The sequence below is a fragment of the Martes martes genome (assembly GCF_963455335.1).
Source record: "Martes martes genome assembly, chromosome: 11".
Taxonomy (NCBI): Eukaryota; Metazoa; Chordata; class Mammalia; order Carnivora; family Mustelidae; genus Martes; species Martes martes.
This window is the reverse complement of record NC_137899.1, coordinates 59,732,712-59,871,310: the sequence shown is the minus strand read 5'-3', so window position 1 is coordinate 59,871,310 and position 138,599 is coordinate 59,732,712. Positions and strand designations below refer to the sequence as shown.

At 51.7% G+C, this 138,599-nt stretch overlaps 11 protein-coding genes across 13 annotated transcripts; all 11 read left to right on the top strand.

The window, feature by feature from the left end:
* Window positions 1-27,273: 27,273 nt before the first annotated feature.
* Window positions 27,274-29,159, top strand: HOXA13 (homeobox A13; the record flags this gene model as incomplete). The annotated part of the gene is made up of 2 exons (XM_080818565.1): window positions 27,274-28,198; window positions 28,915-29,159. The coding sequence occupies 2 exons, from the start codon at window positions 27,274-27,276 to the stop codon at window positions 29,157-29,159; spliced, it is 1,170 nt and encodes a 389-aa protein (XP_080674691.1).
* A 13,168-nt stretch (window positions 29,160-42,327) lies between these two features.
* HOXA11 (homeobox A11) lies at window positions 42,328-44,739 on the top strand (the record flags this gene model as incomplete). Its single annotated transcript, XM_080818282.1, has 2 exons — window positions 42,328-43,069; window positions 44,507-44,739. 2 exons carry the CDS (start codon window positions 42,328-42,330, stop codon window positions 44,737-44,739), a joined length of 975 nt encoding a protein of 324 aa, XP_080674408.1.
* An 8,589-nt stretch (window positions 44,740-53,328) lies between these two features.
* Window positions 53,329-57,081, top strand: HOXA10 (homeobox A10; the record flags this gene model as incomplete). The annotated part of the gene is made up of 2 exons (XM_080818163.1): window positions 53,329-54,295; window positions 55,519-57,081. 2 exons carry the CDS (start codon window positions 53,329-53,331, stop codon window positions 55,791-55,793), a joined length of 1,242 nt encoding a protein of 413 aa, XP_080674289.1. The 3' UTR covers window positions 55,794-57,081.
* Window positions 57,082-61,818: 4,737 nt separating this feature from the next.
* Window positions 61,819-65,432, top strand: HOXA9 (homeobox A9). 2 transcript variants are annotated; one of them, XM_080819111.1, is made up of 3 exons: window positions 62,258-62,653; window positions 62,827-62,916; window positions 63,996-65,426. In XM_080819111.1, exons 1-3 carry the CDS (start codon window positions 62,566-62,568, stop codon window positions 64,232-64,234), a joined length of 417 nt encoding a protein of 138 aa, XP_080675237.1. In that variant the 5' UTR covers window positions 62,258-62,565; the 3' UTR covers window positions 64,235-65,426. The 2 variants fall into 2 exon arrangements, with proteins under 2 accessions (XP_080675236.1, XP_080675237.1); XM_080819110.1 differs by having other exon boundaries at window positions 61,819-62,916; window positions 63,996-65,432.
* Window positions 65,433-71,126: 5,694 nt separating this feature from the next.
* Window positions 71,127-74,214, top strand: HOXA7 (homeobox A7). Its single transcript, XM_080819027.1, has 2 exons — window positions 71,127-71,714; window positions 72,691-74,214. Exons 1-2 carry the CDS (start codon window positions 71,336-71,338, stop codon window positions 73,014-73,016), a joined length of 705 nt encoding a protein of 234 aa, XP_080675153.1. The 5' UTR covers window positions 71,127-71,335; the 3' UTR covers window positions 73,017-74,214.
* Window positions 74,215-80,324: 6,110 nt separating this feature from the next.
* HOXA6 (homeobox A6) lies at window positions 80,325-82,630 on the top strand (the record flags this gene model as incomplete). The annotated part of the gene is made up of 2 exons (XM_080818981.1): window positions 80,325-80,766; window positions 82,214-82,630. 2 exons carry the CDS (start codon window positions 80,325-80,327, stop codon window positions 82,471-82,473), a joined length of 702 nt encoding a protein of 233 aa, XP_080675107.1. The 3' UTR covers window positions 82,474-82,630.
* Window positions 82,631-84,538: 1,908 nt separating this feature from the next.
* Window positions 84,539-87,366, top strand: HOXA5 (homeobox A5; the record flags this gene model as incomplete). The annotated part of the gene is made up of 2 exons (XM_080818980.1): window positions 84,539-85,100; window positions 86,085-87,366. 2 exons carry the CDS (start codon window positions 84,539-84,541, stop codon window positions 86,333-86,335), a joined length of 813 nt encoding a protein of 270 aa, XP_080675106.1. The 3' UTR covers window positions 86,336-87,366.
* A 10,195-nt stretch (window positions 87,367-97,561) lies between these two features.
* Window positions 97,562-99,793, top strand: HOXA4 (homeobox A4; the record flags this gene model as incomplete). The annotated part of the gene is made up of 2 exons (XM_080818838.1): window positions 97,562-98,189; window positions 98,742-99,793. The coding sequence occupies 2 exons, from the start codon at window positions 97,562-97,564 to the stop codon at window positions 99,086-99,088; spliced, it is 975 nt and encodes a 324-aa protein (XP_080674964.1). The 3' UTR covers window positions 99,089-99,793.
* Window positions 99,794-117,162: 17,369 nt separating this feature from the next.
* On the top strand, window positions 117,163-121,114 carry HOXA3 (homeobox A3; the record flags this gene model as incomplete). Its single annotated transcript, XM_080818782.1, has 2 exons — window positions 117,163-117,688; window positions 119,391-121,114. The coding sequence occupies 2 exons, from the start codon at window positions 117,163-117,165 to the stop codon at window positions 120,194-120,196; spliced, it is 1,332 nt and encodes a 443-aa protein (XP_080674908.1). The 3' UTR covers window positions 120,197-121,114.
* Window positions 121,115-125,654: 4,540 nt separating this feature from the next.
* On the top strand, window positions 125,655-127,570 carry HOXA2 (homeobox A2). The gene is made up of 2 exons (XM_080818553.1): window positions 125,655-126,164; window positions 126,810-127,570. Exons 1-2 carry the CDS (start codon window positions 125,765-125,767, stop codon window positions 127,547-127,549), a joined length of 1,140 nt encoding a protein of 379 aa, XP_080674679.1. The 5' UTR covers window positions 125,655-125,764; the 3' UTR covers window positions 127,550-127,570.
* A 4,712-nt stretch (window positions 127,571-132,282) lies between these two features.
* HOXA1 (homeobox A1) lies at window positions 132,283-133,775 on the top strand (the record flags this gene model as incomplete). 2 transcript variants are annotated; one of them, XM_080818280.1, is made up of 2 exons in its annotated part: window positions 132,283-132,934; window positions 133,420-133,775. In XM_080818280.1, 2 exons carry the CDS (start codon window positions 132,283-132,285, stop codon window positions 133,773-133,775), a joined length of 1,008 nt encoding a protein of 335 aa, XP_080674406.1. The 2 variants fall into 2 exon arrangements, with proteins under 2 accessions (XP_080674406.1, XP_080674407.1); XM_080818281.1 differs by lacking the exon at window positions 133,420-133,775 and having other exon boundaries at window positions 132,283-132,633; window positions 132,840-132,899.
* Window positions 133,776-138,599: the final 4,824 nt, after the last annotated feature.

The window sequence follows — 138,599 nt, the reverse complement described above, 5'->3', positions numbered from 1 at the left end:
TCATTTTAGTGATAATGAAAAAGTGGAAATAACCCAACTGTTCATCAATGTATAAATAATATAGCTGAAAAATAATGAGTACACATATCAAGAAATACTGTACATAAAAGATTTGTGTTCACAGGCAGACAGATCTAAGCTTATGTTAAATGAAAAAAAGTGAGTTATAAAAGACAGTAGATATGGTAAGATTCCCTATTCGTTAAAATGCAGAAAGAAATTGTAAGTAAATGTCCACAACGCACTCGGGTATGATTAGTGACTTATTTCATGGGTGATTATATAGAAAATATATGTATATTTTATATGTGCATACATCTGGAGAAATATATACCTAACTGTTGCATTGTTTATCTTTGGGGAGACCTGAGAGGAGGGAATGTGGAGCATTAACTTCCCACACTCTATATTTCTTTTTTTTATTTTAAGATTTATGTATTTATTTGACAGAGATCACAAGTATGCAGAGAGGCAGACAGAGAAAGAGGAGGAAGCAGGCTCCCCACGGAGCAGAGAGCCCAATGTGGGGCTCCATTCCAGGACCCTGTGTTCACCACCCCAGCGAAAGGCAGAGGCTTTAACCCACTGAGCCACCCAGGCGCCCCTACACTCTATATTTCTTCAAAGTTTGATTTCTTTTAAAATAAGCACGCATTAATTTTGTATTTCCCACATACCAAAAACAATAAAGATTTTTAAAAATCACACCTCTTCCTATCCCAAGACTATCAGATTGTTATCACTTGTCCAGTTCTCTCTGATCTTTCCATATTTGCCTCCAACCTCCTCTCATCCCTGTACAGTATCCAAGAAACTCACATTCCTTTAATTTCAACTTACAAATTGCCAGTTTCATTTGTGCAAACAGTTTTTTAGATCCTTTAAATCAAAAGAATGAAAAAGGTGAGAATATTACTTCCCCTTTACCTATTCATACTACTCAAACAGAAAGATTAGGTGCAGTATTGTTTTGTCTTATTTTATTTTATTTTTTGGCCCTTGAAAGCATTGCAGTTTTTAATCCATTACTTCTCAAGTTCTGTGTGGATGTGGCACATATTCTGTCCCAGGGCAGCGAACCATGAGAGATCTTTAAGACACAGTGTTTGTTTCTATTTAATCCAGAAAGGCAGAAAGGTGTTACACTCTGTGGAGGAAATACCATTGAAAAGTTGAACAGGATTTCCAGGGACTGGAGTTGGAGTGGGAAAGGCACTCCTGGCTAAAGGAGGGACACTGTGAAAGAGGCTAGGAGAGGGGAATGTGACTTGGACCATGGGCTGTGATTCTGGGATTATTTAAATTAGTGTGAATATTGTCTCAGAAACATGAGCCCAATTCATACTATGGGAAATAAGCATGGCCACACTTCAAACATGCAGAAATGAAGGGCTTGTTTGGCATTTTAAAATATTCATATAGAAAAATGGCACCCAGGGGCGCCTGGGTGGCTCAGTGGGTTAAAGCCTCTGCCTTTGGCTCGGGTCATGATCCCAGGGTCTTGGGATCGAGCCCCGCATCGGGCTTTCTGCTCGGCGGGAAGCCTGCCTCCCCCTCTCTCTCTGCCTGCCTCTCTGCCTACTTGTGATCTCTGTCTGTCAAATAAATAAATAAAATCTTTAAAAAAAAAAAAAGAAAAAGAAAAATGGCACCCAGCAGCAATAAACTGAGTGGGTCCACTCCTGCCAACATGACTGATATGGTTCTTACTTACACATAAAACAACATCATATTTCCTTAGGCAAAGCCTTGGAATATTCCAGGATCACACACATAACTCAGTATTTGCTCAGACCCCTGATGTCCCTCTTTTCCTTTTTATTTGTTTGTTTATTTATTTGACAGAGACAGAGAGAGCCCAGAGAGGGAACACAAGCAGCGGAGGGGGAGAGGGAGAAGCAGGCTTCCCACTGAGCAGGAAGCTCATTGCTGGGCTCAATCCCAGGACCCTGGGATCATGACATAAACGGAAGGCAGACACTTAACCAACTGAGCCACCCAGGCACCCCAAGATATTATGCAATTTAAACAAGATGATGTATACAAGGCTTTTAGAATATTAAGCCTCTTAGAATATTAAGACTAAAGTTTATAATATAAGGCTTTTTATTTATTTATTTTGAAGATTTATTTGAGAGAGAGAGAGAGTGCATGAGCAGGGGGAGGGGCAGAGGGAGAGGGAGAATCTCAGACAGACTCCCCACTGAGCAGAGAGCCAAGCTCCCCTGGATCTCAGGATTCTGAGATCAGGACCTGAGCCAAAACCAAGAGTTCAATGTTCAACCAACTGAGCCACCCAGGTGCCCCTATTTATTTATTTGTATTTTAAGTGGGCTCCATGCTGGACATGGGGCTTGAACTCAGGATCCTGAGATCAAGACTCACATGTTCTACTGACTGAGCCGGCCAGGGGCCCCAAGAATATAAAGTTTTTTAGAATACTGAAAGTTGAATCACAGCCACAATTACTGCTTATTCTTGAACTGTTCTCCCCTCTTTAAGATGCTGCTATCTCTACATTCTCTAAATTGTCTTAGTTCCATCCCTTATTTAATGGAGATTCTAATGGTGGGCCCTCCCCTGCTCTCTGCCTTCTCTCTCCTATCCAATGGGAGGCAAACCACCATACCATAGTCTAAAGAAAACCTCATTGAAAACGTGGAGTCTGGGGGGCCTGGTGGCTCAGTTGTTAAATGTCTGCCTTGGGCTCAGGTCATGATCCCAGGAACCTGGCATCCAGCCGTGCATCAGGCTCTCTGTTCCATGGGAAGCCTGGTTCTCCCTCTCCCACTCCCCCTGTTTGTTTTCCCTCTCTCGCTGTGTCTCTCTCTGTCAAATAAATAAATAAAATCTTGAAAAAAAATTGAGGAGCTCTTAAAAAATTTTTTAAAATAAAAAATAAAATAAAAAAAAGAAAGAAAACCTGGAGTCTGTTCTTCCTCTTCTTCTGTGATAGCTTCTGAGTTTTTAAAACAACTTTATCCACATATATTTTATATATCATAAAATTCACTTATTTCAGGTGTACAATTCAATGATTTTTAGTTACTTGAGCAAGTGGTGCAAATATCAAAATAAATCAGTTTTTTTTTTAAATATGGAATACTTTATGAATTTGCGTAACATCCTTCAGCAGGAGCCATGCTAACCTTGCTAACCTTCTCTGTATCATTCCAATTTTAAAAGATTTGTGAGCACAGAATAAATTAGTTTTAGATTCTTTTCAGCCCCCCTTCTTACCGTAGGATCCTTTATGCCCTCTTGAAGTTAATCTTCCCTTCCCACCTCTGGCAAACACTAATCTACTTTCTGTTGTGATATATTTGCCTTCTCTGGACATTTTAGATACATGGAATCATACAGGAGGTGGTCTCCTCTGTCTAACTTCTTTCACTTAACTGAATTTTTTAGATTTATCCATGATACAACACATGTTAGTAGTTCAGTACTTTGTGTTTTATCACCTGTCAGATCACAGTGATTTCTGCCGTGTCTGTAAGAATCAATATTGATAATATACAGTGGAAGTTAACTTATTTCACCCACCATGCTCTAAGCACTGGCTGAGTGCTTTATTTGCATCATACAACTTAAACTTCACAACAGCCTATCTGTTAACCCTATGGGCCACCTAGGTAGATTCTATTATATACATTTTTGAGTTGAGGACACTTAAGTTTAGAAATGTGAACAGACTTGCCCAAGGTCACAAAGCAAGTAAGTGGCAGCAGGGGGCTCAAGTCTAAGTCTGTGTGACTCTAGCGCCAGAGTCATCTTCAAAATTACAAGGGGTCTCTGTATTCCATATGCTTCCATCATCACAAAAACAAAACCCAGGAGCATATTCATAGTAAGTCCACCAAACAGATGGAGAAATGGTCAGTGCTTTGTCAACTATAAATCCCCACTTGTGTGTAAGGAATTTTTACTTCATCATTTTCTCCATATTTGATGCTACTCTTGTTCTGGGGGCTTCTTTTTTTTTTTTTTTAACATTTTATGAATTTATTTGACAGAACACAAGTAGGCAGAGAGGAAGGCAGAGGGGGAGGGTAAAACAGGCTCCATACTGAGCAGAGATCCTGACTTGGGGCTCGATCCCAGGACCCTGGAATCATGACCTGAGCCAAAGGCAGCCGCTTAACCCACTGAGCCACCCCTGCGCCCCTGTTCTGGGGATTTCTAACTCCTCTGGGAAAGAGCTGGTGTCATGAAGGACTCAGTTGTAATGGATAAAGATTTCCGATGTTTGAGGAAATTTTCCTGGGCACTGTCCTGATGACATCTCCAGGCCAGGCAGCTTAGGAAAATAGACTGGACCTTTACCCATCACCCCATCTAACAGGAAATGAATATGCCGGGGTGGTGGTGGGGGGAATTCCTTAGGATCCATGCTTTCCACTGTTAACAATGTTTAGGGTGGAACTCATGGCAGTGCACAGTAACAGTGAAGGTGAGCCATTCCATTCTCCCACCCTGTGGTATCTGAGGGGCTGTTCAGTAGGAAGATTTTGCCGCCACAGGCAGAAACACTCCTTTAGAGATTTCTAAAGAAAACTCCAGTTGTTATTTAAAGTCATAGAACCTCTTTGAGGTTTTATGATGAGCCTCAGGCCCCACATTTATGAGGAGCCTCAGACTGGAGACACTCACCTTCAAACACGTGTGGTTATTATTATAAACGGATTAATAATATTGGTTTTAGTAATAATAAATACTGCCGCAGACCATGCTTCCAATCTGTCCTAGTATGACTGAATAATACTTAACCACCCTCGTTAGTCACAGAAGGAAGGGTCCTCAGAGTGAAAGGTCTCCATTCCATTGAGCACTTCAGGGATCCCAGGAGGTGCCTAGTGTTCTGTGAAGGGGCGGGGGGGGGGGGGTGAGAACCCAAGTCTTCAGTCCCTTGAAAAGGTCCAGGAAAAGCAAGTACTCAGACAAATTCCATTCTGGCTCAGTAGCAGCTAACTTAGATCATGGAGCCTCTTACTACTGGCCCTTCATGGGTGCTGTGCAATCCCCATCCAGTATGATCTATTTGTTGCATGAAAAGAACTATTTGTCGGTGTTAAATGTCCATCGCTGCGTACACGCCTGTGTTCACTTTGTGATATTTTGTTCCCTTTATGCACTTTTTGGTGCGTACTATTTCAATAAAATTTACCCCCCCCCAAAAAAACACGAATAAAGAGAAATATTTCAGGATGAAAGAACCTAGTGGGGTTCCCGTCGCCCAGGCGGTGGCTACCACATACGTGCTTATTAAATAAATGATCTCATTGGATCCTATCGTGTGCGGTAAGCAAACGCGCATAGTATTGTTACCTTTGTCACTATGACCTTATCTTAACAGAAGTTCACGACTGGGCTCCGGTCCGCAGCTGGTTACGTCTTGGAGCCCGGAGCCCCTCCCCGGTTCCTCTCCCAGAACCGAGCGGGAGGACGGAGGATCGCTGCCCCATTTCGGGCTGGTGGCCCGCCCTGCCGCAGCCCCGGGCAAAGGGACGGAGGAGGCCGGGCGGGCCCGAGGCGACTCTGCCCGCCCGCAGCCCCGGGCGAGTGGGCAGGGCCGGAGGAGGCCTCGGCACGCCTCGGCCGGGCTCGCGGGGTCCCCGCGGGATCCCCGCCAGCTCCGGAGCCCGTGTTTCCGGGGCTTCGGGCTCTCCCCGTCGCGCGCCCCGCCCTGTCTGTCTTCCGGGCAGCGTCCGTCCGTCTGTCCATCGCTATCTTCTCTGTCTCCAACCGACCTTCACACCCTAGTCCCCTACTCTGAAGGACGGTGCCCTCCGAGCCGCCCGGGGGAAAAAGCCGCCCAGTGAGCATCACTATTGGATATCTTTCCCTGCATGGGATGGTGGCGGGCAGGAAGCACGGAAATGTAAGAACGGTACAGCTTTTGCTTACACGAGCCACCAAGAAAGCCTCCAACCTGGGCACCCCTTTTCGTGAACTCAGGGCCCAAGTTCACCTATGGACCTGGCACAGGGTAGCTAAGAGTCCCAAAGATCCTAGCCTCTGCACCCCAGCTGTGGTGCCTCACTCACCTCACTGAGCCTATGCCTCAGGTCCCCCATCTGCAAAACTGAAATAACAACAATGCTCCGCAGGAGAAAATCTCTCTCGCTGCCTGCCTGGGTCCGGGACGCCCTGTAGGACCAGGACAACACCTCAGCCTCCTTGCTATTTGTCCCAACCAGACCCCTAGGCCAGCCCACGGTTCATCCTGCCGCATCCCTGGGTTCTCATCTCAGCCCCCAGTGCCTTCATCTGTGTGGTTGTGTCAGCCCATCTTTCTCTCTCGCACAGACCCCCTTGCGCACGCTTATGGACTGTTAATGCTGTGAAGCTAAGTACCCCCTCCCTTGCTCATGTGAAATGCCCAGCGCTGTCTAGCACGGAGACTTCCTGAGTCACTCAATGTCTGTTCCCAGCAGTAGGTAGAAAAGGTCTGCTCCACCTCTAGCCTCCCCCTCCCAACCTCCCCCACCGCCCCGCTCCCCCTTCCTGCAGCTGGTGGTGCTAAAGACTAAGCCTCCCTCCCTCCCCCCAACTCAGAAGCCATATTCACCCTAGCCGTGGTGACAGGTTGATGACTCCTATAACAGGCCCCTTTCCTCCTCTGGGGGGTTCCTGCCTGCATGGAGTCTGGTGGAGGGGCCACCAGCAGGGCCGGAAACCTGGGGAGAACGTCTCTGGCTGCCACTGATTTCTGTTTCTAGAACTGATGTTTTTCTACAATTACAACCTTCCCTCCTTCATTACATCTCCTGTGTTCCTGAAGTAGTAAATACTGGAGATGTGTATTACACGCTGCATAACTTACTTTCAATGATCAGAAAAAGCTTCTATTAATAGATCCACTGTCCACAGGGAATCTGGCTCTGAAGCTCAGAGTGATGTAAGGCTTCTAGAACAGTGTCTGTCTACTGAGCACAGAGATGCCCGCCTCCCGGACTTTTGTCCTCTGGGCCACTGTCTCTGTCCAGTGCATTAACAAGAAGCAGCAAAGATTAGTATTTGAAAATATGTCCCTGGGACCGAATGCCTGGGGTCAATCCTAGTCCAATCCTGGCCCCTTACTAGCTGGGTGATCTGGGCCAAGTTACCAAACCTGACTGTGCCTCTGTTTCCCCATCTGTGAGATGGAAGTGATGGTAATAATAGTTCCTGGAGTTGTTACACAGATTAAATGAGTTATTGTTTATAAAGTGATTAGTACTCTATAAGCACTCAGTCAATGATTTTTGTCAAATACCTAAACTTAATACATCCAAGATTCAGACTGTCACAGATGCAGAGCTACTCCTAAGTGATTATAGCCTATTCTAAAGGAGGGACTAAGGATCCCCCTATTTAACCCTATGTGTTTTATTGATTTTCAAGCCTTATAGAACTGTCCTTAGAACTGACCAGTTTTTCTCAATCTTTACTTTTCTTCATTTGTGTTGTGTGTATGTGGACACATTCTGGAAGGAAAATTCGTAGGAAAGAGAAAGGAAGGAAGGGAGGGAGGGAGGGATGGAGAGGAGAAGGGAGGGGAGAAAGGAAGGGAGAAAAAAAATGGAGGGAAGGAGGATTTGGTTGAGATGGGTGGATTGTGGTAAAATTCTGTTTTATTGTTTTCCATCAACATTATAATAATAATCATCAGCTCAATAAATTATGCCAAACTCATACATTCCTAGAGCTTACACTTTCCAAAAAATTTAGGTGAGAAGAGGGTGCTCAGAGTCAGACTGACTGAATTTAAGAGATGGAGGAAAGAGATGGCTGCAGAGCTCGAGGGCCACTTACTGGATCAGAATTTGCGCAACAATATCCTAGGGGCCACCTCTCAACTCAACACTTGCAATAGGTTCTCTCTTCCCTGACAATCTCAGCAGCACAGGTTGTACAGAAGCCCAGCCATCCCCACTTCAAGACCATGGATGCTAAGAAAGGAACAGTTTTTTTACTCAAGGCTGCAGGAAAAAGTGAGTTCCGGATCCCCCTCCCCCAGCATTTATCCTAAATACACACACACACACACACACACACACACACATACAGGCATCCTAGATTCAGTGAGTCTAAAGGTTTGGATTTTGCACCTTGGAAACCACATGCTTGTCCAAATGCTTCATGCGGTTATTGCAACTAAGGTTTAAGACAGCCCTTGAGGGAGTGTTCATGATCCAGCTGGACAGAGAGGCCAAAGGAAAAGGAGTCCCCCATCCTGCTCCTCTGGCTTTCTCAATCCCCACCAAGATCATTTCATGGAAAACATTCCACTTTTTCCTCAGAAATGCCTGCCTCAGAGGCGCCTGGGTGGCTCAGTGGGTTAAAGCCTCTGCCTTCAGCTTGGGTCTTGATCCCGGGGTCCTGGGATCAAGCCTTGTATTGGGCTCTCTGCTCAGCAGGGAGCCTGCTTCCCTTCCTCTCTCTGCCTGCCTCTCAGCCTACTTGTGATCTCTGTCTGTCAAATAAATAAATAAAATCTTAAAAAAAGAAAGAAAGAAAGAAATGCCTGCCTCGGGGGTTTTGGGTGGCTTAGTCATCTGTCTTTGGCTCCCAGGGTCCCAGGGTCCCAGGGTCCCAGGGTCCCAGGATTGGGTCCCACTTCAGTCTCCCTGCTCAGCGGGGAGTCTGCTTCTCCCTCTGCCTCTGCCTGCCACTCCCCCTGCTTGTGCTCTCTCTCTCTGTCAAATAAATAAATAAAATCCTTTTTTTAAAAAAATGCCTGTCTCATAGAGATCTAAATGGTGGTTTCTGACTGGGGACAATTGTAGCCCCTAGGGGACATCCATAGCCCCTAGGGGACATTTGGCAATATCCGGAGACATTTTGGTGGTCACAACAGCGGTAGGTGCTACTGGCATCTAGTAGATAGAGGCCAGAGATGCCAATAAACATCCTACAATGCCCAGGACAGCCTCCGCAGTAAAGAATGTTCCAGCCCAAAACGCCAGTAGTGTCTAGGTTGAGAGATCCTGACATGAACTGAACTCCCACTGCCTCTGAGGAAATAATGTCTCAGAATTCCTCCAGCTTCTTAAGCAGAGAGCAAACCAGAGTATCAGGAGAGCCCCAGAGAACCCTTTCTCAGGCCCCACACCAAGAATGGGGAGGTCCCAGCAGACTCCTTCCTCCTTCGGCTTTGCCTCCAGAACACAAAACCCTGGCATCTGAAAAGATTAAATAAAACCCATGATTCCCAGCCCCTCAGGCTTCATAACCCTGCCCCTCATCTCCTATTTCTCTCCTGCACCCCCTCACTCTTGGAGCACAGTTGGAAATTCAAATTGCAATCTTTACTGTCCAGCCCTCAAAGGCCCGGCCTGCTTCCTCTCCCAGGGACAAAAATCTCCTCAACATCCTGCCTCCCTTTGAGAGGAACCCCCCAACCCTGCCTCTTTCACCAACTGTAAGTCATTCTTCCCCACCTCCCTCTACCCGGCCTTCTCTTTCTAATTAAATCACATCCAGGGTGTTGGGAGGGAAGGGGAAAGGATCCCAAGACTTCCGCGCTGAAGGTTCTGGGGGCCTACAGCCTCATGTTTTTTGTGAGGTGCCAACCACACTGTGATCATTAAACCCCGCAGTGGTGGGGGGGATTTTCTCATTGCTGTTAACCTGGGAACCAGCTACATCTTGTTTATCAGACTTGCTTTAATTCGGCTTGGTCGGGTTCCAAGTGTTGAGGTGGAGATTAAAGGCAACTGAAGAATCCAATTAGCCGCCCAGTCTTCTTTAAGCCAAAAAATCAGGTCACAAACTAGATCAAAGTGAAATTATTTCTCGACAGCTCTGTTCATTAAGGGGAGGGTAGGAGCTCACACTGCTAAGCTGAGCTCATTACTGGGATTGGCATTTTAAATACAGTATCTCCCCCAAATTACAAGTTTCAGAGGTCGGAGGGAGAAACCGAGATTATCTTATGTGAAGTCTCTATTTGGCTAATAGAAAACAGAAAGTCAAAGAATAAGCATGTAACTTCTAGGAAAAGGATTAAACAAGGCCCTAATTTTCCTGGGCTGGAAAACCAAATCTGGAAACTGGAATTGGCAACAATCACTTCCTCCTCCAGGGAATCTAGAGAGCTGAGAAATCTAAATTTTCCAGGTGGCCCTATTCACCCATTTTCTTGAGAGCCCACCCCTTTCCCTGGCTCACTGCAGTTGCAGGGGGGCCCCCCTCACAACTCAGCCCAGGCTCCCCCCAGCCACAGGACCCAGGCAGCGGTTGAAGAGAAACCACTCACCATTTCTGGATTCTGGGTCCCAGGGACAGTTGTTTCCAGCAGCGAAAGACTCCCCTTGGGCCTTTCTGTGTTTCTGTGGGCTCTTTTGAGGGGCCTGGAGAACAGAAGAGGAGGAGAATTAGGAAGACCCTGATCAGGTTCACTTCCCACAGGGAGGATCAAATATGGGATTGCTGCGAGGACATTTAGAACTCTCGACTCTACATGAGAGAAAGATAAAAAAAATTACATTCAAGAAAGCAGTAACAGGACACATGCCCTCCTTCTGTGAGCACTGATTTTGAACAGAGCCAGGATATCTGCAGAAACAGTGGCCTTTTCCCCCCTATCCTGTTCAGCTTGCAAAATTCTGTAAGCTGCTCAGGCAACCAGGAACCTCTGGGTTAGAAAACACCATTCTTCAGCTCTTCTAGGCCAGAAGCCTGTGGGACACTGAATGTGGCTCAAATTTCTTTTGGGGGCTTTGGGTGATGGTCACTTCCAGGATCTCTGAAATTTGAACCCCTAAGGAGACCCTTTCTCAAACTTCCCAGTCTGTCTGTCTCATCCAAGCAGGGCCTGGGACCTAAGCCAGTTGTAGCTGGAGACCAGACACGCTCAGGTGAGGAAAAGATGGGAGAGGGTTAGGAAGACACAAGGGGAGGGAGGAAGAACAGTAGGAGGGAGTCTGAAAGTGTTATTTTTTTAAAAAGATTTTATTTATTTAGGGGTACCTGGGTGGCTCTGTCATTAGGCCTCTGCCTTCAGTCCTGGGATCCAGCCCCGCATTGGGCTCCCTGCTCTGCAGGAAGCCTGCTTCTCCCTCTCCCACTCCCCCTGCTTGTATTCCCTCTCTCGCTGTCTTTCTGGGTCAAATAAATAAAAATCCTTTTTAAAAAGGATTTTATTTATTTATTTGAGAGAAGAACACAAGCAGGGGAGAGAGGGAGAGGGAGTAGACCCCCCACACACACTCACTGAGCGGGGAGCCTAACATGGGGCTCCAACCCAGGACCCTTGTATCATGACCTGAGCGTAAGGCAGACGCTTAAGCTTAACAGACTGAGCCGCCCAGGCGCCCTGGGAATCTGAAAGCTTTAGTCTGGACCTCCTGCCTGGTTCTTGCTGTCCCTAATTTCTAGCGGCTGCCGAACTACCCAACTCCTTCCTCCAGGTCTGAAAGCCTTGGCAACCTCATAATTTGGAGGCACCCAAGGCATGGAGTTTACTTTGGGGCTTCAGCCACCCCAGGCTCCCACTAGGTTTTCCCTTTCATCTTCTCTGCAGCCAGAGCCTGCACCCTCAAGGGGGAGGTTGGTAGCACAGATTTCAAGGAATCTCTCCCACCATTGGTAGGTAACTGTAGCCCATAGGGATTCTCCTTGAATGATGCATTTGGCGCAGGAACACACCACGTCTGGTGAGTTTTGTTTTTCTTCTCTGAGTATTTCCCTCCCTGGGATTATGTCATCCTCCCACCTAGATCCTTCCACACCCGCCTGTTCTGGGGCGGGCAACAGCCCGGCCAGACGTCCAGAAAACGCGCCCTGGATCCCACACAGATACCCTTAACGTGCGCCTCCACACGAAATGATCGCCAGATTTGTTTTGTTTTGTTTTGTTTTGTTTTGTTTGTCGGTGGCCTAAAACGAGTTTCGAAATCTGGTCGTTTCCGAAGGAGAAATGAGAGGACATGGGCCCACCCTGGAATTTGCGCTAAGGGAGCCCGGGCCCACTGATTTCCGTGGGGAGTCGGCCTCCAGTAAAGAAGCCCTGGTCCAGGAGGGCACCCCGCAGCAGCCGCTGACCCATCTCGCAAGTGCGGAGCGGGGTGGTTCGCTGCAGGGGATCGCCGAGCACGAGGCACACCCAGCCTGGTACTCGGGCTGAGCGCTGCCCCTGCCCCGCACCGCGTCCTTTTTGATGTCCTAAAAGCCTGAGCTGAAATGGAAATTTGGGAAGATAAGAGCTGCTCTTGAGCAAATGCATGCCTGTGTCCCCCTGGGGGCCGGCCACCCTCCCGGACTGCTGTCCCTGCAGTGGTCACTCTCACTCGGCGGGTGGAGCCGCTGCCGGAATACGGGAACCGAGGTGTCTGTGTCGCGGGGTGGGAGGTGCCAGTCCAAGACCTTACAAGGTTTCCAGAGAGCCACTGTCGCAAGGCCCTAGCCGGCTGGGGGTGCGAGGGACGGACGTGCCGGCCCGGGGGTGGAGGCGGGGGTCCCCCGTCCCAGCTGTTCTCTTGGCTGCGCAGCACAAGGTACTCAAAATAACAAGTTCACCCCGGGTCAGCTCTGTAAGAGCCGATCCTGCACCCCACCCCAGTAAAGGCTCTGCCTGCGCCTTTCCAGACCGGCTCCCCGGCCCAGGGCCTCGGCCTAGAGGTCGCATTTCAACCCGGAGTGTAGTCAGAGTGGGGATTGCGGGAGCGCCGATCCGCGCCCAGATGGGGAGGTGGGAAGGGTGCCGAGGAGACCTGAGCAGCTGCTAAGAGTGGGAGTGCTCGACTCTGCCCAAGGTGGGGGCGGCCCGCAGCCGCGAGGGCTCCAGGCCACCAGCCCCGGCCGTCTCCCGGTGCCAGGCCAGGCTTCCGAGGGCCACCGGCTCTGCAGACCTCCGCGGGCAGCTTCTTGCGCTCTTCGGCCGGCGCCTTCTCTGCGGCGCGCCCCTGAACCTGGCACCGAAGCCGCCTGATAGACACTTCGAACAATACGGGAGGGGAAAAAGAGAGAGAGAGAGAGAGAGAGAACCCAGTTTGTCCGGGTAAGCTCGTACTCTCAAAGTTTCCTGGCTTCTCGTAAAGGTGGCCCGTAAAGGTGGCCCGGGCCGTTTACAGTAAGAGCAGAATAATGTTTGTGACTGTGCGACATAATTATCTCCAGATTTGCCTCTCCCCCGCTCCCAGCCACGGTTTTCACAAGCGAAAGCGGCTAATGCATTTGCACACATTAAACATCTTGAACGCATAATTACAGGCTGCAGACAGGCGGGACAATAAAATATCTCCGCTCGATATTTTTGGAAGCCTTTTGCGACCGTGCCTGGAATAAATAATCGCTTTCTATGTCTTCGGCCATCTAACTACAGCCACCGTTATTTGGGAACCTGCTCCACCCCCGCCTGTGCTTTTGAGGGTGTTGTTTTTCTGGGGTGGGGGGGAGGCGGGCAGACGGATAGGAGGACGGGCCATCTGGAGAGGTTTCCCTGGCCTCGGGGTCCACTGCTTGCGGGGTGTGCCTGGAATACGGGGAAGAAAATATGTTCGCAGTCGTGGAGGCCGCCTTCCTCATTAGAGGGCTGCAAGCTGGGCCATCTAGGCCTCACAGCCTCTGGGGACCGTGCCCTCCTCATCTTCTCCCTACTCAAAGGCTTAAAGAATTTGAAGAAGGCACAGAGTGTCAAATTCCCTCCTCAAAACCCTGAGAAGAGCATCTCTAGTTTGCTACCTGAGAAATGTGCTGGAAAAGAAAAGGCTTCCTACTGACGCAGCAAGACAGAGAGGAGAAAGCTGGGAGTGGTTATGTCCTCCCGTGGAGGCCTGGGACACTCTAGCTTCCCTGGAGTCTTAGTTGCCTTGTCTGTAAAATGGAGATGATTATAATAACCTCGGGACCTACTTCACAGGTCGTTATGAGGAAGCACTTTAAAAAAATTTTTTATTGCCATATAACTTACATATAGCAAAGCATAAAAATCTTAAGCACCCAGCTCACTGAATTTTTATGTGTGTATACACTTGTGGAACTACTACCCAGATCAAGATATAGAGCATTACTAGCCCCCAAAAGGCTCCATGAAGAAGTACTTTTAAAACTAACTTCAGTTAGTGATAATGTTACTGTCCCTAACAAGAAGTCAACACCTCAGTCAAATATGTGGAGCTTTGGGCGCCTGGGTGGCTCAGTGGGTTAAGCCTCTGCCTTCTGCTAAGATCATGATCTCAGGGTCCTGGGATTGAGCCCTGCATCTGGCTCTCTGCTCAGTGGGGAGCCTGCTCCCCTCCCCCCACCCTTACCCCCTCACCGCCCCCCCCCCGTCTTCTTGTGATCTTTCTCTGTCAAATAAATAAATAAAATCTTTAAAAAAAAGTATGTGGAGCTTCCTGATACTTGGGGACAGGAACTGACAAACCAAATATACACATAGATGATATTTACTATTCATATCATTAGTAGGAGCTGTTGGGATGACTCCAGCCTAAAGCAGCATGTAAGGCCCTTGTACTCCAGCACTCAAAGGTTGAGCAAAAATTTATGATCAGGCTTTAATTCATTTTGAGACAATGGGGTACTCTTGCTATGAATGGCTGAGCTCTATTTACTGGGATTAGCATACTCATTTCCAGGTTAGGGTGAACCCAGCAGAGAAAGGCCTAAGATCCCCTCCCAGAGGATGGAAATCCAAGTGGATGACTACAAGGCTAAGGTCTAAGCTCTAGGGTGACTTGTTTCAATGTCTCCAGGAATCCAAACCTGGTTTGATGTGTGGAGGAAATTCCCCCAGAGGAATTTGGAGGAGTTAGGCCATGAGATAAACAGAGTACCTTATTTTCTGAAGTGGAGTGAAATTGGTACACATTACAAATAATGTAAAAGAGGGTGCCTGGGTGGCTCAGTTGTTAAGCCTCTGCCTTCCGCTCAGGTCATGGTCCTAGGATCCTGGGATAGAGCCCCACATCAGGGCCCAGTTCAGTGGAGAGTCTGCTTCTCCCTCTACCACTCTCCCTGCTTGTGCTCCCTCTCTCTCTCTCTCTCTGTCAAATAAATAATAAAATCTTAAAAAAGAAAACAAATAATGTAAAAGAGTTTACAGCAAGAAGTGAATTCTCCATCAGACCCTCTGACCCCAGTTCTCCCCAGAGGAAGCTACTGTTAACAGATTACTTTTCTACCCTGCCAGCCCTTACATGCTCATCCCCTTTAAAATTTTTTTTTATTTTTTTAAAAGATTTTATTTATTTATTTGACAAACAGAGATCACAAGTAGGCAGAGAAGCAGAGAGAGGAGGAAGCAGGCTCCCCGATGAGCAGAGAGCCCGATGCAGGGCTAGATCCCAGGACCCTGGGATCATGACCTGAGCCGAAAGCAGAGGCTTTAACCCACTGAGCCACCCAGGTGCCCCTCACCCCCTTTTTTTAAAGCACACTGGTTGGGGCGCTGGGTGGCTCAGTCATTAAACACCTGCCTTTGGCTCACGTCATGGCCAGCATTGGGCTCCCCGCTCAGCAGGAAGACTGCTTCTCCCTCTGCCACTCCCCCTGCCTGTGTTGCCTCTCTCTCTGTGTCTCTCTGTCAAATAGATAAATAAAATCTTTTTAAAAAATAAATAAAGCACACTGGTATTTCTAAAATAAAAGGGGGGGGGGTGCCTGGCTGGCTCATTTGGTAGAGCATGGGACTAGTCCTGAGTTCTAGCCCCTCTTTGGGGTTAGAGATTACTAAAGTGTATGTGTATGTGTATATATATATACACATATATACATAAGTGTGTGTATATATATATATACACACATATATATATACATATACACTTTAGTAATCTCTAACCCCAAAGAGGGTTATATATATATATAATATACATATAATTATATACATTATATACATATAATGTATATAATTATAATATATTATAATATAATATTATAATATATTATATATTATTATATTATATATAATATATATAATATTATAATATATAATACATTATATACATATTATATATATATTTTTTTTTTTAAATAAAGCACACTGGTAGCCCTCACTATACCTGCTGGCCTAGCCTTGGATTTTCTTCCTAAATAACTTCCCAAGACAATTCTCCACAATGAGTGTATTGGTTCAGAAAATTATGTTCAGACCTGGCGGCCCAGCTTACCAGAAAGTCAGGCTAACTTTGTGTGGCCTGGCAGAGGGAAGGGCCACCATAGCCTGGGTTCTAGATGCTGACCTACCCCTACCTGGCTTGGCAACCTTCTAAATGATCAGCTAACTGGGCTGGACCATCATTAGCAGCCACCCCCACCCTTTCTTGAATAACCAGAGCCATACTGGGCTTGAAGATATTAAGGCCCTGGCTGTGACCTTGCACCAACAATTCTCTGCAGTCTGGGGAAATTGGAAGTGCCTCTTGGAATTTTTAACTCTTCTGTCTAGTAGCTATAAAAATTGGGCTGGGGTCATTAGCCCACCCTGGGTGTCTGCCTCCGATCTTATTTATTCAGTCTTCTTTGGCGCCCGGTGGGATGACCCTCATCCTGACTCCCATTCAGGCCTGGGCAGAAGAGGGAGGGCACAGTGGGGGCCCCTCAGCCCCAGACCTTGGTCCCCGCAGTGGAAGCCAGGAGACGTCGGAGGAAACGCGTTTACCACCTGGGCGACCTTGACTGCTGCCGATTAAAGTTTAATCCGAAGTGTGTACTCAGCCTAGCCACGTTATTTAAACACATCAAAGGTCATAAAGATTCCAAAGGCGTGAGCAGGTCCCGACGCGAGCCCGCGGGGAGCCGGTGTTTGATTCTGGTGGATTTCCAGAGCCAGGATTTAGAGCGCGGGGTGGGGAGGGCGCCTTAAGAAAGAAAGAAAAAGCTTTGCTTTCCCAACGGAACGCGACTTCAAAAAGCGGCGGGGGAAACCGAGTCTCCAGGACCCGGAGCAGACAGCGCCTTTCCATTCCGATTAACTGGGAAGACATCTAGTGGGAAGACATAGCAACTGCAGCCGGCCTCGAGGGCCTCCTCCGCCTCCAGCTCCTTGACTGCCGCTGGATTAGGTAGGGGTGGGTGGGTAGAAAAGAGAAGCCCCCCCCTCCCTCACTGCCCCTTGGAAGGCTGTCTCGAGAGCCTTACTCACCGTCCGAGGCACTATGTCCAACTCTGCCAGGAAAGGTCCAGCTCTCATTGGCTTTGCTCTCTCCGGGTTGGGGTCCTGGTCAGCTGATTAAGGCCTCACAGGCCCAGGAACCCGGGATTTCCATCTAACTCTTCCTGGGGCCCCTAAACCCACAAAGGGTCCTGGAGAGACCTCCTATGGGTTCTCCTCCAGGGTCCTGAGTGACTCAGAGGACCAACAGATCACCACAAAATCCAGGTGAGGCTGGAGGCCATCCCACCCAAGAGTTGCCTGGGATCGCTAACCACCTGCAGGCTGCTGAGGGCCAGACACACTGCAGAGCTACAGGGGCCCAGCTTCCCTGGGGGCGCAGGCCATATTTTCGCCCCATCTCTTTCAGGGGGCAGTGGGACTTTGCCTGTCTGCTCCCTTTCACCCACACGGTCTAGTTTCTGTGGAGAAGTGGGTGTTCCCTCACAACCCTGCAAGAATGAGCCCTACATATGGAAGGCTGTCTCTTGCCTTAGCTCTCCCCACCTCACCAACGCCTGTTTAACCTGAGGCAGACAGAGAGATGGATGGACTCTCTGCCATCGGCCTCACAGATGCCAAATGCAGGTCTCTGCTGGCCGACTTCACCTGTTTAAAGCAGGGCCTCTCTCCTTAGGGCCTCCTAGCTGACCACTTGGGCTGGATCTAAATTCTCCCCCTTGTTCCATTTGTTGTGGCATTACATCAACTTACAATTGTCAGGGAGGAAGAGCATTACCAGGGCACCTTCCGTATCATCAAGGGTTATATACACACCACATTTCAGTGTATGAATCCCAGGACGTTCTGGAGCCACAATTTGGTGCCCACAGCAGGGGGTCTGTAGCTCCACTGAGGTTTTCCAGATCCTGAGGTGGGGACTGCAGGGGACAGCAATGACTGCCAAGAGTTGTCCTTTGTAGGAGGACCCCACTTTATGTTTAGTCCACAGCTGTCCCAAATGGCCTCTCTGCTCTTCCTCTTGCCCATCAAGTTGCCTTCCCCATACCTCCCCATACTTGGGGCTTAGATCCTCCCTGATTCTCAAAGAAAGGCTCAGGGAACCCCATTTCTTTGGCTTTGTTGTTGTCCTCCCCCAAACCTGAAAGTAACTGGAAACAGTGAATGAGATTATTCAAGGCAAATGCATCACAGCCCTTCATCAAGATATTAGCCAACCCCATCACACACCGAAGTGCATCTCCAAAGGACCAAGAGGCTTATGGTCCCTTCTACCTTCCCCTCTGCGTCACCTTGCAGGTGGACGAACCTTGTTCTTCACATGGGGAGACCCCCTTAGGTTTTATTGAATCTGGTACAGAGCATTGGAGCAGTGGTGGGAGGAAGATGGGAGGAAGGACTGCGGCTGGACTAATTAGCTTTACTATCAGGGAATTGAAAAACTGAGACTTCCATCCTGTAGCAAAGGAACCTGGGATCCAAGGGCCTGAAGCACTTAGGATCCCACGTGAGTTTGATGGGTTGACGTGTATGCTGGAACAAAGCTGGCCCCCCACTCCCCTGCACTGGCAGATATGACCCTGAAAGCACTGCCCTACCCACTTAACTAAGCCAGCCCAGGAACGATGGCTGGATCCTACAGTCCCAGCCAGCCCTACTCTGCTCTGCTCCCAGCTCAGGCCCATGGGGACGTCTATTCCTCAGGGTGACAAACGAGTGTGTTTGCTCTCAATGACATCAAATTACTTTGCACGAGCCAAGGGTCCCATGACCCGACATAACCCCACATTAGGTCCTAGAAATGTAAAGAAATATGGCCTTTTTAAAAGTGGTTGAGAGCATGTAATTGCTAGCAGGCTTGAGGGCTTGTCCCAAGTCTGGCTCACGACCTATGCTGGGGCAGCTGATAGCAGCCAGAATTCCTTACTTGGGCTCTCCCATTGGGGAGAAGTTCACATCCACATTTAATGCTGGTCCACAATTGATTTCTTAAAGCCCAGATTATTTTTGTGTGGTGAAAGAAATCAAATCGCTGCAAGGAAGCTTGCGGCCTAAGCACCCCCTCCTCACCAGCGGTGGCAGGGGGTTGCGGGAGCAGCCAGGCTTCAGAGAATTGGCTTTCTGAGACAACGAATTTCTGCAGAGCTTTAAAAACACAGGCCTACTTTGGGCTCCTGTAGCTTGACTTTTTGTTGGCAATTATGTTTTCCTCACTTCTTGTTTTTTTGCCCTACCATCTCTCCCTTCCTCTTTGTCTCCCAGCTTTTCTGGGGCATTTCTCTTCCTTCTCCCTCTTCCTCTGAATCTCCTTATTTCTGCAGTCCTCACCCTGACCCCTACCCAGACCCTAAGCCCCTTGGGAATTCCATCTTAGAGTCAGGAGACCAGGACCCTCCAATGAGCTGTGGTGCCCAAGGCACCAGTACACTTCAACCTTGCTAATGCCCTACAGTCTGCAGGGAAGGGACCCATGACCAATGTCTCCAGGGGCTTCTGGTGAGTACAGCTGGAGCTATCAGAGAGTTATAGAAATCTGTGCACATAATTTCTCCTATTGTTTAAATTACATATCCCTTATAAGTTTAAACAAATAGCCCTTTTCTAATACAACGAGTGGCTATTTTAGTGTATATTATTAGCACCAAAGCACGCGGAGCAAAAGTGTCCTAGATATTTAAGGACCCCTCAAAAAAAAAAAAAAAAGGAAAGAGAGCGAGAACTAAGGAAACATAAACAATCTAAATGCAAAATAGCCCAACACTCTGCCACAGCAAGGATGACTAATATTCACTCAGAATGGAAAGGGGTTAGAATGTAAGTAGCTGCCTGGTCTAGGACTTGTCAAATTCAACAGATTACTATTTTCTACTTTTGAATCTTTGCTTTCTAAAGTCGCCAAGGCTCTTAGTTGGATCACCCTTCATAATTTGCTGGGGGGGGGGGGACCATGCTCATTGTCAAGTAAACTGCTGAATTAAAACAAAGCAAAACAAACCACAATGTCTTTACTAATTTTTAAAAATCTTTTGTTGCTGAGATTTTAGAAAATACATAGAATTTCTTCCTGAAAACTATGGTTGCAGAGAGGAGCTATCAATCCACTACAAATATTTCCTTCCTACCTCAATCATTAGAAATCCTTTCTGATTTCTACCAGGGAAAAAAGTGTGTTGAAATGGGAAATGTTTATTTTTCCAATAGAAGGGATATAGATTAACTTGGAAGCCAGAAAGGACTGAGGCATGGTTGTCATCTCTCACCCAAATCCTACCCAGCGGTACAAATCTTCCATTAAAGGATAACACACTCAAGTCTCCTTCATGTATATACATATTTGATAAAGAAGAGACATAAAATTTCCAACAAGCAAAATGCACTCACACTCCAAACTCCTTTTTTGCCCAGATTCCTCTTAGGTGGACCCTCAAGTCTTTCTAGATTGTAATCAGAACAATTCAGTTTCAAACATACTGACCCCTTTCTCTCAGACATAGGAAGAATTCCTTTTTTATTGAGCAATATTACTCAACCTTGAAATTTATCCTCAAAATCCTGGTGGGAGTGAAATGATTCGATGTCTGTGATTTACTTTAAAATTCTTCAGGAAAAAAAGAAAAGAAAAAAGTGGAAGTGGATGATGAAACATGAAAGACAAAATTACAGTTGTGGTTGAAACTAGGAATTGGGTATATAGGGGTTCATTATACTTTTGTGTGTGCGAAAAATTCTGTAATAAAAAGATTTCTTAAAATGCTGTGTTAGGCAAAGGTGAAAAAAATTATCCCCGTCAGGGTTTCGAATAAAAACTCAGTCTGTTGGGTAGCACCTGGAATTGCCCACTTAATCTTCTTTTTCCGCGAAGGGAAAACGATCTTACTCCCTTTTCATTCCTCCGGCTTCAGCCGGCCATCCTCAGGCTTTCTTTCCGGCAAGCTCCCTTTTCCCAACCCATAAACTGAGCATCCAAACTCGAGGTTGGGGGCTGATTAATGGAGCTTCCGTACTCGGCTCCCCTGACTAGAGTGTAAATACCCATAAAAACTAATATCAAAAGTTTTTATTGAGCTGCTTCGTTTCCCCGAGCGTTGGGCTGAGTGGGGGCTGGAGCAGCGGGACAAAGGAGCGGCGGCTGTGCCACGAGCAGCGTCGGTGCTCCTGATGGGCTCCGCGCGGGTCCCCAGAGCCAGCCAGAGTTTCTGGGGAGGACACCCGAACCAGGTAAATGCCAGTCAGGGACTCACCTTCCACTGGGGACAGGTGTATTTATAAAGCCACGGGGGGAGGGAATGGAGAGAGGGGTCGGAAAAATCAGATGGGGTAGGGAGAAGCCAGCCACCCTAAAGTATGTCGCCAAGCTGGTCCAGCAGGAGGAAATAGTCTTCCTCGGGACTCGGTGTGCCTGTATTTCAGGCACATGACGTTGGCTGTCCGCGTCCCCTGTGTGTGTGCGTGCATTTGATGTGCGAGTATGTGTGCGTATCAAGGCACACACGTCGTTATGCTGATTACAGGACATAACGTGCGGTAAAGGTCTGAGCACACCTCTGCGTTCTCTGCTCTGTTCCCCAAGCTCGTGGCTGAGCTGGTGAGTTTCCTTCCCTCGCTAGTTCCGTGCGTCACGAATTCGCAACCCCGGTCGGGGACGTAGGAGTCTTCAGGGTTCAGAGCAGACACCGACTCCCGCGGGCCCAGGCCGCGTGGCCGCCTGACTGCCTGCGCGGGTGTCTCCGCGAGAAAGCCGGGGCTCCGCGGGGCCAGGCTTACGTCCCCAACCCCTGTTTCCTTCGAACGCTCGAATGTCTTCAGTGCATTTGTTGACATAATGAATCCACAGCCCGGCGCTGGTTTCCTGTTTTGTTGCGGGCGTGAGCATCGAGCTAGGATGGGGTTGGAGACCGGCGGTGGGACTCCTTTCGGGCAGTGGCGGGGGCAGGCAGCCGCGGGGCCAGAGACCTCTTGCCCTTTTCCCGTCAGCGCTGCCAGGAATTCCTCCGGCGGTCCTGCGCTCTCCCAGCGCCCAGCCCAGTGACGGGGAGCTCACTCCCTGGGTGGCATGGGATCCACGGTCCACCGGGCCCCGCACCTCCGCCGCCAGCTGGGGACTGCAAGAAGTCGTTTCTTCCTTCCGGCTGAGAGATTCTCTGAGTTCTTTCAGCTTCTAATGTGCTACCTCTTTTAAGCAAATGCTGAGTTTTCAGGTCTGGTCAAGAGCAGAGCGTTGGCCCCCTTGGGGCAGGCGGTGTCCCCTCACCATCACCACCACCACCCGCAGAATCACCCAGTTCTCGCTGAGCGCGAGGGAGGCGGACCTCAGAGGCAGCAATGCTCCCTTCGCTCCAAGTTGGCGCCAACGGTGGGGAGTCTGGGCTCGGATGGCTGGCACCGTGCAGACGGAATTGCTCCTCCAGGGAGGCTGGGACCTGGGACTGGTTGTTCTAAAGGGGGAGGGAGACTTCCCTGTTTGGGGACTTTCTGGGGGAAACACTGCAGGGCAGCACTAGGAATGGGGTCCTCCCCGGGCTTCCGCTTTTGCCAGGCGCTGTGCCCTGGTGGCCTTGAAGGCCTGGGGCTGGAAGGAACCCACCTGAGGCAGGAGGAGAGCTGTTCCTCCAAAAACTTGCCCTCATCAAAGCTCACTGGGGTGAGATCTTAAAGGCAAGGTGGAGTCTCTGTGGGTTTTTCTGGAACTTGCACTTCCTCCAGTTTTCTCAGTGTCAGCATCTGGTCATCACCAGTACCAGGTGACTTCCCACAGTCCAAAACTATCCCTACAGCCTTGGGTCTTTTGCTGCCTCATTAATGCTTTAAATGCGCAAAAATCTGGAGTGAGAGCTTGAGCAAGTGACTCTGGAGGCGCCATTTCTCTGCCTACTGGCCAGCTAAGTTTCTTCAGAACCTACCCTTCCTCCTTAAGCTTCTGCCCTGATGGGCAAGCCCCAAAGCCCACCAAGAACAGAGCAGCCGCACTTGTCTCTTTCCTAAGCAGTCTGGTCAACCACAGATTCTGAGATACGATTTGGTTTGGGTATTTTTCCTTCTCTCTCGTTCTCTTTCTCTCTTAGCCAGCCTCAGCTCCTCAGCCATCTCCACTCCCCCCTTTGGATCTTTCTTCCTTTGCCATTATCTCCATGCCCCCCACCCCTCCTGTGGTGGGAGAGAGAGGGTTAAGATGTTCTGCAAATGCAGCTCGTAAAGCTGCTTGGATACATTAGAAACACATGAATATCCTGAAATACAAAGTGTCTTTAAAACCAGGGGAGGAATGTTTATCCTAATGCTGGATGGATGCAGAGAAACAGTGCCAGGGACTAGTGCTGACAGCCTCCTCCAAGTTAAAGTGAGAGCAGGTAAATTTCATTTGCTAGTGAAAATCAAACTCGATTAAAACCTGGTTTCCTTTTGTCCTTTTCTTGTCCAACCCTGAAAGCCCAGAGCTCTGTGACCCAAGCTGGCAGCTAATACCACCACCTCCCACCGCCCAAAAAAACACAGTCAAGGTCTCTTTCTTCAGCAGGAGGTTCCAGGGCAGCCAAAACCCCGCAGGGCACCCTGGTCTGCACTGGGAGGTTAGAAGCCATGCCTGCCAAGGATCTGGCAAGGGAAAGGGTCTGGCAGCTCCTGGAACAAAGGCCAAACCACTAAGATGCTGCCCTCTGATCTTGCCCATGCTGCCCACTCAGGGCTCCTCCGGAAGAAATCAGGGAGCCCCAGACAGAGCCTAACTCTACTCCTGCTGCCCTGTTGCTCAATGGCCACTGTGCCCGCAGATGCAGATCCCAGTGGGTACCCTGACGTCCCCAGCCTAGCTCACAAAGAGTCTGAGGATAAAATTGCCATCTCCAGGATTCAGGTTGATGGTGCCTCCCTGCAGTGCTTTTGGAATCCATGAGCCTGACAGACAAAAAAGGCAGAGAGATGGCTCAGAGGGTCAGACCCAACTAGCTCCGCAGGCAAGTGAGTCTTGATCTCGCCTTTAGGAAAAGAGGAAGAACATTAGGAGAATCTGTGCTTGCTTCCAAGGCACACCCCTTCACCACACACTTCTTCACTGCCCTCCAACATTTCTTTTCCCACAGAAAACCAGCTTGGTGGCTGTCTGGAGGGGCTAAAAGGTAAAGAAATAGTATTAGGAACCATTAATGAATCTCATATTTCCCTGGCCAAAGGACACGAAGGGAGAGAGATTTTCTTGCTTCAAAGTGAGTAGAAATTCTAGAAACTAAGACCCAAAATTATTCACAGAACTCATTCAAATTCTAGAAACTATCCCCACTGGTCGGTGGCTACAACCCGACATCTAACAGGACCTGCAGACTTAAAAACAGTGAAGGCACACCAGGACGCCATTGACTTGCTTGGTTTAAAAAAAAAAATCATTGCATATATATATATCGAGATCCAGGACAAAAAAGGGAACAAGCAGGCTGCCTCCCCTTAAGTAACCATGCCTTAAAAGTGTTTATAAGTTGATAGAAAGATATGGGGAACTAAGAAAATATCCAAATTACTTGATCGCTAAAGATCTACCACAAAGCTCAATAAATAATTCAGGAGCCACCAAGTTTCGGAAGCAAAACCTAATTCGAGTTGCAAACCAAAAACTTCCCGCAGCGCCAGTCCCTCCCAGACAAACCTGCTTGTTGCTTCTCAGCAGACAAGATGAAATCTTGTCTCACCATTTTTGGTGAGGAGGGACCCAGTCGACTTTGGCAGTCCGTGGAGCTGGGGCCCTTCCTCTGCATCCAGGGCTCGGTCTCCGGTGAAGTGGGGAGAGGGAGGGAGGAATGTGGAGCTGGCCTTGGCCGCTGTGTGCACCAGCAGCTGCGCCATGGCCAGAGGTGAGCTGGCACAGGCGCCGGCTGGTGGGGGCTCCCTGTGCTGTGTTTTCGTTTTTCTGGGTCTGGCTGGAAAACAGAAGAGACTCGAAGCCCGGGCCAAGAGAGCAGGGTGGAGGCAGAGAAGAAGAGTCTGTAAACACCGCCCCACAATCTCCACAAAAGCAAGGGGGAAAAAAAAAACCTGGGTAACCAAACAGAGCAGGAAAGAGTAATTTCAAAGAAAAAAGAATCAAGAGTGAGAGAAGGAAGGTGAGCAGTGGGCCTTGCGGCAGCTCCCTGAATCTCCCCGCTTGCACGGCAATTCTCACACTGGCTAGACTGCAACTTTCAACTTGACCTTGGCCTCTAGCCGCGTCTGACCCGTATGTAAAACAGCCCTCAAGTCCTCAGGAACTGGGGCCTCGAACCCTATCCTGTCTCTTTGTCACTGTGAGTTTTACAATGCCACTTGGAGGAAGGAAGGGGGGTGAACAGGGCCGGAAAGTAACACAAAAATCAAGTCCCTACAGAGGCTAGTTCCTTAGTCTGCAAATGGCCATTCAGGGAGGAGGTAAACTGGAGGCAGATCAATATTTACCCGGAGCTACTAAAAAGGCAGGACGGAAAAGGTACACTGCGTACATGTATGATGGGAGGGGGGTGTCATAGAAGGCTTTATTGGGCAGCACTTAAACATTGGTCCCAGCAAACCCAAGGATCAAGGCAGATAAAGCTGGAGCCCAGCCTCATTGGTCTGGATTCTGCAGGAAAACCAGGAGCCTTAGGGAGCAGATCAGGGCAGGGAATAGGGGCTGGGGACATTTGCAACACTCTGAGTTTCTGGCTGAGTCTGCAAGCTAGAATGGGATGGCAAGTCCATGCTTCTGATGCCCATCCCAATGCCCTGGGATGAAAGGGAGTCCAGCGCTCTCCCCAAACCTGATATTCCTGTAGAATACACCCACTTTCACTTTGAACGTATGTTCCCCTTCTGGACATTTGATCAGCTCACAGCATCCACAATCAGTAATGGAAGTATGTAACCCCAAAGCAACAGAACTCCCAGAATCCCCCACCAAAAAATGATGGCTGTTTGGCTCTTCCAGCACCAACACCCCACCGTGTTCTCATGAAAGGGTCTGCATTTTCCAGATACAGAGGAAAGACTTCTCTGGCTGGTTCTTGGATAGAGGAGGACTGGGCACCCTCTGCAGGCTGGAGACAATGCTCTCCCCAGTCCTATTTGGGGGGAAGGCATGAAATAGCTCCATCAAGCCCTGATGAAGTGAAACAGGGAGTGTCCAGGTGCCTGAAGAACGGGCTCCAGCCCAAGATCTATGAAGCCTCATTAGGCCCTAGAAAGGGAGTCCCAAACAGCACCCGGGGCTGTTCCTTTTAAACTTCCAGGACAGGACAGCCTGGCTGGAGATGCAGGAGCACCAGGGAATACTGCACACAGATTGCTCCCAAGTCTCTGGAGAAGGAAGATTTGTTCTCAGGGCAGAGTGTGGCACAGTCTCTATACCTAAGTGTGAGTGTCTGATCAGAGTACACTTGAATATGAGTGCGTGTGTCAGTGTGAGTGTGAGGGGGTCGTTCTGACCCCCTATGGGCCTAAGTGCAAGTGTATGAAATTGCCCGCCAGCACTGTAGACAGGAAAGCGGAGAGCGCTCCTAAACACAGTCCAAGCTTTCCATTGGAACGTCCTGGGACCCATGAGCCAGGCGCATCCGCAAATGCCCCGCCACGATCCCGGGAGGGAGTCAAATCTTGACGCTCTCGAAGCCGAAAGCGCTAGTGTCCACGCTACGGTCCCACTGCAGAAAGACTCGCGGATACCTGGAAAGAAAACAGCTTCAAAGGCCCCAAGAAACATCCAGCCTGGACTACGCCCCATTTTCTCTACTATCCCATCCCCAGCCGCCCGCCGATTTACCTGACCTAGTCCCACTGCTTCAGGTCTCCACGCAACAGCGCGCCGCCGTCCCCTCCCCGCCTAATTCCGCCCCGGGCCCCACTGGGACAGAGGAAGGGAAGGGGGAGCTGGGAGGAGGCCGCCCTTCTTTCCCTACCCCACCCGCCGTCTTCCACCCCCACTCGCCCGCGTCCCCCGCCTCTCCCCTGGGTGAATGGTTCGCGGCCGCGCGGCGGGCGCTGGCGCTGGCGCTGGGGACTGCGCGGGCGGCGGCGGGGACCGCGGGTGCACAGCGCAGAACCGGGGTTGGAGCCGCCCGCTTTGCATACGCCGTGGGCGGAGCGGGGTGGGGGCGGGCCAATGGGCGGCCGCCTGGCGCGACCCCGCGGGGCGCGATCCGCCCCCCTCGCTCGGGCCCCGGCCCCGCGCCGCGCGCTCTTCACTTCTTGGGGGCTTTTTAAAACAGCGCCACTGGGGTCTTCTCCATGCGGCTCGGGCTATGACAGCCTCCGTGCTCCTCCACCCCCGCTGGATCGAGCCCACCGTCATGTTTCTCTACGACAACGGCGGTGGCTTGGTGGCCGACGAACTCAACAAGAACATGGAAGGGGCGGCGGCGGCGGCGGCAGCGGCGGCGGCGGCGGCGGCGGCCGGGGCCGGGGGCGGGGGCTTCCCCCACCCGGCGGCTGCGGCCGCGGGGGGCAACTTCTCGGTGGCAGCGGCGGCCGCAGCGGCCGCGGCGGCCGCAGCTAACCAGTGCCGCAACCTGATGGCTCATCCGGCGCCCCTGGCGCCCGGCGCCGCGGCCGCCTACAACAGCGCGCCCGGGGAGGCGCCCCCGTCGGCCGCCGCCGCTGCCGCCGCCGCCGCCGCCGCCGCCGCCGCCGCCGCGGCTGCGTCGTCCTCGGGAGGGCCCGGCCCCGCTGGCCCAGCGGGCGCCGAGGCCGCCAAGCAGTGCAGTCCCTGCTCGGCGGCGGCGCAGAGCTCGTCGGGGCCCGCGGCGCTGCCCTACGGCTATTTCGGCAGCGGCTACTACCCGTGCGCCCGCATGGGCCCGCACCCCAACGCCATCAAGTCGTGCGCGCAGCCCGCCTCGGCCGCCGCCGCTGCGGCCGCCTTCGCTGACAAGTACATGGATACCGCCGGCCCCGCGGCCGATGAGTTCAGCTCCCGCGCTAAGGAGTTCGCCTTCTACCACCAAGGCTACGCGCCCGGGCCTTACCACCACCACCAGCCGGTGCCTGGCTACCTGGATATGCCGGTGGTGCCCGGCCTGGGGGGCCCCGGCGAGTCGCGCCACGAGCCCCTGGGTCTTCCCATGGAAAGCTACCAGCCCTGGGCGCTGCCCAACGGCTGGAACGGCCAAATGTACTGCCCCAAAGAGCAGGCGCAGCCTCCCCACCTCTGGAAGTCCACTCTGCCCGGTAAATGGCGCCCCCTTCTCAACCCCGGTCCTCCGGCTCTGCTCCAGCTTCTCTGCCGCTCGCTCCCGGGTCACCCTCCTGCCCCTCTGCTCTCCCCTACCCCGGCCTGTCCCGGGGGCGCTGCACCCCTGGGCGCCCGACCCTGGCTGGCTGGCGCGGCCCGCCCTGCCCTTGAGTTGGGCTGGCTCCTGGCTCTCCCTGGGTGAGGGATGGCTGGGAAGAAGCTTGTGGGACCCTGGCGGGCTCCCTTTTCTCTCTGCGCCCCGCCCTCCCCAGCCCTTGACATCGACTTAAGGATGGAAAATTGACCTGGAAACTATTTCCCAAATTGCCCGTATTCGTTCTCTCGAAATGGCTTCACTGTAGAAGCATCAAGTGTTGGGGCTTGGGGTGTACAGAGAGGAGTCAGGCATAGAAGTGTTGTCCCCTGGCGCTAAGGTGTGGGCCGCTGGGCCAGGCGATCACGGGAACCCAGCGCGCTGTGCAGACAGGATGGCCCGGTTGGGGTGGTCATTGGAGCCCTAGGCGATTTCATTTCAGTGCAGAACTAACCACCCTCCCCAACGACCCTCCAGGTTGTAGTGGAAGGCTGGATTGTGCAATGCATGGCAAAGGGCAGCTGGGCGCGGCAAGGCGGGTGGCTCAGATTGAGCTGTAGCCTGTGTCCTGGCCTGGGTGTGATCCCTGTGTAACTTGCCTTCTTCCCTATCTTCCAGACGTGGTCTCTCATCCCTCAGATGCCAGCTCCTACAGGCGGGGGAGAAAGAAGCGAGTCCCCTACACCAAGGTGCAATTAAAAGAACTGGAACGGGAATATGCTACAAACAAATTCATTACCAAGGACAAACGGAGGCGGATATCAGCCACAACAAACCTCTCTGAGCGGCAGGTTACAATCTGGTTCCAGAACCGGAGGGTCAAAGAGAAAAAAGTCATCAACAAACTGAAGACCACTAGTTAATGGATTAAAAGTGGAGCAAGAGGGCAACTTGAAGAAATGCTTCAGAACTGGTTGCTTTGCCCAGATAATGAACGTAATTCTTAATAATAATATTTGGAGAATGGGAAAGAGAAAGAGAAAGACACTGGCATTTTGCTTTCCTAAGGGGGATCTCTTTCTCCTTGGTGGAATCGACAACTCTTTTAAAACTTTGCTCTAAGAAAAGGTAAAGACTTCCAGTTCTCCCGCCAACCCCACCAGACCGTTAAATGACAAACTCTAGAGTCAAATGTCAACCCCCAAATATGCAATTTCAGATAAGTTACGCATTTACTGAAATCTTGTAAGTATTTATGTGACCATAATATTTCAAGATACTGTGTTATATGGTAATAATCCAAAAGCTGGTTACAAAAGCAAGAGGCTGTTGTAAACATCTGTTTGTCCTTGGGTCGCCATTGCCATCCCCTTTGCATGTTAAGTGACTGCTCAGGTAAATCTTAGTGAAATTCCTACCATCGTTGTATATTCTGCAAAACATCTTACGTATAGATTTAGAAGGGGAGAGAGAAGAAGGTACTGCAATAATGATCTTGGGCTATTTACAATGAAAAAAGGGAGAGAAGGCTTTTCTGAGGATCATTTGTCTTGGTAATAAATACAACCAGCTGAGCCTTTGAGGCTACAAGGAAACCCCAAGTTGGGAATGCCCTTCTGACAATAATTTTAAATTGCTTAGAACAGCCATATTTTGTGGCATTTGGATTATATTTTCTGCTTGATAGAATTTGCTTTCCAAAGAACTTAATAACTTTTTAAAAAAATATTTAAAGCCTCAAATGTTTCATAGAATTCACTTTATCAGATCTCCTTAGAGGTCCGCCCCGACATGGTGAACCCTGGTTTGAAGAGAATTCATGTTTCATTTAAATTGGTATTTCCAAATATTTACTAAACGTTTTGCTGGAGAGTAATTTTGCTTTTTTTATTTTTTAGAAAACTCAGAACAGAAATCCATTCCCCTGAAACATTTAGATGTTTACATTCTGTATTTTGAACTATTAAGGGATTAGTATTTTTTCCTTGTTTATTGTGTTATAAGACTACATTAGGAAGTTTAGGGATTCATCTTTACAGCACATTTTTAATCAAGCAGTTATTTCAACCAGCACATTCATTTTGTTCACATTCACTATAAAATGCTATCTTGTAAATAAAGACATTCAGCACACTGTGAAAATGTATTTGTGCACCTGCTTTTCAAACATTTCTACTAAAAATAATAATGAAAAAGAACCTTAGACCTGTAGATAGTGATATAGAAGTATTAATTATGGTAATTAAATAGTCACTGCCATTAAAATCTGAAGGAAATACTCATTATTTTCCAAGCTAAATGTGCACTGCACAGAAAGAAAAGGAGCGGGGTTTGTCCTATACAAACCAAGGACCATTCTTTTCTATTACTATTCAGCCTTTTTTTTTTTTCCACTACAAATTTTTTAAGCAAAAGGAGAAATCCCTCATAACTAAAATCCTAAAAATTTGGGTAAGTGCTTCAGGAGAGTTAAAGTGTTAAGCATTCTGAAAAGGAGAAAGAAGAAAGGAGGAAGAGATAGTATAAATTTCCAGGCTCACTGTGGAAAATGAAAACCAGTTGTTGAGTATCAGTGATGCCCAGGCTGTAGTATTTTAAAATCTGCTGTTGGGTCTGCATGTGTCTGAAAGGGCAGGTTTTGATATTTGTTGAAATGACAGGACTAGGAAAGGCCTTAAACCTTGACCTTGACGAAAAAAGACAATTTGTGACCTTGACTTTTGACAGCTCATGAATTGGCCTCTGCTGGATTAGTAGATCAAGGGCGCCACCTCGCGTTGACAAGCTTCCTTGTAATTCTTCAGCTTCAAGGGACTCAAAAGGTCTTACCTCCTTGACTCCTTGTTTTAGAGATTTAGTACTCATTTCTTTGGCTCCAGATGGAACAAATTTGAATATATGTAAGTTATACATGTGCCTGTATATATGTGAATATATATTATATATGTGTATACATGTATACATTTGCATATCGGTGCTCGTGTGTGGTTGTATATATATTTGTAGAATCTGTACAGATATAGTATCGCTAATTACCGATGATCCAAGATGTTGTAATTTAAGGTGATTTCTAGAGTTGAGGTACAAAATGTACTTTCCATGATGAAGTTTTGCTCCTTTTCTTTAATGGCCAAGTTTGATTTGTCTTCACAATGCTTGCTCTGCATCAGATTTCTGCAGATCTGCTTTAAAGCTGTACGTTTTTGTTACAGTCTAAAAGGTGTTCTTAAATAACCATTCTTTCCTGGCCCTCACCCTCCAAGGTGGTCTACCATCCTAATTAGAGCTATAGGGGAGTCTATACTATACGGCAAATAAAAAGTTTCAGATGCCTTGCTAACTCTAGAGTTCTAGAGTTACATTTCAGAAATTCAAAGAAACTCACCTCTTCAGAGGTCAGTATGGAGAGCTTAAAGATCTCATATCTACAACATGACCGTAATATGAATGCAGGAGAGTTATCCTGGATAGCTCAGAGCTGGGTGCTGCTCCTGGGTGGTGTGTGCAATCTTATACCAGAGCTTGTGAAGCTGCTGTTTGATTTGTGGAAGAAATAGATACATTTAATATTAACAATTACCATCAAAACTATAGTAAATACTGTATCTACTACTTACTGGCCCCCAACAACAACACATCAGGTGCTGATTTTAGAGTCATGAATAATACATATGTATGTTTTATAGTTAATATACACAGAGGGTTATGTGTTTTGTCAAATTCATGCTATATGTCTATATATATATCTATATATAGACCTATATAGATATATATATGTGTGTGTGTGTTGGTGGAACCAGGAGCCTTAGGATGCAGACATTTTGAGATGAGGTTAATTTTATCTTTATGTTAGAGGAAAGTAATTGTGAGTCAAAAAACCGTATTTAGCATTTTATGGGAAAAAATATCGGTTGGTTAGAAACCTGGCTGACGGAAACCTCCCCAACCTGAAGACTTAGAGCTTCTTTATAGGTGGAGAATTATAGAATCTCTAAAGCTGTCTCAGAATCAGCATGGTTTTGCAAACGTACATATGGAATGGGATTGTGAAGTGCAATCCAGTTTTGCTGTCCTGAAAGTGGATTTTCACTCCACTTGTGGAAACAAATGAAAATAATTCTTCAGATCAAGCTCCCCACATTGTGTGCCTCAGCACTCACTCCCTTTCTAAATGAGCTGCCATGGAGCCAAAGTAACCGCTTTCTCCCCCAAATGTTTAAAGTGGTGGAAAATCCCCCTGAAAACTGGATCATACTGTGTGTTTGCAGAACAGCTCCGAAGGGGACTCTTTTGTTGACGGGGGATATTTTTCTTTAGATGTAAGAAATATTCTGAGCCTCAGGCCTAGGAAGGAGACCAACAGCAGCTCTGCAGCCGGAACACCGCCCCTTCCACAATCCATCGCAGGAACTCTGGGTAAAGTAGTAGTTTTCTTTTTTCTCTCTCTCTTTGGTTTTTGAAACTAATGACAGAAGATATGTCAGGGTTTGTGTTTTTGTCTTTCCCTGTTCTAAAATGGTTGTTAATAATGTCCATCTTACCTAACTCCCCTCTTCTCTAAAATTCCCATGGATGTACCCAATAACCTGAAGCAAACATGGATTATGGTGGCTCCCTAATGCCCAAATAGCAATTAGCCTAAACCTTTAGAAAAGAAGACATTCAGGAGGATTCCACATAAGAATAATAACATGGGACACCAGGGTAGTGTTGTGGAATAGCTGATTCAGAATTTATTTTTTCCTAAAAGGGAAACCTTTTCTGAACAACACATTGTAAATATGGAAACAGCTAGACACCATTTTCATCTGTTAAATTTGCAAAGATTTTTAATCCTGTAATGGCCTACCATTTGAAAAATTGTAAACGTGGGACTTAAAAAAAAAAAACACCCACTTTTCCCATATGCTCTTAATTCTGTCAAATTTATTAAGGTTTTTGAAGTGGATGATTGTAAAATGTCACTTTGCATTTAACTACTATTTATACCTGACGCGGAACTGAAGCCATCCGTTTAAATTGTTTAAAAAAAAAAAAAAACAGAGAAGCAATAATTTTTAAAGAAGGGGGAAAGAGAATTATTCTTTTTTAAAAAAAAAACTCAACCTAATTGAAGTGTTTTCTTAAAAATTCACGAGGCAGTGAAATTCAGCTGGGGTGATACATATGTGTGCGGATAGTTAATGACACAGATTTCACCGTATAATGTGCGTGCAGATCACACCCTGCTGCGTGTGTTTGGAGGGTTCGGTGAAGATGCGGCGTCTCGCTCCCTTTCTACGAATTCCCGAGTTTCGCAGCGGAGACGAACTCTGTCCCGGACTGCTAAAGCCCAGACCTGGTGGGTTCACAGGCGCCCTTCCGGATTTGCGGACCTCTACGCGAGAGACGCTAGGGGCTCCCTGATTTATGCGCATTCCTTTAAAGTTGATCGAATGCGTGTCAGCAGCCCAAGACCTGGAGAATCAGAGAAATGTGCAGCGAGTAGCCCACATCCCATTTTTCATAAGCAGTGATGTAGCGTTCTCCAAGCGGCCTGGGGAGATTTATGCCTAGGTTTTAGGACCCGCCGGCAATAATGAAGTTTTCAGCTGTTAGGCCGCCGGGTAAATAACAGCCGGCCTCGTTCTTCATGAAAACACCCACTTTCTGAGGGGCTGCTGCAACCGTCGCACATCCACCCAGCGCCGCCGAACGCCTGCGAGGTGTTCGCTCTTTTTAATCTGATTTTTGAAGGGAAGATAAAAGACGCTGGCACGGGAAAATCCCTCCACGGGCGCCGCTGAGGCCTTGTCACGATCGATGTCCCTTCTCCCCGGCTCCGTTGCGCCGTGGAAGGCCCGACCCAGCCGGCAGAACGCATTCCGACCGCCTCTCCGGGACGCTCGAGCCTTCGCGGGCGGCGGGGCGCGGCGCGGGGCGCTCCCGCGGGGCGGTGGAGCAGCCGGAGAGGCGCCGCCGCCAGTCGCGCCCCGGGGCAGAGGCGACGCTCAAAATCCTCCCGGCTTCTAAATGAACCCTCTCCTCAAAATGGAGGCTCAAACCCTGCCAGAGCCGGCCTTGCGCCGCAGGCTTGTGTGTGCGAGGAGGCGCGCAGCGGAGCGTCGGGCCGAGGTCAAGGCGCCGGACCCGCAGGCCCGCGCCAGACGGACCCCGGAGGGCCCGGCCGGGCACCCGCGCCGGGGAGTCGCCCCGCAGCTGCAGGCTGACGTCACGGTCGCCCGAGAGCGGGCCTTTGCGGGCCGCTCGAGGCGTTATTTGATGAGAACGAGCCGATTCAAACGAGTGTTTTGTGCGGGTGCCCGCTTCTCCGCCCCGCCCCGCCCTCCCCGAGAGAATAATCGGGTATTTAATCTCCCCCGGTCTTAATTCTTGGCAGCGTGGAAGGTGGTTTGCACGGGAAATAAAACTTGACAGGAGCATTTTCTCTAAAAGGGGTTCTGAGACGGGCTGAAAAGAAACCGTGTTTTTCTCTACCAAATACTTCCGCTTCCTAAGCCCCGGGCCGAGGGGTGGGGTGACATCCGAGGGAGCGGAGAGTGAGCTGGGCGCGCAGGACCACGCGGTGGACCCGACTCCGGGCGCTCCCGGCAGCCCCGAGTCTCCGCCTGGGCCTGGGCCGGGAAGCAGCCTCGGGCCTCGCTGCGCCCAGCGCCTCTGCGGCTCGGCCCGGCCATAGGCCCGGCGCTGCCAGCAACCCGCCCCCAAGACCCCGCTCCCGGGAAGCTGGCACCGGTGGGGGCCCGGCTGGCACCCAAAGTGTAGTACCCTGGCATGGGCTAAGGGCGGCTGGGGTCAAAAGAGAGAAGGGGGCGCTGGGGAGGGCCTCGGACCGCTTGGCTTTAGCTTTGAGCCTTTTAGCCCAGGGGAGTTGGGGACCAGAGCTCGCAAAAGGAGGTGGTGAGCGCACTGCTGGGGGCTTTGTTTCGGCTGCGGGTCTGCAGATACTGCACGAAATGGAGGGGGCAGTGGGGGTGAGCGGCGCAGCATGCGTGGGTTGTTCGGGCTTCTATTGGGTGGGAGAAGCTGGAGACAGCAGAATCCCCCCTCCCGGCAGCTCAGAGAGGGCCCTCCCCTCGAGGCACAAAGGTCAAGTCCTCGGCACCATGGCCGCCTCCACGGTCAGGGCCCGCGGCAGACGCAGGAAGGCGCAGGACCCACACTTGGCCGGCTGCAAGCAGGTTCTGACAGCCCGGCTCTTGGACTGGAGGCTGGGTTCCTTTCCTGGCTTCCAACTCCGTCGCTCCCAGGCCGACTGAAAAGGAGTTCCCGAAGCCAGGGTTGGCCCGGGTTATGTCCCCGTCGAGTCCTGGAAGAGCGAGTCCAGGAGACTTCGGAGCCCGCGGAGGCCTACCCCGGGCGAGAGGCAGTGCCTGCAAGCGCAGGAGAGCGGATGTGGCTGGTTCCGAGTTTTGGGCTGCGGTAGAAACACGGGACCCGCAGGGCCGTTGGGCCAGCAGGGCCAGGAATAGGATAGCGGTGCAAGGACCCTGCTGGGAACCTCTCTTAAGGTCCTTGAGTCCAGGTCGCTCCTTCAAGTGCAAGCTGATGCTTTGTGCACTTTGATGCTCTTCTTCTCCTGCCTAAAATCTGGGCCAAGAAGTGAGGTGCATTCTGCTAAAGGTAAAAATCCCTGACTCCAGGGGCCCCCTAAACCCACTCGCTGTGTTCTGGCCGGGTGGGAGCCCCCGCCCTCTGCCCACAGCTTGCCTGTAGCAGGTCCCACATCAGGCCCAGTGATAAACAGATAGCTCATGCGGGATCTGCCCTGAGCTTATTGTCCCAGGTGAATCAAACCCTGCAAAGGATTTCATCTTTTTTTCACAGAAGACGGAAAAGCTGGGCTTATACCCAGCTGCACGGATGGAGCAGGGCCTTGAGGGGACACTCGCTGGAGGAATTGTCCATGGATAGGTACCATCGCAGAACTGTCTGGAAAGGCATGTAGGGGAGACCCCTAGGGCAGGGTTGCACCGGGCATGGGCTCACTCTTCAAGTCTGGAATGTGAGCCAGGGATTGCCGCCCTCAGGGTAGAAAGAGAGGAGCTTGGGGAACTGCCCGAGGAGACAGCTGGAGCTTGGGATGTGGAGGCTTCCTGTGAGGCACAGCTGAGGGCCAGGGCTGCCTTCTGGTTGGGCCGCCCTCTTTTGTCCTCTTTATCACAGATACCCTTGGCTGCAGAAACCCGTTTGGGCCGAAGTTTCAGGGAGAATGGAAAGCAGACACTGAGAGCCAGGGCTTTGTCCTTCAAAGTCTCCCCTACTCCATTTGTTCCCATTTGATAAGGGAGGGGTGGGATTTTTTTTTTTTATAATGAATCTACTAGAAATAAAAATAGCTCTTCTCAAAGGAAATAACTCTCTCCCATCAGTTTGGGACCTACTAAACTAAATATAACCAGATCGCTTGCGTGTCTGAAACCCTCAACTGAGCCCTATGCCCCACTCTTCCGTGGTCAGGGGGAGGACGTGGACTTCTTCAGATGTTTAGGGGCCTTGGAGAATTGAATCTGCAAATCAGATGAGAACCAACCATAAGGTCAAGTTCAAGGCATTACCTGTTCCTGTGCTATAGGGAAGAGTAAAGGAGCTGGTAGACAGGAGGGTGCCTCACCAAGCCAAGGGGACAATAAGTTAAACCCTGCCTCCACATAGTATTAAAGAGAGGGTCTTCTCATATCTCATCGTAGCCTCTGTGCCACCTCTGGACAGTGCCTGGAAATGTGACAGATCGGCCATGATCTGCCAGTAGACTGTTTCCTGAGAACAAATACTGGGAGATGTCTTGGACTTTCACGAACAGCCCATTACCCAGAACCACCATGGAGGAAGACACACCTCCAGACACCACCCACCTGGACGGAGACAGCTCCCAAACAGAAGCCTGGCCTCCATCCCTACAAAAGACTCAGTGGCTGTTTTTACCCTGGGCCACCAGTTGCCTTTTGCACCTGTGTGCAATATGGTCACTGGGGTTGAAATAGTCTTCTGCGGCGCTTTCTAGAAATAGGTGTGACATTTAGGGACCGAGGTAGCTAGGGGCTCCAACAAGAAAAGGCAAAAAGAAAAAAAAAAATGGGGCCCTAAGTGATCCATAAATAAATGACTGTAGATCTTTACAAGTGAGTTTTGGTTTGTCCAGTGAGCCTGATTCCTCCCAGGCTGGCTGCCGTCCAGGAGCTAGGTCCTAAGAAGAGAAGAAGGGAGTACTGGGGAAAAAGAGAAAAAGGACGTGGTAGAGCCTTGGAATGGAGTGTTCAGAAGAGTGAGGTAAGAGATCTAGTTCAGATCCCTAGAGGAGGCCTAAACTGGCCGGGGGTGGGGGTGGGATGGGGTGGGTGGGTGGGTCAGGACCCTAAGAGTCCTCTTTGTCTGTACTGGAGTACTGGGTGCCCTCCAGTGGCACCTCAGTTCTTGCTTAGCCTAGGAGGGGTATCAGAAAAAGCAGGACGCTGCAGAAGGGGAGACTCTGCTGGAAAGAGGAGGATGGGGAGACAGGTGAGCAGAAGCTGCCAGGAGACAGGATCAACTAAGGAGGGAATGCAGTGAGCTGGCAGCCCGGGGTTGGCACTCACACTATTGACTACAAGCAGAGCAGTCAAGGGGCTGCAAGGCAGGCATTGGTGGCCTCAGGTTCTCAGATTTGGGGGTCAACGGGCCAGTCCCAACACCCAAGCTGGCACCAAGGAGAAAAGAGGGCAGCCCAGCAGCGGTGCCACTTGGGGTTAGGAACCCCAGAGTCTGGAGTTGCTCCCTGCCCACTGCTGTGTTCCCCCTTGGAGTGAGCAGGTGTTAAGCCGCCTATCAAGTGACAGTCCTTTCAGCTCCTGCCCCTCGAATGATTAGGCTGGAAACGCCCCCAGCATGACAACCCCCCAGTGAAAAAGGCTCATGTTGCCCTGGTGTGCACTGACCACACCACAGCTACCCAGCCTGGGCTCTGCCAGCAGGCACCCTTCGGCTACAAAAACAAGTGGAGGCGGCAGTGCTGGGCTGAGGCACCTGGACACAATTTATTCCAGTATCTTGCCTGGGAAGGTGGGTGGAGCGCAGGACGCAGGAATCATCTCCACCAGGGCGTACTCAGCCCCAGCAAGGAGAATCCAGGAGGTACTGCCGAACCCCTCAAACCCCCCTCCTCCCATTTAGGGCCAAATCAAACGGAGCCTTGCAAAGGCTTGGTCTGCTTTGCTGAGCAAATCGCCTCGTTAGCCGTTTCCGCTTGACAAGGCTGGCGCGGGCGCGAGCCTTCTCCTCTCCGGGTGGCCATCTCCAAAAGCTGCTTGGGGAGCGAAAGGGCCCGGCCCTGCGAGGGCTGCCTAGACCTTGAAGTTTGGAAAAACAAGAAGAGATTGAAAAGGCTCCCTCCCTTCTCTGCAGACACACACGCACCGTCAGGCCGCCGCCACTTCCTGCCTTTGTTTTTCTTCCTCCAAAACATTTTTGGCCTTTTGCATTAGCTGCCGTGGGGTTCTGGGTTGAGGATAAAAGGAAATACATGCTGAAGACTGTTTTCTGGAGATGGCCCCGCGCTGTGGAGCTCCCGAGAAAGAACAGTTCACGGACAAACAGCCGCCAGGGCCAATGTCATAGCCTTGCCCACCCGAACTCTTCAAGAAATGCAACTCGGACTTGGCTTTCCAGGGTGGGCTTAGCACCCGTCAGGTCTTCCCCTGAGCCGGGTGGGCTCCCTCCGGCTGTAGGGTCTCCTGCAAAGCGGAAGAGTGGGTTAGGCTCAGAGCAAAGTCAAAACTGAGGAGCTGCACCTCTACGTCCCCGGCTTCCCCAGATTTGGTCTGATTCTCAGATCTGCAACCCCCCCAACTACCCGCCCCCTACCTCATGCAAACATTCACTCTGCCAGGATGTTCCAGGCAAGAGGGGCAGGAGCGGGCAAAGCTGGGAACAGTGCGAAGACTTGGGGATTGGAGCCCTCCCTCCTGTCTTTGCTGGGGAAGTAAAAGCATTCGACACTCCGGGCGTTTTCTCTTCTCCTGGCATCAAATGCCTTTCCCTTCTTCCATCCCCACTGCAGCAACCCCACATGCCCTCTACCCGGCTGCATGTCCCCCCTGGCACCCGGCTTTGGTACAGCCTTCTGAACTGCCCTGCTGACCGCATTGAGAGAGCCTTCCTCCACCCTAGCCTTTCCTCGGAAATTTGCCTTTGTCTCCTGCAGACACCCATGGGATCCAGACATGCTAGCACCCTCTCCGCTTGGCTCTCAAGGACCTGGGAGGCATTGATCATGCAGAACAGCATATATCCCCATACTGACCTTTCTGCCAGGAACCCCTCTCCCTGGGACCAAGGGGGAAAACGATCTAATTAGGAGAGGGGCTGCGTGCCGCTGGGGGAGGCGGCCTGGCGTCCCCCGCTGGCGGGCCACCGCAGCCGGTCTGCTCAGCCACAAGCTGAAGTTGACTGCCAAAACTGCTATAAAACCCCAGGTCTGTCTAGAACTGTTTTTGGTTCTCCTAGACGCCCCCGGGTTCAATTATAGTCTTAAAAGCCCTAATACAAGTGCAAGAATTTGTTTGCCTTCACCCAGGGGCGGGGCAAGCCCCGAAATGGTGGCGCCTTTGTTATGGCAAAGTCGCTGAAACCCCTCAAGCATTCCTTTTGTTCGAGGGTCGGGGTGGCGGGGACTGGGTGGGCTGCTGGGAGATAGTTTGGGAAAGCCAAAATCAAGCCAGGGAACAGCTCAGATAGTACTGTTCACAAACCTTTCCTTCTCCCTTGTATATTCTGTCTCCAAGAAAGAGATGCTGTGGAGAAATAAATATTTTGCCTTGTTGGTCACTGCTGGAAATCGAAGTTTTTTCGCTGCAGGGCAATCCCGTTAACTGTGATTCCCAGCTTTAGGTCTCAGGCTGCCCTTCCCCAGCAACCTTCCTTCCCACCAGACCTTCTCACTCACACCACTGCTGCCCTCTGCACAAGCCACAGTGGACAAATATGTCCAGCTGAAGATGCACAAATAATTTCAAGTTCAACTCTTGGGGATTCAAGGGGTATGAAAGTTCTTGCAGCAAATCCTGAATAAAGAGTTCATTAAACCAATGTGCCCGAGTAGTTTGATTTGTGATAAGCAACCCTTGTAAAGGAAGGGGGTAGAAGCCACATAAACATTAATGCCAATAAATTAGTTTACTCCACTGCAGAGTAATTACTTGATATTATTGATATTTACAGCGGGTATTCACATGCAATGGTGGACCATCATTTGGAGAAAATACATAATGAGAATAGTTCTTTTCCAGTGCAATACATGATTAGATTTGTTATTGAGTCAGTTACAGTCAGCTCAGCAATAAATAAATAAATCGATGTTGACACTTAAATACCAAAGATCTTAGAGTTTATACTCTAAATCTCCCCAAGATATATAAATACCTTCGGCTATTTCCTGGATGGGGAAAGGGAAAAGGTTATCCTTTTTCATTTTTCGACTTTCCTTCAGTGACATCCAACTCCTTCCAAGAAGATAGGTGTGGGAAGGCTTCTGGGCCCCTCCCAGTCCCCAGTCCAGCTGGCTGCTCTATGCCCTCTTCTTTCACTTCTCCCAAACGTCGATCATTCAATCCTGCAGGATGGCAAGCATTTTTCACCATCTTAATGTTTTTTTCTTTCCTTTCCCCAAGAAAGCTAGACTCCTACTAGCAGTTATGAGCCCTGTCTCTGTCTTTGGCTCAAACCTAGCCTTTTCAGGGCGTTCTTGTCACCCACGGTGCCGGGAGTTTGGGAAGCACGGCTCTTTTCTTTAGCATTGTGTTCCTTCTGTGGGATGAGAGGCAGAAAAGGCGCCGAACCTTCTCAGTTTCTGCTTGCACATCACTGGCTCTCACGCTTTGCAAGGAAGGAGAGGAGGCGTGTTACCCCTTTCTCAGCCACAGCTCCCTGGCCCTAGCCTCCTTCCTCCCCACTGCCCCCACTCTCCTTCAGCTCTCCAGCTCCGCTGGCAGCCTGGTGGGCCCCCGGAAGGTGCAGCATACCCAGGAAAATGCTCCTCGGATGTCAGCGCCTCCAAGCAGCCCAAGGCTCGCCTCCACTGCATGGTTTCCCGAGTCCTCAGCTCCAGAAGACCAGGCAGGCGGGCGGACCCGTGCACAGTACCGCAGCCCCCACGCCTCTGGCTCCGCCGAGCGACTCCGAACCCCCGGCAGGCAGCGAGGAGGAAGGGGTTTCTTCAAGGGCAGGGGGTGAAGTGAGGAGGCCGGCAGGGAGGATGAAGTGGAGGTGGATCCCGGGTAAGACGAAGGCCCTTCCGGGACCTGCAGATGCCTGACAAACCGCGGGGGAAGTCGCCCTGGTTGTTGGCGGTTTAGGGACGGAAGGCACTAAAGCGCTTCGGAAGTGACCATGAATGCGAGCGTGTAATCAAGTCACCGTGCAAATCGGGCAAGCCACGAGGCAGGCACATCCACGGCTGCGAACCCTGGCCCCGAAGGGGTCCGGTCAGAGTCGGAGACAGAGGTGGTTCCCAGAACAAGCTTGTGGGAGGGGGAGAGCGAAGGAGGTGCGAACGCGAGCCTCCAGGAGGATAGATTCCAGGACCGCGCACGGGCCACGCAGCGACGAGCTCCCACCCGGCCACCCCTAGCCTGGGGCATCCCTCACCCGGGGAGTGATGGGTGGCAGGAGTTGAGCTCTCTCACCGCCCTCGGCGCACTTGAGGGCCAGGACCGTGCAGCTGAGCACAAGCGAGCGGCATGGGGCGCACCTCAGCCTTGCCGCGCGCCGGGAGGCCCCCCAGCCAACATGAGTTACACCGGCGATTACGTGCTTTCGGTGAGAACACCGAGTGACGATCTGTTGCTTCCCCTGAGGTGGCTACAAAGAAAGGAAGCCGGGGAGGGAGGAGGGGGGAAAGGAAAGGGGGGAAAAAAAAAAAAAAAGGCCCGGACCAGCTCGCAGCTTGTCAATTTCAACATCGGGTCACATGACCAGCACCTCCCTGCTAAGGATGGGGATAGATTTCCACGTCAGCTTACGTCTCCAAATTTCTACTTCACGGATCCGCTTCAAAGAGGCAGCTGCAGTGGAGAATCATGTTAAGCTCGGCTACTGCGGAGAGCCCAAGGTAGCCCAATGATGGATTTTGATGAGCGTGGTCCCTGCTCCTCTAACATGTATTTGCCAAGTTGTACTTACTACGTCTCGGGTCCAGATTTCTCCAGCCTCCCTTCTTTTCTGCCCCAGACCCCGTCTTCGCGCCCAATGACATACTCCTACTCTTCCAACCTGCCCCAGGTCCAACCCGTGCGCGAAGTGACCTTCAGAGAGTACGCCATTGAGCCCGCCACTAAATGGCACCCCCGCGGCAATCTGGCTCACTGCTACTCCGCGGAGGAGCTGGTGCACAGAGACTGCCTGCAGGCGCCCAGCGCGGCCGGCGTGCCTGGCGACGTGCTGGCCAAGAGCTCCGCCAACGTCTACCACCACCCCACCCCCGCCGTCTCCTCCAATTTCTATAGCACGGTGGGCAGGAACGGCGTCCTGCCGCAGGCTTTCGACCAGTTTTTCGAGACGGCCTACGGCACCCCGGAAAACCTCGCCTCCTCCGACTACCCCGGGGACAAGAGCGCCGAGAAGGGACCCCCAGCGGCCGCAGCGACCTCCGCGGCGGCGGCGGCGGCGGCGGCGGCAGCGGCAGCGGCCACGGGCACGGGCACGCCGGCAACTTCAAGTTCGGACGGCGGCGGCGGCGGCTGCCGGGAGGCGGCGGCGGCGGCGGCGGCGGCGGAGGACAAGGAGCGGCGGCGGCGCCCCGAGAGCAGCAGCAGCCCCGAGTCGTCTTCCGGCCACACTGAGGACAAGGCCGGCGGCTCCAGTACGTATAAAGGCAGCGCCCCGCGCTTTATGAAAGGGGAGTTGGAAATCTAGCGCAGCACCGCTGTTAAATTTTTATATGCTGTTTTATAAGCATATAAGGTTTATGAAGGGCCTTTAGGTTTCCCCCAACAAAACTTTGTTATAAAAGGCGGGATCACGTGGCGAGTGCTGAAATTGGCCGTGAAATACCCACCGGCCAAGGCATGCCTGAAAAAAAAAAAAAAAACCCAAAGGAAAAAAAAAAAAACCCCACACACACAACTCCCTTTTTCCCTTTTTTCCCTTCTGGGTCCCAAGCCCAGCAGCTCGACCCCGCTCGGGGCCAGCTTGGGCTGGGGAGCCGGAGGTGGGCGCCTGTAAATTCCCCCTGCAAGGGCTCCGGGAGCCTTTGATAGCGAGGTAATCCGGAGATTTTTATAAAAGCCATGTGTTGCGCCGGGACGCCAGTCCCGGCCGGGATTCAAAGGCATCGCTGTTTAACGATGGCGCTAGGAGCGTGTTTAACAGATAAAATAGCCCGCTTAGCTCGAGCAATATATTAAAAGAAACAAATTAAGCCAAAGTTGGCCTTTTTATCCAAAGGAAGCCATTTTCCTCTGGCGCGGTGGCAATTACGTGCCGCCTTCTGTCCCACTGCATGTTACTCACAGTTGTTATTCAATCTGTCAAAAGCGGGGTTTTTTTCCCTCTCCGTCCTGTGAAGTTTTATTGAAAAGGGGAGCAAGTCGAGTCTGCCCGCAGCTTTAGGAAACCCCTCTTCCCTCCACGGTATCTAAAACAGCACCCCTGCCCTGCCGGGGACCAGGATGGTTGTGTGGCCTTGGTGCTCAGGGAAGGCCCATGGTAGGGGGCTTCCGCTGCCACCTCCTCACCTCGCGGAAGCCAGGAGGCTGGTCGAGGAGGCAGGAGCTGGTGGCCAGGACTCAGGCTGACAAAGACCCAGCAGTGGCCTAGGATGCTAGAGGAGGGCCGAGTCCCTGTCGCAGCCAGGAAAGACTCGGGCTGGGGTCGACTTTACTGCCTTGGGAGCCGGCCGCCCAGGTGCTGGAAGGTGAAATGTCCGCTGGCGGCTGTTTGTTTAGTCTGGCGGGGCTGGAGGCAGCCGGGGACCCCCTCTGGGCGGCTTTGAAAGCCGCTTCTGGGGCACCAACCCGCCTGTTGCTGTTAGGAGCCCTCCTTTCTGCTCTGGGGGCAGCGTGAGCAGCTTCCCTGGGGGCCTATCTAGGAAGCTGGCTTTTATCTGGGGCTGAGTCTCCGCCTGCAGCCTGTCCCCAGCTGGCAGTAGGAACCTGAAGGCAGGGGACTGAGGAGAACTTGATGGAGCTAGGACAGGGCCTCCAGTCCCAGGGGCCAGCCCTTTTCCTCCACTCAGGGTTACAGGATGGATTGCAGCCCCCACACCTGGCTCACTCCCCACTTCTTTCTCCCTCCACAGGTGGCCAGCGCACCAGGAAAAAGCGCTGCCCCTACACCAAGTACCAGATCCGGGAGCTGGAGCGGGAGTTCTTCTTCAGCGTCTACATCAACAAAGAGAAGCGCCTGCAGCTGTCCCGTATGCTCAACCTCACCGACCGTCAAGTCAAAATCTGGTTTCAGAACAGGAGAATGAAGGAAAAAAAAATTAACAGAGACCGTTTACAGTACTACTCGGCCAACCCGCTCCTCTAAGGCTCCAGCCAGCTGGAATTGGGTGGGGGGCTTCATACACGGGAGATTATATGCAGATTTTGCCCTTGACAAGGTCAAGGCACGTGGTGACTTTTGAAGAAGAGAGATGTGCAAAAGAGGGGAGGCTGCATGGAGACAGCCTCTAAGAAGGCAGCCCCGGGACTCTCTTGGGCATCTGTGGTTAAGATTCCTAACAGAAATTGGATTTGGAGAGTTGTTCATCAACTAGAATGAATGGTTTGGGACCCCTGGCGGTTCATTCTTGGAGACTGTGGAGCTTTGGACTGGGTGTGGTCTCCATCAGGACTGGGCCTCCTGCCAAGCGCCCTGGAGATCGACCTGGGCGCAGGACCCTCCACATGGAGCCTGCCCACCCCCAGGACCCCTGCGTCAAGAAGCTATTCAATCTTGAAACCCCGTTCAGCTTGGGGACAGGAGCAGGAGGAAGGGGGGAGGATTCCTAGATGTCTGGAGTGGGGCTGCTTTCCAAAGCCAGTGTGAAAGATGGCTGGACTAAGAGGTGGCTATGAGGTGGGAGAGGGCTGCTGATCCTGGAGGGGGGAAAAATCGATTCCAGGTGGCATTAGCAGCTCTCCACCCCTCGTAGCCACTCACCGCACTGTCTGAGGCCTGAGCTTCTAGAAGTCGCCTCCTGCAGCCCACCTAGTTTTTCCTACCACTGAGGGTCTTCTTCCTGTACTGCCACTCAGGCCTAAAGCCTGGTCGCGGAGCAGACCTTTCCCCCGAGGTGGAAGACATCAAAAAGCTAAGAGGTTGCACCCAGGCCGCTGGCCCCAAGATCTCTGCAGGAAATGCCTGTGGAGTGCGGCAGCCTGGGAAAGCCTCTGCCACACTTATCTGAAGCTTGGATTTGCTCAGCGGAACAGTGGGCATGGCCAGCGGTCCCCAGCTACGGGGGCTTGAGTCCCCCAAACACCCAGTCTGGCACCGCACTCTGCCCTTCGCACCCCAGAACTGAGCTTGGAAGCTTCCAGCAACCTTCCAAGAGCTCAAGAGCATTTGGAATTATTTTAAAAAATAAATATTATATTATATTATATATATTTCCCTGCAGGAACCAAAGCGAATTTTAAAAGATGCAATGTAGAGAGGGGAAAAGATGATGAAGAGAATATTTAAAGGCTCTGTTTACAGTGTTCCACGGTTAAACTCACTCACTGCTAAAAAAAAAAAAATATTTGAATGTACGCTTCATACAGGGATGGTGTTCAAAAGACTTGTAAATAAAAGAACCATAACCTATTTTGTTTGAATACTTTTTAAATTTTGCCATTAGTTGATTTCCTTGGGGTGTTGGAGGGGTGGGAAGGGTGTTAGGAATGATCTTTTTAATTTCTTGCAATGTTTGGAAAGCATTAGGAGGATGCTCTAAAGTAGTTTGGCCCTCCAGGGTCTGGGGACCTCAGCCGAGAAAGCCAGGCACCCTCCCATTCAATCTCCTCTGCCTCCCTGTTTTAAGAAGTGTCTGGTGGCTCTGTTTGTAACAGGACTGTTGGCCTGTCCTCCATTCTCACCCACCACGTATGTCGCAGCGTGTATCAGGCGACAGGGCACAAGGAAAATAAAGACTGGAAACTTGAGTCCTGGGTTCTGGTGTGACATTCCTCTTCCTGTTTGCCTTTTACTGCCAAATGTCTGCCCCCCTACCCCCTCCCACCCCACAAAAGGGGCAACTTACCAGGCCTCTGAGGAGGTGGGGAGATAACTTAGGGTTTTAACTCCACTAGAAGCCAAGTTTGGGAAGACAAGATGACTGGCCAGGTCCTTTGGGGAAGTGGGGGGTCCCATGAATGGGGTATCTCAGGACCTGGAATTGGGGGTTTCATTCTTCAGGCTGGACAGAGGCTGGGAGAAAGCCCTGGGTCTTGAGGTGGTCAGTGAGCTTGATTCCAGGCTGGGCTTGCTCGCCTCAGGTTTAGGAGGCCTAAAATGGAACCACTCTAGGGTGCCCTGGTGATCCCCGTAGGAAGACAGAGACCAATCTGGGTACAAAGAGCAGACTCTCAGGAGTCTCTATGGACACTTTGTCCCAAGCTCCCAGCTGAGGCTGCCTTTTCCCTTTAGGGAAAGAAAGATGCCGGTTTACTCTTTGTTTCCTGCCTTTGAACTTCTGCCTTAAATTTGGACATCACCCATAACCTTGAGGGGCAGGGCGGAAAGGCCAGAGCCTTTTGTTGCTCACCCCCCACCTCTACTCCCACCCTCTCCCTAGCCACCCAGGCAGGGCCAGAGCTGCAGAGAAGATCAAATTTGGAGAGAGGCCCCAGACCCCAGACCTGCTTTGTTTATTTGTTTGTGTGTTTGTCTAACTGGCGCGACTGGGGAAATTGAGCTCAAAGGGGAATGGGACAGACCCCCTAGATGAATGTCTAGGTTGATGAACAGACACACCGAGGTGAACAACGACTCTCCTGGGGGGCAGGGAGGGGTGGGCAGGGAAGCCCGGGGTTTAAGGAAAAGACTTCCTTTGGGACGGTTAAAGATTAACCAAAGTCTTGCAAGTTGCTAGAGAGAGTCTAGCCAGGGGACTGTTCGCCGGCGGGCGAGCGGGCGCGGGTTTGATTTCTGAGCCCTATAAAAGCCCATCCTCCGATGGCTGTGACAATGTGGTCGTAAACCCGTCCAGGGCCGGCCAATTTGCATATTTGGAATGCGCCGCTATAAACCCGGCTGGGGTTTTGCAGCAATTTCTTAGATGTAAAAATGAGATCTCTTTAGCAGCGGGCTGGGCACATTCTTTCCCTCCGTCTATGCCTAGAGCCTGCTTTCCTCTCCCGGCTCAGGGCCGAAGTTCGGGCCGGGCCTAGTAGCTCAGCCGCCACGAGATGGCGCACGTCCGATCAATGTCAAAGCCGCCGGGGAGCCGGGAACCCCTGCGCGATTCTTGGCCTTTGTTCCTTTCTGATACTAAGAGCAGCACGTTACATTATTTCACTTGTCCCGTTTCCCTTAGTATCAAAATAAGGGGGGGAGGCTCACCTTCAAGAAGTAATTGGTGGTGTAATTTAAAGCAACGTGCCTTCTGTAGGCCTCGCAGGCATCGCGCCGCGGAGAAGCCCGCTGTCCCTTGGCAGTGATTTCGGAAATGTGTCAAGGTAAGAGGCCACAAGTTTAGCAATTTCAGTCTGGCTGAGTCGGGAGTGGGGAGGTGGCCGATGTCAGAGCAGGACTGGGCAAAGTGGCTGGGCTTGTGTGCTCCGGGGGACGCTACAGGCGCTCAGCCCACCCCCCTTTCTCCCATCGCTCCCTAAGGTTTGAAAACAGGGGGAGGCCTAAGTGGAAAAGTTGAGGATTTTAGACCCTCGCGCCAGCGATTCACCCAGGGCGATCTTTCAGTTTTGTAGAAATATTCAGAATGGGATGAGTCAGGCATGGGGGGCATCCAAGCGAAAGGGTTCTGGCTGTGTTGGGATGGGTGTTGTGGTGGCAACAAAAAGAGAGAGAGAGAGAGAGAGAGAGAGAGAGAGAGAAGGGGAGACAGTGAGAGAGTTGGCGGGAGTGGGGAAAACAAAGTTTCTACTCTAAACAATGAGGTGGTCAGCAACCGTGGCCGTGGAGGCCGGCATATTCCCTGGGGCAGACATCCGGGAGGTCTCTGGTTTTCTGCTAGGTGCGGTCTCTAGGTCTGCCCAGCAGCCTGGGGAAAACCTTTGTTCTGAAAAAGGCCAATTCAAGAAAGTCTCATATGATTTCTGAGGCTTCCAGAGAAAATCCACTTGCTTATTTGGAATTCACGGCTATAAACCTGGCTGGGGTTTTGCAGCGATTTCTTAGATGTAAATATGAGATAGTTTGCAAATATGCAAAAACTGTATTGGTGTATACCTATACATTTTCAAAAGCTAGCACTGAGGATAAACTCTGATCACAATTTCTCCATCAGTGTTGTCACAAAACAAGTTTTAAATACTCATTTCACTTAACATTTCAGAGACTAGATCCAAATTTCCTCTTTTCTTATATTTAACTTTTTATTCCAGTATGTTTTCATTAGCTTCTTGAAATTGCTGTTTTCATAAATATATAGTGCATGGGTGACTGGGGCGGAGGGACTCACAGAGAAAATAGGTGCTGCTTGAGTATGAGTGTGTAAATCTTGCTATCAAAAGTCACTAGTCTTTGTTGAGCATGGGCTCCCAAACTCTGCCAAAATAAGAGAACCACGGGAACCCCACCGAGGGCGCACCCGCACCGCGCTTTCTGCAGCCTGAGCCTTCCCTAAAATCCCAGAACCTCTTCTAGTTTCAAGGCCAGAGGCAGTTTATTATAGAGAAAATTAAGGATATTGCAATTTAGGGAGTGTGTGAAAAGGCCCCAACACTCCCCCATCAGGAGAAAAGGGCCAGTTTAGTGGTCGGATTTAGAGAAGAATTTAAAGCGGGTTGTTAGGGATAGATTGCACCTGATTAATTCAAAACAGACACATCAGATTTCCCTGGAAATGTGGACATTCTTAAAGATGAATAAGAAAAGAATGTCATGGCTTACAAAAAAATGTCTCACCATACAGTAAATGTGAGAATCAGAGAAGACCAGAATTTTTGCTAAAGGGGATATGTGAAAATAGCGTTTATTTTTCTTCTGTGAGGCCACAGACCAACTCCACACCCGGTGGGAGAATTCTGAGCCTGGAAAGTCCTGAGAAGGACTTCCAAACACAAACCATTTACTGGCTATCCCCATCTCAGTACCTAGTATTTTTAAAAAGAGGTGGGGGTTTGGGGTAGTAACAGTTTGTTATTCTGGGTCGTTTGCAAGGGCCTACTCCGAAGGAGGAATCCACTATCCGGCGAAATGCATCGTGAGCCTCGTCGAAGGGTTCATTCCACTGGCCTGGTGTTTACTTCGGCTCATAGCCACAGGGAGGGAGAACCGTTATTAACCCAGGTAGAAATCGATGATATTTACTCCTAAATAAAACGTGGGGGATGCACATAACGGCTATACAGGCCTGGCTGAAGAAAGAAGGCACCGAGAGAGTTTTAGGTCAAAAGCATCCTGAGGGGGACAGAGAAATTCAGCAGCTGGGAGGCAGGGCGAAAGGGAGAGAGGGAAAGAGGCAAATGGGCTGGAGGGAAGACAGTATCCAGGAGCCGACCCACGCTGCAACTGAATCGCTTTTCTTAATCTCTGGGGATGGGGAACCTCAGGAAAGCCCTGGCGATCGATAAACCGAATATTCTGTTGAGGAAGTTAACACCTCCGTGTTACAATCTGAGGAGTAGGGAGCCTTGGGGGCCGGTCGGGGATGCTGGGAGTTCCAAGACTCATTGAAAAGGCAGCAGAATCTAACTGGAGCTTCTGCGGCGCGGATATCTTCTCGTCCGAACCAGCCAGCCGCAGCAGGCCAGTCTGCGTCCCAGGCACGACCGCAGGCCGAGGGTTCGCTCGCAACTCCGCCTGCCCTGGTGGGGGTGGGGCGGCGGTCCTGGGCCAGAGAGGAATTCTCACACGGGCCTACACACTCCTCATCATCCTCATCTTTTTTTTTTTTTTTAAATCAAGAAACAACACAAATTCAACATCCCATTTGGTTTATTACAAGGGGAAAAAAGAGGTTGGAGAAAAACATTCAGCTTTCCCAAAGGTCAGTGAAGACCCAAGTGCCAATGCCATGGTCTGAAAGGCAGCAGCGGGCTCTCCACCTCCTCTAAGTCCTCAGCCAAGGGGGCCTTCTTAAAGTAGATGCAGTACCAAACTGGCTTTTGTCACCTTGGTTGGCACCTGCATGCTTTTGGATCCCATCCCACCTAGAAGCCCATTTGGTCACCCTACAGGGCCTTGACCCAGCTGAGCCTGAGCTGCCTACAACCCAGCACCCGGCTTGTCTTACCAGTCAAACTGACAGGGTTGCTGAATTCCTGAGAGTCCTGGAACATTCTGGAGGGCCCAAGGAGAAGGCTGTGAGGGGGGTCTGTGAACTCCTTGAAAACAATGGGTCAAATTGTGGGAGTGCCCAGATGTGCATTTTTCACAGGGTAAGAATCAGAGCTTGGCCTTAGCTTTTCCGAGTGGGGCCTTAACTTTCAAAAAGAAAGATAGGTTTAGATCATTGACTTTCATTTTATTTTCTTAGCCTCTGCCATCTCAAGCATTCTTTCCTATGGCCACTGTCCCTTCCTCTCCCAACCTACAGCCTTGGGAAGCCGTTTCTGTTTTTAGTGTGGAGAGAAACCAAATCCTGTCTCAAGGGGTCTGCCAGGATTCATTCTTCTCAAGGACCCCTCTCCCGTTCTTGGGACTTACTTCACCCTCTGCAGAGCTTTCATGATTGGCATGGACAAGTGCTTTGGGGCAAAGCCCCCTTCTCAGGCAGCCCTCGGTTCTGTGGCATTTCCCAGTAGCACTGCTGAGTGCAACAGTCCCAATGCGTTTCACCCTCCCGGAGAGCGGGACAAGGACCAAGTCCACCCAGACAGGGGTCCTAGGTTTCCCTGCTCTGAAGCTTTTGCCTATTCAAGTTTGTTGGCCTCTGGGCCTAGCCAGGTTAGAATTTGCCTTGGCCTTGTTTGCTAGAAGGAGGTGGGGATTGAAGGACTGTTCCGCATCTCTCCGCACAGACTTGATTCGGCTGCCGCTGCTTCTGCGGCCTCAAGATCTTGTTGGGTTGGAGAGAACTGGTTCTCAGAGTCTCTGCCCTTCTCTCTCCCTTTTTTTTCTCTCTCCCTCAGCCTTTCTCTCCTTCTGTCTCCCTCCGTCTCCCTCCTCTCTACCTTGATACCCCGTCCTGGAGCCTGTCGCAGCGAGGCACAGACCAGCTGGGTGGAAGTGGGGGGAGTGTAGCGCAAGCCTTGCCTCGGGGCGCCGCGACGAGCAGCCACAGCAGGCAGAGACCGCAACCGCTTGCATCTTCAGAAGCCAGCGTCAGGGCTCTTCCGCCAGCTCTCCCAAGTACTCTCTCTGGGTCTTCTCAGGCTCGACTTCCTTCTCAGACTGGGTTCACCATGGGAGGAACAAGGCCAGGTGCCCGGCAAATCACCAGGGATGCGAGGGTCTTTCCCCGCTGTACACAGAGGCCTGAGCAGTCTGCTTCCTGGGATCCCGGCGTTCAGCAGCCCCAGTCAAGGCCTCTGCAGGGGCTGGAGCTGGTGCGGCGGCGGGCAGGCCTGGGGCATCCTGGAGAGCTGTGGCCCACAGCCCTGGGGCAAGGCAGCGACCTCCTGGGCTCCACTGGATCCGGCCGGAAAAGGTCGCATTTCCTGAGATAGGTCTGAGGCCCACACAGGGGCTAGCGCCCTGGGCCAGCAGTTTCCAGTTGACTAAGAGCACGTCCCTCCCGCCAGGGAAGAAGGAGGCTCTGGTGTTTGCTGCGCAAAGGGCCTGGCCTCGGAACGCTGCTATAACTGGGCCACGAGCCCAGACCGGCCTTGCCCGGAATGGATTTCCTCACCGCGGGCCTCGTTAAAATGCGCACACCACGGGAGAGAGCGCTGCCCCAGCCACGGGTTTGGAGGGGAGGGGGGAAGAGGGGAGGGGACCGAGAGGCAGGAGTGTGGTGACACTGGTTCTTGTCATAACCTCCTAGTGCATGAGAATGCCAAGGTTAAAGAGAGAGCTTGAGGCAGAGGTGTCCATCCATGGCCCCCTCCTCCAAGTTTCCCCCTCCAGGTCTTCAGGTCTCTGGTCAAACCAAAGACCCTGAAGAGCAATGTTTCCTTCACTTCCCTGAAACGGGGTATGAGCTTGGAAGCTCCGGGGGGATGGGGCTGTGGGGTGCCTGGATCTGGCTCTGACCTCTGAATAGGGGTGGGGGGAGTCTTTTAGCCAAGGTTACCAGCTGCTTCCACCACCCGCCCCCCAACCTCTTTCAGCTCACCGGAGTCCACCGACAGGAGCTGCAGAGAAAGCAAGCCAGGTGAGCACACCAGAAGCCAAGATCCTAACTGGATCAACAACTGGCTGAGGAAGAGTGTAGAGGGCTGAGAAGCCAGGCCATTACAGTTTGGGGGAAATTCTATGTGGGGTGCAAGAAAGAAGTGGCAATAGCCAGCTTCCACTGTGCGCTGGATCTCGGAAACTCTAAAAGGTCTCGGTGGCCTTAGGGCCTGGTCCGTCACTTTTGGGAGACAGTTCCAGGTCCCGAGCTGAAAGGGAAGAGCCTGAGGTCCCAGCTGGTCCTCTTAGTGGTTAGAGCGCCTGGGGGGCTAGTGGCTGTTTCTGCAACAAGAATGGGGAGCACCCAAGGCAGCCCGGGGTGCACACCGTAAACACCCCACTTGTTAACTGCGCGGGGCCCAAGGGCCCTTCAAACAGACCCCGCAGGAGAGCTCAAGTCCGAGAGTGGGCGGGGCTAGCCCAGGGGCCAGGCCCCCCACTAGCCACGTTGGGGCAGCCCCCACAGCTCCTGGCCTTTGGGCCGAGGTATCGGGTGTGCGTCTCCCGGCCCATCAATACAGATTACATATTTATATCAATCGCGGGCTCAGAGGGCGCCCTCGGAGATCGGCCCCGCGACTACGAAACCAAACTGGGAGTGGTCGCGCGGAAACTCTGGCTCAGGATTGGCTGTGGGCACCCGCCGCGGTGCGGGGGGATTGCTAATCGTATTCAGCATGTTTTGCACAAGAAATGTCAGCCAGAAAGGGCTATCTGCTCCCTTCGCCAAATTATCCCACAACAATGTCATGCTCGGAGAGCCCCGCCGCGAACTCTTTTTTGGTCGACTCGCTCATCAGCTCGGGCAGAGGCGAGGCTGGCGGTGGTGGCAGCGGCGCGGGGGGCGGTGGCGGCGGCGGCTACTACGCCCACGGCGGGGTCTACCTGCAGCCGGCCACCGACCTGCCCTACGGGCTGCAGAGCTGCGGGCTCTTCCCGGCTCTGGGAGGCAAGCGCAATGAGGCGGCGTCGCCGGGCGGCGGCGGCGGTAGCGGGGGCCTGGGTCCCGCGGCGCACGGCTACGCGCCCGCGCCTATAGACCTATGGCTGGACGCGCCCCGGTCGTGCCGGATGGAGCCACCGGAGGGGCCGCCGCCGCCGCCACCACCTCCCCAGCAGCAGCCACCGCCCCCGCCGCAACCACCCCAACCCCCGCCGCAGGCCACCTCGTGCTCTTTCGCGCAGAACATCAAAGAGGAGAGCTCCTACTGCCTCTACGACTCGGCGGACAAATGCCCCAAAGGCTCCACCGCCACAGCCGAGCTGGCCCCCTTCCCGCGGGGCCCGCCGCCCGACGGCTGCTCCCTGAGCACCTCCAGCGGGGTGCCAGTGCCCGGCTACTTCCGCCTCTCCCAGGCCTATGGCACGGCCAAGGGTTACGGCAGCAGCGGCGGCGCGCAACAGCTCGGCGCCGGCCCGTTCCCCGCTCAACCCCCCGGGCGCGGCTTCGACCCGCCACCCGCGCTCGCCTCTGGCTCAGCGGATGCAGCCCGGAAAGAGCGAGCCCTCGATTCGCCGCCGCCCCCTACGCTGACTTGCGGTGGCGGCGGCGGGGGCTCACAGGGCGACGAGGAGGCGCACGCGTCGTCCTCGGCCGCAGAGGAGCTTTCCCCAGCCCCTTCCGAGAGCAGCAAAGCCTCGCCCGAGAAGGACTCCCTGGGTAAGCAGGGCGCGCCGAAGGGCCGCAGTCAGGCGGGCAGACAGGCAGACCCAGAGAAGGGAAAGAGCAGAGAGCCAGGAGTCCGCGCAGCGCCGGCCGGCCGGCCTTGGCCCAAGCTGCAGGCAGGCTGACCTTGTGAACTTGCTTTTTAATATTTGGGCGTGGGGACGCAGTAAAAATTCATGTCCGGCTTAGCGCCCCACACCAAGACGTCCGCCACTCTGGCCTCAGCTCACCCCCATTGGGGGCGAGGGCATGGACGAGCAGCCCCTCTCTTGTGCTTGCCCTTCTCCGTGGCCCAGAGCACCCTAAGCCGTGGTCTGGGCCCAGCCTGCGAGGCGCGGCCCACGCGGGGGGAGGGGGAGGGAGGAAAGTGGCTCGCCCGCAGATAGCGCGGATGTTTGTAAGGCATCCAAAATAAGCAGCCGCCAGTACCAATAAATAAGCCCATTAACCGGCGAAGTTCGAGTTTACGATCCCCCATGCTTTTTTCAAAGTTGCTGGAGGGGCGGGAATCCTCCTTGCGGGGAGAAGAAAAGGCAAATCCGGCCCGGTCGCCGGGGCCCTGAGCTTAGAGTCAGAGAGGGGCCATTTCGCTTCCACTGGAACTCGGAATCGCCCAGACTGCACGTCTCTGGCTCCTGGAAAGACGTGACAGACGGCCCTTGACCTCGAATCAGTTTTTCGTCCCTTCCCCATGTCCCAACTATGTCCTTGTTCCTCTCTTCATTGGGCCTTCGGCAATCAGGGTATGGGAATGGGACAGCGCCTCGCTGCCCGCCTTCCTTCCAAGTAAGCACCCATGCCCCCAACCTGGGGGCTGCAGGAAATGCTTGTCTGCCTTGGGGCGAGAAGCACAGAAAGGCGTTAAGTTCAAGATACACAGCCTGCTCTCCCAAGCCGTTCAGTCTGCGAGCACCGGATAGCTTTGTGCTAAAACAGGTGTTTGGGAAAAAGTGGAAGAAAATGTAAACTGGGAGGGTAGGTGCAGATTGGAGGCCCTCTCCATTTTGCACACACCCTTTGGAGGCACTGCTCTTCCTGAGCAAGCTAAAAGAGGGGTGTGTGTGTGTGTGTGTGTGTGTGTGTGCGTGCGTGCGCGCAAAACTCTGTGTGTGACTTAGGGCATCCCTCTTATCACAGAGAAGTCCCAGATTCACCCCTGCACACAGCCTGGCGAGACCCCGATGTAACCTTCCCTTCGTTATTCTCTTAAACGCTAGGCAATTCCAAAGGCGAAAACGCAGCCAACTGGCTCACGGCAAAGAGCGGCAGGAAGAAGCGCTGCCCCTACACCAAGCACCAGACGCTGGAGCTGGAGAAGGAGTTTCTGTTCAACATGTACCTTACTCGAGAGCGGCGCCTAGAGATCAGCCGCAGCGTCCACCTCACGGACAGACAAGTTAAAATCTGGTTTCAGAATCGCAGGATGAAACTGAAGAAAATGAACCGAGAAAACCGGATCCGGGAGCTCACAGCCAATTTTAATTTTTCCTGATGAAGCTCCAGGCAACGCCGATTTTTCCCGCTGCCAGAGAGCCGTTCTCCTCCCTCTGTCTTCGGCCTCTGCCCAGGAACTCGCACCTGTGCCGGAGTCCCACTCCTCCCTCCCACACTCGCCATCTCGCTGGCCGTCACATCTGTGCAGGGCTGGTTTGTTCTGACTTTTTGTTTCTTTGTCTGTTTGCTTGGTGCTGGTTTACTTGTTTTCTGGGGGAAAAAGCCATATCGTGCTGCATTTCTGTAAGAGAAATATTATCCTCAAGTGTTGAGTGGTGACTGGGCTGGTTTGCTGTCTCGGGGTTCCTCTGCTGGAAATGGCTCCTGTCCTCCCAGTGGAGCTGGTTTCCTGCGGGGGCGGGCAAACCTAGCCGGAAGGCCGAGGTCCCATTGTAGGCGCTGAGGTGTCTGGCCTGAGGTCAATGGTGCAAGGAGCCGCCACCGGGCTCGCCTGCCTGGAGTTCTGGGCTGTGTTTAATCAGGGGACATAGGCCCCTGAGTTTCTTTTTTCTTTCTTTCTTTCTTCCTTGGCAAAGAGAAGGGCTTGCAAGCATGGACATGCAGGCTGGCAAAAGGGCTTGGCTTTGGCTGATTAGAAAATTGAGAGTTATAAAGAGTAATCTTTCCTTCCTCTGTAAGATATCCCAGCTTTAAAAGGGGGGGGGAGAATGACCAAGAGAAGGAAACTTCTCTTCCAGTTTGTTTAGGGTCTTGCATTGTGGGACTAAATTATTTCACTTACCTCTGAATTTTCATATCCTTCTGGCTGTAGATAAATTATCTAATATAGTTTTGTTTATGCGTGCAGATTTAGTGGGGGTTTTTTGGTCATTAAATAATTGTTACCACTGGTAACACGACAAGCACACTACAATTCTCCCTATCTTGTGGAGAGTTTTCTTTCTCATTTTCTTTTTTCTTCTTCCTCTTTTATTTTTTCCTTCCTAAAATTCACAGAATCCGAGGAGGGCTGGGCAAGCGGAATAGACTAGAGAAGGGAGACATTGTTTGGGTTTCCTTTATACTGTGAAGTTACATGCATAAAAGGGTCAAACCTGTAGGTGCAGAAAAAGAAAAATTATAAATACAAATCTGTATAAATGTCTATTATTATGAAAAATTGCCAATCTTGTTTTATGCAAATGCATTCTATCGTTATTATAAATGTTAGTTCTAGCTCTATTTACTTCTAATCTTAAATCAGAATAAATTAATATTGTAATGCTGCTGTGCGTGGAAAAAAGACGATGTTTATGTTCTTATAGAAGAATAAAAGCTGTGGAATGAAGCTTTTTAAATTTTACCTCTTTTTTTTTTACTTCTTATCTTCACCTTCCACTTTATCCCGTTCACCACTTTTACAACAGGAGGACTAGCCCGCGCCCCCTGCAATTACTTTAGGCATCTATTTAAATATTACCTAGACGGTCGTAATTTGTCTGGGGCCTATAGCCCTGGTGCCGTAAGGTTTGTCGGCTTTTGTTCAGTTTTATGACTTGCTAGTATATCTGGATTGTGGCTGTCTTGGACCAGTGGTTTCAGTTGAGAGGGGAGCTGCATGGACAGAGGAAGCCAAACAGGATTTCTTTCGGGAGCCCCAGGGAGGCTCGCAGACGCCGGTTGTTTTGTGGGTCCCCTGGTCTTAGATGACCCCCAGCCTAGGAATCCGGGGAGCAGGCTGGGCCCAGAGCGCGTCACTAGCTTCCGCGGCAGTTAGGTAGACTGCTGCGGGCTGCAAGCCCCCCTCCCCCAGCAGGCCTCCCCCACCTGGTCGCCCTCCGCGGGGCCACGCGTTTCCTGCTCGCGGGAGGGGGGGGGGCGACGGCAGGGGGAGGGGGCGCGGGAGCGCGCGCCCCGGCTGGCTGGCTGCTGGGAGGGAGAGAGGGGGAGAGCGAGCCGCGGGGAGTGCGCGCCGGAGGCCGAGACCAGACTGGGAGCCGGGCTCGGGGCCGTCCCTGGCGCTTTCGAGTCGCTCAGGGCTGCCGCCGCTTGGCGCCGGCTCGCCGAGAAGCGACATTTGGGAAACCAGCACGCACACTGCTCGCTCTCCTTTCTTCTCGCTTTTCCCTCTCCTTCCATTTTCCTCTCTCTCCTTTACCTTCTTTCCCCCTCTCTCCCAGGTTTACCTTACCGGGGCCGGTGGCTTCTCCCGCCGCGATGCCTTAGCGGCAGCGGGGGACACACAGTGACAGCGCGGGCGCAGGTTGGCAAGGGGCCGGGCCGGGCGCGATCGCAGGGTTCTCCCTTGGCTGCGGCGGTGGCGGCGGCGGTGGCGGTGGCGGCGGCGGCGGCGGTGGCGGTGGCGGCGGCGGCGGCGGCGGGCGAGGCAGCCCCGCGCTGGCAGCACCAGAACTGGTCGGTGATTTAGGTAGTTTCCTGTTGTTGGGATCCACCTTTCTCTCGACAGCACGACACTGCCTTCATTACTTCAGTTGAAATCGTCTCCAGGTACCTGTGCGCGCGGGGGCTGGGCCGGGCGGGGCATCCGGGCCCTGGTCATGCCAGGCCTGCGGTGGCAACCTCGGCTTTTCCCGCGCAGGAGCCTCGTCCCTGCCTCCTTCTCAGCGCTTTGCCAAGCTGTTGGCGGCGATCCCCATCCCCACCTGGCCCGGAGCAGGTATGATCAGGTTAGCTGCTCCTCGGCGGACGCCGGGGGCGTGGTAGGAATTCTGGGCCCGGAGCCATTCAAGGTCAGGGGCACACGCTCCCATTCTGGGCCTCCCCCGACTCCAGGACATTCTCCTGCAAGGCTGGGACACAACCAGCCCTAATCCAGGGTAGAAGATCAGGAAAGATCCCCTTGAGAGACTCAGGCTAAGCTAGGAGGGACCCGCTGGAAAGGGGCTGGGATCCTGGCCTTGTCACTTACCCTTCTCTCCGGAAGCCGCCCTCTGCTCCCAGGAGTCGCCTTTGACTCTTTGCTTCCTTCTTTTCTTCCCTCTGTTCTTCCCCTTTCTTCTTTTTCTTTATTCTTACCTTTCCTTCTTCCTTCTTTCTTTCCTTCCGTTCATTTGTCTTTCATCTCGGGTCTCTCTGTGCGCAGTTTTCTATCTCCACTTCCTGTCCTCCCATCTCTTCCTCCGGGAGGGACCCAGGGCTGGCTTGGGAGAGCCTGGGACGGGGTCTTATTTTTCCTTTTTGCGTGCTCAAGTTGTGGTCGGGATCTGCCAAGGAAGGTCTCGCGTGGGACAGCTGTTGAGGGCTGTGAATCTGGGCCTGATGTGCGGCTGCAGAGACAAGGCCTCGGTTATGATCACGGCCGGATGGCGGTGGCCTTGCGTTCTTACTCCGCTGGTCGGCAACCACAGCTTATGAGATCCGATTAGGGGGCATTCGCGCCGTTTTTGTGTGCCCACAGAGAGGGCAAGGAGGCCTTTGCTGGCCTCACCGGGCACCTGAGGCTGGCAACTGGGCTGAGGCCCAGCTCTATAGAGCTTGGCCACGCACGGAATCTCGCCTGGAAGCTTCCTCCGCTGTCCTCCGGCCTGCCGGTCCCAACTCGGGCTTTAACCGCGCCGCAGGGGAGCAGCGTTAGGGCAGAGAACGGTTGCTTGTTTGCCCGTAGCCTCTGTCAGGTTCAGAGTCTGTGAGAAATGGCATCCTTGTACCGATGGGTACTGGAGAAAGGGACCCTTCCAGCTCCGGTCTGTTTCAAATATAATAGGGGAAAGGAATCTTAAATTCCACAACCATTGTATGACCAACTTGAGCCCTCATTCCAAGTTGCAGTCCACCGTTCGAAGCCAGATGAACCATTCTTGTTACCGAACTGAAAACGACTTTCATTCCTCCCTGCCTCACACACACACACACACACACACACACACACACACAGAGAGACACACACACAGACACACACTCACACACACATATATGCAGAGCCTTCAGACTCATGCCCACCAAGCTGGGCTTCCCTTCCCAGCTCTGTCTCCAGCCCTGGAACTGTTTCCATCGCTCTGCCTGCGGTCCTGTTATCTGAAAGGCCAGCACACGGCTCTCCCCTCAACTCCTCTGTGCCATTTTCCAGACCAGAGAACTGGATTTATTTTGGAGGCCAAGGTTTTAGAACTCTCAGGCAAAAAGAGGCAGTTTGTAATTACATCTATTTATTTTTTAAAAAATATACACACACAGTCCCTTTCATTTCCAAAATAAAATCTCACTCAAAAGCCTGACTCTTTTCTCCCCAAATCTTTGGGCAGAAGAGGGGTCCAATTAGGTTTTTCTGATTTTTCTCCCCTCTTAGGCACCAGTAAGGCCTGCTTAACATTCAGGGCCTGCTAATTATGTGGTGACTGTCCTATTCTGGGGGGCTAAGGCTATTTAAACAGCCTTTTCATTTAAAAAAAAATACTAATACTAATTATTCAAGGCTTCTCTGAGCAAAAAAGTTGAATTGCAAATAGGCCAGTCCAGCCTGTTCTCAGACAATTACAATGAGGAGCGAGGTCTCCTCCTGAGTTAGTACTTCTTAATGAAAATCTCAGAGGCACCGCAAACTGCCCAATATTTGGGACACACCGGGATGCGATGGGGGTGGGGATAAGGCAGAGGAATTTACTGGGAAAGGAAAATATTATGGGGGAGGAGGCTAAGGCGACCAGGAGCAGCCACGTCTGGAGTTCACTGTGTCGGCCACTTCCCTCTTCCGGCGAGAGCGGATAAAGGGGAATCCGGCTGTTCTCCGCCAGGCTTCGCAGCCTCGCTCTCGGGCAGAGCCCGGCATTTGAGGGTCCCCGTCCGGGATAGGGATGTATCAGGGTTTGGGGGAGGATTACTCGAACTGTTGGGTCGGACGAGCCAGAAAAAGAGATGGAAACGCCCTCGCCGCCCGCCCTCGCCGCCAGGGAAGTGGGCTAATGAGAAACACACTCTTGCAGGCACAGTGTTCACACGTGAATTTAATTACCCCGTTTTTAGGAGTCACTGCTTTCCGTTCGGATTTGGGGTGGGTTTTTTTCTTCCAACTAACAGAGGCCGCGAGGCCTTTTCATTTAACCCTGAAAGACTCGAAAAGGGGTAAGAAATACCTTCCTCAATGTGGCCAAGCCAAGGAATGGGATTAAAGTCAAAGCCCCGTGCCCTGTGCCCCTCCCCGTTTAAATTTCTAGCCCTGGACTTGAGCGGCGGTCGCCTAGCTTTGGGCCTTGTAACCTTGTTGAGCCTGTCCGGCCTGGTGAAAACCGAGGCGGAGCCCGGGGCGGTGGCCGGAAAGAAAGGAAGGAAGGAGCCCCGAAGAACTCATACTGGGCCCCGAGGCCAGCGGCTCTTGTGCGGGCCTCCCAGCTCCTGGAGCCGCGCGGTCTCTTCGGCGGGACTGCCTTCTCGCGAGCCGATCTCGCCTTCCACTGAGGCTGCCTCGTGTTTTTTTCGCAGCTCGGGTTTGGGGAGTGCGACAAAGCTTGCAGAGCTCAGCGTGAGGGCCTCCGAGGTCGGGGCACCGTGCTGGGTGGCCTGCTGCGTTCGCCTGGGTGTCGTGATTCCTGGCTGAGGACCGTAGGGTTGTAAGGCTCGGTGCGCGGGGTCGGAACCGAACCCGCGGCACAACCAGGCCCTCAAGCCCTTCGGCGCAGGGACAGCCGGCTGCTCCTCCGTGGGGCGCACGCTGGAGGTGCAGCGGCGACTCTGGGAGCTAGCTTCCCGGGCGCCCTAGGATCCAAAGGGGCAGATTGCAGGGCCCCACAATAGGCGGTGCCCTCTGGGAAGCCTGACCGTGCCCAGCGCGCTCGGGCAGGGGTTGGGTGGTGGCCCAGTTTGGGACGGATACTGCATTGAATTTGACTTTTCGCGGCTGGCCCGGGGTAAACTCGCATCTCCGGGGACGGCAGGAATTATTTACAGGGAGCTCGCCAACCCAACACAACAGTCTAATTTAACCTTTCCAAGTCCTCGTAAATTTTTACAGCCGGGAACCACGGCGAAGCAAACGAATCTGTTGGTCGTTCCCGACTTCCCACCAGCCTGTGTGGCTTCTGAAACAATAACTCCTTATGAAATATCATAAATATAGATTTAAATACAGTAGAGCGAGAATGCGATTTGGCTGCTTTTTTATGGCTTCAATTATTGTCTAATTTTATGTGAGGGGCTCCACTGGCCGCACTCGCACGCGGGACCCGCGCCTCGCTGATGGCGTGATTAATTGTGATATAAAATAGTCCGCTTAAGAAGTGTGTGTCTGGTGGCGGCGGTGGGAGGGGAGGGAGTACAGAGGCAAGGCCAGATTTGATCTTTTAATCTTCGTTGGCCACAATTAAAACAAACCCGATCGTGGAGCGCCGCGATCCCTTTGCATAAAAACATATGGCTTTTGCTATAAAAATTATGACTGCAAAACACCGGGCCATTAATAGCGTGCGGAGTGATTTACGCGTTATTGTTCTGCCGGGCGGGCACGTGACGCGCGCGGCCAATGGGGGCGCGGGCGCCGGCAACTTATTAGGTGACTGTACTTCCCCCCCTGGTGCCACCAAGTTGTTACATGAAATCTGCAGTTTCATAATTTCCGCGGGTCGGGCCGACCGGCCAGGCACGGGGCACAGCGATGGCCACCACCGGGGCCCTGGGCAACTACTACGTGGACTCGTTCCTGCTGGGCGCCGAGGCTGCGGACGAGCTGGGCGCGGGCCGCTACGCGCCGGGGGCCCTGGGTCAGCCTCCCCGGCAGGCCGCCGCGCTGGCGGAACACCCCGACTTCAGCCCGTGCAGCTTCCAGTCCAAGGCGGCGGTGTTCGGCGCCTCGTGGAACCCGGTGCACGCGGCGGGCGCCAATGCGGTGCCCGCCGCGGTGTATCATCACCATCACCACCCTTACGTGCACCCCCAGGCGCCCGTGGCGGCGGCGGCCCCGGACGGCAGGTACATGCGCTCCTGGCTGGAGCCCACGCCCGGCGCGCTCTCCTTCGCGGGCTTGCCCTCCAGCCGGCCTTACGGCATTAAACCTGAACCACTGTCCGCCAGAAGGGGTGACTGTCCCACGCTTGACACTCACACTTTGTCCCTGACTGACTATGCTTGTGGTTCTCCTCCAGTTGATAGAGAAAAACAGCCCAGTGAAGGCGCCTTCTCCGAAAACAATGCTGAGAATGAGAGCGGCGGAGACAAGCCCCCCATCGATCCCAGTAAGTGTGTCCTCCCTTCAGACCGGCCGCCGCCTCCACGCCGGCCACCAGGATCTGCCAGCCCTTCAGCTTTCTCTTGAGCCTGCTTCGCCTGCGCTGCGAGCCTCTTGAGCAGGGGCCGGGAACCAGAAGTTGCTGTTTAGGATGCCTCGGATGGGGCCCCAATTCCAAAGAGCAGTGACAAGCTGGCTGCCGGGTTCAGGGGGAGGGGAGGCGGCTGCTGCCGAGAGAGAGGGGGCGGGGCGGGCGCTGCCGGCCAAGCCAAGACCAGCCGCCCCTCTCCCTGGCTGTCCGGTACCAGGACAGCAGTACTTTGGGCCGTTCTTCGAAAGCAGCTCGGCAGAGAGAATCTTTTGTGCGGCTAGACTGTCCTGGAGCCTGGAGCCGCGGCAGCAACTGCAGCCTAGCTATTGAAGAAGACCGCCGATCCCCTCCACTTCTTGCCTTCAGCCAGTGGCGGCGTATATCCTGCCCAAGATGAGGCTGTAGGCGACCGGGCCACGGCGGTCCCCATGCCAGATTATTCGCATAAACTGGAGAAGTGATCAACATCCTTGGGGCGCCTAGGGGCGCCATGCCGGCTACCCGGCTCTGAGGGCCTTCCAGGGAGTCAAAGAAGGAAAGGGGAAAGTAGAAGGAAAGGTGGGGAAGGGAGGATACAGAGAGAGAGTGTGTGCGTGTGTTAGTGCGGGGGAGAAGAGAATATTAACGTTACAGGAACACAGGGCAGCGTGCTGTCCCCCTGCCTGGCAAGAAGAGGATCTATTTCCAAATTTCCATCCTTGTGCAGTGTACAGAGAGTGGAAAGAAGGAGAGGAAAAGGACCAGGAGGACAGAGAAGAGAGGAGGGTCTCGTAAGGGAGGGGGAAGCCGAGGTTTTACTGCGTGCAATTGTAAGTGACCGTTCCTCCGTCTGTCTGCCACCATTCCATTGTGTACGGGTTCTGCAGCCTTTCCCTCACCGATTCAGCAGTGTCCTGCACTTTGGCTGAAGACCCCAGGAGGTTCCCCGGCCTCCAGTGGAGGGGGGACGTAGGTGCTTCTCCTCTTTCTAAATCCCCTGTCTGTCTCCCTCGCAGGCAACCCGGCAGCCAACTGGCTCCACGCGCGCTCCACGAGGAAGAAGCGCTGCCCCTACACCAAGCATCAAACCCTGGAGCTGGAGAAGGAGTTTCTGTTCAACATGTACCTCACCAGGGACCGCAGGTACGAGGTGGCCCGGCTGCTCAACCTCACCGAGCGGCAGGTCAAGATCTGGTTCCAGAACCGCAGGATGAAAATGAAGAAAATCAACAAGGACCGGGCAAAAGACGAGTGATTCAACTGAGTTCATTTAGAAAAGGAGAGCGAGCTAGGGAGAAAGAGAAAGGACTGCCCGATCCCTCTCCCGCCCCTATTCGACCCCAGCGTCCACCACCCCGACCATCCCGCACAAAGCGGCTCTAAACTCCAGGCCTCATCTCCCCCTGGCAAGCCGGGCTAAGGCTGGCTTCCACCCGCCCCCCAGCCTGCCGCTTTGATGGAGGAGGTATTGTAAGCTTTCCATTTTCTATAAGACGGAAACAAACAAACAACAAAAAAGGGTGGGAGGGGGACATTTTCGCTGATGCCTGTGTGTGCTAGCTTGTATATATTTTTTAAAAAAATCTACCTGTTCCTGACTTCAAAGAAACAAACAACAACAAAAAAAATACTACCTTTTTATAATGCACAACTGTTGATGGCGGGCTGTATAGTTCTTAGTCTGTGTAGTTAATTTAATTTGCTCTTTGTGCGGCAGAGCGATCTGCCCAGATACTTGAACACTGTGTTTTATTGTGGTAATTATGTTTTGTGACTCAAACTTCTGTGCTGGGTGATGCACCCGTTGTGATTGTGAGCGCTTAGAATTCAATTTCAACTCAGGTTGTTGCTAGGAGAGAAAAATAGTTGCGTAGAGTATAGCTCTGTGTGGAACATGTCTTCTGTATGACTAGGCTGTTCACCTTGGATTGTAAACGAGCTGTAAGGATTTCCCAGTGAAATAAAATTTTAAAAGAAAGAAAGTGTTCTCCAGGATGCATAAATTCATGGTTTCCTCCTCTTTGGAAATGTGGGCGTTTTCGTCTCTACCCGTTCTATAGACCTGTCTTGTTCATTGTACATATAATCCATATATTAAAGAAAAAATTAATCAGACGAGCTTGAATATTGTTTTTGCACCGGATGAACATTGAGGAAATTCGGAGCTATACATATGTGCAGAAGGTTACTACCTATGGTTTACATTTAATTTTAATCGGGGGGGAAAATGAATGCTTATTGTAATGGAGTTAATTTTATCGATAATAAATTATACACTATGAAACCGCCACTGGGCTACTGTAGATTTGTATCCTTGATGAATCTGGGGTTTCCATCCGGCTGGACATACACTGTATATTTTGCAATAGTTACCTCAAGGCCTACTGACCAAATGTTGTGTTGAGATGATATTTAACTTTTTGGCAAATAAAATATATTGATTCTTTTCTATTTATTGCGGGTCAGCTCTTTGCACCTTTTTTTCTGGGATAGGGGAGCGTGGGTGGTGTCTCTGGGTGGGGGCCAGGCCTGGGAGGAGGGGGCAGAATCTCGATTTCTCCATTTCACCGCCCGCGGGCTCTCGGATCGGGGACCTGCCGCAGCCAGCCGCGCTCCTACTCCCGCCGGCTGCCTGGCGGCGCAAGCAACCGAGCCAGGCTGGGCAATGAGGGGCGGCGAGGCCTAGCTCCCGGCTTTGACCTGTCCCATTTGCGGGGAGGCCGAGAGGCCTCCGAGGAACCGCGCTGGGGTCTCGGGTCCCGTTGGCCAGTAGCAGCGAAAGGCCTTGGCGCCCCAAGATATTTCCCGAAGCCGGGTCCACTGAGATCTCCGAGGCCTTCCCCTGGCATGGAGTGGGGAGTGTGAGGGCAGGAGAGACGGGGAGTTGAAGGACCAGCCTCCCGAGAGTCTCCAAGGAGGGAAACGAGCCCGGCTGCCCCGACGTGGCCGCCTGGAAGGACATCTGGGGGCTCTCAGGGGACTGAAGTCTTGCGCCCCCGCACCTCAGCGTCCTGTCAGGCTGGCCCAGGAGATTCTGGGTTCTGTACCGCACTCCCCTCCCGAGCACCCCTCCTGGCAGAGGCAGGGCCTAGGCAGCCTGCGAGCTGGAAGCGCCATAAAAGCAAATGAGGGCTGTTGCCGTTTATGGGGTGTAAAGGGCTGCGGGAGGAACGGCCACAACTTCGGAGGCCCAAGCACCTTATAGATGTGGCCAGAGGGTTCAGCCTAATCTCCCCCCTTTTCTTTTCTCGCTCGCCACGCCCTCCCCCCACCACCCCGAGACTGCTGGAAAGTTATCTGAGTTCCGATGCCTAAAGGGGGAACCAGGACGCCGGGGGATGGGTCTTCCCCTGACCCCCGCCCCACCCCGCCGCCAGGTTGGGACGCCCTCTGTTGTTGCAGACAGAAGGAACTTCAAAGAATGGGCAGTAAGGGTGTGCCATAAAGGCCGGGTCTGCGAACTGTCTGGAATTCGGCCCTTAATGAGTTTACAACTGTCCAGCCCCAATTAAGATTTTCCACCAAAGCCCTTTCATTTGTTTGCTCTGTCTGCACCGATAAAGCGGCTGCGGAAACAACTCTTTTATGGGCACTGCGCTCTCGGCAGCGTAGATTCCGGGCTCCACGCACACCCCCCAGGGACGCGGCCCTGGCCCAACTTTGGGAGTGGGGCGCTGGGCCCGCCCGGGCGGCTGACGAAGCTCAGGCCGGGGAGCCGGGGATGCAGTGCAGAGATTTGGCCAGCAGATGGCAGTATGGCTCCACGCAAGTGGCGCCCGGGCCGCCATCTCCCGCCGCCGCAACCCTGGGAAGTTCCTAAAATGTCGACTTGACGCTAGCCTTTCTCGAATGGGAGCCCCACGTTTGAATGAACTGCGGTCGTATATTTTCTTTGCTGCTCAGGCCGGGCAGGAAACCTCGCTGCGAAACAAGCAAGCGGTGGTGCTCGCCCGACCTGCACCGCTCCCGCCCCCTTTCCTCTCCCCAGTTCCGGAGGCCTAGCGCTGCGTGGGGGCAGCCGTCCGGCGGCTGCGGGGCTGTAGCTCCAGGCGCGGTCGTGACTCTAGGGTCACCGTTCCCAGGCCGGGACAAGCCTTGGGGCAGCGCGACGCTCGGAGAACTCGGCTGACCAGCGGACAAACAAGGACTAAGGCCTACAGCCCCGGAACTTGGTGACCCCCCGGAGGGTGTGCAGAGGGCGCCTACGTTGGTCAAGGGTCCTGCGGCAGGCGGGGGAGGGGGTGCTCCCTAACGCTGCGCCCCGGTACGAGGCCCGGTGAGCCAGCACCCGCAGGGGAGCCAGGACCCCAGGACCCGGCCGCCTCGAATAAGCGGCAATAAAACGAGGTGGTGGAAAATCGGAGGCAAAGGCATTCTTGGTGACTTTCTAGTGTGGATTTGGCGGCTGAATTGCCCGGGATGGGGAAATCCCTGGGAGCTCACCAGGGGCTGCTTTGATTGTTCTAAAATAAATACAACGTTTAAAATAATTGTGATAACATCCTAGCTCCAGGACAGGGATTCACGTCGTGAACGCTTTCCTTGCTGTCTCTCGCCACCGAATTTCCTTGGCAGTGGAGCTGCTCAGGCTGCTCTGGTTTCCCGTGTTCAGGAGGCCAGGAGGAGGGAGGGGACCCCCAATCTAGGCCCAGCCTATCCCTGGACCCTGGGCGGGGAACACGCCCCGGAACCTTCCAGGAGGCGGCCACGAGTGCGGGTGCAAGGATCAGCCCCTGGTGCAGAATGGTTTCAGAGGGAAAACGCAAAGCAAACAGAACCCATCGAAGCACCCCGGAGCCCTGTGGACACGCCATGCGATGTATTTATTTGGGTTGTAATAGTCTCTGCCAAGCCCACAAAATGTTTACAACCTGCGTCTCCGCGCTGTACACGCTGTAAAACTAGGGACTGGATTTTGGTTGACAGATCTCCTGAGTGTTTTTCCCTCTTCCTCTCTCTCTCTTCCTCCCTCCCTCACTTTCCTTTCCTCCCTCTTTCTCCGTTTATATAGGCACGTTGGTATTGCAGACACACGTCTTCATTATATATCCCTATATAACACAATATTTCACAGCGTCTGATTGTAAGAAGGGTTTTAGAGCTTCCCCGAGAGCCGCCATGGTCATGCATCCAAGCTGCAGATAGAAAGCTCAATTTAGGTAACTCGAGTAAATGGCGAAGGAGCAGATCAGTGGCGGCTGCTTCTCTCCACCGATTTCGGAGGCTCCAGGTAGGTGCTGGCCGGCTGGGATCTCAGAGGCCTCACGAACTGCCACGCCGGGCCTCCCTTGCCCTTGGCCGGCTGATGGCTGGGGATGCGGCTCTCCTGACTCGGCTGCCTGGGAAGTGCTTCCCCGTTAGCTGCGCAGACAACCCCCGCCCCGCCTCAGCCCCAGCTCCTTTGCACTCATCGGGCACGGATGTGTCCCCGCGTCTCGACCGGGGACCGCTCAGTGACTGAAGAACCGTGCGCAGCCCCGGCGAGGGGCGCGGCTGGAAACGTTTAGAGAAGCAAATCGCCAGCGGCCAGACTGGAAACAGGCTCCCTTCGCTTTCCCGGGGCTGGGCTTGTATTCTTATCTGGGTTTAAATATTGAGCACTATTTGGTAACAAGAAGCAAGGGAAACACATTGTGCTTGGTAGGTAGGAATCCAGCTCCAGGAGAGTGGTGAGAAAAATGTCTTTATGTAAAGACAGCTCGGCTGGTTAGAAACCCTCTTGCACGTGCCTGCTCCAGGCTGATCATTAACGAGCATTTCTATGAATATTACCACATATAATCCAGTGCATTTGTGTCTTTTCAGCCAAATAGGTAGGAAACCAATGGCTCGAGAACACGCAATTAAGGAGGCCTTACTGAAAGCCTGGCTCTGTCTGGCCTTTTCGTTTTAAAACCCTGCCACCGAAGGCAGGAGGAAACACAGAAGCCCAGAAACGAAAGAAAGGATTCGGCACCCGCGGGACTCGGCCCAGTTGTCTGACTCGGGCCCAGAAAGGCTGAGGCCTTGCCGGCAGTATCTGGACTCTCTTTGGCCCAAGCAAAGGGGCAGCGTGCCCCGCTAGAACCGTTTGGACCTGCGCCAGACAAAACCCAAGCAGGGATGAGCCTGTGACTTGGGGTCCCAGCCGTAGCGTTCCTTCCTGTGCTCCCAGAACCCTGTCTCCCACTTGGTCTGGGTCATCTCACTTCAGGGCAGGTTTTATTTAAAACGCCATCGCTGTCGGCCGCTCCAGCCGCCTGAGTCTAGACAGACGGCGGCAGCGGCGGCGGGGCCGGGTCTTTCTCTTTGCATCTTGCTCTGTGTCACACGGGGAACAATTTATTGGTCTAAAGCTGTCTAATTCCACCTCTTTGATCTCCTAGCTTTCTTGCTTGCTTCGTCTTCCTTTAACTTTTTTGGGTTTTTATTTCCTGCCCGAAAGCGATGCTATTTGGAATATTTAGTTTTTCTTCCCTACCCATGTTACAGCCTCCATTCCCCAACTGAGACACGCTATCATCTTGATCCTCCATAAAGAGCATCCCAGGTTATTGCCCCCACCTACAGCCCCTGTGTCCCCAGGGGAAACCAGCAGGCGCCCACCTGCCGGGACAGCCCCCCATCTCTCCACCCACGCCCATGGGCAGTCCACTAGGCAGGAACTGGGGCTCCGTTGCATCCGGGTCTGAACACTCTTGCTGCCTTTTGTGCTCCTGGGACCCCCTGAGAGGGTGCAGTGAACAGGGGGCGGCCTGGACTTTCTGAAAGTGATGGGAAGTGCTTTGTACACAAGGAACCAAACTCTATAATTTAGAGGAGAATTTCCGGGGCAATTCCATTGTGAGGTCGGGTTTATGGTGTGCAATCGAGCTGAGCAGTAAAAGGCATACTGACCTGGCGGATGGGCTTCCAGCGAGGCCTGAGCAGTTTATGAGGCCTTTAGGGGAAGGGTTCGCCCCACCACACTCCAAAGAGCGGTGGGCAGCATGGGCTCTGGCTGGTCCAACCCTGCGCAGGGGTTGGAGGCTTGGAAAGGTAAGCTCCAGGCGCTGGGGGCCTAAATGGGAAGTAGGGAAACTATTGTGCGTTCTGCTCTCTGTGAGCCAGTCTTGGAAATATGAAGCCGCCAGAACTGGGTGGTCTTACTAGAGGGGGTCCCCCTATTTGTTTTGGGGGTCCTCAAAAAGAAATGGAGATCCACAGTGGGCTGAAGCCCCCAGGCACCTGGGGCTTCTCTCCTCTCCAACTGGCTCTACCATATGTATTGCTTGCTCCCAAGCACTCAAGACCACGAGGAGCTGGCAGAGGCCCATGGGTGGCCCTGGTAAAGGCTTCCAGAAAAGTCCCAGCACTAGGGGTACCTGGAAGGGTGTAGGGCCTGAGGTTCCTCCAGCCTTGGAGGAAAGAGACTTGGTTCCCTTGAGCGAGGGGAAACCAGAGGTTGCCGGGAGGACAAAAGAGTGTCCAGCTATTTCTTAGGCTGCCAGAGGCCAGCCAGGTGCCCAGGAGCGAATGCACAGAGCCTGCCAGGACAGCGGTGTCCAGGAGGCGGGAGGGGAACCCCACGTTAATAAATCTGTTGGCAAATGAGGCTCATTAATAGATAAATATTTCACTGCTTCCTTTAAGGCGGATAAACAGTGTGCCTCCGATTAAGGAAAGGAAGCTGGGAGACGTTGACTTTATTCGAACCACATGGTTCCAGTTTGCGGTGGCGTTCTCGCTGCAGCTGTAAGTGACGCTGCGCCGGCCCCATCTGGATCATAGTCTAACTGGGCCTACCGCCCAGTGGACGTGGCGGGGGGGGGGGGGGGTTGTGCGGGGGGTACAAGCGGGCAAAGAACCGATTTGCCCGGAGCTGAGACTTGTCCATGGACTGCCGTAGGTCGGGCGGGTGCGCAGAGTGTAGAGACCCTCCCTAGGCTGGGTCAGTAGACAGGACAGGGGTCGGGAGGTCTGCAGGCTTGGTCCAGAGTTCGGTAATAGGCTAAAGGAGGCTGTGCCCGGCCGCCCCGCGCAGCCTGTGCAGGCCAGGCGTCCACGCTGCGGTGAGCTGAGCGCTCGCGCGGAGACTCGGGGTCCTTTTCCCGCGGGACGCGCCAGGCCAGCCCGGCGCGGGCAGATTCGTTGGCCACATATTTGAGCCTCTTCCCCTTCCATTCTAGGCTGCCGCGGGCCCCGCGGAGCAAGACCACCTGTGAGGGCTGCTGAGATTGGCGGAGGCGGTCATGTGGCCGGTCACGTGCTGCAGCGAGCTCCGTCCAAAAGAAAATGGGGTTTGGTGTAAATCTGGGGGTGTAATGTTATCATATATCACGCTACCTCGTAAAACCGACACTGAAAGCTGCCGGACAACAAATCACAGGTCAAAATTATGAGTTCTTCGTATTATGTGAATGCGCTTTTTAGCAAATATACGGCGGGGGCTTCTCTGTTCCAAAATGCCGAGCCGACTTCTTGCTCCTTTGCGCCCAACTCGCAGAGAAGCGGCTACGGGGCGGGAGCCGGCGCCTTCGCTTCCACCGTACCGGGCTTGTACAATGTCAACAGCCCCCTCTATCAGAGCCCCTTCGCGTCCGGGTACGGCCTGGGCGCCGACGCCTACGGCAACCTGCCCTGCGCCTCCTACGACCAAAACATCCCCGGGCTCTGCGGTGACCTCGCCAAAGGCGCTTGCGACAAGGCGGACGAAGGCGCGCTGCACGGCCCGGCCGAGGCCAATTTCCGCATCTACCCCTGGATGCGGTCTTCAGGTAGGCGAAGCAGCTAGGCTGACCGGGTGGGTGGGCGAGCGGGCGGACCGGCAGCGGGGAGCGCCCGGCTGGGGAGCGCGGAGCGCGGAGAGAGGCGACTGCGAGCCGACGGCCCCGTGACTCCTGGCGGCGCTGCCTTTCTGGTTTTAATTAGAGTCAAGGCGCCATAGCGTGGAGAGCCCGTAGCATTGTATGTAAATGAGGCTCATAAAACTTTTTATGACCCAATTAATGGGTTCGATCCTCGTAAATTTATTTAACTCCATTTGCCTTGGAATTTTAACATTTTGTTCGCTATTCTCTCTTTCTCCCTCTTTCTCTCTCCCTTTCTTCTCTCCCTCCCTCCTCCTTTTCCTTTCGGCCTGGCTTCTGTTTTTCAAAAGCAGGAAGAGCCAAACCCTTCATCAGGGCCCCCTAACGCCCCTGTGCCAGGGGCCAGTTAAAGGAGGGGTGGGGAACGAGAGCGGGGACAGGGGGTCGGAGTGCCCATGGAAGGTCCGGCTATGGGGGCGCGGTCTTCTAGGGAGGAAAGGCGCCCCTGGAGTGCGGACCGCCCGAGGGTCACCCACTTGCCTAGCAAGGGGCGGGGGAAGCGGCCCAGCTCGCCTTTGAATGGCAAAAGCGCAGCGTCTCCCACTTGCCCACACTCTATATTTACAATTTCCCTTTGTCAGGGGGAAGCAGGACATTGTGGAAGCCTAGCCGGCTGGAAAGGACGGTTGTAAAGTTGGGATTCTGCGCCTTTCCTCCTCACAGAGCTGCCTGCGCGTCTGGCACCGCAGTTGGGGTCTTCCGCTAACACTCCCGCTCCTCCCCCAGCTCCTTTCGGGGGGCGCGGGTGGAGGGGGGACGCGCGCCCGGGTCAGCGCTGGGGAAAGGTGCGGGCTCTGGGACGGCGGCCTGGCTAATGCACTGTCCTGTCTGTGTCTCTGTTGGTTTATCTGTCCATGTGTCCATGTGTCCTGTCTGCTCCCAGGGCCCGACAGGAAGCGGGGCCGCCAGACCTATACGCGCTACCAGACGCTGGAGCTGGAGAAGGAGTTCCACTTCAACCGCTACCTGACGCGGCGCCGCCGCATCGAGATTGCCCACGCGCTCTGCCTCACCGAGCGCCAGATCAAGATCTGGTTCCAGAACCGCCGCATGAAATGGAAGAAAGAGCATAAGGATGAGGGTCCGGCCACCGCAGCCCCCGAGGGCGCCGTGCCCGCTGCCGCCGCCACCGCCGCCGCCGCCGCCACCGACAAGGCCGACGATGAGGACGAAGATGAAGAAGATGACGACGAAGAGGAGGAGGAATGAGGGGCCAAGTCGGGGCCCTGGCTGCACCAGACAGTCGGGAAAAGCGTCTTTAGAGACTCATTGATTTTATTTACAAAAGTGGAAAAAATAAAAAGAAAACGTAAAAAAACAACAACAAAAAACAGTCCCCAACCTGCACCCATCTGCCCCACGACCCACTCCAGCTCCCATCTTTTCTGGACCGAGCAGCCGCCTAGACTGGGTCCCCTTGGGGCTCTCTCTGCCCCCAAGGATCCCCAGCAGACACCCTCCCTAACCCCAGTCCGACCAGCTCTGCGCTGGCACGGCTAAAATACTACCTAGCACAGGCCTCGGCCAGAGGCACCCCAAACTACCTATGGGCCCATCCCCAGTAGGCCTCCACTCCCAGGAAGACCAGACGTGTCCCAACACTGGCAGACACCCAGCACCTCCCCCATACCGGAAAGGACCTGATTCTCTCAGTACTACCTACTCTCCCAAACTACCTATTTTGTGCTCACTGGCTCGCCTGCTACCTAGTCCCGGCCCCTTCCTCCGCCAGGCCCCTCCTGCTTCTGCCTGGCAGCCTTTGGGGTCCCTGAGGCTGCGTGGAGAAGGGCTGGGGTCCGGGGACCAGGGTATTGGCTTCTATTTAAATTGAAAAATAATATATTTATTCCAAAGCATTCTAAGTGCTGCAACCTAGAATCCCTCCTTCTCTGGCCTGGGCACCCCAAGTGCAGGCCCATTACCCCCACTTCTGGAGGGGAGCATTCCCAAGCTAGCCACAGATCTCTGGGTTAGCTTCTGCTTAGTAGGACTACAGAGATGCTCCCAGCCTTCCTGAACCTTCCCTGGTCCCTGTGTCCTACTGTCCAGCCATGTTGAATATGTACACCCTGACTTTTCCTACAATAGCAAATATTGTATATTTGAACAAGATTTTTTTTTTTTTGTCATTTATATAGTCTTGGAGCTCATTTGTAAGGCAATGTCTTGACTTGGGAAGGATGTGTTAATGGGATGACTTTGTAGCATGGTGTGTTGTCTTGAGCTAACTTTATAGCTGGTGGGGAGGGCTGATGCCCCTCCCAATGCCCTTCATCTCTTGTGTTGTCCTGCGTCCCCCTTGTCCCTGTAGGCTCTAGCTTGGGGTTCCAGGAATGGGAAGGCACACTTCCTGTCTTGCCCAGCTAACCGTGTTTTATGTAACAGAAAAATAAAGATGCTTGGTGACAAAAAAATGTGGACTGCTTTATACAGGGTGCGGAGGGGTGGGGGGGGTAGCTGGGAAAGAGAGGTAAGCCTAGCCAGGGTTTGCTATGTCTGGAAGCCCACAGGGGTTTGGGGGAAGCAAAACTGGAAGGACAAATAGGGTCCAAGTGTTGAGTGTCCATATATTGGTGTAAATGTGTGTCAAGTCCCTTTTTGTGTGGATTCTAAGGTGTGGATTTGTATAGGTATGCGTGTACCTCTTTTTTAATATGTGTATTTTACGTATGTGTGTATTACTGCACAAGTCAGTGATTTTATGTAATTCTGTGTCCAAAATTGAGTGCATGTGTTTCTGGTGTAAATAGATGCACACATTTGTGCCCATAATTGGGTGTGTGCATTTCTGTGTGTCCATGATTGCATATGTGCATTTCTCAGGAGATTTTCATCTTGGTTTTGTGTGTGTGTGTGCAAAACATCTTCCAGATCTCTTGAAAACAGAATTTTCAATGGATACATTATATTCCATGAATCTCCCTTAAAAAAAAAAAAACAAAAAACAAACAAAAAACCCCCCAAAACACCTCTACAAATTCCATGAGGGAATCCAAAATCCACCCTTCCCTCTAAGGCTGTGGGGTGGGCTTGGAAAGGGGTATTACCCTTGCCAGTGATCCCGAATTTTCCATGAGTCCTGAAAAACGGCCCCATGCTAGGAGGGGGGATTCAGGATCTCTGACGCAGCCCCCCTCCCACCCGCATTCAGGCAAAGCCAGGGCGTCCGGGCGCAGCACTGCAACTGAGGGGTATGGGAAGGGCAGGGGTCCGCACAGGCGGGCTGCCGAACCTTGGCGGGGGTGTCCCGGTGCGGGGAAGGTGGAGGGTCTGGGTAGGGGCGAGGGACGATAGGACGAGCGCAGAGTAGTCTGAGCTCGGCAGGCGAAGACCTCGACTCCCGTCTCCTGCCTAGGTTGGGCCCGCTTCTTACTGCTCTTTTAATAAAACCTGGCCCAACTGGGTTTGTAAAACCTGCGGCCCCAAGTCCGGGCGGCCTCGGTGGTAAGATGGCGCCGGTGTAAGAGCTGCCTCCTCTTAGTGATGGGGAAAGGGTCATAAATCCGTTGTTGTTTATGAAAATTTACAACTTTGCAATACAACTTTATGAGTTGTTCGGCCCTTCCATTGGCCGCTGTCGGTCATGTGGATGGGAACCGTGAACATGAACTTTTTTATAATTTCCCTTGCGAGAATAGAGCCGCATTCTTTTGCTCCGCTCCGTCCTGCCTGCTTCGGAGCTCTGCCTTCCAGCCGGGCTTGGCTGCGCTTTGTCCGGCGATGGCGAGCGAGATGAGGCGCTGGCCCGGCCCGGCCCGGCCGCTCCCGCTGGAGGTGGGGCGCGTCCAGTTCCCCGCGCCGCCGCGGCCGCTTTGCAACTCGCAACCTGGCTAATTTCCTGCGTCCTCTGGCACCAGGAAGGAGGACGATTCGTCTCTCCGGCTGCCCAAGCGACAGCTGTCAGAGGGGTAGGAGCTTCTGGGAGCCGCCATCTGAAGGTGAGACATGTGGGGAGACAGGAGCAAAGGTGGTGAGATGGCAGCCAGCGCAGGCGGTGGTGGGAGAGGGCACCCAGGGCGGCTTTGAAGACCCTCGCCCACACTTACCATTCACACTTGTCCCCTCCATCACGCGCGCATGCACACGCGCACGCACGCACACACACACACACACACACACACACACACTCCCCTTTCTCTCTCCTCTCCCTGGCTCACCATGGCAGTAAATGCCAGCCTTCCTTCCGTGGCACAGCTTCCTGGCATGGGGCGGGAGCACTGTGGTCTAGACTCTCTCCTCTTCCCCAGCGACCTTGCCTAGCCCCCAAAAGAGGTGGCCCTGCACTCGGCGTTCCCTACCAGCCTCTCCAGTTTGGATTTTTTTTTTTTTTTCAAATTCATGACCCAGTTGGCTCGACTGAATTCCCCAACAACTGGAGACAGATCCCGATCTGGGGAGGTGGGAAGAGGTGAGGGCAAAGTGAATTAATTAATTGACATGCGTTTTACTGGTATCAACACAACACCTTCTGTTCCAAGGGAATCGGTTTCTGGAGAGAAAGAATGAGGGGAAAAAGCAAACAAAAACTTACTAATTCAGCCAGGTTCCTCTGCTGATTGTCTGCTTGCCTTCACGCGGTTTTCCGATGACAGGGGTGTCTGAAGCGCGGGGAGAGGGACTAGGTGCGTGGGTGGAACTCTGTGCTGGAGGAGAGGATGGGGTTAATTGGCTGGGTGTTGCTTGGCGGGAAGTTTCGGTGCAGAGAATGTAGTGGTGTTATTGAGTGTGGCAGGGGCCGCAGCTAAGGTTGAAGGAAGGACGCAAACCGAGTCTGGGCGATAGGGGGACCCCCCACCCACCTCGGCGCAGCCGCTGGCGACCGCAAGCCCCACTTTCCGCGAGCGGAAAGAGGGACTGTGGAGCCGCCGGGGAGGAAGCACGGAGGGTGCCGTGGGCGTTGGCTTTCTGTGGCGCGGTGGCACAGATCGCGGGTTGGCCTGGGTGCCCCTCGGCCAGATTTGCCCGAGGAGCTTCCCGGGACTGCGACCAGAAACGATCCAGAGGCTCTGGGCTCGAGTTCTTGTTGTTTGTTTTGTGGTTTCGGTTGTTGTTTTCCCACCTTAAGGGAGTACCTTCGTATGCATTAGAAAATTCAGAGGGGGCTGTGGACGTTTGGGACGGCCGCGCGCGCTGTGGGTGCGCTCGGGGCGGATAAAGCGGCGCAATTGCGTCGCAGGGCCGCGGGCAGCCTGACTGCGGCTGCCGCGGGCAGATTATTTATTGCGACCGCGCTGGGCGCTCGCTGCTGCCACGCTGTGGCCGTCGCCGGGACCGACGCCAGCCGCAGCCCCGCGTCGTGCAGCCTGGCGCGACTGCTGCGCGGGCCCCTCAGAGATTCCCAAGCAGGCCGAGGAGAGGGGGGCAAGGGAGGACCCGAGGGGCGGCCTCCCAGAGCCTGTCGGGAACCTCCCCCGCCTTGGCCACCTCTGACAAGAGCTGGACGCCCGACTAGACTCGGGTCCTCCCCCACCCCCAGCGCCGTGGAGACTGGTTGCACAGGCGGCCTGGCACGTCATGGCTGCTTCTGTCCAAACTGCGCGTCCCAAGGCGCCCCCCGGGGCGCACGCTGGTACGGGGAAGGCGCCCGCTTTGGGATTTTGAAATCGGAGAGACCACTCCTGGTCCTGAGGCCTGCAGGCCTGGCTGGCCCTGAGGAGGACTGACTATGGCAAGAAAGGCGGGCTTTGGCGTCAGGCGAGGGCCTGTGACAGGCAGAGGCCGCACCTGTGCGCTGTGGGCTCTGTCCTGGGCTACAGATCCAGGCGGCCCGGGTGGCCCTCAAGGTCCCCCCCACACACCGGCAGGCCGCCCCCCAGGCTGGCGGAGGTCGAGTGGGCAGCCCAGGGAAAGGGCGGACTATGGGGCCCTGCACGCCATCCAGTCCCCTTTGAAGAGCAGCTGAAAGGTAAGTGGACTTTCTCTGTGGCTTTGACCTAGAAGAGAGAGTCCTAGTAGCCATTCTCACTATCCCAGGAGAGTCTCCCTCCAGCGTCTGGGGCTCCTATTCTTGCCTGAGTGTGTCTATGTCTCTCGCTCGCTCTGTTTCTCTCTCTCTCTCTCTCTATATATATATATATAGACACCTAATGCTGGTTGGAGAAATAAATTGGGTCATCGCCAACATAAGATGTACCAGCCTTGGCTAACACATAGAGATTTCAATTTATTTTTTTCTATCTCAGTGCCTGTAGAAGCTAGAAATACAATGTTTTTTTTGGCTCTTAGCTGAGAAATCAAATTCTGTCATTGTCTGGGGTAATTATTAGATCAAAAATCCAAGTCAAACCATAACAAATAATAACCGTGGTATATGGAATAAACTGCCATCAGTCCCAATACTGTGTGAGACCTGGAGGTATGACACAGAAATTATAAATGTAAGCATTTATCAACATCTCCGAACAATTATTTTTGTCTTGAACAACAATCATTTGTTTGAAATCACTGTCATCTAATGGTCTTGTTTAAGAAACAATAACTCAAACATGATTTTCTTTGGACATAGCTTTTAAAAAATAATTCCCTTTAGAATTTTTAACTTGAGTTTTCATTTTCAGCTATCCTGTCCATTTTCTGAGGAAATTCCAGGGAAATGTTACATTCTATCCCCTCCTGCCAGGCCCTTCTTTATATATATGCAAAGGGGAAACTTCCCTAGCTTGGATTGGTTGGGGCACAGGCAGAAGGCTTCTGGGTGCAGCCACCATCGGGTGGGCAGAAGCCATTTTCAGGGGTGCTCGCTAGGTTCTGTGGAAGCCACCAGTAACCCAGTCCTTTCCCAGTTTTCTTCCTTTGAGGGAAGTGAGGGCAGAGGAAAAAATCAAAAAGCAGGGAAGAGATTAAGGAAGTCGTTGGCAGATTCCTAGGAGGGCATTGCTACCCAAGTCCTGAACCCCATGAGCCTGCATTCACCAGAGTTTTACAGATCTTACAAACATCCTCTGGAAATTCAACCAAATTGTATAAATAGTCTTTCTTCAGCCTCCACAGAATTGAGGATTTTAAGGCTAATTCAAGGGTTTTACAAGCCCAACAAATACAGTTGTAAAAATGCCATTGGAAAGATATCACATTTTACAAAATGAGATTGATCAATGTGCTGTAAAAGTCAACTATCTCGAAGGCACACCTATCAAGCAAGGAAAAGCAACCCAGGACAAGCTTTTCACATCCTGTCTGGGGAAGGCCAGGCCTGGGACCACGGTAAAAAGCAATGCAGGCGGTTCCTGGAGCCGATGAAACAGCTATTCCTGGTATTAGAGCAACTGCAGGCGGCAGGCCCCCAACAGTCCCAGGAAAGGCATGGAAAAGGGTACACTCCAGCAAAGTGCGGGCTGTGGGGAGGCCCCCAAACCAAGCACATCAGTGATCTCACAGCCTTGGGACATCCCAGGTGCCCTCTATGCCTGGCTGGGCAGGGACCTTGGGTCGCTGTGCCTCTGAAATGAGGACAGAGATTCCACATCTGGATCTGTCTCAGCTCTGAGCAGTCTGGGTGTCGGGAGGGAGAGTCCCAAGTGCTGGGAGAGGGGAGCAGGTCCCATGGCTGGCTTTGGAGCTCAGTCTCAAGGTTACTCCTCTGTAGGTCCCTTTCTTGTTGAAACCAGTGGTTTCTGGCCTCTCAGTTCCTGGGTTCAAAGATGGGACCAGGACGCACAGCTTGTGGGGTGCTTTGAGGCCATGCAGTCGCTGGCCATTGGAGGGGAGCCCGTCGGAACTCACGTGTTGTCTGTGGGAGGATGGGACCAGTGGGGGAAGACGTTTGGTCCATCCTGGTCAGCTCGAGGTGAGCCTTCTGCACCCGGCGGCAGTGAGGCCCAGGCCCTTGGTGGGTGTGGGGAAGGAGAGCAAGAAGGGATGCACCGACTCCTAAGGTGCAGGAGTGAGGAGCAGGGCGTGAAGGCCTGGTTTCTCAGACCCCCTTCTCTAACTCCGGAACCCGCACCCGCCGGTAGGGGGGTGCAGAGGGAGGGGCAAACTCAGGGCCCTGGCGCGAGGGCAGGCCGACGGGGAGCAAAGCCTTCGTTGTCACCGCCCCTCCGGGCGCGGGGCTGTCAGGTTTCCTGTTTGGAAAGAAAAACCGGCAAAATCGGACCAGGCAAGAAGGGGAGGAGGAAGGAGCGGGCCTGGCGGGGGCCTTTGCGGCGGCCCGGACTCCCGTGTCCCTACCCCCGGCCTGTTTCGCACGCCCCTATCCGGGCTGTGCCCGCCGCTGGCGTTCGGGAGGAGAGCCGGGCCGGCTGGCTGTGCGCGCCCATTAATCTGCCGGGCGGGCGGCGGGCGGCGGGCGGGCGGGCTGGGGGCTGTTTGTAACTTTGCTGCCTCGGTCGCCGCGGTCCCCGGGGAGCGGGCTCCAGCGCTCGCTCCCATTGGCCGCCGCCGCGTCAGCTGGTGCGATTTGCTGCTGTCGCTTTTGGCGTTCGGCCATCCAGAAACAAACCAGTTCGATGACTACTAATAGTTATAGCCAGATGTACTAATACACAACAAATCACAGTCCTGCAGAGGGGCGCGCAAATGAGTTCCTATTTTGTGAATCCCACTTTCCCCGGGAGCCTGCCCAGCGGCCAGGACTCCTTCTTGGGCCAGCTGCCCCTCTACCCGGCCGGCTATGACGCGCTGAGGCCCTTCCCGGCCTCGTACGGGGCGTCGAGCCTCCCGGACAAGACGTACACCTCACCTTGTTTCTACCAACAGTCCAACTCGGTCCTGGCCTGCAACCGGGCGTCCTACGAGTACGGGGCCTCGTGCTTCTATTCTGATAAGGACCTCAGTGGCGCCTCGCCCTCGGGCAGTGGCAAGCAGAGGGGCCCCGGGGACTACCTGCACTTTTCTCCCGAGCAGCAGTACAAACCCGACAGCAGCAGCGTGCCGGGCAAAGCCCTCCATGACGAAGGCACCGACCGGAAGTACACGAGTCCTGTTTACCCCTGGATGCAGCGGATGAACTCCTGCGCGGGTAAGGCATTTCCCTGCTGCCCCCCCAAGAGCGTGGAGGGAGAGGGGGAAAGGGGCAGGGAAAGGAGGTAGGAAGGAGGAGACAGGGAAAGTAGAAAGAGGAAATAGAAAGAAAGGAGGAAAGAATGAACAAAGTTTCCTGGCTTTTTAAAAAAGAGATTAAAACAACAACAACAACAAAAAAAACCAACCCATTTCCAGTGAGGCAACCAAGCTGTGGCAGAGTGAAGGCACTGCACTAGTAGCCATGTAAGGTGACACCTTAGGGGATGGAGAGGGGTCACTGCCACTTTAGGTGAGACTCGGTGACAGGGGCAACCTGAACAGAGAGCTAGGCTGGATGGGAGGGAGTGCCTGCCCACACTTCCCCCTGGTAACACCCTGCTCAGATCCCCAAGCAGAGATGGCCTTCTGCACCCAGCACTAATAACTCCCCTTCACTCCCCAATCCTTCTCCTTTCTGCCTTTCAGAAACCCATATAGGTAGAGGCTCTCACTTGGCTTCTTCTAGTGTCTCCCTAAAGCCTTGGAGGGCCACATCCCCAGCCTCAGGATTTTTTCTTTCTCCTCCCTCCCCTCCTCCCCCTTCCACTCAACTGCTCACTCTTGGCCAACTTCTGCCTCCTTTTGAGGGCCTGCCTGAGTCTCATACACCCAGCTTGGGGGGAGCCCCCCACCCCACCCATGGGCTCCTTTGGCTTCAGAACAGATAGCCCATCACAGTCCTACATTTCCAGAAACCCCAGATGGCCCATAGCTCCATCCCTTTGCCTCTGTTTTCCAAAAAATCGACAGAGAATCCTTGGAGCAGGGCAGAACCTAATGCAGAATTTTAAACTATTAGTGTTTTGCTTTAAGATCCACTTGTTTGTTGTTGTTGTTGTTGTTGTTGTTTTTCCAAGGGAGCTCTGCATTTCTCAGAAGGGCCCCACAATTTGGGGGGAGTTTGCAAAGATTTGAGAGGGCTGACCATTTTTCATCTTAAAACAAACAAACAAACAAAACAACCCATATTGAGTCCTGACACTTCTGGCCACAGTAACACCTTCACAGGGATCGGTGTGTGAATTCCGAGTGTCCATCCTATTCACAGGGTTCCACACCCATCACTTTCAGACACACACCCTACACTCCCACAAAAACACTACTCAGGTACCCTGAATTAAGAATGCTCATTCTGTTCTTCTGCTTGTACTGATTTTCTTACAGAGCAGATTTTACCCAAAACAATAACTTCTCACTCCAGACTGTTTTAGGTGGAAAACATCTCGCTTGGTATGAAATAATCTTCTCCCATCCTACCGGCTTTTGGCCTTAGACATAGCGAAAAGAGGCTGGAGTGGAGGCGGGTGGTTTCCAGTTTAGAGGCCGGGGGCGAAGGGCACGGGTCTGCCTGGTTGGGCTGCCGGGATCCTGGCTCACCGGCGCCCGGCCTTTTCTGCCCGCAGGTGCTGTGTATGGGAGTCACGGGCGCCGAGGCCGCCAGACCTATACGCGCTACCAGACCCTGGAGCTGGAGAAGGAGTTCCACTTCAACCGCTACCTGACGCGGCGCCGCCGCATCGAGATTGCCAACGCGCTCTGCCTCACCGAGCGCCAGATCAAGATCTGGTTCCAGAACCGCCGCATGAAGTGGAAAAAGGAAAATAAACTCATCAATTCCACACAGCCCAGCGGGGAGGACGCTGAGGCAAAGGCGGGCGAGTAAACGCCTGGGCAGGGACCAGGCCAGCGCCGCAACCTCCCTCGGCTTTGCCCCTTTGCCTTCGCCTGCTCCCCAACTTTTCTCCCCCGCCTGCTCCCATCCGGGGGGCTTCTGCAGCTTCAAGGGAGCGGGAGCTTTGCAAACGCCTGAGCATTTATTTCTTACCAAAAAAAAAAAAAAAAATCTACACACAGCCAATCCCAGTGGTGGAACCGGGCGCACTGCACATACAGTCCCGCTCTCCAAGGCTGCCCTAGTCGGCTCCGGATCCCAGGGCGCGCCCCGAATTCGTCCCCGGCTCTTGTGCCAGCGCCTTTGCGTGCCCCTGAGCTTGGGACGCAGGGTTGCTGGAGAGGAAAGAACCTGGGCCGAGCCCCTTTTGGTGTCTGGGCATTTCCGCCTCAGTCCCTCTCCACCAAGTCGCGGAGGTCACCACCGAATCGACTCAGGCCACTGGAAAGAAGGGGCCTAAAGGCTGGGGCCCCAGCACTGCGGTGGCATCCCAGGCCGCTCCTAGACAGGAAGAAGCGTGAGGAACAAAGGGGACCCTGAGACAGCCTAGTCTCTCAGCCCCGCGCGCAACCGTCCGTGGAAGAGAAGCAGCCTCAGCCGAGCCGACCTAACCTGGGCGCGAGCGGAACTTTACAGTTCCCGGAGAGACTGGGCTCCCGAAGGCTCCAGCTCCGGATCCCGAAGGCTCCAGCTCCGGATCCCGGATCCCGGATCCCGGATCCCCGCCTCTGATAGTGCCTGCGCTTCTACCGCAGTGGCTTTCAGGACCTAAGGAGGCGGCTCAGGACCCTGGGAACGGCAAGAGTCCTGGTTTCCAAATGTGCCAGGGGTGCCTGCGACGCTCAGCCTCCAGCGGGAAGTACTCCCCAGGCCTTTCGGCTGTGTTTGTGATTTACTTTCGTCTTTCAGGACCCAGGAAAATATCTACGAAGATACTAGGCACTGCCACGAAATGTTTCCATTAGCACCCTCATCTTACTCCTGGCGGTGTAAGGCAGACCCTAATAATTCGGCCCAAGGATCCCCAGCCTCCCAGCAGCTCCTGTGGCTGCGGGGAGTCTGGGCCCACTCGGTGGGTTCGGCGAGAACCCTCCGACTTGGGGCCCGGCTGCCTCGAGGAAAGGGACCTGGTGGGGAAGATTCTCCAGATTGGATACTTAAAGCAAATCAAATAGCGAACTAATGACACGAAAACCATATTTACACGAAAGAAAAATCGACTCCGGTTATAAAAGTGTATGGAATTTGACCTCGCCTCGGAGAAACACTACACAAAAGCTATCTTTAATAGACGCCTGTCATTTAAGAGCGGCAGGGACGCTGTCCCTCATGCACTCACAGAAAAACAGAGCCGTAATTGTAGCTGCTGCTGCGGGCAGGATTTATTTCTCCAATTGGCTAAATGGCCTCCCCCCTTCCCCGAAGGTGATATCTGTATTTTCAAATTTCAGAGCTGCCGGCACGACGGGCAGAACCAACCCCAACCTCGACACAAAAATAAGAGGGGCTGCACAGCGGGGAAATAAAGTTGTTGTAAATAAAATCCAAGTCACCATCTCCCCCCCAATCCTCTGCATCCTCGCCGGGCGCGCGATCGGCAGCTGACGGCCTCACAATTGGTACATCCTAATGGAACTGCGAGGGAAATGCAATAATTTTGCCATAATGGGCTGTAACCTCAATTCGACCCCGGCCCTTGCAGCCCTGGGTCGGAAGCGGAGCGATGCGCCCTGCCTCCAGCGGGTGGCGCTCGAGTCCGACTGAACGGCGGCGGCGGGTGGCGGGCACGCGCCTGAGGCGCGCGCGCCACCCCTCTCGCCTCCACCCAACTCCCCCATTAGTGCACGAGTTTACCTCTAGAGGTCATCAGGCAGGATTTACGACTGGACAACAAAAGCACGTGATTCGAAGTCGTACCCCATATTTGGGTGCCTACGTAGGAGGGAACCAAGTACATGTCCCAGTCATTTCCATAATTCATCATAAATTGTGCAAGGGTGCTATAGACGCACAAACGACCGCGAGCCACAAATCAAGCACACATATCAAAAAACAAATGAGCTCTTATTTTGTAAACTCATTTTGCGGTCGCTATCCAAATGGCCCGGACTACCAGTTGCATAATTATGGAGATCATAGTTCCGTGAGCGAGCAATTCAGGGACTCGGCGAGCATGCACTCCGGCAGGTACGGCTACGGCTACAATGGCATGGATCTCAGCGTCGGCCGCTCAGGCTCCGGCCACTTTGGCTCCGGGGAGCGCGCCCGCAGCTACGCGGCCGGCGCCAGCGCGGCGCCTGCCGAGCCCAGGTACAGCCAGCCGGCCACGTCCACGCACTCGCCTCCGCCCGACCCGCTGCCCTGCTCCGCCGTGGCCCCCTCGCCCGGCAGCGACAGCCACCACGGCGGGAAAAACTCCCTGGGCAACTCCAGCGGCGCCTCGGCCAACGCCGGCAGCACCCACATCAGCAGCAGAGAGGGGGTTGGCACGGCGTCCGGAGCAGAGGAGGACGCCCCCGCCAGCAGCGAGCAGGCGGGCGCGCAGAGCGAGCCGAGCCCGGCGCCGCCCGCCCAACCCCAGATCTACCCCTGGATGCGCAAGCTGCACATAAGTCATGGTAAAGCCAGCCTTTTTCTAAATCCACGCGGCCGCGGGGGCGCGGCTCTCGGTCCCCCTTCTCTCCTTTACCGCCTTCTCTCCCCATCTTTCTCCTGGTCTTGCCTCTCCCAGCCCTGTGGAGTCTCTCCCCGCCGTTCTCCTTCCCAGCCTTCCTCCTTCCACCTTCTCTTCTCTGCAGTGCCCAACGCTCGCAAGTGGGGGCGGGCGGGGGGTGGTGGGGGAGAAGGGCCGTTGGCCAGGCAAGTTTAGATGTTGAAACGGGGGGGGGGGGAGGAAAAATCCCATATCGAACCCCAGCGCCTCGGAACGCGCTCCCGGGTCAGGCCAGCCGAGCAGGGCGCAGAGAGGTAGAGGATGGCAGTAGGGGCCGTGAATCGGGCTTGTCAGGGCGGATAATTTATGAGGAGGGCTACGCTGGGGAAACAGCGTTACTAATTAGAGTCCCCGAAAAGGGGCTTGGGGGGGTGAATAATCGAGGCGAGAGCCGGCGGGATTCTGAAGTTTGGGAGCAGAAGGGACAGCAGGAAAGGGGAAGAAAAAGAAAGAGGCGCCCCAAGCGTGCAGGCTGGAACAGAAGGCGGCTTGCGGGGCTGGAACTTTAAGGGAGGGTGACCTGGAGGCCACTTGGGCGCTCAGGGAAGGGCCTTGCTTCCCTGGGTTTCTGAGAGGTGGGCTGCCTGGGAGGGCTGTGCCCCGCCTCGGGACTCCAGGGGCAGGGCCAGAGGGCAGGAGAGGGGTGAAGGAAAGCCGGGCGATCCTCCGGGACACGGCTCCAGCCTCAGATGGGCCGATTGTTCCCAGAGTCCAAATTGTATTGTTTTCTCTCTAGAAAGGAAGAGGGAAGGAAATTCGGGAGGGGTGGGCAGGCGAGGAGAGAGGACTTGTTGAGCTTTCCCCCCTGTTCCTGCTCAGGACCCTGGCTCTACTTGGATAACCGGGGGCTGAGGAGTTCGTGGCTAAATCGCTGACCTTTCTGTTGCAGACAACATAGGCGGCCCGGAAGGCAAAAGGGCCCGGACGGCCTACACGCGCTACCAGACCCTGGAGCTGGAGAAGGAGTTCCACTTCAACCGCTACCTGACCCGCCGAAGAAGGATTGAAATAGCACATGCTCTTTGCCTCTCTGAGAGACAAATTAAAATCTGGTTCCAAAACCGGAGAATGAAGTGGAAAAAAGATAATAAGCTGAAAAGCATGAGCATGGCGGCGGCGGGAGGGGCCTTCCGCCCCTGAGTATTTGAGCGTTTAAAGTACTGAGCAGTATTAGCGGATCCCGCGTAGTGTCAGTACTAAGGTGACTTTCTGAAACTCCCTTGTGTTCCTTCTGTGAAGAAGCCCTGTTCTCGTTGCCCTAATTCATCTTTTAATCATGAGCCTGTTTATTGCCATTATAGCGCTTGTATAAGTAGATCTGCTTTCTGTTCATCTCTTTGTCCTGAATGGCTTTGTCTTGAAAAAAAAATAGATGTTTTAACTTATTTATATGAAGCAAGCTGTGTTACTTGAAGTAACTATAACAAAAAAGAGAAAAAAAAACACACAAAAAAGTCCCCTTCAACCTCGTTTAGTGCCAATGTGTGTTGCACTCCAGTTGTTTAACTGTGCATGTGAGTGGAAGTGTTCCTGTCTCAACAGCTCCAAGCTGTTAAAGATATTTTTATTCAAACTACCTATATTCCTTGTGTAATTAATGCTGTTGTAGAGGTGACTTGATGAGACACAACTTAACTTGTTTGACGTGTAGTGACTAGTGGCTCTGTGACGAAAACTGTGACTCCGAGCGGTGTGTCCCTGCGTGCCTTTGTAGGACCCTTTGCACGAACTCTGGAAGTGGCTCTCATAAGCGCAGCTTCAGTGATGTATGTTTTTGTGAACAAAGTTACAAATATTGTCCGAGTCTGGCTGTTTAAGCAAACTGTGATCAGCTTTTTTTTTTTTTTTTGTATTTGTTTTTAAGGAAAAAATACTGACTGGAAACAAAAAAAAAAAATAAACTTTCTATTGTAAGTTCTCTTGGTCTGGTTTGTGCCAAAACAGCAAGCGGCTCTTTCTGCTCTTGTGTCTGTCCAGTGCTGGAAGGCAGTGAGTCTGAGGCTACCTGAGCAGCCTGCCTGTGCAAGGAGACCTCAGACCAACACCCTGACCCGCGACCTTGCTAACTCTGACCCATCAGAGTTCAGGGCAGAAGGTGGAAAATCTGTAGGTGGTTCCAAAGCCTGAGTCCAACCTGCCCATCTCTGAGGAAACCAAGCTAACTTGATGGGTACCAGAAAAAAAAAAAAAAGAAGAAAGAAAAGAAAAAGAAAGAAAGAAAAGAAAAAGGAAAGAAAAGAGGAAGAGAGAGAAAGGAGCAAAAGCACAGGGCTTTGTTAGCTGCCCTCAGGGCCCACACAGAGGCTGCCTCTTTCCTAAGGTCATCCTAGGCCTCCACTTGCTGAAGAGGCTGCTGCGCCAAGCTGTGGCTCCCAGACCCTCTGCCCCTAACCCACCCAGGCACCCCTTCCCCTTCCTCACCCTGAGCCCAGTTGGCTTCTTTTGCTACAATTAATTTGCTACAAATGGAAGGTACTTACCCCATCCTAGCTCGATTGGGAAACTCCTCAGAGCAGCTAAAGTGCAACTAGAGATTTGCACATTTACCGACTGCTTACACTGATGCCGTCTTTCCTTTTAAAAGTTATAAAACAGTAAACTTTATAAGCCCCAGTTCCGGCTATATGACATTTGGGTGCCAAATGAATAGGGTTTTGTCTATGAATTAGATCGTAAAATCATCCATAGCACAGACAGATCGGCTCACTGGCTATAAAACGTCACGTGGGGCCATTAAAGTAAGTTTTATGGTTTTGGGGAGTTGACATCCAACATTATATACCACATAACATATAATCTCACTGACGCTGGACTCCATTTGACTCTTTTGCAGGCTACGTGTGCCGCCTGGTCATTCAAATTGTCAATTTTAGGTCCAGAAGTGTCCAAACCACAAGTTCTCAAAACTCTCTGAAAAATGGCTCCCTCCGAGTTAAGGTAAGCTCGCCTCCTGAGCGCTTTCAAGTTTATTTGTACTCTGAAAACTTTCTTCCTCGATCTCTCTCTCTCTCTCTCTCTCTCTGGTTCAATAACTCTGAGGTTGCCTCTGAATTCAAAAGGGCAGAGCCCACTTCTCCTCTGCCCACATTAGCAGCGCCGGGAGCCAGCTCTGCGGAGGCACCCCGGTGAAAAGCGCCTGTGGCCGCCGCGTCCCCAGGCCTAACTTTAATTGCTGCACTACCGCGAATGTTAATGACTTCCGCTGCGCTCTCCGGCGTGCAAAAGATGATTTTTGTGTGCGAATGGGCCTGTGTGCGGAGCCTTGGCAAGGCCAAGACCCCCATTCCGGGGGCTGGCGGGGCAGACTCGTCGGGGGGCAGCGGGGCCCTAGGGTGGGGGCTGGGAGACAGTGGGGCGCCGGCCACGGGCGCCGAGGGCCGCGCTGCGCTGAGGAGTGCTCGGAGTTTGAAAGAAAGGCCCAGGCAGGGCCGAGGCGGACTCTGGCGGGATTCCTTACGGGGCTGTGGCAATATGTCTTCGCGGGCCGGGGTCATTTGGCAGCCTTGAATTGAGGCGGCTGCCTTCGGGGCCCAGTTTCAGGCCGGCTCGTAAGAGAGCCGGAGGGTGGCAGAGGCCGGCGAGGCGTGGGCCGCACCACCAGGCTGGGCCCCTGGGTGGCCAGGCCGAGCCCAGGACTGTGGGGACTGCGCGTCCCCACCTGGGGGGGGGGAGGGGGAGAGCTCACGACCCCCTCCCCGCCCCCGCCACCCCTCCCCACCCGGGACCAGGCCCTGAACCTTGTTTGCCTGCACGTTCTTTTTTATTTCGGTGGGACTGTTCTCACCCGCCTGTGAGTCTGAAGCAATAAACTTTATGGCCGGATTTAACTTTAGTCTTTGAATCCCCAGGCTAAATGAAAGGAGTTAAAGCGCTTTCTTTTCTTCCGCCTTCCCTTTCTTCTCCCTCTCTTCTTTCCTTTTCCTCTCCTCCTTTGTAGAATTAAGACCTGCAGGCACAGGGCGCTCAAAAGGCAACTTAGGGGTCCCCCTAGGTAACACTAAAGATTAGAGAAATTTACTTCCCCTCAACATACAGACAAATTCTGTCTTCCAAACTGCGCCCTAAAGTTTGGGGGGAAGTCTAGGTGTCTTCAGTGCCCAACTTAAAAGTCCCCAGAGCCATTAGGTTGTTTTTCCTGACACCTCATAAAGGATAGTTTAGGGAAGAAATTGGTCGTTTGTCAGTAGGAGATTTCCGCCTTTCTTTTGTTAGCTGCTCTTTCTGTTTGATCCCAGGAAATTTACATAATCTATGATTTCCAAAACAGTTCCCAATATTGCACCAACAGTGAAGTAAGGTGAAATAAATTTTTCCTGGGTACAATTCCAACTTGGCCTCAGCCACCACCCCCTCTGGCCCAAACCTTCACATTCTTCAGTGCCAAAGTGACTGGGGATGCTGTGGCCTGTGCAGGGGTCTTTCTCTGGATGGGTACCCACCAGAGACCTAGCAGATTCCCCCCACTCAGTCTGAAGAATTAAGCCAAATTCTCCAGCTCAGAAGTGAAATTTAAAAATAGGACCTTCTGTCTCCAAATGCTTTTCTCCTTAGGAGCTGCATAGTTTTCTGCAAGTGCTAATTGGTAATGATATTTGCTAACGGCTTAAAGTGAAAAAAAATTAAGGTATAGTTTGGGAATTTCAACAAACTTCATTGTGCAGAGGCCACTTAAACTCAGCATAAGTCCCATAGTTGTGTCCCCAAATTCAGAGGTCCAAAAAACAAAACTGGGAAGTTTTTTTAAAAAATCAAAACCCTCCCATAAGACCCAGTTCTCTGACATAGTGGCAAGGCAAATCCCTGAAGTCATCCTGCGTGACCTGTTAAAGTACTGGTATTTCAGCACTCAGGAAGATACGTCCACATCTTTGTGGGAACCAGAATATAAACTCTCTTTGGGTTCTCTTTTGTCATTTTGGTGTCTGTGAGAATTCTGGAGTTTTTGTTTTGCTGCTCTGACTTTTGAGTTCTTTACTGGAAAATACTGGCTTAAGGTTTTATTTTAGTTACTCATTTGGTGATCTTGCTTGAGTGATTTCTTGGTGACTAAAATTAGTAGCAGAAAAAAAGAGCGGTAGGGCTCTGGCAGGTTCATTTGAGTAACTTGCCCAAAAGGAAGCGTCCACATCACCTCCATGGCCACATCCCACCCTGGGTGTGGGAATGGGCAGAAAGGCTGTTAGACCGATATCCAGCATTACCTACTGTAGAGAATCTTTCCTGTGAATTGAAAAAAAAAAATGCAGGCTATATATACTGTCAACTTGCTTATTTCTGTCTGTTGTAATCTTCATAAAAGTTCAGAGTTCCTAAGAGAACAGATTAAGTCACAAGGAGTTAAATGAGTTTTTAAAAATACAGCATCCAGTCAGACCTATGTGAGCATTATTGGAGAAATTTTTTTCTTCCTATTTTCATAGGAAACATAATAGAGAGGATGGCTGGTTATCTGCTCATTTTGTAGATAAGTTATTTCTTCTTGTGCCTTCTTTGGTGTTGTTTTGCAGAGGAACTTACTTAGGAAAAAAATCTCTGTCATTAAGGGCTTTATGAAGACATCCAGCCTCAGCCGGTGGCAGAAGTGTCTGTGCTCCTCATCTTGTAAAAGCAGAAGGTGTCCTGTATGTGCAGGGCCTTGTTTGTTTCTACAAGCCGCAGAGGCAATATTTCCTGAACTATAAACATAATAGGAAGCTTCTGGTCACACTTACTTAGGGGTTTGTTAGGGTTTCCATGGTCTAATTTCACAACATTATGCCGAGATTCCTTTTCTCCAGCTCTTTCGCCCGCTTCATTGTTGGCGGCTTTGGAAGAGCGGGACAGAATTTTCTACCAGAAATAGAGTCATGTTCATTTGTTGAGATGTGAAGAGTATTATATCCAAACAATTAGTGAGAGGGAGAGCAAATTACATCCTGAAAGATGGGATATTAAGGAGGAAAACAATCCTTTTAGCTTAAAAGATGCCCTTCAAAGTCTCTCCCCTGCCTTTTGCTCGGGAGTCTGAGGTTTGCCCACCATGGAGAGTGCAGAACGTTGTGGGCTCCATCCCCTTGGCTTCTTAGGCAGAATTTCTTTCTAGTCAATGACAAAACTATAAACGGGGCTTCCAGACAAGGCTGAGGGGGTCAGCCGAGGTTCCCACCCACAGAGGAGAGGGGAACCACAGTCCTGGACGTTCTAAACCCCAGAACTGGAAGATCTGCCTAGGTCTGTTTTGTTTGGTGTTTTTCACAAAGAAAGCTGTCCTTCTTCCACCAGGTCCCCTCCCCATAAACCGGCCTTTTCAATAATAATATTTGTTATGAAGGTTATTGGGTAATTATTGCGATTTTGTGAAGCAGCCCTTGCTGGAGGTGAAGTCTGTCATCGCCTAACAAATGACGCCCGTGCAGTTCACTGCCGGGTTAAGTAAATGCAGAGAAGATAAATCTGCACACCCTAGGAATCGCCAGCAGAGCACGCTTTAGTACAAGTTCACAGTCAACTCGCCTGCCTGGGCCAGCTCTCCCAACAATTAAGGCTGCATCTTTATTTTTAAATAAAGAAAAAAAAATGTCTCCAACTCCTACTGCCTGCTTTCTCCCTGTTTTCTTTTTTCTTTCACTTTTTTTTTGAGGTTTCACCCTCCTATTCCAAATTCTCCCTGTAAATGTGATGATGAGTGATTTTAAAAATAATCTCCCTCATATTTAAGTGCTGACAAAAAGAGGTAGGAGGCTGATTTGACAGGAAACCCAGTCACAAACACCCCAAAATATCCAATTCACCCTCTTACTCCCAAGGGCAGTGACAGAAGCAGGGTGTCCCTGAGATCCTGGGGGGCCCCTTCCCCCTGAAGGAAGAGGCACAGCTTTGTGTATCTTTGTGGCTAGTGCGTTGCAACTGTGGGTCAAAAAGTTGAGGGTCAAAAGTTTATGTTGTGCAGCACTCTTAGTCATCTGTCCAGACAGAGTTTGATGTCAATGTTAGAGCTGCGATCTTGACTATCAGCACAAAAGATAAAATGGCTCGGAGTGACGCGTGTATCATGGTATGGACTCCAGGTGAACCCTAGTGGTTGAATGACCTCAATTACGGAGGAAAGGATAGAAAATTCCTCTTTTCAAGAGTAATACATGCTGTATTTCATCTTGAATTATCGCTCCCATTCTGAGGGAATAGCAGCAGGTAAATAGGCATAGATTACTGAAACACCAACACCTTAGATGTTGGAGAACCAGAAGTCTGTGAGTTTGCCACAAAATTAAAAAGCTCAAAACAAAACTCATCAGTGGACCTTTAAAAACTAATGTAGCAAGTTTTCAAGGTCTCATCATATCTTCAGAGGCAAGAGAACCAGGCAGGACACTTCCTTTATTTGGAAATTGTTATTTTGATTGAACAGTTTCTTTTTCTTTTTCATACATATAATGATCCCTCAAGTGCGTGAGACCAAGGGCAGGCACAGGCACTTCTCCAAAATGTATTCTTTGCAATTTTCAAACACAGAATGTTTTTTCTGAAACCTCCACCCACTAAATGCAAGAGTTCTCAGAGCTGGGAAGGGAAGGAAGGAAGTGGAAATGCTCCCGAAAGGGCAGGATTCTTCCCCCCTCCACCAGGGAGAAAATGCTTATTGGTATCATGAAAATGTTCCTGTTGTTGGAAATTTTTCATTATGTTTCTTGTTAACCCTATACCGAATATAAGAGAAATGCTACAATCTATAAGGGATAACTAAACTGAAAAGAATATGCCATTTGAACAGGAAAATGGAATCCACAAATGCCAGGCCACTTTGTTAAGACCACCGTGAGGGACTTCTCTTCTTCCGAAAATACTCTTTAAAAATACATTTGGAATAAAAACTAAGGAGAGGGGAAGCAAGTTCAGGAGGAAGGGTGGGAGAGTAGAAAAGAAAGGGGTAGTGTGTTAAGGAAGCCAACTGGAACCATGCCTCATGTGTGAATTGCAACTGGAGAACTAAACAATATTTTATTTTTCATGCACCTATATTAGCTGTAAATGTTGGTGCCATTAGAATCTGTTTTCCGGAGGGACATATTGTCCTTTTCTATGTATTGATCTTCAAGTAATCAGAGTAGGAAAACAGGAGAGAAAAATGAAATTTTTTCTACGTTTTCCCTTTTAACTTTAGAGATGAGTTAATTCAACTACTCGGAATGTGGACTCTTGCAGGGATATTTAAGATCATCCCAATATATTCTGGTTGATTGGATTTGCTGGTGCCAGGTACATTTAATGGTAATGTAAATATTTCCTAAGCACCACCTTCATGGAAGCCATCAGATTGCTTCCACTGTGCAATGTGTAAAGTTTTCACTCTGGCCAAGAGCTTGAAGCCAGATGGGGGTGTGCCAGATGAAAACAGAAAAAAGGAAACAACCGTGGTGGTTGTTGTTATAGCAATGAACACTTCACCACATCTGGACTAGCAAAATGAAGAAAACTGAAACCCCCTCTATTACTCACCAAGACAATTATGTGTCTCTTCAAGAAGACCTTGTTATTGTGTTAATGGTTAAAAGCGTGCCACACCTTAGAAACATGTCAACTTCAATAAGCATAGACACCCCTTCGCCAGCTTTAAAGTTTTTTTTTTTTTAAAGTACCTGCAGAAGTTATTGCTTTTGGAGTACCTACCTTTTTTATTTGGAGTTTTATCTTTAGGCCCCTCACACAATTCAGGTTAAAATTCATGTTTAATCCAGATACATATTTCAATCCTTATGTGTGGGTTGTGTGCACTATTGTAAACTACTACAAGGAAACTGCCCCTTGGTGGAATGGCTGATAGAGTGTTGTTTCTCTAAAATCATATGCCTACTGTAGGTCTCAGGAAGTCCTCAAATGCCACCATCAGGCATTTTGAAATTCAGCTATTACCGTGTGCGCTCCAGAGACTTGCTTCAGACAGAGAACAGTCTGGAGAACACTCGCTCTAAAGAACAAAGGACAAATACAGTCAATACATTCCATAACGTTTACATTTCCTTTGCTTTTCCCCTTGGTTTTCCCTGAGAAGGAGTGACCTGGGCAAAGCACCCTGCTCTCTAAAAGACACTGTATAGACCTTTTAGAAGCGCAAAGTCCAAGGCCGAGGTGAACTTCAGGTCAGCGCGTCTAACAAATATGAAAATGTCGGCTAGTGAAGGGCGCGCCTTGTGATTTAACAAAGACTGTCAATGTGTAAGATTAATAAGAAACAAAATGCGCACGGTGTCACTGTTCGGTCACTTTGAAACTTGGGACAGGGTTGCATTCAAGAGGGAAGGCTGTTCCAAATATATTCAAAATGATTCAAATCAGATTCAAACGAGGCTGCAAACACTGCCTCCCTCTTGCCCTCCCTCTCCCTTAGACTCCCTTCGCTCTCCTTTTCCATCTGGGATTCGAGGACATGATGAAAAGTTATTTCACTTAATGGGATTTTAAGAAAGCTTTTGTTGGGAATATATGTTATCTCTGCACGTGGAAATGAGCAAATGCGCTCACCAGTTTCCCAAGAAAAGGATAACGCTCTCACCCTGCTAGGGACTGGAGCCAGTTGGTGTGCGAAGATTAGCACGCTCCCTCTCTGCTCGATTTCAGGGCATCCCATCTTTTCTCCGGCGAGACGCTGCTGGTAAACTTCAGTTTATTTATTAATCGAGTTAGTCTCTTCCTGGCTTTGCTTTGGTGTGTTGGATCTTATGTAAAGGCAAGAGGTTTTGGTTTTTTTAAAGCGTTTTTCAGAAGATTATTTGATTCCATGGAATGATGCTATGGCTTGCAAAGAGAGATTGTGGAAGGATCAGAAAAGGTACTGAGATTGTTTATTACAGCCATAAATCTTGCAGTAAAATGTCAAAATGTCGGTGTGTGAGATAACACTTGGTGGTCCTGGCTCCGTTTGTGTTTATGATAGGAACCACAAAGACAAGTTACAGGCCTTGGGGGATTCTGTGTAAGCCCATCTTCCAAAAGTAATAGAACCACATGAAACACAGGCACAGTTAACTCGTTTAGGTTAACCATATACAAAACAGTGCCTGTGTCTCGTTAATACTTTAAAATAGAAACTCAGTAGAAGGTTCTGAGGCTAAACAACATGAATTTTGTGTTTTAGTGTCTGTAAATAATATTAAACAGATGTAGTTAAGACCCTAGTACTCAAGGCTGATGACATGAGGAGGGCAAAATTTCCTTGTCATGTTTTTTTTTTTCTTCCCCTGAAGCTTAGGAAGCCACGTTTTGTAAATTACATTATGTATGTATATATTTTTCATATAAAATAGTATATAAAATATGATGCACATATTTTTTTTCTTGTTGTAGAGAAATACTGATTTAGTTAGCTGTATCACAGGCTAGATTTCCCCCCAACTCTAGAGAGGATGTCTAAAGATTACGCTCAGTGTTGATTTCTGTCTGTGGCTCAGATTTCATTTAAAAAAAATTTCAGGGTGCCCCTTGTCGATGCACAGTACTTTTCAGAGACACACATCCAATGTGGAAAACCTCTTTGTACCACTTCAGGGTGATTCCAGTTGGAAAGCTAACATGATCCCTTTTTTAACCTCTTTTCCTAAATTAGTTTAAAGATTAGTCCCATATAATAGGCTTTATGTGGCTAAGCATTAAATGGCTATCCATCAAATGGATATATTCCAGCATTTAGTAACTTATATGAGTAAGCGATATAAATGAAGATAGAATTGACATTCCTTTTGAAGTGCCTCCAGGCTTAGGCTATAACTTTCCTTGTCTGCAGTCCAGACTCAGTTGTGAGAAAGCTGTTTATACTGCTCTTTGAAAATTCAACTAAGGTGCACCAGCTGAAAAATTCTTGCTTTGCATGCCAATATGAAATTATTTTTAGCATGGTGGCTATGCTAGTTTGCACTGCTTTCATCTAGGCTGACAAGTAGAGGATCCAGGTGTGTCTGTTACTCAGAAAATGAAAGGGAAAGTACACACTACGAGTAAGGTATCAGTATTTACTTCAAAGATCAACATTAGGTGGAATTAATATGTAATTTATTTGTTAATAATGGCGTAATTAGTTTACCCATCAAATTTCAATTACCAAATGGCAGGCAACAGTCCTCTCTCCTCCCTTTCCAGAGCTGCTGCTATCGTTAATATGCTAATTTTCAGCAATTCAGAAATTATAGACTATCCTGTAAATATAACTTTAGCCTCAAATACAGCCTGAGAAGGCAGCATCCTGAAGACAAAACATAGAATTCTTAGCGGGAAAAGACCCGTCAGCGATCAGACTGGGCACAGTGCCTATTCCGTCCTTAGCTTGTTTTATTGGGGATTGTTCTGAAATAGGAAGTTGTTGGTTTCAAAACTCGGATTTTTGTGGAGGCGTCGCTGCTACCTATTCCCCCCTTGGGCTACTTTTTCTCTCACAGTCGCACCTAGTAAATGCAAGCGTGTTTAACTCTCAAATCGACACCTCCATCAAATGAGATGCTATTAGAAAGGTTTTGATTTTTCTTAGGAAAAAAATCAAATAGATTCTGTCTCTAAAAGGAAGAAAAAAATGAAAAGTGCCCATCCGGTTATATTGGAATGGCCTTGCTTTACAACCTCGGGCCCATTTCTCTCAGCTATTCACCCACCCACCCTTGCGGCTCCTGCCGGGCTTCTCGAGGCAGGGGATCTCTGGCGCACGACGTGAGGAAGAGGATCAGCTGGTGAAAAAAATGGGTCTGTTGGCCTTATTCGTTTTATTCAGGGGCCAGGATTAAAACCAGGATACTTCCAAGGTCTCGACGCCATTCCCTCCCCTCACCGGCCTCGAACCCTGAAAGACGCCAGGCCAGCCTAGGCTGGGCCCGAGCTCAGCGCTGGGCCGCTGTCACCCGGCTGCCCCGAGGCCTACGGTAGGAGTACGGCACGAAGAGGGCTCGGCCTGGGCGTCCAAAGGACCAGAAGCACTGTCGTGCCCCGAATTCCCAGCAGGACTCAAAGTTGGGGGGTTAGGGGGACCAAAGCTCCAGCTCCCACCCTCCGCCGGAGGCCGGACAGCCGCATCCATCAACGGCCCGCGCGCTTCCTGATCCGGGTCCGCGCGCGCGGCGCGCCCATTGGCGGGGGCTAGTCACGTGGTGGGTACAGGGCGGGGGCGCGCGCGGGACCGAGACGAGCGCGCGCGCGAGGGGGTGGGGGGAGGAGCGGCGCGAACTTTGGTGGCGTTGGCTGCAGCGGGAGGGGGAGGAGGAGGGGGAGGGGTGGGCGCTTGACAGCGGGGGAGGGGAAGGGAGCAGAGGAAAGGGGGGATGGGAAGCGAGGCAGGAGGGGGAGGGGCCTCGGCGAGCCCAGAAAAACGACAACGCGAGAAAAATTAGTATTTTTGCACTTCACAAATTAATGACCATGAGCTCGTTTTTGATAAACTCCAACTACATCGAGCCCAAGTTCCCTCCCTTTGAGGAGTACGCGCAGCACAGCGGCCCGGGCGGCGGAGACGGCGGCCCAGGCGGGGGCCCCAGCTACCAGCAGCCCCCAGCGCCCGCGGCCCAGCACCTGCCGGCGCAGCAGCCCCAGCTCCCCCACGCGGGCAACAGCCGCGAGCCCCCCGCCTCCTACTACGCGCCACGGGCCGCCCGCGAGCCCTCCTACCCTGCGGCCGCGCTCTACCCCGCGCATGGTGCCGCCGACGCCGCCTACCCCTATGGCTACCGCGGTGGCGCCAGCCCGGGGCGGCAGCCACAGCCCGAGCAGCCCCCGGCGCGAGCCAAGGGTCCTGCGCACGGCCTGCACGCGAGCCACGTCCTGCCGCCCGGGCGGCAGCCCCCGCCGCCGCCTCCCCCGCAGCATCGCGCGGCGCCCCCTGCACCCCCACGGCGTTGCGAGGCGGCTCCAGCCACCCCGGGCGTCCCGGCAGGGGGCAGCGCCCCCGCGTGCCCGCTGCTCCTGGCCGACAAGAGCCCGCCGGGCCTGAAGGGCAAAGAGCCTGTGGTGTACCCCTGGATGAAGAAGATCCATGTCAGCGCGGGTACGTGGCGCCGCTGGAGAGGCGCGGGAGGGTGCGCTGGGGCCGGGCCGGGGTTTGGGGGTCGGGGTGAGGGTCAGAAGAGGAGGCTGAGGGGAAGGGGGCCTCTGGAGGGGAGCCCCCATCTGGCCTGAGCTACAGTGGGATGTGGGTGTGTGCGCGCCAGCCAGCCTCCTGATCCTAACGTGAGAACCCTTTTGTACCCGGGGTCCCTTTATCGAGAGATTTACGAGACGCCAAACTGTTAGGGCAGTAATTATAGCCCCCATAAATTTAATTGCCCTGGCAGAGGCTTCAGGCCATGTGTCTTTGAAGCTTTTCTTCAGCCCCAATGCCCAGCACCATTCTTTATGGCTCTCGGGTGTTTCCCGTTGTCAATAGCCTGTGAAACATTTTCTTTGCCGTTTTATGTATCTTGCGTGAACTTGGTGTCAGGTTATTATATAATGATGATGTCCAATTGCTCTTCCCCACCCCACCTTCTCTCTCCTCCTCCTTTCCCTCTCTTCCACTCCCTCCTCCTTGGCCTTCTCCTTCGGGGTTATGGGCGTTCAGTCAACCCCAGTTATAACGGAGGGGAGCCCAAGCGCTCTCGAACCGCATACACCCGACAGCAGGTCTTGGAGCTGGAGAAGGAGTTCCACTTTAACCGCTACCTGACCCGGCGGCGCCGCATCGAGATCGCCCACACGCTCTGCTTGTCCGAGCGCCAGGTCAAGATCTGGTTTCAGAACCGGAGGATGAAGTGGAAGAAAGATCACAAATTGCCCAACACTAAGATGCGGTCCTCCAACTCGGCCTCGGCCTCAGCAGGCCCGCCAGGGAAAGCACAAACTCAGAGCCCGCACCTGCCTCCCCACTCCCACCAGGGTGCCTCCACACCCATTCCCTCCTCCATATAATCTTCTAGAGATTTAGACCAGTTTCATTCCCCCACCTGCTTTTCCCCCCTCTTCTGCCCTTTTCCCCATACTCCTACCTGTCTGGACCATAACAGACCCCCAAACAAAACCCAACTTGGTGAAAAGGATAATGAAAAAGAAGACCTTATGTCGGTAAGAGTATGTGCTGGTTGCCACCTAAGAGAAGACAATAGCCAGGATGCTGGCTGATGGAACAACCTGCTGGCCTGAATAAGGCTGCCAGGTTTGGGTACCTGAGAAGGACCACTTGGCAACAGATACTCGAGATGGCTAAAGCCAGCAGGACAGCCCATGCTGACTAGGCACACATATATGTATATTTGTTGCAAGCAGAAGAAAACAGACCCTTTTCCCACCTTCCCTACCTCTCCCTTCCACATTAAGGCAGCTCATACAAGCTTGTATCCAACTGAATAAATGAGTAGACATTGTGGACCTCACAAGATTATTTAATTCTCAAGATGTATAGACCTTGATGGTAGATGTGACACATGTTAGTTTCCCTTCCTTGCATTTATTTAAAATATTGTTGTAGAGTTGTTGTTGTCTTACTCTGAGGCACAATCTTGGGGGATCGGGGAGTGCATTTAGACCCATGTGCAACTGTACAAATTGTGGTGTAGCTATATAGAAAAGCCATGTGCTAAGAATAAACTCTGTTTAAAAAAAACCATTAAAGTTCTAAGACACATTTGTGTGTTTCCTACTTTTAATTAAAAAAAAAAAGTTCTCTGGATTGAGATGTTTGACCTTGCATGTAAAAATCCTATAGATGGCTCGAGTTATGTTCTCTTGGATTCTGACTGCTCACATAATTTGTGTGAGTGTGTTCAACTCGAGCTGAACTCTTGTCAAGTTTGACCCACTGTGGGAAAAGTTCCAAAGAGCAGGGAGGCTCTTGAGCTCTGAGAGGGCTCCTCTTCTTCCCAAACTTGGCCAGGCTTTCAGGCTTCAAGTCTGTGTAAGGCATAGAAACGTGTCCTTCCCTGCAATGAAAGGTGAAACCGCGCAATGCTGAGGGCCCAGGGGTTTCTGCAGCTGTTCTACACGCTGAACTCTGAGCACACTTGGAAAGAAGTGGTCCCTTTGGTATTTATTGCACCTTCACACTTAATCTGCCTGTTTCCCTGGAGATGAAAAAAAATAGTTTATGCGGAGAGTTGAGATTGCTTTTTGTTTCTTGGGTATTTTTAAGGTTCTCTTTGCTAACTACAGCTTGGGGATTTTTGTTTTCTTTTCTTTCTCTCTTTCTTTCAGAAGCAAGAGCTTTCAAAATAAACTGAATTTTTCAGGTAAACCCTCCAAAGTTTTTCTGAGAAAAGAAAAAGCATAATGACACTCCCAAAATGTACCCCAAGCAAGGTAGACCTGGGAGTATTCAGTGCTGGAAAAAAGCCAAACTCTGAGCTAGGCTAACTTTCCTCAAATGCTCCTGGATCTTTCTGCCCAAACTAAAAAGCTAGATTCAAAGGTTGAAAATCAAAACCTACGTCTCAATCTCTGTAACTCTAGTATTTATTTACTGATTTACACATCAGTAAAGAGGATTCAGACTTGGTTGTCACTAAAGGGAGGATTCTGCAACACGATGCAGAAAACCAACACACGGGCAGTCCCAGACTATAACTGTCACCTGGCCAAGTGAATGGGTGCAGTATTTAATTCATGTTATAATTTTAGCAGAGATGGGAGGTGGCGCTCACCTGCCTTTGCTATACCAGAGGAATTTTAAACACATTTTCCCATGGGTGTCAAACCCTTAGCCAGCGGTCAGTGCTATTCCTCCTCTTTGCCGCTGTTGCCCTGTGTGTGATACAGGCAAGGGTGATCAGTTCCCTACCTATGAACGAATCATATCTAGGAGGAGGGTGGTGGACACGAGTCTCTGAGGGGCCTCCAGCTCTCCCCCAAGAAAATTCAGGGGCAAACATACACGCCTTCCCAAGTCAGGCCAAAACTGGCATAAAGTGCATTTTATCCGGTGTGAACGGGTGCCAGGGATTTCTGGAGGGACTGCGACTGCTGCTGAAACTTATTAACCCTCCCCCTACAACACGCACTTGTAAAACGAAATTAAATCACGCTGAAAATAGCAATTTTCCCAGGAATCATTAATCACCTCATACAATAAATACTTCTTTGTAATTCAACAGCAATTCTGAAAGGCATTCTCTGGGAAAAGTCTGTGGAGAAGCGAGGGATCTTCTTGCAAATAATATGGTCTCGGGCAAAGACGCAGCATCTTGGCTGTCTGCTCAAAAAATGCCTAGACTCTTGGTGGAAATTGAGTGTCAAGCTGCAAAACCTCAAATGGCAGATTATCATCATTTAAGGTAAATTCTTATATTTCTCCTTTGTAGGGAAGGAGGGGTATAAGGGCATTCATTAGCTTCATACTGGAGGCAGTTGTATGGGGATGAAAGGGATAACTTTCTTTCACTTGCTCTTATAGCCTATCCAAGAAAGGAAGAGAAAGGATCGAAAGATTGTTTTTCTAATATACCAGGACAAAATGGCATTTTTGTCCAAACTGTCTTGATTATTAAGGTATTGGTAAGTTTTGCAAAGCCAAAAGTATCCAAGATGACCCAAGAAATTGTGTCATTTCTTTACAGTGTTTTGCCTGTTTTAGATTCGCTCTTTAAGGGAGCTTGTTATAACAGCTTAGAAAAATCCCACTTTGGGCTTTAAAATCATGCATTGTCTTCCCTTTGCTAGGGCAACCATAAGAGTTCACCCAGAGGACAAATTTTCTATCTCATTAATTGTTTTTTTTTTTTTAAAGCGAACCCTAGTGGCCCCTCAAACCCTTGACCTTTAAAGACAGTATTTTGTGTAAGCTCTATAATTCTCCTACCAAAATGACCCTTACACATGCGCTTCTCTTCTTTTTCTCTTTCTCCCTCCTTCCCTCTAACACATACTCCTTTGCTTTAGTCACAGAGCCAAGCAAGCTGTGCATGACTCTGGAGATAAAAGTTTTGTCAACATCTGAAATCAACCTAAATCGGATAGGAGACACTTTAATGGTCACAGTTTGAATTAAGTACTTAACACTCTCCCCCCCGAAGAAAAATGGCACTTTGCAGGCTCTCTTTCCTAGTTTTGCTGAAATCTACGATATACCTGGTGTTTTATTACAGCAGGAATTCAACTGTGACAGGCATAGTAGAGTACTTAATACCCAGGATGGAGCTCATGGGAAGATTACCTAGATATATGGGGAGTGGGCCCTCTGCACAGCATCTCTGACTCTATACCCAGCTATCCCAGGGTGCCCCCATTCCCCCCACCTCTCAGCTTCCTCCCCATGGGGTGGGGATCACCATCTCTACTCTGTCTCCCTGCTCTCCTAAGCATCCAAACTGTGCTGCTCTTCTCACCGCTGGGTTCCCTCCAGCAGTTTCAACATAGAAACTAATCAGGGACTCTTTAGAATGAAAGCAAAGAAAGACCCCAAAGAATCAATGTAGCAGACAGAAACCTGGGGCTTCCCATCTGAATGGGTGGGACTTCTGTGCAAGCAGTGCCACTGTTCTTTGCACTTCCTTGGTCTGCATCCCTAGCCTGGGTCCTGTATTGAAGAGCATAGGCTCACCCTTCCCAAGGGCCAGTCCAGTTGCCCCTTCTCTATACTGTACAGCATGGGCCCAAGAACAACTCTGCTTCCTCTCTCAAAAGACTATGGGTTGGGGAAAATAGGAGGAAAGGATGTGGGTTCTAACTTCTTGATAGCATCAGGGAGGCTGCTTGGGCTGTTATGGAACATTCTAGTCTGATCCTTCTGTCTTGGAATTTTAGCATCTCTTCTTCTCAAGGCCCCAAACTCATGGAGTATCTCCCCCCACCCCTTCAGGCCAGCCCCCCTCTCCCTGGACTTGATTGCTGGGGCTAAAAGAGATCCCTGTTTGAAAGAATGTCTGATATGAAAGAGACTTGGAGACCATTTTGATTCAGTCTTCTAAGTTTACCCATGAGGAAGCTAAGGCAGCTGAAAGTCCCCCCATGTGCATGTCAGTGAATGTGTAGGTTGGATAGCGACTGGGTCTCACCTTGGAGAGGGGTAAGTGCACAGCCATCTTTGCTCCTTTGGAAGCCTATTCTGCCTGTAATGGACGTGGGCATCTGGGCTTACACTTGACATGGGTGGTTCTTGCCTGATCCGCGGTCAAAGCACCCCAGGAGGTTATGTAACCAAAACGCCTTAGCCAAGGCCGTGAAACAAGTGGGCTCTCCTCTGGGCTCAGGAGGGAATAGATGCCAGGGTGCCTGGGAGAGGGGTGGGCACCGCACAGTCCACAAGGCTTATAGTTCCAGATTGACTAATTCTGCTCTACTGGCCCTGGGATTTTCATGGCAGTCACTGGTTCCGGAGTGGAGCAAGGAGCAAGGATGTCAGCTTCCGGAGGCCTGGGAACTAAAAGAGCCAAACAAGGACGGTGGTTGCTGCAGATAAAGGTGTAGCACCAGTTCGAGGGAGATACTGAAATTGTAATCTTTTGAGGTCACGTGACTCATTAAATAATTAATGCGGATCGTCAGGAATGGATCGGAGTCGTCAGGGCCTCACTAGGAATGAATCTCTCAGAAGTGAGACCCCAACTTCCTATTTGATTTTTTAGAAAACACACACCCTCAGATTTATCTCCAAAGGCTTTTAACTCCTTCAGGAGGGCTGAAGAGAGCCCTTTGGCAGGGAGGACCGGAGCTGGCGGGCCCACGCTGGGTCTTAGGGCTTTTTCTTCAGGGTTTCTGCAAGTCCCGGGAGCGCGCCGTGTCCGGGGAAACGTGAGTTTGGGCTGGGTTTTTTGCGGTCATAGCCTGGCTTTAGTGATGGAGTGGGACGGATGCGCAGACAGTTGGTAATGTTCTGATTCACACTGGGGAAGGCTGCAGAGATACCACAGGACCGGCGCGCGGCTTTGTTCAATTTTCCCGGTGTTCATAAATCACCCGCGCCGGGCGAGCGAGGGAGCAAGCGAGCGCCAAAAACGCCGAGAGAGAGGCCACGCGGCGGCGGCGGCGGCAGTGGCCATTGCAGAGGGAGAGACCTGGGCAGCATCTCTTTGTGACTCATTAGTCTGAACGATTTATGGGGAACGGCAGCCATGAATATTTGACTTGGGGATAAGGAAATAGCAACAACAATAATAACCATAATAATTACAATACTCCTAAGCGTCATTGGGTGGGGGAGGGGTGCTGGATAGTGGCAGAGCGGATCTTTCTGGAGCGAAGTTGAATGGCACCGAGAAGGGTAGCTAAGCCCCACCTTGCTTGGAGTTACTCCAGGAGCTCCAAGGCCGGGGCACTCCCTTTGGGGATACAGAGGGCGAGTTTGAACAAGAGAAAGGGGGGCCCAGCGTGGCCTCCGAGTCCTAAGTGCCTGATGGAGGGTGGGAGCTGCAGGTCGAGGGGGTGGCAGAGGGCAACTAGTTGCTCGTTTGTGGCCACTTGTTCAATGTGCTAGGGGGTCCCGAAGCCTGAGGGTCCGGGGCTTGCCAGCTATTTGGTAGCCTCTCAGGCTCTCAGCAGTATTGCAGGGGCTGAAGATAGGCATCGAGGGCTGGTTTGGGGCAGGCTGGAGTGTGGGGAGGCTACCCCGCGGCCTGGGTAAAATGGTAGTGGGGGATATGGTTGTGGAAGCAACCCGCCCAACAGAGTCCCAGCTAGCGGAGAACTTCTCCAAGCCCAGGTTTAGCAAGGAGGATGATTCTTTCCTCCCTTGCCCAGCGTCTTTTCCATCCCAGGAAAGTTGACTGACTGTTTGCTAGTTAGAGAGCAAGAGAGAGTTGCAGATATCTTGAGGGATGAGTTGGCAGCAGATATAGGGCATCGGTTGGCTTGTTGGTGCTGTGTGAGGCCGGGCTGAATAGGGCCCCCAGGCCCGGTATCATCCGAAGTCTCTGTCCTTGCCATTTACCCCTATTTCCAACAGCCATGGTTGCCCTGCTCTGAGGGAATGGGCGCTGCCGTAGTCCCACCAGCCCACTGGGACCGAGAAGTGACGCACCCAGGGCTTGAATGAACCAGAAGACAAAACCTCTCAAGACTGCCCCCCGGCCCAAGGACTGAGCTGGGGTCTAATTTCGCGCCAAACAGAAATGAACACTATTAGTAAGGTTTCAAGAGAGTCCGTGATTGAATGCTCCCAGACAGGGCTTCCCTTTGTTAGCGAAAGAAAATAAAGCGTGCATTCACATTCCCCCAAGTTGAGGTGCGTGAGGAGCTCTCGGAGCAGAGCTGGCACCAACGCAAAGCTTCTTCCACCTTCCCATCTTCCTCCGCCTGTCCATTTCCTTCCCCTACCCCCTTCCCTCACCGCCCCCCCCCCAAAGAAAGAACGGGGAGAATGTGGGTGCGGAGATGGAGTATGTATTTATTTTACAAAAATAAATCACCATCTTCAGGCCATTCTTAGACTGGACCCTTACAAGCAACGAGTGCGCCTCATGGACGAGTGCCCTGGCGACTCCTCCGAGTCAGCGTCACCCGGGGGGCCACCCTGGCGCCCACGCCGGCCGCACTTCCAACTCCGGTTCTCCAACTCCTTTCCTTCGCAGCCACGGTTTACCCTCTGCTGTTTATCTGTCCGCAGAGCGCCCGGACACCGGAAAAGGCGATTCCCCGAGTGCCTGGGGTTGGAGACAATCACTGCATCAGTCTTAAACATCTTTCGAGGTAAGCGCTGCGCTAACTCTTCACTCCGCGGGGCTTTGCATGGGCCTTTGGAAGGGGTTTACCCTTCCAGGGAGAGCAGCAGCCCTCTGAAAGAGCTTCTGGTCAATATTTAACTTCGGAGGCATTTTGGAGCTGGGTCCCCTTCAGCTGCACTCCCCGCGAATGCGGGGCTTCTGGCAGACAAAGAGTCTGCTCCGAAAGCCGGCCGGCGTTGTGCAGAAGGGGCAGTTGCCGGGACCAAAGATGTGTGTGCGTGGGGGTAGGGGGTGTCAACGGGGTGTGTTTCTTTCTTCGGGTAAGCTCCAAACCAACCGCTGCATGGAGCAGCCGGGCAAAAGCAAGTAGAGGCCACGGGCGCGGCGGCCGCTGCGTGGGCCGTTCTGCTCGTCCACCGTTTGCGGCGCCTGCGGAGACTGTGAGTTCGAGAATGGCCGTCAGGCACAGATCTGCGTGGAGGAAACTTGTCTCGCCGCCTTGCAGTTTGTCTTACCCTTCTGCCTTTCCTTGGCGAGAGGGAGCTTACTGCCTTTCCAATGCAGGCAACAGGATCTTCTCTGTTCCTTTAGCCGGGCTGATTCTCTGTTCTTCCAACGGGAAAAGCACGGGTCTTCCAGGTCTCTGCGTTTTCTTTTCCTACTGGAAACAAGAGAAAACTCTTTAAAATTCTTTTCAAGTTCTGGCTTAATTTGTTCTCTTAGTTTGGGAATGCAGGGAGGTAATTACTGTGGTTTATTACCTTGTAAAAGATCCATAAATTTCGTGCCTATTTGGGGGAGGGGCTGCTGGAATAGCTTTCAGAAGCTTGGTATGAAGGAATGGGTTTGCTTTGTTCTTTCAGGAGTTATTTATTTTAAAAAGTTTTCCGAGTTCTTGTTTTCTATTCCCCTAGGCCTCTGTCTTCCCTAAAATTTGCTCCCCAAATAGAGAGCAGGTTGTTCATTAATTGCAACATGCTATTCAGCAATACTGGAAGGCTTATGTGGTGTTCTGGATACAATTATTATTTTATCAGAAGGAAAGTAAACAGGGTAATAGTAAAGCTGGGTTACTGTCTCAGCTACTGTATGACCATTTATATCAAGTGTAGGTAGGTGGAGTATTTCAGGAATTTGCAACTCAGGGTGTGCATATGATTTGCATCGCTGTACACAACAGAACCATTGCATGGATACACAGTTATAGGAGTTTTAGACCATATGTATAAAATGATATACAGATCCATATGTATCCAGAGAATTTGGAGCCCATTTGTACTGCAGCTGCACCCACAGAAAATACCTCAGGTTAAATAATGATCTCTAACCTCCACCAAAAAGGGGGGGGGGTGCTAAGCAGGCCTTACCTGATGCTAAGTAACAAAACCACTACAGTTAACTAAAGGGGAAAAAATGTGAAGTGTATTTTTGACAGAGAAATCAGATTGCAGTGTTTGAATACAGATATATCTAATCTGCCAACAGCCTTGCAAATATTGACCAAAGCTCTGTATCCTTGCTCACCTGCTCCTTCCAAGGCAACTTTCCACCTATTTTGACTCTTGTGAAATGGATCCAGGGCATGTGTCCCCAGCACTGGTCAGATTGGGGCCTGGAGGAGTAAGTGGAAAGAAAGGGACTGGCAGCTAGTTTTCCCAGCCTGGGCCTACATGCTTGGGCATCTCTATTCTTGTTTTCAGAAAGGGAACTTTAAAAGGCTCATAGCCTCACTCAAGAAGAGTGGATTTCAGAGTGGTGAGGGAGGACTCTCAGCTGCCTGTTCCCTGGTGGCCTGCCCAGACCCAGGTCTCTCTTAGGGAAGCCATTTTCACCTCAAAAGTTACATTTCCTGTGACTCCCTCAGATTTTTCCCTTCACATCCCACCAAATCACCCCATTCCAACCCAAGTCGTTAATGTTAATTGTTAAGCAGCAGTTGGAGCATTAACTGGGCTGTTAATAGCGGCATGGAGGCTCCTGGCTAGAACTGAGATGCCGCTGCTGGGCCTTGCTGGCGTTAAGGCATTTCTCTGAAGCAGTACCAAATACTTCTCCCATTGATTTATGGCCTCGGAGTTTCGATTTGCTCCAGACTGTTCGGAGAGTTCTGAAGGGGGCCCCTTCTCATCTTTGAGTCGAAGTCTCTGCAGAAGCTTTGGTTGGGGCAGAGGGTAGTTTGGCAGCGATTTGGCGAAACTTCCAGGTCCTTTCTAGGTTATCAGGAGAGTTCAGTGTGAAATATTTGGCACTGCTGGGATGGGAAAGGGTGCATAAGGGGAGCAGAGGACAATGTATTAGTGGTCTGAATCCTTGGGGGAATGGAGAGTGCCTTTTGGGTACCAGCCTTTGGTCCTATCCCCCACCCCTGTACCTCAGAGAAGCAGGTTTTTTCACTTTGGGTTCTCACTTTCCAGCTTGTGGCTTAGGTCAGAGTTGGGACAGTTGACAGAGAGGTTCTTTCCCAGCTCTACCACAAACAGAACTTTGTTGGAATACTGCCTCTAGCATAGGCCACGGCTCACTTCCAAGGGATTAGGCCTCCTCCTCTTTTTTTGCCCTTCTGATTTGGACACCCCCATGACCAGGCCTCCTTACTGAGGGCCTTACATTCTCACCCGGTCCCTGCAGGGGAGAAGGGGAGGGGCGGGATCATGCACAGCCTCCTGCAGCTACTACAAGTGAGTCCTCACACTTAGAAGGCCCAGCCAGCTGAAGATCCACTCAAGGGAAAGAAAAGAATAAGGCATGAGCATCTCACCATTTCTGAGAGCACTCCCAAAGTTTGGAAACTCAGACAGGAAAAGAGGAACTTTCTAGAGGGTGAAGTGATAAAATCAGTGGACAATGTCACTAAGCAAAAGTCAGGAGTAGAACAGGGGGGTTGTTTGTTGGAGCTGAGTTGATCCAGTTTGCTTTCTGCTGGCGGACAGACTTGTCTTAGGGGAGGGTGGACAGACCCATGTGCAAAGAAGGTCCCAGGTTATCTTGTAGGTAATTCCAAGGGATGCCAGTAAAGGGTGTGTATGTGTGTGTGTATTTATCTTGCAGAGTCAATTAGATAATTCCCCCTTACATTTTCCATTGTTAGAAGCCTACAATTTCCTGTATCACTCCTGCTATGCACTGAGGACATGTCTAAGGGTAGGTATAACAAGGGCAGTGAGTCCTTCCATATTTTGCAAAACCCTGACCCACCACTCTCCAGCTAAGCACCTCTTCCCTAGAGGGCTCCCACTGAACAAAATCAACTGGACTTGGAGGAGGTGCTTTAGCCTTTTGTCAGGTAATTTGGGGCCTTTTGGGTTTCTCCAGTGGTGTGGTGTACAGCGTGGGTGTTAGCAAACTCCATACAATGGCAGGCCATGAGGGAGTCCACCAACTAAGCCAGTCATTACTGGGTTTTCTTCTGGAAACAAGGCCTGGGCTTTGCCTTTTGATGCACTGGCTGGAGGGCCAGAGGAGACTCGAGTGCTTGGGCGTGCAGGCTTCAGCTTGTCCGTGAGTGGAAGACTACAGCAAGTTACATGGACTCTAAGAATGAGGACAGCATTGCCGTTCTGTTCCCTTCTGTTTGGATCATTTGTAAAGAACTGTAAGTGGAGATAAGTGGCCTAGTGTGGCACATGTTGAGGGGGGTATGCCCCCATTGTCCCACTGCCCTAGACAAAACTCTTCCCCACTACTGGCCAAGCTTCCCCACTTCCCCTCCCCCAAAGCTGAATGTTCTGCTTGGAAACCTAGTCCCTTCAGTGATTCCCTATTTCAAATAAAAGGATTTAACTTGACGTATGACCACGTGAGCACATAATACAGCGCATTATTGTGGCATTTGGAGAGGAGACCCGGGCGGGCTTCGCCTGTGATTACGTTTTCTAGATTCTCTACAGAGCGAGAGCTTTTCCCCCCCACCCCCACGCACCCACCTCCTCCTTCTCCTTCCCCTTCTCCGGAGAGCACTCTCCTAGCGGGTTGCAGTTTTCAGCGCTCATGGAGCGGTTCTGGGCGAGCTAGCCGATGGGACTCGAGGCCACACCAGGAGGATGGAATTTATTTTAAGGTATTTCCGCTGATTGTTCATATCTAGAGTGAGTTATGGCTGTGAGAGACAAAGGTCAGGCGAGGAGACCCTGGTTCACCAACAGGACCCTCAGCCCTCTCTTCCTTTGTTTCTCTCGTAGAACCGAAACCGCTTGAAAGATTCCCAGTAGCGCCTCAGACTGAGTTTAATTCCCTGGAAAGTGTTGGGGGTATAAAGGAAAGGGCACTTGGCGGCTACTAGGTAAGCCCGGTGGCTTCCAGCGCTTAGGCGGCTTTGTCCACTGCAGCGGGCTGGAGTCCCAGGAGCCGAGCCCCAGGCGGAGGGAGGGTCCCGAAGCGCTGGATCACGGCGCGGTGGCCCGCGCGGCAATCGCTGGGCAAGACTGCCTGGAGGGGGTGGGGGCTGGGTGGATGGGTAGGGGAATCGCTCTGGGTCCGTCGCGTTTGTGGGGCGGCCGGGGTTGAAGAGGTAAGGCTGATTTGGGCAGCCGGAGCAGTTGGAAGAGGGAAATCAATGAGTGTGCAGATGCGCTGCCATTTTATTGATGATGCTTCGGGCCACTTTGTTCAGTGCTGGGTTGTAGGACGTGCTTTCCCACACACGGGACCAAAGGTGCCAGACTCCAGAGGATGCACCATTGTTTCCCCAGCACCCTCTCTACCGGATAGGCTTGAGGAAGGACAGCTCAGACCTAGGAGACGCTTAGGTTAGGGTGGGGGGTAAGCCTGAGGAACGCCCGGAAGCTCTTTTAGGCTGAATTTTGGAGAGGAGGGAGCTAGACCTCTGTTTGGGCTTCATACTGTGCATGGCCTGGACACCCTATTGTAACACACCCAGCCGGCTTGCAGAGTTTTAAGGACTGGCTATTGCAACCTGGGCTAGGGAGAATTCCAGAGGCAGAGTCCACAGAAAGCAGAGGCAGACATGTCTTGGGCTTCAGACCCCAGGAACAATGCTAAAGCCAGGACAGAGGCAGATGAGAGTTAAACTGTGCTTCCAAATTACTGGGAAAGCCTGTGGTAGTTGCACTTTGGAGACCCAGTGCTCCTGGGAAGGATGAAAACTCCCTGAAAAGGTGAAGGAAACTTCACTTTCCTCTGCACTTAGAGAGCTTGGAGTAGAGGAAAGGGGTGTCTGCAAGGAGTCAGGAATCAGATCTGCCCATGACTTAAAAAAAAAAAATCTTATTTCTTTCTGTACTTGGGAAAAAATAATCAAATCAAGCTTCCCCTACTTGAGTGGGATTTACATCCCCAGAACAGAAGGGCCGCTTCTACCCTCCCCCGCTGCCGGCCTCCGCGTTAACCGTGTTTAACTGAGGCCGTTTCAAGTGCTCTAAAACACCCCTTGGAAATAAAATGTAAGCTTTAATTGCTGTTCAATTACTTGTCAGCATTTCGTATGATTTATGACCCAGTTCTGGCGCATTTTTGACCCAGTTAAAGACTCATAAATAATATAGCTTCGCTAGAAAGAATGAGAGAGGGAATAGAGGTTTGTTAAAAGCATCTTTTTATTGTCACTTCAGTGCCAGCAAGCAGAATAAATATCTAGGGATGGACTCTCACACTGGTTCTGCATAAAAGTGTGCACAGTGAGAAGAAACCAACAGGCCAGTTTACAGAGCACCCGTTGGTTTTTCCTTCATGGAAAGAGCTAAAGGCACTCCGTTATAGCTGAACTGTAGCGATAAAAAACAGGCTAGTCCCCTGTTACCCTTAAAATGCCAGCCGCACCCCTCACAGGCAAGTGTATTTCCTCATTAATTTTCCTCCCCATTCCCGGATTCCGATGCCTCTTTTTGCCTCACCTTTCTCCCGGGGCTGCAGAGACAGCCTTGAATCGGCCCCAGGCCCTCCCAGACATGTTCTCAAGGAGGCCCCTGTAAAGGGTAGAGAGGGACAAACACACCTTCGCTATTCCAGATATTTTTGTAGTGCTGAGAAGATGTTTTCTTCTAGTCCCCACGAGTAAGACATCAGGGAGCACAGGGACTGGAGTGGGTGGTTTGGAGGAGCCAAGGGGTCTTCTCCACAAAGAAAACCTCAGCGGTTTTGGCCGAGCAGGGTGAATGGCTGCGGGATCTGCCTAGAAAGGCACCGCAGAGGCAGCGGTGGGTAATTTCTGACAGTGGATATCGACAGGCGGTATTTTTTCTCTTAAAAAACAATAACAAATAAAAAAACCTTCAGCAATCATAAACTGTTATTTTTAATCACCTCGCCTGCCATGCCCCCAAAAGTCAGTCCTGTGGATTTCAGCAGAGAGGCCCAAACCCGGCAGGTCTCCGTGCCAGGGCCACAGACCCTAGACTTGAGGTCAGAGACCCATTTCTGCCTGCCGCAGCGAGCCACCCAAAAGCCACCTAGTCTGGGACTGGTGCGGACCCTGTCCCGACCTCCCGCCCCAGCTTTCCCTAGGGTCCCGTGGCTCCTCCAGTCCAGTCCCAGCATTTTGCCCAGCGCGGTCTTGGAGCCTTTGAAAAGGTATGCGCCCCGGCTGCCCCAGCCCTCACCTCGGCGCCCTCGGCTCTCCTGGCCCAGGAGTTCCCCTCCCCTGGCAGGTTCTCACGGAAAGCTGGCCTTCCCTGCAGCTGGCTTAGCTGAGAAGGCGGTGAGAGTCGTGTCAGCAGTTTGGAGGAGAAAGTGCGGGTTGATTATTGACCCACGCCTCCTTTCTTCAAATGCCACATCCGACCCGGCCGGTTTGAAGAGAAAATGCAGCCGAGCGGATTTTTGCGGCGGCTCTCACCTCCTACGCTGCCCGGCTCCCCCTTTCAAGTTACGCCGCAATATGCCATGAGGAGCAAGTGTTTGCTGTTTTGTGCTCTGTTTACAGCTTTGGGGCGCCGAGTCATAAATCTTGCCCAGCCATAAATGACAAAAACCATTGGTATGCATGAGGCCACCCTGGCCAGGAGTGCTTTTTGATTTCTCCCTTTTCCCTTGGCTTTGTTTTTGCTCTAAGGTGACACTTTGGCTCCCTGACAGTTTAAACATACTACTTATATTTTTAACACCTTCCTTTGAGAAGGACTGGCCGTTGACACCTTGGAATTGCACGAAATCTCCATTTCTCTTTTTTGCCACACACATACCCTTGCAGAGTTCACTTCGGACAGAATGTTGAGTTGAGGGAGGCATTAGAAGGCAGGAAGCCCATCCTCCTTAAAGTTGTGGCAATATTGCCAGGCATACTATGGCCCTTCCTCTGCTTAGGGTCCCTGTATACCGCTAATTGAGGGGGAAACATCATAGACACCCTTGGCGTTGGTGTGAGAGTTTTATGTCTTTCCCTGCGAGTGAGCTGCCTGTCTGTTCTGCGAAATGGGCACCGAAAAGCTGGAGACCCAGTTTTCTAGGCATTCTAGTGTGTACCTGAGCCCAGAGCATCCCCTTTCACTGCCTGGACTTTTGCGCATCTCCCCCAGGCTACTTCCCTCCTGGCTGCCAGAATTTTAAGGGTTTCTGCCTAAAAATATAACCAAAGACAGCCCAGTTGGCTCTTGGGGAGGTCTCTTGAGAAAGGAAGCCCTACCTCTGCCCCCCAAAGAGTGCCTTTGAGGTTCTCAGATTGGGGGTGACAGATGTGGTAAAGTGCCCAAAGTCTGGGGAACTCGCCTCCTGGTTCTCTTTCCCCTTGCACCCCAATTGGAGGTGTCCAGGGCAGGCGTTATGTGGTTTCTCAAATGGATTCCTAAGAAATAGAGCCCGGCTAGAGAGCCCCTTTGTGAGAGCCCTTTGTCCTCATTAGCATAATTTTCCTGGACTTTAGTGACGCCTAGAAGCGAGGAGAGGGAGGGCGTTGGGGGTTTGGGGGGAGGCTGCCCTCCTCCCGCCGCCGCCGCCGCCGAGTTCCCCCTCTCGCTCCTGTCCCTCCCCTCGCCTTAGCCCCATCCCCCACGCCGCCCCGCGCTTCCCCAGCCGCCTCGGCCTCCCCTCCCGCCCGCCCCCAGCACCCCCCACCGCATCCCCCCCCCCCGACCAGACGCTGCTCCGCGTGTAATATTCATAAGAAACATACCCAAGTCGGTGCCACTAGCCCAGGCAGAGCCCTGCGCCGCGCTAGCGCTTATCTCCGGGCCGCGGCTGCTGCCCTCGGGAAGGGCAGGGGGCGGGGGTGTGGGGGAGGGGTGGGTGGGTGGGGTGGGTGGGAGGGGGGGTCCAAGCCGCCCCAGTCCGCCCTGGGCGAGCCTTGCCGGAGCAGCGAAGCCGCCACGCTCTGCGCCTCGGCGTCCGGGCCTTGGGGTCTCCCTCCCGCCTGCCGTCTCGGCTGATGCTGAGGGTCGGTGCCCATCCCGCGCCTAGGGGACCCGGCCGGGCGGCCGAGCCGGGCCGGGGGCCGGAGCCCGAGCCCGAGCCCGAGCCTGCGCTCGCGGCGCTCCTCAGAAGTTAAGGTAAGCAGGGCCACAACCGGCCGCTCTCAGCGCTGAATGGCGGAGTTTACGTCTCGGTGATTTATGGCTGCAGACTTAAATCTCGGTTCAAGAAGAGTTCACAAGCCGGAGCTTCCTTCCCGGCAGTGACTGATACCCTTACACTTCGAGTTCAGGCCGCTTTCCCATCCCCGCCCCCACCTCTTCCCTTTCCCCTAGCCCAGCCCCAACTTTTCTGGGTTGGGGAGGGAGGGAGGGTGGGCAAGGGGACAGGGGGGCTCTTACCCGATATTCCCGCTTAAACTCGGGGTGAGGGCAGGCTGAGGAAGGGGCAGGAGTGGAAACAGGGAGCGGTCTCGGAAGGAGGTTGAATTTGGGCAGATCTTCCAGAAAGACAATAGGATTTGCTTTCTGCACTCAATTTAGCCTTCTCAACTCTCAGTTCTTGCACCTGGGGGTTATTGTCCAGAAAACAGATCTTTTCGGAGGAATCTCCTCCCATCCCAGCCCTTGCTTGGGGTGGGGGTGGGGGGCGGGTGCAAAGCAAGTTTCCAGACTGGCAGATATCCAACTTCTTTACTAGGTTGCAAACTTTGGGGGCTGGGGTGAGGGCAGGAGGGGGGAAATGTGTGGGCCCCACAGTAGTTGTCTGCTGACCTCAAACAATAGGGAGGACTTTGGTGGGATCTCTGAGGTGAATTCATATTATAGGGACTGTTGTATGCTCTTTGGTTTTTCATGGTATTTTTGTTATTTACAAGACAATGCACAACTTGATGAAAAGACTTAAGTAAGCAGTAGGCCAGTATATCTTGTGATAATGGATTAGCAAGTCACTTGAAATGTTACACGTTCAAAATCACCTTCATTTTGTTTTATCTAATATCTTGCTGCTCAAGTGTCTGGAGTAATTTTCTTAACCTGACATTTTATTTTACACAAGCCTAGTATCTTAAGAATTTATAATGGCAGACATTAACACTGCCAAATATAATAACTGTTTTCAGTGAAAGAACAGGAAACTGAGACATTCGATTGCTATTCAGTTTTAAATTTTATTTTATTCTTTATTTATTTTCGATCATGGTATCTGTAGCTTCCTATCTTTTCCAAAATAGAAACGATACTCCAGGGCTCAAGATCACGCACAGTAAGTTCGGATAAGGGAAGCTGTAATTTTTAATTGAGGTTCTGGAAAATTAATTGTGCTTGTTTTCCAGATGTTGGTCAGATTGTTGGTTTAATAATAAAATCCAAAGAAGCCCATTATTAAAAACGGAATTGTAATCATCTGTTGGTGGATGGTGTTTTCTAGTTAACAAAGTGTCTGCAATTTCTAGAGAACCTGAATGACTCCAGGACTGAAATATACATAGTTAGGGTGTGAACTAAACCATTTTCTTCATGAATTTGTCATTGTGTTTTCTTAAATAGTCAGAGAGACTATCATCCTGTGTGTGTGTATGTGTGTGTATATGAACTCACAGGGAACTTCTCTCAGCTGAGAACCAGAAACTGACCATGCAAAGGCTGAAAACAAAAATAAAACATAGATTTCACTTCTGCAAAACTGCTTTCTAAATAATAAATTTTTAAAAAAGGGCTGAGGAGGCTTTCAGTTGCTTTTAAGATTTTCAGGGTTGACCTTTGCTTGGTGTTTCTGAAGCAGGTAAATCGGCTAAGTAACAAATACCAACAACAACAGCACACAAAGATCAGGGAACTCTGGCAGGATTTTATGGCTTGTGCTTCCATCCCTCGTCCGGAGCCAAATGACCCCCATACATCAAATTACATAGCAGTTTCTAAGACAGAACCTATTATCGTTAAGTTGGAGGGAGAGTTCAAGCCGTGGTCATGGAGATGAACGCTGGTTTTTCAGGTTCCTGGTGGGTTGGTTTTTTTCTCTAATCCATCATGTTTTAACAGGTAGAATTTGATAGTTGCCCTGAATAACAGCACCTCAGCAAGCCCAAGGCAGGAGGGTCTGGGGACCTTCTGTAACAGGGGGAAAGAAGTGGGAGTGGCTTGCTGGGTCGTTCCTGAGAAAATAAGGAGAGGAAAGGAGTAAAGAACTGTCCGGGATTTGAGTTTGACTTGCTTGAAGCCAGTGTTGTTATTGGTCCCTTCCCATATGGGATGTTCTTTCTAAAGTTTTTTCTCTCCCCTCTTGGCCACAAGGGGCTCATTTGGAAGAGGTAGGTCATATCCCCGCACAGGGGTAGATTAACTGCCTAACAAGCTTCTGAAATCCATCGGGGGTAGAGTAGGGCAATTGCCTCAGAGTTTTTTGTGCATACCTCTGTTGGGTGCTGGAAGATCCAAGAAGGGGCTGGATGGGAAGTCCCCCCGCGTCAGGGCTCTTTTTGACAAGTATTAGTCCTAAAGCGACCGGAGAACAAATTGGCAACCTACTCTCCCCTTTGCCCCCTTGCCCCTTCCCCAAGATCCTGAGAGGCAAGGAGCCGTGGGTCTCACTGGACGAGGCCAAGGAGCGGAGATGAAGGGACACCCCAAGTTTCTCTTTCCCTGGAAAGGAAGGATATCAGCCCTGCTCCTTCCTAGCCCATCAGCCTTTCTTCTTTTGGACTCCAGCTCTGGAGACCGGGCTTCGAGCTCTCGCTTACTCTCCTCCTCTCTCCCCGGAAAACCCCCCAACTCCAGACGCAAGTTAAGCAAATATTTGTAGCTGCCAGTAAATTCCAGCGGCTTTTTATAGCGCGGCTCTCTGCGCCCGGGGCCAAGTCGTGCTGCTAAATATTGCTGACCACTTTTTCTTTTATGGCTTTCATGTCACTTAGCTATTGAGAGTAAGATGGATTTGCGCGGAGCCCTCACCGCGCTGCGATTCTCGCCCCCCCAGGTCTGCGCGGGGCGGCCATTGGCGGCGGAGCGTCACGTGACCGCGGGGGCGTGCCAATGTGCGCCCTCACGGGTGTCAAGCCCCTGTCAGAGTGTGCGATCAAGATTGTGAAACAACGCGATGCAAAAAGCGACCTACTACGACAGCTCTGCGATCTACGGTGGCTACCCCTACCAGGCAGCCAACGGGTTCGCTTATAATGCCAGTCAGCAGCCGTACCCGGCGTCCGCGGCACTGGGCGCTGATGGCGAGTACCACCGACCCGCCTGTTCCCTCCAGTCGCCCACCAGCGGCGGGGGCCACCCCAAGGCTCACGAGCTGAGCGAGGCGTGTCTGCACACCCTGAGCGGCCCGCCCAGCCAGCCCCCGGGCCTGGGCGAGCCACCTCTGGCCCCGCCGCCGCCCCAGGCCGCGCCCCCAGCTCCACAGCAGCCTCAACCCCCGCCGCAGCCCCCAGCACCGGCTCCTGCCGCGCCCCCTCCCCCCTCTTCAGTTTCCCCACCTCAGAATGCCAGCAGCAACCCAACCCCCGCCAGCGCAGCCAAGAGCCCCCTACTCAACTCACCCACCGTGGCCAAACAAATCTTCCCCTGGATGAAAGAGTCTCGGCAAAACACAAAGCAGAAAACAAGCGGCTCCAGCTCAGGTAAATGGTGCCTTCTGGAGGAGGGTCCTCTGGCCTGGCTCCCGCTACCCACCCCCTCCGCCCCCCAGCCATCTCCAGCCACAGCCAGTACAGTCTGGGAGCGCTGGAACACATTCAAGAGTGAACTGCTCCTTCTCCTTCAACTATGGGGGTGACAGGACTCTGTCTGACCAGGAAACCCCAGAGAAAGACCGGATGGGAGTCTCTCTTGACTTCTCCAAGAGCAAGTGGGGCCTAGGCAGCTTGGAATCCCTTCTTATTCCACTCTTGGAGTTAGGACCTTTAGGCACAACAAACCTGAGCTCCACACTCTCTTTTTAGCACAAGTCGTCATTTCTTTCTTTCTTTCTTTCTTCTTCTTCTTCTTCTTCTTCTTCTTCTTCTTCTTCTTCTTCTTCTTTTTTTAGATTTTGTTTATTTATTTGACAGAGGGAGACATCACAAGTAGGCAGAGAGGCAGGCAGAGGGAGAGGGGGAAGCAAGCTCCCTGCTGAGCAGAGAGCCCGATGTGGGGGCTCAGTCCCAGGACCCTGAGACCATGACCTGAGCCTGAAGGCAGAGGCTTAACCCACTGAGCCACCCAGGTGCTCCACAAGTCCTTATTCTAATGAAACAGTGACATCCACTCCACACTGAAATGTGGCAGGATAAAAGCACGCCTAGTCACCATCCAAGTGAGAATTCAAGCTTTGGTTATAAACAGAGCCTATTTTTAATTTTTGCTCCAGTAGATGGAGTGGCTGCCTTACCTCTGGGAAGGCCCTACTCAGACTTAGTACAATGAAGGCAGCCAGAGATCTCCTGGGGGAGGGGATTTGGACTTGTCATGCTAATAAGAACCACATGGGCCTCCAGGAACTAGACTGAAGGACAGGTCCTGGGTCTTGGGCTTCCCAGCATCTTGGTTACCTTTTCCCTTGCCTTCTCCAGTTGCCAGTACTCTGCTCTAGGCCTCAGCATCTGGGACCACCCCACCACCACCCCGCCCCAGAGTCTGAGATTTGGGAGTGGAGGGGAAGATAGGAGGGCACAAGATTAGGGGGTGAAAATGGGGAGGCTGCTTGATGACACCAAGAGCCCTAATTAATAAGACCCAGAGTCAGGGGCCTGGGTCACCCCACCAGAAATTGGTACTTTCAATGGGATCTCTTCCTTTGCACACAGAAGGCTTTTCAGATTAGGGCTTCCACTCCATCCATCTCCACTGGGTAGACTAAATAAGTGGCCAGTTGAGGCAACTGTCCAATCCTTCAGTCAGACAGTGAATTAGGGAAAGGTTTATTCAGTGTATTAGGTGCCCCACATTTCAGTTACTGTGAAGGGAATGAACATGGGAGACCCGCCCACAGGGAGCCTGTAGTCTGATATGCCTGAAGGATCAGTAAATGATTCAGAAAGTGAATAGCTCCAGGAAGGCAAACTGGGGGTTCTGCTTTTCTTTCCTTACCTCTCCTCCCTTAAGGGAAGCTTATGACTTGCAACTTGACCGAAGGAGGGGCTAGCTACCCAGCTACTGGCACTATTTCCCCACCAGGACAGAGGAGGGGACCTAGTTCCTCATCCCCTTTTCTGGGCCCTGACAGAGGGCTCTTGGAGCCTGGAGCAACTGAGGGACCTGGAGGGGTCAGGGGCTAGGCGGGGCGTGAGGCAGCCCCTGATGGCTCTCTTCCTTTCTCCTTTGCTGTCTCCTCTGTCCTCGCAGGGGAGAGCTGCGCTGGCGACAAGAGCCCGCCTGGGCAGGCTTCGTCCAAACGGGCGCGCACCGCCTACACGAGCGCGCAGCTGGTGGAGCTGGAGAAGGAGTTCCACTTCAACCGCTACCTGTGCCGGCCGCGCCGGGTGGAGATGGCCAACCTGCTGAACCTCACTGAGCGCCAGATCAAGATCTGGTTCCAGAATCGCCGCATGAAGTACAAGAAGGATCAGAAGGGCAAGGGCATGCTGACGTCATCAGGGGGCCAGTCCCCAAGTCGCAGCCCCGTGCCCCCTGGTGCGGGCGGCTATCTGAACTCTATGCATTCGCTGGTTAACAGCGTCCCGTATGAGCCCCAGTCGCCCCCGTCTTTCTCCAAGCCTCCCCAGGGCGCCTATGGGCTGCCCCCCGCCTCCTACCCCGCACCCCTGCCAAGCTGCGCGCCCCCACCGCCCCCACAGAAGCGCTACACCGCGGCGGGGGCGGGGGCGGGGGGTACACCCGACTATGACCCACACGCGCATGGCCTGCAGGGCAACGGCAGCTATGGGACCCCACACTTACAGGGAAGCCCCGTCTTCGTGGGGGGCAGCTATGTGGAGCCCATGAGCAACTCTGGGCCTGCCCTCTTTGGCCTAACTCACCTCCCCCACGCCGCCTCGGCAGCCATAGACTACGGGGGTGCTGGGCCGCTGGGCAGCGGCCACCATCACGGGCCCGGGCCAGGGGAGCCGCACCCCACCTACACGGACCTTACCGCCCACCATCCTTCTCAGGGAAGAATTCAGGAAGCCCCCAAGCTCACCCACCTGTGATGGTGGGCTCGGGGCTGCGCGCCAGGAGAGTCCCTCTGCCCCCACCTTTCTTCGTTTACTTTTTTTTGGTTTGGTTTTAAGGTTCTTCCTGCCCTCCCTTTTTTCTCCTCCGCCCCGTCTACCCCCCACCCCCACCCCGTTTTGTTTTCCTTGGTAACGCGTTTTTATAGTTTATGTGACGTAGCAATCTTGGTTGCTGGAATGGCTGTCAGTATCAGTAGCGATGTTTATCTCCTCCCACCCCTCGCTCGGCCGCGGGCCCTGCACCCTTTACCTTCTCTATTCTTTGATCAGAAACAGGGTATATGAACAAATTTTCTAGCCGAGTTCTTCAATGTGAATTTGTTCGTACATTATGGCTCCCGAGGGGAAGCAGTTACTTTTTTTTTTTAATTTTTAGGTTTTTTTTTTTAATTGCACTTCTTGTAAAGAGCGAGAAAAAATCAAAGGCGCTTTGAAACAGGGGCTCCCTGTGCAAGGATGACTAAGTGTACGTCTTTCCGTGTGTGTATGCTGGTGAACAGTCAGATTTATTTATATTTTTTTTGCAAGCATTGAATAATCTAAGTTTTAAATATTATTTATCCCCATCCGTTCGTATTTATATTAAAGAAATTCTGTACCCTGATTGTTCAGAAGGTTTCTTGGGCCTTTTGTTCAATAGTGTATTGGCGTACATAGAAAAAAATTTTTTTATTTGAAAGGGAAATATAATTCCTTTATAAAAACGGTAATGATGCAATAATACCAGAGAGGATCCAGCTTTTGAAAACAGTGATTTAGGATTGTAACATCCGGCGAAACTGAAAAAAAAAATCTGTAAACGTGAAAAATGCTAGATTTGTTTTGAGAGTTCTACATTCCTTGCTGCTCACATTCTGAGAAACTAAACAAAAAAAATAAATAAATAAAGTTTTTATTCTGAATAATATCCGTGTTCAGAAGGGGTTCTTTGGCCGAAGATGGGGGTCTGCGTGGAATTAAGACAGAGGCGAAGTGGCTGAGCAGGCCGCGGCAAGCCTTCCAGCTCCGGGAGTGCGGCCTGGCCAGGCGGCTCGCCTGGGAGCACGGCGAATTCTTGGGAAGGCTGCAGGAGCTCCCCGAGGCGGGCAGTTCTGGAAAGGCCGAGCGCCAGCCCGCTGGGCTGCCTGATTCCCAGCTGCCGCGGAGGGGCCTGCGCGGCCGCAGGGGCTGCGGGCTGCTGACTGCGGGACAAACAAAAGGCATCCGGCCCGAAGCGCGGCGGGGACGCACAGGTGCCTGAGAGGCCCCGCTGGGGAGTAAGGCAGGGGTGTCTTCTCCAAGATCTTCCTCCAGGTCAAAGCGGACCAGCCAGTGCTTTAACCCTGGGAATCATAAGCCATGCGGAGGATGCAGAGTATTTTCTGGAGCAACCGGACTCTCTGTGGATGCTCTTCGGTCCCTTATCGCGCCAGGAGGAGAGAATGGCTCTTAAAATCGCTACTGGGAGCTAGGCGGCTGGAAGGAGACAGAGCTTCACCCAGGTCTCCAGCAGAAGAAAGGCTGAACTCCCAGGAGCCTCCCCAAGCCCTTCCCTGGACTGCTGGCGTCCCAGCTTCTTCTTCATCCCGGAATTTAGGATTTGGCATCCTCTGGATTTATTTCCTCTCCTTCATCCCTCCTCACTCTCCTTTTATGGTCCCCGGGGAGGAGGAGAAAGAAAGGAGATTGGTATCTTTCTAATAAAAATGCAATTTTATAAGTACTTCTTTCATTTGATGCTGCAGGAGCTAAACATTACATTTCTACTCCTGGACTGAAGATAGGGCTGCCAGCTGACTGGCTGGCAGACCAAAAGCAGGCACAGGAAAGGGAAATATTTTTATTTTCATATTAAAGAATTGCTTGGAGAAGGAACCAAATTCAGAACGTGAAAACCTCATGACTGTATCCCCATCAACATCCCCTTTCTAAATTGGAAGTGAGAAACCACCTGCGTCTCGGATCAGAAGCATCTGATGTGAGAAATAAATCCTCCTTCTCCCTGGATTGTATCTTTCAGAGACGGAGATGAAAAATGTCGCCATTTTGTTTGCAATCCAAAATATCCATCATCATGGCCTCTATCTTTCCCCTGAGAAGCTCCCTCAGATGATCTTTAGAAATAGGCCCTGGAGCCATTTTGGGATATCTCCTGGGTCCACAGGAGCTGCTTTTAGGGAACCTTCTCACATTTTAAGAAAAAGAAAAATGCTCGGAAGATGCAAAGCCAGGGAGCTGTAGAGATCTGGGTGTTTCTCTCACAGCCAGAGATGCTTCTCCCATACCTGTCTGGGGGCTCTTGAGACACATATATGTTTTTCTGGATTTTTAAAGAGTTTGGGTTATGGAAGGAATAGATTTGCTCCCTACCCCACCCCAACCTCCCTGCCAAAATATGGCGCACCTCAGAAATGCAGAGGCTGGAAATCCAGTCTTTGTGAGGACTGGAGCTTCCGCTGTTTTGGTTGTTCAGATCTGAACTGAACAGGCTAAGCAACCACAGAAGTCTTTCTATGAGTAATAATTTTACAGACGTATATAAAATTACCTGGCAAAATAAGGAACAGTGGAGACAGAGTGCAAGGGAGAGAGCGAGAGAGAGAGAGAGAGAGGGAGAGAACGAGCTAGCCAGCGCTATCCATTCACAGAGGAAAATCTTTCGGAGATACCACTGTTTGAACCCATTTCTAAAATCTACCGTTTAGCTGAGAGGCAACTGGTTTGGAGGCATCGTCCTTCCCTCAGGGCACGGATTTTTAAATGAGATTCCAGTATGATTTCCCATATCTTAGCAGTCAAAACATTCATTTTAGGTTTCAAAGAAAAAAAATATTGATCTCACCTTCAGCTTCTAAGATATTAAAAGTAAGTCCTTATTGAAATATTCCTGAGTTAAAGTAATAGATTTGGGGAAGATTTCAGTGTTGAATGGTCAAAGAAAAGGGTTTGCTTCCAGATGGTATTTGAATTAAGGCCGCTGAGGCGAGCAGAAAGCTCTCACCCACGCAGCCCCTGACAAAGCCTCAGCAATATGGGGGCAGCGCTGTTCCCTCTCCTTAACTCCCCCTCCCCTTAACCCCTCAATATTATTTCTGTAAGAACAAATGCCAAAGCCACTATCCCAGAATGTGCAAAAGCACCTTTCCTAAAAGCCGCCTTATAACTCTTCCTGCTGCCAAAAAGATCTTTAAAAAGACTAGTTTTCCTTGTTTACTTGCGTTTCCTGCTCTCCTCTTTGCTCGGCCACATTTGATCTTGGAAAGAGCTCGAAGCTGAAATGTGTTCTTAAGGGCCAGAAGCTGTCAAGGCTTTTGGTGAGCAAGATTGATCGCACCCAGACTTCCTTCAGAGCTTTGTTTGGAATAAAAGCAAGAAAACTGAAAAACCTCACATTTTCCAAAATAGCATCTCTATCTGTAAGGCGATGCTCTGGGCTAGTCAATGACGGAGGCCACTTTATATCTAATTTCCACCCAAGCCCCCTTTGATGCCGGCCTCAGAAATGGAGTCCTAGCCTCGTGCCGTGGCCGGCCTTTCTTGTTTTCTGCGTAGATTTCTTTCCCCCACCAACCTCTCTCTCCCTGGCCATCAGAATGATTTATTTTCCTGCCACGGATGCCTGCCGGCCTGGGGGAGTCTGATCACTTGGTCCATTTCAAAGGAAGCAAAAGCGAATCATCATCCTCAGGGTCTGAGAGAAAAGAGATACCTTCAGATTTCTCTCTCAGCCTCTTCCCCCTCTTTCTGGCTCGGTGGATTTTTAAAAAGTTATTGTTTGGTACCTAAAGGTGTTATCTTTTGAAACCTCCAGCACAGTCCAAGATGCCCAAGTCTCAAGTCTCCGAATTGGAAAAAAAAGAGAGCGTGAACAGAGGATAGAGAATCTTTATAATTCCTCCTGAGGTTGTCCTCTCTCACCCGCGGTATGTTTCCCACAGCAAAACCTGAGTGCAAACATCCCAGGTGGCCAAGGAGCAGGCAGAAAGGTGCAGGAGACAATTTGGGCTGCCAGAGAGCACGTTTTGCATCTGAACCCACGAGCCCACAATCAGAGCGACAAGGACCAGGAGAAGAAGGAGAGGAAAAGGAAAAGAAAAAAAGAGAGAGAGAGAGAAAGGAACAAGCACCTTCTCCCTCCCTGCTGCTAACTTCCAACAGACTTCCTGGAAATCAGAAATACTCACCGCACCCGAGCCCTACGGGTATGAAACCCAGAATACCAGGAGCCGCAGGAGCCTGCTCCAGGTGGCACTGCTTTGGGTGGCCGCCGCCCTGGCTACAGGGATTTGGACACATGGACCTGGGGTTGTTGTCTTGCTTGGCACATGCATCTATCTTTCTCGAGCCACTCTTGAAAAGTTGATGGCACGGGAGGTCGGGAAGCTTCGAGAGCCGCCTCCCGTCTTCCGCTTCCCTCTGGAGCCAGATGCATAGCTGCGGTGGAAAAGCCGGCTAACAATGGGCCAGGGTCCCGGTCCGGGGGCGCGGACTCTGAGCTGGGCTTTGGGAGGGGGGCGAGGGCATACGGGAGGGGTTTGGGGAAGGAGAGATGGATAGAAGTGAGAGGGAAGGGGAGAGGGGAGAAGAGGGAAAAAGAAGAAAAGAGGGAAAGACGGAGAGGAAGGAAAACAGAGATCACTTCCGAGATCCAGGAACTGGTTTTAGAAAAGGCAGAGGAGGAAAAGGAAATAAAAGAAGAGAGACCCCAAAATGAACCCTCTCTGTTCTGTGTATCCTCTCTCTTCTCTCTCTCTCTCTCTTCCCTCTCCTTCTCTCCCTCCCTCCCTCCTTCCCTCTTCCCTCTCTCTTTCTTCTCCCGGTCTCATCTCCCCTCTCCCTCTGCTCCTTCCTCCTGCTTTAGCAGAACTTATGTGGCTGGGATGCGGGGCTCTCGGGTGTCAAAACTTTGAAGATTAATGGATTACTTTGTTAATGACTGCAGGCGTCAGACTGAGGTGCTTAAATGATTTGTGAGGTGCGAGGCGTCTTCCCGACAGTCCCAAACAATGCGCGGAGTGTGCGGGGGAGGCAGAGGGCAGCCGCCGGCGGGCCGGCAGCAGGGCTCACACTCGCACACACTCGCACTCCACACACTCCCAGGCGCACACACCAGATCTGTGCTAATCAGGAGGCAGGCAGGCACCCTCGCCCCCACGCACTCCCGGGCATCCCCACCCACACCCACATATATGTATTTTTGCCCTGAAAAAAGTGTAAATAAAGCCTCGCTGGCCCCCAATGAGGCGTTCCTTCCCGACTTTTTTGGATCAATCAAACAGACAGTGGCTTCTTTTGATTAAAGCCCAAATTGTCATTGGGCAGAAGCAATCATGTGACAGCCAATTCGGTCCAATTTCAACCTTGTCTCCATGAATTCAATAGTTTAATAGTAGCGCGGTCCCCATACGGCTGTAATCAGTGAATTAGAAAAAAAACACCCCAGCAGCGATCTTCTATGATAGATTTTTTTTTTCCTCTGCTCTCGCCTTTTTCCTGGGCCTTGCCCCCCCAAAGCCCCTCCAGAAGAGGGAACTTTTTCTCCGAGGGGGCTCCAAGGAGAAGGCCATGAATTACGAATTTGAGCGAGAGATTGGTTTTATCAATAGCCAGCCGTCGCTCGCTGAGTGCCTGACATCTTTTCCCCCTGTCGCTGATACATTTCAAAGTTCATCAATCAAGACCTCGACGCTTTCACACTCGACACTGATTCCTCCTCCTTTTGAGCAGACCATTCCCAGCCTGAACCCGGGCAGTCACCCTCGCCACGGCGCTGGCGGCCGCCCCAAGCCGAGCCCCGCGGGCAGCCGCGGCAGCCCAGCGCCCGCCGGCGCCCTGCAGCCGCCCGAGTACCCCTGGATGAAGGAGAAGAAGGCGGCCAAGAAAACCGCGCTGCCGCCCGCCTCTGCCGCCGCCGCCGCCGCCGCCGCCGCCGCCGCCACCGGCCCTGCCTGCCTCAGCCACAAAGGTCAGTCCAGAGACTTGGCCCCAGGTCCCAGGACCCTTCTCCCCTTCTGGGCTGCCCGGGGAGCGGTTATGGGGGAGGGGAGCGTGGGCTGGGAGAGAAGGGGGAGAGAGAGGGAGGGATGCTTGGCTGCCTTCCCTTCCCCTGTGGGCTCAGGAGTGGGTTTGATGGAGAGAAAAGGGATCCTGCGCTGCACAATGAGACATATATATATTTTTAAGAAGGGGGGGGAAACTTTCCCTAACTTGTGTAATGTGGGATGATTTATTTGAGTTGGAACTGACCTCCTCTTGTCTAGTTGTCCTAGAGTTTGGCTTTTTGACAGTAATGAAGAGTGATAGATCGCTCTTGCTCAGCTAAGCAGCTGATGCATTAATTATAAATTGTGGTGTGGCTAATATAAAGTTTGCTCCCGGATGGAGAGGTTGGGGGGAGCCACAGGCAGGAATCTGATGGAGGTGGAAGAGATGGGGTCTTCCGCGGCTGGGCTCCCAGGAAAGGCAGCACAATAGCTCTACTGCATCCAGGGGCGGCCATTTTGTTGCAGTTGATCTTTTCTGCTATATTTATTCTCCAGTGGAATAACCCCGCTCGGACCCCTCCACCTCCAACTGTGCGTGTGTCTCTTGTTGGTTTCCCTTTCCGCAGAATCCCTGGAAATCGCCGATGGCAGCGGCGGGGGCTCGCGGCGCCTGAGAACTGCTTACACCAACACGCAGCTTTTAGAGCTGGAAAAAGAATTTCATTTCAACAAGTACCTTTGCAGACCCCGAAGGGTGGAAATTGCAGCGCTGCTGGATTTGACTGAGAGACAAGTGAAAGTGTGGTTTCAGAACCGGAGGATGAAGCACAAGAGGCAGACCCAGTGCAAGGAGAACCAAAACAGCGAAGGGAAATTTAAAAGCCTGGAAGACTCTGAGAAAGTGGAGGAGGACGAGGAGGAGAAGTCGCTCTTTGAGCAAGCCCTTAGCGTCTCCGGGGCCCTTCTGGAGAGGGAAGGTTACACTTTTCAGCAAAATGCCCTCTCTCAGCAGCAGGCTCCCAATGGACACAATGGCGACTCCCAAAGTTTCCCAGTTTCGCCTTTAACCAGCAATGAGAAAAATCTGAAACATTTTCAGCACCAGTCACCCACTGTTTCTAACTGCTTGTCAACAATGGGCCAGAACTGTGGCTCTGGCCTAAACAATGACAGTCCCGAGGCCCTCGAGGTCCCCTCTTTGCAGGACTTTAACGTTTTTTCCACAGATTCCTGCCTGCAGCTTTCAGATGCTGTCTCGCCCAGTTTGCCAGGTTCCCTGGACAGTCCTGTAGATATTTCAGCTGACAGCTTTGACTTTTTTACAGACACACTCACCACAATCGACTTGCAGCATCTGAATTACTAAAAACATTAAAGCAAAACAAAGCATCACAAAACAAAAACCCCTTTGACTAGGTGGTTTGGCCTTCTTTTATTCCGAGAGAGTTGATTTTTATTTTCTTTTCTTCTTGACCTACACTGTCTGTCCTCTAAATGTGGAAGATTTTCTGTTTAGTGAGTCTCCTGGTCCAGTTTCAGAGCCATCTTTTACAGATTAGTTTGGAGTTTTAGTTGTTCTAAATCGAATCCAACGACCCTCTATGTGATTTTCTGAAAGCAATATATGAGGCCTGCAAGAAAGTGATCATATAATTGTATCTTCACTTTCTTTTTATTTTTGTATTACCTTAGGATGCATTGTCATGAGTATTTTTGGTAGAATAAATTCTCCTTTGCTATAAGTAGCTTTCTTATTTTTTTCTTCCCCCCCTCTTTCTCAAGGCTCATAACGGTTTCTTTTTCCTCCTTTAGTCTAACTTGGTAAATAAAATTCTGGTCACAATTCATCTTCTTTTTTTTCAATTTTAATATATTTATTAAGGGGGCATGTTCAAAGTCTTCAATAGACACCAACGAAAAGAAAGCCAGAAAATGGTTAGAACTTCCAAGAAGTGGTTTTTTTTTTTCTTTCTTTCTTTTTAAAGGGAATGGATTTGGTTTTTCAGTGTAGAGGTTCAAGCCATAGATTTAAATTGGTAATAGAAGCAGGATTGGGCAGCCTCAGAGTTGGGCCAAGCCCAAGCCTTTGAAAGTGGAGAAATAAAGTGCCTACAGAAACCCCCAACTCCAGGGAGGAGAAACATGGAGTTTCTTTAACAAGCTACCAGTCTTCAGGTCAATAACTAAGTTATCAACAATTCATTTATTTATACACATTTGTTTCAAACATCTACATTCCAACCCCTCCCCCACAATCCCGGAAACATTTTCAGTGCGGTTGATTAGTCTCCCAGCTGTTGATGGGTCCAGGCAAACAGACCTAAAAGGTAGAGAAAAACAAAAACAAAACAAAACAATAGTTACTAGCTGGAAAATGCACTTCAGAAAGGGTTCTCTCCAATCCTCTGGTTCAGTCATTCTAGGATTCTTTTTTCAGGGATAGAAAAATCAATATTTCATTCTTAAATCTGTTTACATGACACATAATGGATCATTAAAGCTGTGAAGTCAGGTTACCAAGTTGAGATTTAAAATGGAGAGTTTCTGCGTCCCAGGTTATAAATTAACCCAGTTTCTGGAGAGAGAAAGAGAAAAAGCACTTTAAATGAAATATCAATAAAATGTGATCTAGGGCACGTTACTGGGTTGTTCTGGTTTTTTCCCCCTTTCTTACATCTCCCCATGCTGTTTTTTCCCTCCCTGAGCTCTGCTGTGATGGCTACTAACTTACCGTGAGAAAACGCAGCCTGTAAGCAACATGTGCGGGGGAGGGGGCTCTTAATAGGTAAGGCTTGGAAATTACGGTGAAATCGCGGTCTTTCTCCATGGGTTTGTACCCTACCTTTCTCCAGCCCCTTGCCCCCTAAATCCTGGCAGCGGTGGAGGCGTGTGAGGACCCCGGCGGGTCTCCAGCCCCAGGCGCGGAGTTGAGCAGGGCGGCCGGGCCGCAGCCAGGGCTGCGCCGCTGCTGTTTGCGATTCGTCCTACGCTCATAAATCAAACGCTTTCTATGAATGAGAATGTCATCAAAGAGATCAATTGCAGGAACACATGCACAAATAAAAATCCTCTTACGTATTTGCCGGGGATCCCCGTCCGAAAGCATTAAGTTAGAAGGCGTTTAGTCATAATTCATTTTTATTGCTCTTTTAAAACAACAGCTTGGCTGAGCTGCGGATGCCATGAACAGCTCCGGGCCTCGGCGGCGTTTTGTCTCCTCCTTGCTCCTTCCCTTTCTAGTAGAAGAGCCCTGAAAGAGGCGCTTTGAGGCCAGCAAGTCGCTTGCAGGCCATCATTTAAATAGAAACCAAGCTCTCCTTTCACCCACTCTCCCAGGGCATTTAAAGAGACTTTAGCACGAGTCGTGGGGCGCAGGCCTACACGCTCAGAAAACCAGGGTCTTGTACAAGGCGGTATGAACCCCGGGGTTTCGTGGGGGTGGGGAAAGCACGGAGCTACGGAAGCCTCACGGGCTCGAGGCCAGACTAGGCTGCCTTTGTAAGCAACACCGGGAGAGCAGCGCTCTGGGCGGTCAGCCGGGGCGGAGCAGGCTCGGCTTCAAGAGTCCGGCCTGCCGGGAGCCGGGAGCAGTGCGCCGAGGTGGGTCGGTCGCCGGCCCGAGTCCTTGCGGGCTTACGTGCAAGTGCATGCATGTGGTCCCAAGAAACACACTCCCACCCGTGCTGGCGCGGGAATGAGGCCCGGAGGGAGGAAGAGAAGTGGAAAGAGTGGAGAGCCGAGGCCGAGAACTAGCAGAGGAAGGAGAGCGGTTGCGGCCCCGGGCGGCTTTGTGGCTCAAGTCCTGCGGCAAAGGGGGTTGCGCGAACCCCGGCTGAAGAAGCCAACAAAGGGACAAGAATGAGGCCAGGGGAAAGAACGTCCTTCGGTTCGGAAAGCTGATCGTCCGCAATGCCTGCACCGACCCTCTCACGTCCTACCTCCTCCTCGACAGGAGCCCCTTCTCTCCCCATCGTTGGAAGCCTGGAGCTCCCAAGGAAGCCGCCTCCAGGAAGGCCGCCTTTCCTTTTCCCTTCCTGAAGATGAACACCCCCAGGTGCTGAAATTGGGGCAGGAATTCTTTTCCTCTCCGTGCTCTCTCTTAACCGTGGTTGGGGATGGGTCAAAGGTCACAGAAAAATACCGTTTCAAAAGAAAATGTTTGGGGGGAAATGTTTCTTTGCTACTGAGGGAATCCGTAGTCAAATGTCTGCAAGAGTTCCCCTCATGGGTGGGGGCAGGTTGGGGGGAGGGAGACTTTTATATGTGGAAAACAGAATGCAGAAAGGTTGACTAACACGTTTGAAATGTGCATGCCTCAAGCAAAACTTCCTTCTTCTAACTGGGGAGGGAAAGCTAGAGGGGAGTGGGAACCCCATCCTCAGATAAATTTTATCAGTGATTCCGATGTGGTAAACACGGTCAGGGAAAAATCTATACTGCATCGCCTGCAAAGCTTCTTGGATGATCTCTGGATTTCTTTTACCTAAGAATGCATCAATTCTCGGTCTCAGTTCGGCATTTTCTCTCTACAAGCCAAGGGTTGACACGAAACCCAATAGTAAACAGCAATTAACGACCCCGTCAGCATCAGGGTAGGATGAAGGTGATGGAGAACAGGACCCCTGGCCTGGGAAGACGCTCAGATTTGCACGCGTCTCTCTAGGGAAAGACTTGAAGGTTCGCACAAGGAACTACACAGTCAGTTACAAAGGGGAGGAGGTGTTGTTGGGGAAGAAGAAAATATCCCGTCCACCATCAGCCATCTGTCCACCGCCCCTCCCACCTGCCAGCCCCTACCCACTTCAGACGTGGAGTAGAATGGGGGGGGGCGGCGGCTAGTGGATAAAAGAAACCCTACCACTCCTAACATTCCCCCTCCAGAAAACGAGCACCATTGCGGGGGGGGGCGTCCAGCGTATTCTGTTGGGCTGTGGTCTCGTCCTTTGAGGCCCTAGCGGGAGCGCGCAGGCTCCTGGGTCCCAGGGAGCCGGCAGATGGCCTGCAGCGCGCCGCCCGGCCCCCACGCCGGCCACGTCCGCTAGCGTCATCTTTCTCCCCCGCCTCCTACCCTTCAAAATCCAGCCGCCGAGCTGCTCCGGATCCCGTAGGGCTCCCGCAGCAAAGCTGAGTGGGGAGGAGAAAGGGGCGGAGAGCGAGGAGAGAGGGAGGGCGAAGAGCACGGCCACCCCCGGCCTTTTCCGGCAAGCTTAACTCCTACCAATCACCCGCTCCCGAGCGTCGAATTACAGAACCTCCTCATTGCCGCGCTAATAATCGGTTGGGGTGGAGGGAGTAGGCTTCAGGGACCCTCCTTGGAGAAGGGAAGTTTTTTTTTTCTTCCTTGCTCTTGTCCCCCGCACGCCCACCCGGGGTTCTCCAGGCCAACCCTCTGCGCACTTCCCTCTCCCTGCGGAGCTTGGAGAGCTGCTGGCCTGGCCTCGTCCTAAGCCACGGTCCTCTGCGCGCCTTACTGCCCCGGCACCACAGCAGGGACTGTGTAGTGAAAGCGCCCGGGGAGCTACCCTTCCTGCTCCGCGCACTGCGGGCTCGGCCCCTGAGCTAGTGGCAGGCCAGCGAGCTCTGGCCCACTGATTCCCGACCCAAGAGAGACGGAGCCCTCTTCCCTTCTCACCTCTTGCCAGTTCATCTCTCAGTGAGCGGTGGGGAGGGGGCGGAGACGAGGATGCCTCCCAGCCCCCACCTCCCGGAGGGGGGGAGAGCGGAGTCGGCGCGCGCAGAGGGTGGCTTCTGCTCCCCTTCGGCCCAGAGCTCCGAAATCTGCCCTTGCAGCCGCCGCAGATGCTGCCGCCGCCTGGGCCGCCTGGGGGGGCGACTGCGCGTCACCTAGACTGAGGAGCGCCGGGGATTTAAATGCCACTGAAACGGTGATCCATCACCGCGGGAGCCAGCAAACTTTCGCAGGAGGCTCCGCCATTGGCTGACATAGTCACGTGCCCCTCCCCCTGCGCCCTCCGCCCTCGCGCCCCCCCTCTTGCGCACTGTACATTCATATCATTTTTCTTCTCCGGCCCCATGGAGGAAGTGAGAAAGTTGGCACGGTCACCCAGGGCTTCGCAGGACCCCGTCCCTCAGTGACAGATGGACAATGCAAGAATGAGCTCCTTCCTGGAATACCCCATCCTCAGCGGAGGCGACTCAGGGACCTGCTCAGCGCGAGCCTACCCTTCCGACCATGGAATTACAACTTTCCAGTCGTGCGCGGTCAGTGCTAACAGCTGTGGCGGCGACGACCGCTTCCTAGTGGGCAGGGGGGTGCAGATCAGCCCACCCCACCACCACCACCACCACCATCACCACCCCCAACCGGCCACCTACCAGACTCCCGGGAACCTGGGGGTGTCCTACTCTCATTCGAGTTGTGGTCCAAGCTACAGCGCGCAGAACTTCGGCGCGCCTTACAGCCCTTACGCGTTAAATCAGGAAGCAGAAGTAAGTGGTGGGTACCCCTCGTGCGCTCCCGCAGTTTACTCTGGAAATCTCTCATCTCCCATGGTCCAGCATCACCACCACCACCACCAGGGTTATGCCGGGGGCGCGGTGGGCTCGCCTCAGTACATTCACCACTCATATGGACAAGAGCACCAGAGCCTGGCCCTGGCCACGTATAATAACTCCTTGTCCCCTCTCCACGCCAGCCACCAAGAAGCCTGTCGCTCCCCTACATCAGAGACGTCTTCTCCAGCGCAGACCTTTGACTGGATGAAAGTCAAAAGAAACCCTCCCAAAACAGGTCAGTCTTGCCATTCCTTGCATGTTCCTTGCTGGTTCTGGAAGGAGCCTATTTGCTTAGTTGCCAAGGAAAATTAATACTTAAAAAAACAACAGCAACAAACAAAACTTCTTGCTTCCCACCGGTGTTGTTCTGTGTGGAGAGATTGCCCAGGTGTGTGGGGCAGAGGAGCATCTGGGATTGTTGCGTTTCTCAAAGGGCTGAGTTTTTCGAGGTTCTGGAGTAGGAAGTGGGTAGGGGTGTGTGTGTGGTGGTGGTGTGTGGTTCCGTTAATATCTCCAGCCTCCATTAATCACGGGTCTGACCATGCTAATGGTTGACTTTGGATTAACACTTTACACCTCATCAGTCACCCAGCCCAGTTTCTGTGGCGAAATTCTCTCTCCCCACTTTACCTGAATGTTGCTCTGGAGCGTGTAGGGGATCTTATATGCATTGTAAAAATGTTTACCCTTCTCTCTCATCGCTCCCCACCATGCCCGCAGGGAAAGTTGGAGAGTACGGCTACGTGGGTCAACCCAATGCAGTGCGCACCAACTTCACCACCAAGCAGCTCACTGAGCTGGAAAAGGAGTTCCACTTCAATAAGTACCTGACGCGGGCCCGTAGGGTGGAGATTGCCGCATCCCTGCAGCTCAATGAGACCCAGGTGAAGATCTGGTTCCAGAACCGCCGGATGAAGCAGAAGAAACGAGAGAAGGAGGGCCTCTTGCCCATCTCTCCTGCTACCCCGCCAGGAAGTGAGGAGAAGGCTGAGGAATCTTCAGAGAAGTCCAGCTCTTCGCCCTGCATTCCTTCCCCGGGATCTTCTACCTCAGACACTCTGACTACCTCCCACTGAGGCCCACCCAGCCCCAGACTCCGCAGCCCAGGCTACTCTGAGGGCTGGGGACTTCTTACCCAAAGCACATTCTTAGCTTATCTTCCTTTCCATTTACAGTCTCTCTCTTCCTTTCTGATCCTATCTGGGAAGCTCCTGGCCAGGATAATGTGTTTCCAGAGAATTCTAGATTAGAGGCTTGATTGGGTGTGTGTGCTAACTCCTTGATGCAGAGTAGGTGCCATAATTAATTTTTTGACAGCCCCAACACCCCTCCCCACTTTTAGGAGATTTCCACAGAATCCGTTCCTTTCAGATGTCCTTTGGAGTATAGTCTCCTTTGCCAGCAGAAACATGTCAGAAGAAGGCCTTTTACCTGCCTGTATATTTACAGTTCTCCCCTACTTTGCCCTTAAAGTAGGAGAGAAAGGAGAGTCCAGGAGCTCGTAAAGAAGAGCTGCACTATGAGCGTGTTTACACAATTAATTCATCCCTTTATTTAATTCAATTTCATGTGTGTGTTTGCTGGTTGTAAATACTTTGTCCTGAGAGATTTATCTTTATACAGATTTTCTAGAAATGTTTAGATTAAGTGACTAAAACAGGGTGGGTAACTCAAAGCTGGTACAATTTTATATGTGATTATAGGTTAAAGAATAAAATCGCTCACTTAAACTCAGTCAGATGCCTCAGAGGGTAGCCTGCATTTGTTCTTTCAGTGAGTTAAGAAGGCCTACAGAACACAAGGTTCAAAAACCTTGCTTCCTGTGCTAAGTCTCTCCCCATCCCCACCCGTTGATTGTTTCTCTGCCCACACTCTATTTAAAATTTGTGCTGGATTATTCAGAACCTAGAGGTATTATTCAAAGCAGCTTCTCCCTTCCACAGTTATCTTAGCTGGATATGATGTATTTTCAGCTCAACTGTTAATGTGATGGATGGCACAATGAATGTATATTTTGTGTGATTCGTGAATAGTCTTTTGCATGTCGCACAATGTTTTGATGTCCCTAAAGTCCCACACTGAGTTATATCAGTTATTCTTTGTGAGCCTATGATATTCCCCCTTTCCTGTACAATCATGAACAGCTCTGAGATCCTGGAGTAATATGATCCAGAGCAGAGTTTACGGGTCTTAAGATGTCTGTAATAAATATATTCAAGTTTCACATATGCTTAAGCATCCCTGTATTTGGCTTGGCTACAATTTGTTGGTTCCAACAATGTTGGCTCATTTCACATGGGGAGTGGGGGGAAGGCTGGCGTGTACTTTCAGAGGTGAGCCTTTTCTTGAAAAAAAGTAAATGCTTTCCATTGTGAAGCTGAAAATTCCCCTATGCGTGTCATAGCACCTAGCTAATGCCTATTTAATAGGTTGATTTTCTTTAAAATAACAATAATTCTTTTATTAAATAATCCAAGTTCATAATGGAAAAAAATGAATGGTGAAGAAATTTATGAAGCGGATCTATTTTTGAAACAAACATGGATACTTCCTGGGTCAAGTGCTAACCTTTTCACCTCCAACTGAATGTTGACGTATATATAAACAGAACTCCCTTCAAAAGCCCAAACTCTTCAGTCCGTCTTTCCTCACATCAGTGAACCAAGAGCTAAGAGATTCACATTTAATGAGCTCCAGTATAAAGCTGTTTGTGGATGAGGCCTTCACCTCACCCCTTTTCTTTTTCAGCTTGTCAGGCAGTGTTCCAGTATATTCCACCCTTCAAACTGAGTATGGTCTATTTTCAGAAGCCCGCTGCATCTCTCCTTCCTTCCCTCCTGTCAATGTCCATCCCTTCCTGCCACTCTCTACATGTCCTCCCTCCTGCCCACCCCCTCTGGGTTACACATCTCACTCCCATCAGATTCAGCTTTGATGTTATAGCCAGCATGGCCGTAATGGGTCTGCTCTAACCCATAACCCAGTTCTAATCCCCTAACCCAGAAAAAAAGTTTTTATTTTCTTCTCCGGGCTCAACAGATTCTTCCAGGTGAACTTCTGAAAGCTGCCCTGAAGTCTTTCGATGTTCAAGTAGCTTCCAACTGAGGCAAGTGTCTGCTCTTTAACAGAGGAAGCCAGCAAATTAAAGTTCAAAATGGCTCTCCTCCCAGACCTCTTACCACTTTTCCTTTACCATCACACATTTTCAGAAGCTTTAATTTAGCTCCAAGGGTAGAGGAGAAATACAACATCACAAATACAGGCATATGACTTCCTTCCTCTCCAAAGCGGGTTTTACAAAGGATGGGCTGGCAGTGGGAGGAGAAAGCCTACAAAAACTTGGAATTTGCAGGCCTCCTAGAGCACCCAGGAGATTTCCTGTACTTGTGTCAAAGGGGGCAAGCCTAGACTTTGCAGGCGCAGTTGCTGCGGCCATATCAAGGGCACCCGCTGCCCTCCCCTTGGCTCTGGGATCCTGGGCTCTGGGGTTGCCTCTAAAAGACTCAAGTGGATGGAGGAGAACTTCAAAGTCGGCCAACTCTTTCTTTCATTTCCCACCCTGGCCTTATACAGTATCTTTTGTTTATTAGTGTAAGGCCACACAGCAAAACAGATGGCTGGTTTCCAAATTCTTTAATGTGTTAAAGTGTCATTTGCATGCCATTGCCGTGATTTCAATATCTAAAAGCAGGGTCCGACCCGCTGGAATCCTGGAGATTCTAGTCTTCAAGGTACTGGTTTTAATGTAGCTGAGAGAGCGGAGAACAATAAATTATGGCTAAACATCCAAAGCCTTCTCTAGGTCGAGGAATAAATCAGTTAATAAGCAATGCATTTAGGAAACATTAATATACCTTTCAACAAGGAAAACATTTGTATCCAGAGGCCCTTATCACACCCTATTTCTAGATCTCTCTTTTTCTGTTTTGGTCTCTGAGGAACATGGTTAGCTCCCTGAAAAATGACAGCAATGGTGACCGAAACAACAAATGATGGAAAACAGAAAATAACATTTTACTAATAAATTTAAAAAGGACAAGTGTCAATTAGGGACGTGGGATCATTACAATACAAAATTCCAGTTTTCAAACATTTTCTCCTCACTTCCTTCACACTCATTCAAAGTACTCTCAAAATTCAGGGTGTCCCCAACCTAAGGCTGAGTTGAGATCTTGCTCTGAAGTCTGCTCTTGGCTTCACCTTTGAAAGTTTACTTTTGGAGGCTATTCAGATGCCATGGTGTTTTCCTCTGGGGCAATCAGATTCAAACCGATCAATATTTACTCAGTCTGAAAGGGTTGTTGAAAAGGCTGCTAACAACAAACTGCTTAGCTGCTCACCCCTGTTTAATCTCAGGTTCACTGAAAGTTCAAGAAGAGATGAATGCAGTGATGGGTCACTTTAGAATGAGTCCCAGCGGTTTATCTGAGCTCTCTGCTAAAGGCAACAATTATAGTTCCATCCCTCTTTGGGAAAGGGGCAACTTTCCTATTATTCTTTTGCTAAACAGTGTTTACTAGAAACTTAAAACACTTTCCTCTCCCTTCCTGGCTTCTTTTTTTGGGGGGTGGTGGTGGGGAGAGAAGCTTCCAGCTGCCCTTCCCCTCCCTCCTTCTCTAGCTTTCTGCCAATCCACTAGGTTTCATTTGACTTAAAATAAATTACATTGAATATTTTTAAAATGTTAAATTAGCCTGACAGAAGAGATCCAATTTATTTCAGATGCCAAGAGCTATGAAATGAGGCTCTCTGGGCTGTTAGAGCTTATCTTCCTTGCGAGAGTGCAGGACAAGATTGAATTGAAATCCATTTGCATTTGAGTAATATCGACAATCAGAGCCCCAATATCTGTCTGAGATGACTTTTTAGACAGGAGGTGAGAGGCGGAAGGGGTGATTCATTTGTGCAAAAGCGAGTACCTCAGGTAGAAAGTCAACTTTAAAATTTTTTACTCTCCTGGACTATTGAGATGAGAAAGGAAGACCCAAGGAAGCCAGTTGGGAATGGTGAGAGAAGATGCTGGCCACTGAAGCTAATTGCTACAGCTCTTCAGAGGTCAAAGTTCATGTAATCACTGAATAAATGCATACTAAATAGGGATTTATTAAGCTTTTCTGATGGCTGGGCACGTCTGTGGAAAAAAAAAAAAAACACCCAGAAACGGTCACCGCTGTTTGTGCTTCTTCTCGAAGAATAATCATTCTAGCAGTAGAAGCTCTAGGAGTCTGGATCTTTAATTTACTGTTTTGAATGACAGGATACCCTTCTGTTCTAAAATTTTGAAAGCAATGCATGGTGGACAACATCTTTATTTTGGGTGGGACTGTAAAATTTTCTCCCTCTTAGAAGTGTTATGATTTTTTTTCAGTACATACAAGAATACAAGTTAGCTCGTCCTTATCAGAGAAGCTACTCACTAGATAGCTAACTTTGGTGACCTTCTGCTATATAATAAGCCTACTTTTGCCTGCACTTCTGAGAGCACACACAATTTCTGCCTTAGGACTTCTTGTGCCTAGACGATCACAACTGAAAGGGTCTCATTTATCCAACCTCTCATTTTCTGAATTAGAAAGATAAGGCACCCAGAGGTGGTTTGATTTGACTTCGTATTACCACCCTTACTTCCTAAATAAAAACCAAGGTAGTTTAGAATCTGAGGCCAGCGCACTTCTTGATTCGAAATTCCTGATTTGATTTTGCCCCTTCCCATTTATTCTGTGTGATTTGTTTCAGGCTGGTTATGGTCTACAGTTTTCCACTTCTGGTTTACTAGCCATCCACTAAGTCCTTGATTTGGAAGCCACCAAGATTACGTGATCTTTGAAACAACCTTCCAGTTGAATGTTTCTGCCAACTTGTTTGAAGAATAAAATATTGGGCTACTTGCTGTTAAAGAC

What these genes read in the sequence shown, in the direction of transcription:
- HOXA9 (XM_080819110.1), top strand. Translation starts at nt 62,340, where the DNA reads ATGGCCACCACCGGGGCCCTGGGCAACTACTACGTGGACTCGTTCCTG. An exon ending in CAAGCCCCCCATCGATCCCA is followed by an intron (nt 62,917 to 63,995) that starts GTAAGTGTGTCC and finishes TCTCCCTCGCAG; the next exon opens with GCAACCCGGCAGCCAACTGG.
- HOXA7 (XM_080819027.1), top strand. Translation starts at nt 71,336, where the DNA reads ATGAGTTCTTCGTATTATGTGAATGCGCTTTTTAGCAAATATACGGCG. An exon ending in CCCCTGGATGCGGTCTTCAG is followed by an intron (nt 71,715 to 72,690) that starts GTAGGCGAAGCA and finishes GTCTGCTCCCAG; the next exon opens with GGCCCGACAGGAAGCGGGGC.
- HOXA2 (XM_080818553.1), top strand. Translation starts at nt 125,765, where the DNA reads ATGAATTACGAATTTGAGCGAGAGATTGGTTTTATCAATAGCCAGCCG. An exon ending in TGCCTGCCTCAGCCACAAAG is followed by an intron (nt 126,165 to 126,809) that starts GTCAGTCCAGAG and finishes CCCTTTCCGCAG; the next exon opens with AATCCCTGGAAATCGCCGAT.